The following is a 144,179-nucleotide window of genomic DNA, read 5'->3' on the forward strand; positions in this document are numbered from 1 at the left end:
GTCACTATGGAGAACACTATGGAGTTTCCTTAAAAAAACTACAAATACAATTACCATCTGATCCAGCAATCCCACTTCTGGGCATATACCCAAAGAAAACCATATATCAAAAAGGCACATTCACCACAATGTTCATTGCAGCACTATTTACAATAGCCAGGTAATGGAAGCAACCTAAATGCCCACAGACAGATGAATGGATAAAGATGGGGTACATATATAAAATGGAATATTATTCAGCCATAAGAAGGAATGAAACTGGGTCTTTTGTAGAGACGTCGATGGATCTAGAGACTGTCATACAGAATGAAGTAAATCAGAAAGAGAAAAACAAATATTGTATATTAATGCATATATGGGGAACCTAGAAAAATGGTACAGATGAACTGGATTGCAGGGCAGATATAGAGACACAGAGGTAGAGAACAAACGTATGGACACCACGTGGGGGAAGCCATGGGGTGGTGGTGGTGGGAAGAGTTGGGAGATTGACATTGACCTGTATACATGTATATCATTAAAATAGATAACTAATAATAACCTGCTGTATAAAAAAATAAAATTAAATTTCAAAATTTTAAAAAATAAAATTTAAAAATAAAACAGTGAAAACTTCTTCCATTCACATAGATGTATTTATATGAATGAGTTATTTCCATGATTATATCTATAAATAAATAAAAGAGGAATAAAATCTAACTTGAACCAATAAAGAAAAAAATAATCCTAAACCTAACAGTTTTACAGAGGAAAACCCTTCCAAGGAACTTGCTCCAGCGGTAAACAATTCTGAAATTGGTCAGATGTGGGGAATCATCTCCCATACAGCCAGCAGCTCCGCCCCCCTACGCAAGGACTGTCCTTATTGCAAAGCTGGGGGACCGTGCCGAGGCCTCTGTGAGTAAAAGTGAGCTGAGCCACAGGCCAGCTGCTGCTTAACTGTTCCCACCCTTCCCATGTAAAACACCTGAATATGTACAAGGGCTTGAAAGCCTAGAGGAAGGGCCGTGGAGCCACACCAGCGACAGCACGCAGGCCAACTTGGTGCCTGCAGGCCAGCCAGGATGGTCCTGTCCCCGGGCGCTCTTCTGGAAGCTTTCCATTGCCCTGCCTGTGATACCCCTCCTGTCTCGGACCCCACTCATTTTTTTCCTTCCTCACCTCAGCCCGGAGAGAAATTCAGGTGGAACTTATGTGTGACACATCCTCTTCTTTAAAGGTGGCAGCCTGGCAACTCCTGCAGAAAGTCCAGCAGAGCCCCACTCACACCGGGCCACCCACAAAGCCGTGGACCCTCACACCCTCCCACCAGCACAGCCCCGAGACTGCTGACGGGGCAGAGAATATGGAGTCAGGCACAGCTGGAGGGGCTAATGCTGCCTGGAGTGTTGTTTATATTGACCTCAAACAGGCTCACCTGGGGAGAGCCGGCCGGCAGGGTAAGGCTGCACGGGTCAGCTAATCCACAACCCTCAGGGAATCACATTGTTGAAAATGGACCTCGCTAAGGCAGAATAGATGCCAAGAAAAAAAGGACACAATGCTATTTGCAGCCCCGTAGATGACCCTTGAGGTAATAACGTGACTTTTAGTAAGTCAGAAAGTGAAAGACACATATCATATCATATCACTTATAGGTGTTACCTAAAAATGGATACCACGGCAGATATTTCCACGGAGAAGCGCAATCACAGATTCATTAAACACACTTATGGTTCACCAATAGAAAGATGTGAGGATTGGTTTCACTGCGATATTGGGGTTAACAGACATATACAAACACAAGTGACATATATAATCACCAAAGACCTACGGAATACCAAGGGAAGACTACTCAACATTCTGTCATAACGTACATGGGAAAAGGATCCCAGGAAGAACAGACATCTATATATGTTTAAAAGAACCACATCTTCCACACCTACTACAAGCCAAACATTGTAATCAAACTTGCTGTAATAAAAAATAAAAAAATAATTTAAAAACACGAACAAGAAGTAGTGAGTCAAACTTGAGGGGCTTTCTCCTGGCACATTCCATTCTAAATTCCCATCTAGAATAGGACTTCCATTGAGGCTCTGTTGCCCTAGTAACCAGAGTTGGTAAGGGAGAACTGCTGCCACCTTGTGGCCGTTTCACACAACAGCAGCTTTAATCCCAGCGCTAATGGTCAGTAGATATTCAAAATCATTGCAGGCCTGTAAATGACACCTGCCCTGAAAACAAATCCTGGGGTCACATATCGACCAAAAAGTTCAAAGGACGTCCATATTTCAAAACGACAGTTTCAAGAGGCATATTTCATGCACATTAGTGTTCTGCTTCTTTTTCTTTCTTTCTTTTTTGGTTAAAAAAACGGGAATGGAAAAAGGCATCCCTCAGAAGGGGCGAAAATAGTTGCAAACGAATCAATGGACAAAGGTTTAATCTCCAATATATATAAACAACTCATGCAGCTTAATATTAAAAAAACAAACAACCCAATACAAAAATGGGCAGAAGATCTAAAGAGACGTTTCTTCAAAGAAGACACAGAGATGGCCAAGACGCACATGAAAAGCTGCTCAAGAGCACTAATTGTTAGAGAAATGCAAATCAAAACTACAGTGAGGTATCACCTCACACCTGTTAGAATCGGCATCATCAAAAATCTACAAACAACAAATTCTGGGGAGGGTGTGGACAAAAGGAGCCCTCTTCCACTATTGGTGGGAATGTAAATTGATACAGTCACTATGGAGAACACTATGGAGTTTCCTTAAAAAAACTAGAAATAGAATTACCATCTGATCCAGCAATCCCACTTCAGGGCATATACCCAAAGAAAACCATAAATCAAAAAGGCACATTCACCACAATGTTCATTGCAGCACTATTTACAATAGCCAGGTAATGGAAGCAAACTAAATGCCCACAGACAGATGAATGGATAAAGATGGGGTACATATATAAAATGGAATATTATTCAGCCATAAGAAGGAATGAAACTGGGTCATTTGTAGAGACGTCGATGGATCTAGAGACTGTCATACAGAATGAAGTAAATCAGAAAGAGAAAAACAAATATTGTATATTAATGCATACATGGGGAACCTAGAAAAATGGTACAGATGAACTGGATTGCAGGGCAGATATAGAGACACAGAGGTAGAGAACAAACGTATGGACACCACGTGGGGGAAGCCATGGGGTGGTGGTGGTGGGAAGAGTTGGGAGATTGACATTGACCTGTATACATGTATATCCATAAAATAGATAACTAATAATAACCTGCTGTATAAAAAAATAAAATTAAATTTCAAAATTTTAAAAAATAAAATTTAAAAATAAAACAGAAAAAACTTCTTCCATTCACATAAATGTATTTATATGAATGAATTATTTCCATGCTTATATCTATAAATAAATAAAAGAGGAATAAAATCTAACTTGAACCGAAAAAGAAAAAAATAATCCTAAACCTAACAGTTTTGCAGAGGAAAACCCTTCCAAGGCACTTGCTCCAGTGGTAAACAATTCTGAAATTGGTCAGACGTGGGGAATCATCTCCCATACAGCCAGCAGCTCTGCCCCCCTACGCAAGGAACGTACTTATTGCAAAGCTGTGGGACCGTGCGGAGGCCTCTTTGACTAAACGTGAGCTGAGCCCCAGGCCAGCTGCTGCTGAACTGTTCCCACCCTTCCCAGGTAAAACACCTGAATATGTACAAGGGCTTGAAAGCCTAGAGGAAGGGACGTGGAGCCACACCAGCGACAGCACGCAGGCCAACTTGGTGCCTGCAGGCCAGCCAGGATGGTCCTGTCCCCGGGTGCTCTTCTGGAAGCTTTCCATTGCCCTTCCTGTGATACCCCTCCTGTCTCGGACCCCACTCCTTTTTTTCCTTCCTCACCTCAGCCCGGAGAGAAATTCAGGTGGAACTTATGTGTGACACATCCTCTTCTTTAAAGGTGGCAGCCTGGCAACTCCTGCAGAAAGTCCAGCAGAGCCCCACTCACACCGGGCCACCCACAAAGCCGTGGACCCACACACCCTCCCACCAGCACAGCCCCGAGACTGCTGACGGGGCAGAGAATATGGGGTCAGGCCCAGCTGGAGGGGCTAATGCTGTCTGGAGTGTTGCTAATATTGACCTCAACCCAGGCACACCTGGGGAGGGCTTGCCGTCAGGGTAAGGCTGCCCAGGTCAGCTAATCCTCAGCCCTCAGGGAATCACATTGTTGAAAATGGACCTCGCTAAGGCAGAATAGAAGCCAAGGAAAATAAGGACACAATGCCATTTGCAGCACTGTAGATGAGTCTAGAGGTAATCACGTGACTTGTATTAAGTCAGAATGTGAAAGACACATATCATTTCATATCACTTATAGGTGTTACCTAAAATCGAAACCAGGGCAGTCATTTCCACTGAGAAGTGCAATCATAGATTCATTAAACAAACTTATGGTTCACCAATGGAAAGGTGTGAGGATTGGTTTCATTACGATATCGGGGTTAACAGACTTATACAAACAGAGGTGACATATATAATCACCAAAGACCTACGGAATACCAAGAGAAGACTACTCAACATTCTGTCATAACGTACATGGGAAAAGGATCCCAGGAAGTACAGACATCTGTATATGTGTAAAAGAACCACATCTTCCACACCTACAACAAGCCAAACATTGTAATCAAACTTGCTATAATAAAAAAAAATTAAATTAAAAAAACGAACAAGAAGTAGGGAGTCAAACTTGAGGGGCTTTCTCCTGGCACATTCCATTCTAAATTCCAATGTAGAACACTACTTCCATTGAGGCTCTGTTGCCCTAGTAACCAGATGTGTTAAGGGAGAACTGCTGCCACCTAGTGGCCGTTTCACCCAACAGCAGCTTTAATCCCAGTGCTAATGGTCAGTTGATATTCAAAATCATTGCAGGCCTGTAAATGACACCTGCCCTGAAAACAAATCCTGGGGACACATATCCACCAAAAAATTTAAAGGACGTCCATATTTCAAAACGACCGTTTCAAAAGGCATATTTTATGCACATTAGTGTTCTGCTTCTTTTTCTTTCTTTCTTTTTTGGTTAAAAACACGGGAATGGAAAAAGGCATCCCTCAGAAGGGGCGAAAATAGTTGCAAACGAATCAATGGACAAAGGTTTAATCTCCAATATATATAAACAGCTCATGCAGCTTAATAGAAAAAAAAACAAACAACCCAATACAAACATGGGCAGAATATCTAAAGAGACGTTTCTTCAAAGAAGACACAGAGATGGCTAAGACGCACATGAAAAGCTGCTCAAGAGCACTAATTATTAGAGAAATGCAAATCAAAACTACAATCAGTTATCACCTCACACCTGTTAGAATCGGCATCATCAGAAAATCTAAAGACAACAAATTCTGGGGAGGGTGTGGACAAAAGGAGCCCTCTTCCACTATTGTTGGGAATGTAAATTGATACAGTCACTATGGAGAACACTATGGAGTTTCCTTAAAAAACCTACAAATAGAAACCTTGAATTTCCCTAACCCTAACCATAGCCTGGAACGGAAACCTACCACCAACCGTGCACCTTATCTACGCGGTACACTAATCCTAATCCGTACGCTGGCACTAACCGGTGAGTCAACATGTACCCTGACACTAACACGTTTCCGTACCCTCAGCTGTGCCCCAAACCTTGCTGTTGCCTATCCTTAACCTTAGCCCGTAACAGAAACCTACCATAAGCCCTACACCTTACCCTAATCCGTACCCTAATACTAATCCATACGTCAACACGTACCCTGACCCTAACACGTTTCCGTACCTTCACCTCTGCCATAAACCTTGCCGTTCCCTTACCTTAACCCTAGCCCGGAACGGAAAACTACCACCAACCCTACACCTTACCTTACGCCATACCCTAATCCTAATTCGTATGCTGACACTAACCTGTGCATCAACACGTACCCTGACCCTAACACGTTTCGTACCCTCACCTGTGCCCTAAACTTTGCCAGTCCCTAAACATAACCCTAGACTGGAACGGAAACCTACCACCAACCCTACACCTTACTCTATGTGGTACCCTAATCCTCATGCGTACGCTCACACTAACCCGTGAGTCAACACGTACCCTGAACCTATCACATTTCCGTACCATCACCTGTGCCCTATACCTTGCAATTCGCTATCCCTAACCCTACACCGGAATGTAAACCTACCGCCATCCGTACACCTTACTCTATGCCGTACCCTAATCCTAATGCGTACGATGACACTATTCCATGCATCAACATGCACCATGAACCTAACACGTTTCTGTACCCTCACCTGTGCCCTAAGCCTTGCCGTTCACTAACCCTAACCCTAGCCCTGAACTGAAACCCACCACCAGCCCTACACCATACCCTATGCCGTACCCTACTCCTTGCCTGTATGCTGGCACTGACCCGTGCGTCAGCACGTAGCCTGCCTCTCCCAAGTTTCCGTACCCTCACCTGTGCCCTTAGCCTTGCCGTTCCCTAACCCTAACCCTAGCCCAGAACGGAAACCCACCACCAGCCCTACACCTTACCCTACGCCGTACCCTACTCCTGGCCCATACGCTGGCACTGACCCATGCGTCAGCAGGTAGCCTGACCCTCCCACGTTTCCGTACCCTCACCTGTGCCCTAAAACTTGACGTTCCCTAACCCTAATCAAACCCCGGAATGGACACCCACCACCAGTCTTACACCTTACCCTACGCCGTACCCTACTCCTGGTCCACACCCTGGCACTGACCCGTGCTTCAGCATGTAGCCTGACCCCCCCACGTTTCCGTACCCTCACCTGTGCCCTAAGCCTTGCCGTTCCCTAACCCTAACCCTACACTTTACCCTACGCCATACCCTATTCTTGGGCCGTACGCTGGCACTGACACTTGCGTCAGCACGTAGCCTGACCCTCCCACGTTTCTGTACCCTCACCTGTGCCCTAAGCCTTGCCATTCCCTAACCCTAACCCTAGCCGGGAACGGAAACCCACCACCAGCCCTACACCTTACCCTACGCCGTACCCTACTCCTGGGCCGTACACTGGAACTGACCCTTGTGTAAGCACGTAGCCTGCCACTCCCATGTTTCCATACCCTCACCTGTGCCCTAAGCCTTGCCGATCCCTAACCCTAACCCTACCCTGGAACAGAAACCCACCACCAGCCCTACACCTTACCCTACGCCGTACCCTAATTCTGGCGCGTACGCTGGCACTGACCCGTGTGTCAGCACGTAGCGTGCCTCTCCCTCGTTTCCGTACCCTTACCTGTGCCCTAAGCCTTGCCGTTCCCTAACCCTAACCCGGAACAGAAACCCACCAACAGCCCTACACCTTACCCTACTCAGTACCCTAATCCTGGCCCGTACACTGGCACTGAACCGTGCGTCAGCACATAGCCTGACCCTCCCACGTTTCTGTACCCTCAGCTGTGCCCTAAGCCTTCCCGTTCCCTAACCCTAACCCTAGCGCGGAATGGAAACCCACAACCAGCCCTACACCATACTTTACTCCTGACCCGTACGCTGGCACTGACACGTGTGTCAGCACGTAGCCTGCCTCTCCCACGTGTCCCTATGCTCACCTGTTCCCTAAAAATTGCCGTTCCCTAACCCTAACCCTAGCCTGGAACGGAAACCCACCACCAGCCCTACACGTTACCCTATGCTGTACCCTACTCCTGGCCCTTACGCTGGCACTGACACGTGCGTCAGCACACAGCCTGACCATCCCACGACCCTCCCAATACAGAAATGGGCAGAAGATCTCAAGAGACGTTTCTTCAAAGAAGACACAGAGATGGCCAAGACGCACATGAGAAGCTGCTCAAGAGCACTAATTATTAGAGAGATGCAAATCAAAACTACAAAGAGGTATCACCTCACACCTGTTAGAATCGGCATCATCAGAAAATCTACAAACAAGAAATTCTGGGGAGGGTGTGGACAAAAGGAGCCCTCTTCCACTACTGGTGGGAATGTAAATTGATAGAGTCACTATGGAGAACACTATGGAGTTTCCTTAAAAAATCTAGAAATAGAATTACCATCTGATCCAGCAATTCCACTTCTGGGCATATACCCAAAGAAAACCATAAATCAAAAAGGCACATTCACCACAATGTTCATTGCAGCACTATTTACAATAGCCAGGTAATGGAAGCAACCTAAACACCCAAAGACAGATGAATGGATAAAGATGGGGTACATATATAAAATGGAATATTACTCGGCCATAAAAAGGAATGAATCTGGGTCATTTGTAGAGACATCGATGGATCTAGAGACTGTCATACAGAATGAAGTAAGTCAGAAAGGGGAAAACAAATATTGTATATTAATGCATATATGTGGAACCTAAAAAATGGTACAGATGAACTGGTTTGCAGGGAAGAAATAGAGACACAGAGCTAGAGAACAAACGTATGGACACCAAGTGTGGGAAGCCATGGGGTGGTGGTGGTGGGATGAGTTGGGAGATTGAGATTGACCTGTATACATGTATATGCATAAAACACATAACTAATAATAACCAGCTGTATAAAAAAGTAAATAAAATTAAATTTCAAAATTATAAAAAATAAAATTTAAAAATAAAACAGAAAAAAGTTCTTCCCTTCACACAGATGTATTTATAGGAATGAATTATTTCCATGCTTATATCTATAAATACATAAAAGAGGAATAAAAGCTAACTTGAACCATAAACGAAGAAAAACCTGAACCGACCAGTTATACAGAGAAAAACACAATCAGGGCACTTGCTCCAGCGGTAAACAATTCTGAAATTGGTCAGAGGTGGGGAATCATCTCCCATACAGCCATCAACACACACCCCACACAAGGAGCGTCCTCATTGCAAAGCTGGGGGACCGAGCCGAGGCATCTCTGAATAAAGATGAGCTGAGCCCCAGGTCAGCTGCTGCTGAACTGTTCCCACCCTTCCCAGGTAAAACACCTGAATATGTACATGGGCTTGAAAGACTAGACGAAGGGCCATGGATCCACACCAGCGACAGCACGCAGGCCAACTTGGTGCCTGCAGGCAAGCCAGGGTGGTCCTGGCCACGGGCGCTCTTCCAGAAGCTTTCCATTGTCCTGCCTGAGATACCCACCCTGTCCCGGCCCCCACTGCTTTTTTCCTTCGTCAGCTCAGTCCGGAGAGAAATTCCAGCGGAAGGTATGGGTGACACATCCTCCTCTTAACAGGAGGCAGCCTGGCATCTCCTGCAGAAAGGCCAGCAGAACCCCACTCACACAGGGCCACCAACAAAGCCGTGGCCCCTCACTCCCTCCCACCAGCACAGCCCCGAGACTGCTCACGGGGCAGAGAATATGGAGGCAGGCACAGCTTCAGGGGCTATTGCTGCATGGAGCGCTGTTTATATTGACCTCAACCAGGCACACCTTGGGAGGGCCGGCCGGCAGGATAAGGCTGCCCACGTCAGCTAATCCACAACCTGCAGGGAATCACATTGTTGAAAAGGGACCTCGCTAAGTCGGAATAGAAGGCAAGGAAAAAAAGGACACAATGCCTTTTGCAGCACCGTAGATGAGTCTAGAGGTAATCACGTGACATGTAGTAAGTCAGAAAGTGAAAGTCACATATCATATCATATCACTTATAGGTGTTACCTAAAAATGGATACCAGGGCAGATATTTCCACCGAAAAGGGCATTTAGAGATTCATTAAACAAACTTATGGTTCACCAATGGAAAGTTGTGAGCATTGGTTTCATTACGATATCGGGGTTAACAGACTTATACAAACACAGGTGACATATATAATCACCAAAGACCTACGGAATACCAAAAGACTACTCAACATTCTGTCATAACGTACATGGGAAAAGGATCCCAGGAAAAACAGACATCTCTATATGTGTAAAAGAACCACATCTTCCACACGTACAACAAGCCAAACATTTTAATCAAACTTGCTGTAATAAAAAATAAAAATTAAATTAAAAACAGGAACAAGAAGTAGGGAGACAAACTTGAGGGGCTTTCTCCTGTCACATTCCATTCTAAATTCCAATGTAGAACACGACTTCCATTGAGCCTCTGTTGCCCTAGTAACCAGAATTGGTAAGGGAGAACTGCTGCCACCTTGTGGCCGTTTCACACAACAGCAGCTTTAATCCCAGCGCTCATGGTCAGTTGATATTCAAAATCATTGCAGGCCGGTAAATGACACCTGCCATGAAAACAAATCCTGGGGTCACATATCGACCAAAAAATTCAAAGGACGTCCATTTTTCAAAACGACCGTTTCAAAAGCCATATTTTACGCATATTAGTGTTCTTCTTCTTTTGGTTTCTTTACTTTTTTGTTAAAAAAACGGGAATGGAAAAACGCATCCCTCAGAATGGGCAAAAATCGTTGAAAACGAATCAATGGACAAAGGTTTAATCTCCACTATATAAACAGCTCATGCAGCTTAATATTAAAAAAAAACAAAAAACCCAATACAAAAATGGACAGTAGATCTAAAGAGACGTTTCTTCAAAGACGACTCAGAGATGGCCAAGACGCACATGAAAAGCTGCTGAAGAGCACTAATTATTAGAGAAATGCAAATCGAAACTACAATGAGGTATCACCTCACACCTGTTAGAATCGGCATCATCAGAACATCTACAAACAACAAATTCTGGGGAGGGTGTGGACAAAAGGATCACTCTTCCACTATTGGTGGGAATGTAAATTGATACAGTCACTATGGAGAACACTATGGAGTTTCCTTAAAATAACTAGAAATAGAATTACCATCTGATCCTGCAATCCCACTTCTGGGAATAGACCCAGAGAAAACCATAAATCAAAAAGGCACATTCACCACAATGTTCATTGCAGCACTATTTACAAAGGCCAGGTAATGGAAGCAACCTAAATGCCCTCACACAGGTGAATGGATAAAGATGTGGTACATGTATAAAATGGAATATTACTCAACCATAAAAAGGAATGAAACTGGGTCATTTGTAGATACATCGATGGATCTAGAGAGTGTCTTACAGAATGAAGTAGGTCAGAAAGAGGAATACAAATATTGTATATTAATGCATATATGTGGAACCTAAAAACTGGTACAGATGAACTGGTTTGCAGGGAAGAAATAGAGACACAGAGGTAGAGAACAAACGTATGAACACCAAGTGTGGGAATCCATGGGGTGGTGGTGGTGGGATGAGTTGGGAGTTTGAGATTGACCTGTATACATGTATATGCATAAAATACATAACTAATAATAACCTGCTGTATATAAAAGTAAATAAAATTGAATTTAAAAATCTTAAAAAATAAAATTTAAATATAAAACAGAAAAAAGTTCTTCCCTTCACACAGATGTATTTATAGGAATGAATTATTTCCATGCTTATATCTATAAATATATAAAAGAGGAATAAAATCTAACTTGAACCATAAAAGAATAAAAACCTGAACCCACCAGTTTTACAGAGGAAAACCCTATCAGGGCACTTGCTCCAGCGGCAAACAGTTCTGAAATTCGTCAGAGGTGGGGAATCATCCCCATACAGCCAGCAACCCACACCCCACACAAGGAGCGTCCTCATTGCAAAGCTGGGGGACCGAGCCGAGGCATCTCTAAAAAAAGGTGAGCTGAGCCGCAGGCCAGCTGTTGCTGAACAGTTCCCACCCTTCCCAGGTAAAACAACTGAATATGTACAAGGGCTTGGAAGACTAGAGGAAGGGCCATGGAGCCACAAGAGCGACAGCACGCAGGCCAACTTGGTGCCTGCAGGCCAGCCAGGGTGGTCCTGGCCCCGGGCGCTCTTCCGGAAACTTTCCATTGTCCTGCCTGAGATACCCCACCTGTCCCGGCCCCCACTGCTTTTTTCCTTCCTCACCTCTGTCCGGAGAGAAATTCCAGCAGAAGGTATGGGTGACACATCCTCTTCTTTACAGGAGGCAGCCTGGCAACTACAGCAGAAAGGCCAGGAGAACCCCACTCACACCGGGCCACCAACAAATCTGTGGCACCTCATTCCCTGCCACCAGCACAGCCCCGAGACTGCTGACGGGGCAGAGAATATGGAGTCAGGAACAGCTTCAGGGGCTATTGCTGCCTGGAGCGCTGTTTATATTGACCTCAACCAGGCACACCTGGGGAGGGCCGGGCGGCAGGGTAAGGCTGCCCAGGTGAGCTAATCCACAACACTCAGGGAATCACATTGTTGAAAATGGACCTCGCTAAGGCAGAAGAGAAGCCAAGGAAAAAAAGAACACAATGCCATTTGCACCACCGTAGATGAGTCTAGAGGTAATCACGTGACTTGTAGTAAGTGAGAAAGTGAAAGACACATATCATATCATATCACTTATAGGTGTTACCTAAAAATGGATAACAGGGCATATATTTCCACCGAGAAGGGCAATCAGAGATTCATTAAACAAACTTATGGTTCACCAATGGAAAGGTGTGAGGATTGGTTTCATTACGATATCGGGGTTAACAGACTTATACAAACACAGGTGGCATATATAATCACCAAAGACCTACGGAATACCAAAAGACTACTCAACATTCTGTCATAACGTACATGGGAAAAGGATCCCAGGAAAAACAGACATCTCTATATGTGTAAAAGAACCACATCTTCCACACCTACAACAAGCCAAACATTGTAATCAAACTTGCTGTAATAAAAAATAAAAAATTAAATTAAAAACACGAACAAGAAGTAGGGAGACAAACTTGAGGGGCTTTCTCCTGTCACATTCCATTCTAAATTCCAATGTAGAACACGACTTCCATTGAGGCTCTGTTGCCCTAGTAACCAGAATTGGTAAGGGAGAACTGCTGCCACCTTGTGGCCGTTTCACACAACAGCAGCTTTAATCCCAGCGCTCATGGTCAGTTGATATTCAAAATCATTGCAGGCCTGTAAATGACACCTGCCCTGAAAACAAATCCTGGGGTCACATATCGACCAAAAAATTTAAAGGACGTCCATATTTCAAAATGACCGTTTCAAAAGGCATATTTTATGCACATTAGTGTTCTGCTTCTTTTTCTTTCTTTCTTTTTTGGTTAAAAACACGGGAATGGAAAAAGGCATCCCTCAGAATGGGCGAAAATAGTTGCAAACGAATCAATGGACAAAGGTTTAATCTCCAATATATATAAACAGCTCATGCAGCTTATTAAAAAAACAAACAACCCAATACAAAAATGGGCAGAAGATCTAAAGAGACGTTTCTTCAAAGAAGACACAGAGATGGCCAAGACGCACATGAAAAGCTGCTCAAGAGCACTAATTATTAGAGAAATGCAAATCAAAACTACAATGAGGTATCACCTCACACCTGTTAGAATCGGCATCATCAGAAAATCTACAAACAAATTCTGTGGAGGTTGTGGACAAAAGGAGCCCTCTTCCACTATGGTGGGAATGTAAATTGATACAGTCACTATGGAGAACAGTATGGAGTTTCCTTAAAAGAACTAGAAATAGAAACCTTGACTTTCCCTAACCCTAACCATAGCCCGGAATGGAATCCTACCACCAACCCTACACCTTATCTATGCCGTACACTAATCCTAATCCGTACGCTGGCACTAACCAGTGAGTCAACACGTACCCTGACCCTAACACGTTTCCATACCCTCAGCTGTGCCCTAAAACTTGTCGTTGCCTATCCTTAACCTTAGCCGGGAATGGAAACCTACCATCAGCCCTACACCTTACCCTAAGCTGTACCCTAATCCTAATTCATACATCAACACGTACCCTGACCCTAACATGTTTCCGTACCCTCACCTCTGCCATAAACCTTGCCGTTCCCTAACCCTAACCCTAGCCCGGAACGGAAACCTACCACCAACCCTACACCTTACCTTACGCCGTACCCTAATCCTAATTCGTATGCTGACACTAACCTGTGCATCAACACATACCCTGACCCTAACACGTTTCGTACCCTCACCTGTGCCCTAAACTTTGCCGGTCCCTAAACATAACCCTAGACTGGAACGGAAACGTACCACCAACCCTAAACCTTACTCTATGCGGTACCCTAATCCTCATGCGTATGCTGACACTAACCCGTGAGTCAACACGTACCCTGAACCTAACACATTTCTGTACCATCACCTGTGCCCAAAACCTTGCAATTCGCTAACCCTAACCCTACAATGGAATGGAAACCTACCGCCCTCCGTACACCTTACCCTACGCCGTACCCTAATCCTAATGCGTATGATGACACTATTCCATGTATCAACATGTATCATGACCCTAACACGTTTCTGTACCATCACCTGTACCCTAAACCTTGCCGTACCCTAACACTAACCCTAGCCCAGAATGGAAAACTACCACAAACCGTACAGCATACCCTACACCGTACCCTAATCTTAATCCGTACACTGACACTAACCCGTGCGTCAACACGTACACTGACCCTAACACTTTTCCGTTCCCTCACCTGTGCCCTAAACCGTGCCGTTGCCTAACCCTAACCCTAGCCCAAAACGGAAACCTACCACCAACCCTACACGTTACTCTACGCCATACCCTAATCATAATCCGAGCGTCAACACGTACCCTGACCCTAACACATTTCCGTACCCTCACCTATGCCCTAAACCTTGCCGTTCCATAACACTAACCCTAGCCTGGAACGGAAACCTACCACCAACCCTAGACCTTAACCTACCAAGGACCATAAACCTACTCCGTACGCTGACACTAACACATGCGTCAACACTTACCCTGACCCTAACACGTTTCCGTACCTTCACCTGTGACCTAAACCTTGCCATTCCCTAACCCTAACCCTAGACCACAATGGAAACCTACCACCAAGCCTACACCTTACCCTAAGCCGTACCCTAATGCTAATCCATATGACAACACGTACCCTGACACTAACACGTTTCCATACCCTCATCTGTGCCCAAAACCTTGCCGTTCCCTAACACTAACCCTAGCCTGAAACGGAAACCTACCACCAACCATACACTTTACCCTATGCCGCACCATAATCCTCATCTGTACGTTCACACTAACCCGTGCGTCAACACGTACCCAGAGCCTAACACGTTTCGATACCCTCACGTGTGCCCTAAACCTTGCCGTTCCCTAACCCTAACCCTAGCCCAGAACGGAAACCCACCACCAGCCCTACACCTTACCCTACGATGTACACTACTCCTGGCCCGTACGCTGGCACTGACCCGTGCGTCAGCACATAGCCTGACTCTCCCACGTTTCCATACCCGCACCTGTGCCCTAAGACTTGCCGTTCCCTAACCCTAACCCTAGCCCGGAAAGGAAGCCCACCACCAGCCCTAGACCTTTCCCTACGCCGTAGCCTACGACTGGCCCATACGCTGGCACTGACACGTGTGTCAGTACGTAGCATGACCCTCCCACGTTTCCATACCCTCACCTGTGCCCTAAGCCTTGACATTCCCTAACCCTAACCCTAGCCCGGAAAGGAAACCAACCACCAGCCCTACACCTTACCCTACGTTGTTGCCTACTCCTGGCCTGTACCCTGGCACTGACCCGTGCGTCAGCACATAGCCTGACCCTCCACCATTTCCGTACCCTCAACTGTGCCCTAAGTCTTGTCCTTCCCTAACCCTAAACCTAGCCCAGAACAGAAACCCACCACCAGCCCTACGGCTTACCCTACGCCGTAGCCTAATCCTGGCCCGTACGCTGGCACTGATGCGTGCGTCAGCACGTAGCCTGACCTTCCCACGTTCCCGTACCCTCACCTGTGTCCTAAGCCTTGCCGTTCCATAACCCTAACCATAACCCCAAAAGGAAACCCACCACCAGCCCTAAACCTTACCCTATGCCGTACCCTACACCTGGCCCGTACGCTGGCACTGATCCGTGCGTCAGCATGTAGCCTAACCCTCCCACTTTTCCTTACCCTCACCTGTTCCCTAAGCCTTGCCGATACCTAACTCTAACCCTAGCCCGGAACGGAAACCCACCACCAGCCCTACACCCTACCCTACGTCGTAGCCTACTGCTGGCCCGTAAGCTGGCACTCTCCCATGTGTCAGCCCGTAGCCTGCCTCTCCCACGTTTCCGTACCCTCACCTGTGCCCTAAGCCTTGCAGTTCCCTACCTCTAACCCTAGCCCGGAACAGAAACCACCACCAGCCCTACACATTACGCTATGCCGTACCCTACTCCTGGCCCGTACGCTGGCACTGACCCATTCTTCAGCACGTATCCTGAGTCTCCCACGTTTCCGTACCCTCACCTGTGTCCTAAGCCTTAACGTTCCCTAACCCTAACCCTAGACCGGAATGGACACCCACCACGGCCCTTAAACCATACCCAACGCCGTACCCTACTCCTGGTCCACACCCTGGCACTGACCCGTTCTTCAGCATGTAGCCTGACCCTCCCACGTTTCCGTACCCTCACCTGTGCCCTAAACCTTGCCGCTCCCTAACCCTAACACTAGCCCGGAATGGACACCCACCACCAGCCTTACACTTTACCCTACGCCGTACCCTACTCCTGGTCCATACCCTGGCATTGAACCGTGCTTCAGCATGTAGCCTAACCCTCCCACGTTTCCGTACCCTCACCTGTGCCCTAAGCCTTGCCTTTCCCTATCCCTAACCCTAGCCCGGAACGGAAACCCACCACAAAACCTAAACCTTAACGTACGCCGTAGACTACTCCTGACTCGTACGCTGGCAGTGACCCTTGCGTCAGCACATAGCCTGCCTCTGCCACGTTTCCATACCCTCACCTGTGCACTAAGCCTTTCCGTTCGCTAACTCTAACCTGGAACGGAAACCCACAACCAGCCCTACACCTTACCCAATGCCGTACCCGAATCCTGGCGCATACGCTGGCAAAGACCCGTGCGTCATCACGTAACCTGACCCTCCCACGTTTCCGTACCCTCACCTGTGCCCTAAGCCTTGCCGTTCCCTAACCCTAACCCTACACCTAACCCTACGCCATACCCTACACTTGGCCCATACGCTGGCACTGACCCGTGCGTCAGCACATAGCCTGACCCTCCCTCTTTTCCGTACCATCTTCTGTGCCCTAAGCTTTGCCGTTCCCTAACCCTAAACCTAGCCTGGAACGGAAACCCAACACCAGCCCTAAACCTTAACCTACGCCGTACCCTAATCGTGCCCCGTACGCTGGCACTGACCCGTGCGTCAGCACGTAGCCTGCCACTCCTACGTTTCCGTACCCTCACCTGTGCCCTAAGCCTTGCCGTTCCCTAACCCTAACGCTAGCCCGGAACATAAACCCACCACCAGCCCTAAACCTTACCCTACGCTGGACCCTACTCCTGGCCCCTACGCTGGCACTGACCTGTGCGTCAGCACGTAGCCTGCCTCTCCCACGTTTCCATACCCTCACCTGTGTCCTAAGCCTTGCCGTTCCCTAACCCTAACCCTAGCCTGGAACGGAAACCCACCACCAGCCCTAAACCTTACGCTACGACGTACCCTAATCCTGGCCCGTACGCTGGCACAGACCCATGCGTCAACACATAGCCTGCCACTCCCACGTTTCCGTACGTTCACCTGTGCCCTAAGCCTTGCTGTTCCCTCACCCTAACCCTAGCCCGGAACGGAAACCCACCACCAGCCCTAAACCTTACCCTACGCCATACCCTACTCCTGGCCCGTACGCTGGCACTGACCCGTGCGTCAGCACGTAGCCTGACCCTCCCACGTTTCCTTACGTTCACCTGTGCCCTAAGCCTTGCCGTTTCCTAACCCTAACCCTAGCCCGGAATGGTATCTCACAACCAGCCCTACTCCTTACCCTACGCCGTTCCCTATTCCTGGCCCGTACGCTGGCACTGACCCGTGCGTCAGCACATAGCCGGACCCTCCCACGTTTCCGTACCCTCACCTGTGCCCTAAGCCTTGTCATTCCCTAACCCTAACCCTAGCACCGAACGGAAACCCACCAACAGCCCTACACATTAGCCTACGCCGTAGCCTATTCCTGGCCCGTACATTGGCACTGACCCATGCGTAAGAACGTAGCCTGACCATCCCACGTTTCCGTACCCTCACCTGGGCCCTAAGCCTTGCCGTTCCCAAACACTAAACCTAGCCCGGAACGGAAACCACCACCAGACCTACACCTTACCCTACGCAGTACCCTACTCCTGGCCCTTATGCTGGCACTGACACGTGCGTGAGCACATAGCCTTACCCTCCAACCACCCTCCCAATACAGAAATTGTCAGAAGATCTCATGAGACGATCCTTCAAAGAAGACACAGACATGGCCAAGACGCAGATGAAAAGCTGCTCAACATCACTAATTATTAGAGAAATGCAAATCAAAACTACAATGAGGGGGCTTCCCTGGTGGCGCAGTGGTTGAGAGTCCGCCTGCCGATGCAGGGGACACGGGTTCGTGCCCCGGTCCGGGAAGATCCCACATGTCGCGGAGCAGCTGGGCCCGTGAGCCATGGCCACTGAGCCTGCGCGTCCAGAGCCTGTGCTCCGCAACGGGAGAGGCCACAACAGTGAGAGGCCCGCGTACCACACACAAAAAAAAAAAAAAAAAAAAAAACTACAATGAGGTATCACCTCACACATGCTAGAATCGGCATCATCAGAAAACCTACAAACAACAAATTCTGGGGAGGGTGTGGACAAAAGGAGCCCTCTTCCACTATTGGTGGGAATGTAAATTGATACAGTCACTATGGAGAACAGTGTGGAGTTTCCTTAAAAAAACTAGAAATAGAATTACCATCTGATCCAGCAATCGCACTTCTGGGCATATACCCAGAGAAAACCATAAATCAAAAAGGCACATTCACCACAATGTTCATTGCAACACTATTTACAATAGCCAGGTAAGGGAGCAAACTAAATACCCACAAACAGATGAATGGGTAAAGAAGTGGTACATATATAAAATGGAATATTACTCGGCCATAAAAAGGAATGAAACTGGGTCATTTGTAGAGACATCGATGGATCTAGAGACTGTCATACAGAATGAAGTAAGTCAGAAAGAGGAAACCAAATATTGTATATTAATGCATATATGTGGAACATAAAAAGTGGTACAGATGAACTGGTTTGCAGGGAAGAAATAGCGACACAGGTAGAGAACAAACTTATGGACACCAAGTGTGGGAAGCCATGGGGTGGTAGAGGTGGGATGAGTTGGGAGATTGGGATTGGCCTGCATAAATGCATATGCATATAATACATAACTAATAATAACCCGCTGTATAAAAATATAAAACTAAATTTCAAAATTTTAAAAAATAAAATTTAAAAATAAAAGAGAAAAAATTTCTTCCCTTCACACAGATGTATTTATAGGAATGTATTATTTCCATGCTTATATCTATAAATACATAAAAGAGGTATAAAATCTAACTTGAACCATAAACGAAAAAAAACCTGAACCCACCAGTTATACAGAGGAAAGCCCTATCAGGGAACTTGCTCCAGCGGTAAACAATTCTGAAATTGGTCAGAGGTGGGGAATCATCTCCCATACAGCCAGCAACCCACCCCACCTGCAAGGAGCGTCCTCATTGCAAAGCTGGGGGACCGTGCCAAGGCATCTCTGAATAAAGGTGAGCTGAGCCCCAGGCCAGCTGCAGCTGAACTGTTCCCACCCTTCCCTGGTAAAACACCTGAATATGTACAAGGGCATGAAATCCTAGAGGAAGGGCCGTGGAGCCACACCAGCAACAGCACACAGGCCAACTTGGTGCCTGCAGGCGAGGCAGGATGGTCCTGACCCCGGGCGCTCTTCTGGAAGCTTTCCATTTCCCTCCCTGAGATACCCCTCCTGTCCCGGACCCCACCCCTTTTTTTCCTTCCTTACCTCAGCCGGGAGAGAAATTCCAGTGGAACTTATGGGTGACACATCCTCTTCTTTACAGGTGGCAGCCTGGCAACTCCTGCACAAAGTACAGCAGAGCCCCACACACACCGGGCCACCCACAAAGCCGTGGCCCCTCACACGCTCCCACCAGCAGAGCCCCGAGACTGCTCACGGGGCAGAGAATATGGAGTCAGGCACAGCTTCAGGGGCTATTGCTGCCTGGAGCGCTGTTTATATTGACCTCAACCAGGCAGACCTGGGGAGGGCCGGCCGGCACGGTAAGGCTGCCCAGGTCAGCTAATCCACAACACTCAGGCAATCACATTGTTGAAAACGGACCTCGCTAAGGCAGAAGAGAAGCCAAGGAAAAAAAGAACACAATGCCATTTGCACCACCATAGATGAGTCTAGAGGTAATCACGTGACTTGCAGTAAGTCAGAAAGTGAAAGACACATATCATTTCATATCACTTATAGGTGTTACCTAAAATAGAAACCAGGGCAGTCATTTCCACTGAGAAGTGCAATCATAGATTCATTAAACAAACTTATGGTTCACCAATGGAAAGGTGTGAGGATTGGTTTCATTACGATATCGGGGTTAACAGACATATACAAACAGAGGTGACATATATAATCACCAAAGACCTACGGAATACCAAGAGAAGACTACTCAACATTCTGTCATAACGTACATGGGAAAAGGATCCCAGGAAGTACAGACATCTGTATATGTGTAAAAGAACCACATCTTCCACACCTACAACAAGCCAAACATTGTAATCAAACTTGCTATAATAAAAAAAAATTAAATTAAAAATACGAACAAGAAGTAGGGAGTCAAACTTGAGGGGCTTTCTCCTGGCACATTCCATTCTAAATTCCAATGTAGAACACGACGTCCATTGAGGCTCTGTTGCCCTAGTAACCAGATGTGTTAAGGGAGAACAGCTGCCACCTAGTGGCCGTTTCACACAACAGCAGCTTTAATCCCAGTGCTAATGGTCAGTTGATATTCAAAATCATTGCAGGCCTGTAAATGACACCTGCCCTGAAAACAAATCCTGGGGACACATATCGACCAAAAAATTTAAAGGACGTCCATATTTCAAAACGACCGTTTCAAAAGGCATATTTTATGCACATTAGTGTTCTGCTTCTTTTTCTTTCTTTCTTTTTTGGTTAAAAACACGGGAATGGAAAAAGGCATCCCTCAGAAGGGGCGAAAATAGTTGCAAACGAATCAATGGAGAAAGGTTTAATCTCCAATATATATAAACAGCTCATGCAGCTTAATATTAAAAAAGCAAACAACCCAATACAAACATGGGCAGAATATCTAAAGAGACGTTTCTTCAAAGAAGACACAGAGATGGCTAAGACGCACATGAAAAGCTGCTCAAGAGCACTAATTATTAGAGAAATGCAAATCAAAACTACAATGAGGTATCACCTCACACCTGTTAGAATCGGCATCATCAGAAAATCTACAGACAACAAATTCTGGGGAGGGTGTGGACAAAAGGAGCCCTCTTCCACTATTGTTGGGAATGTAAATTGATACAGTCACTATGGAGAACAGTATGGAGTTTCCTTAAAAAACCTACAAATAGAAACCTTGACTTTCCCTAACCCTAACCATAGCCTGGAACGGAAACCTACCACCAACCGTGCACCTTATCTACGCGGTACACTAATCCTAATCCGTACGCTGGCACTAACCGGTGAGTCAACATGTACCCTGACACTAACACGTTTCCGTACCCTCAGCTGTGCCCCAAACCTTGCCGTTGCCTATCCTTAACCTTAGCCCGGAACAGAAACCTACCATCAGCCCTACACCTTACCCTAAGCCGTACCCTAATCCTAATCCATACGTCAACACGTACCCTGACCCTAACACGTTTCCGTACCCTCACCTCTGCCATAAACCTTGCCGTTCCCTTACCTTAACCCTAGCCCGGAACGGAAAACTACCACCAACCCTACACCTTACCTTACGCCATACCCTAATCCTAATTCGTATGCTGACACTAACCTGTGCATCAACACGTACCCTGACCCTAACACGTTTCGTACCCTCACCTGTGCCCTAAACTTTGCCAGTCCCTAAACATAACCCTAGACTGGAACGGAAACCTACCACCAACCCTACACCTTACTCTATGCGGTACCCTAATCCTCATGCGTACGCTCACACTAACCCGTGAGTCAACACGTACCCTGAACCTAACACATTTCCGTACCATCACCTGTGCCCTATACCTTGCAATTCGCTATCCCTAACCCTACACCGGAATGTAAACCTACCGCCATCCGTACACCTTACTCTACGCCGTACCCTAATCCTAATGCGTACCATGACAGTATTCCATGAATCAACATGCACCATGAACCTAACACGTTTCTGTAACCTCTCCTGTGCCCTAAGCCTTGCCGTTCACTAACCCTAACCCTAGCCCTGAACTGAAACGCACCACCAGCCCTACACCATACCCTATGCCGTACCCTTCTCCTTGCCTGTATGCTGGCACTGACCCGTGCATCAGCACGTAGCCTGCCTCTCCCAAGTTTCCGTACCCTCACCTGTGCCCTTAGCCTTGCCGTTCCCTAACCCTAACCCTAGCCCAGAACGGAAACCCACCACCAGCCCTACACCTTACCCTACGCCGTACCCTACTCCTGGCCCATACACTGGCACTGACCCATGCGTCAGCAGGTAGCCTGACCCTCCCACGTTTCCGTACCCTCACCTGTGCCCTAAAACTTGACGTTCCCTAACCCTAATCAAACCCCGGAATGGACACCCACCACCAGTCTTACACCTTACCCTACGCCGTACCCTACTCCTGGTCCACACCCTGGCACTGACCCATGCTTCAGCATGTAGCCTGACCCTCCCACGTTTCCGTACCCTCTCCTGTGCCCTAAGCCTTGCCGTTCCCTAACCCTAACCCTACACTTTACCCTACGCCATACCCTATTCCTGGGCCGTACGCTGGCACTGACACTTGCGTCAGCACGTAGCCTGACCCTCCCACGTTTCTGTACCCTCACCTGTGCCCTAAGCCTTGCCATTCCCTAACCCTAACCCTAGCCGGGAATGGAAACCCACCACCAGCCCTACACCTTACCCTATGCTGTACCCAACTCCTGGGCCGTACACTGGAACTGACCCTTGTGTAAGCACGTAGCCTGCCACTCCCATGTTTCCATACCCTCACCTGTGCCCTAAGCCTTCCCGATCCCTAACCCTAACCCTACCCTGGAACAGAAACCCACCACCAGCCCCACACCTTACCCTACGCCGTACCCTAATTCTGGCGGGTACGCTGGCACTGACCCGTGTGTCAGCACGTAGCGTGCCTCTCCCTCGTTTCCGTACCCTTACCTGTGCCATAAGCCTTGCCATTCCCTAACCTTAACCCGGAACAGAAACCCACCAACAGCCCTACACATTACCCTACTCCGTACCCTAATCCTGGCCCGTACATTGGCACTGAACCGTGCGTCAGCACATAGCCTGACCCTCCCACGTTTCTGTACCCTCAGCTGTGCCCTAAGCCTTGCCGTTCCCTAACCCTAACCCTAGCGCGGAATGGAAACCCACAACCAGCCCTAAACCATACTTTACTCCTGACCCGTACGCTGCACTGACACGTTTGTCAGCACGTAGCCTGCCCCTCCCACGTGTCCCTATGCTCACGTGTTCCCTAAAACTTGCCGTTCCCTAACCCTAACCCTAGCCCGGAACGGAAACCCACTACCAGCCCTACACGTTACCCTATGCTGTACCCTACTCCTGGCCCTTACGATGGCACTGACACGTGCGTCAGCACACAGCCTGACCATCCCACGACACTCCCAATAAAGAAATGGGCAGAAGATATCAAGAGACGTTTCTTCAAAGAAGACACAGAGATGGCCAAGAGGCACATGAGAAGCTGCTCAAGAGCACTAATTATTAGAGAAATGCAAATCAAAACTACAATGAGGTATCACCTCACACCTGTTAGAATCGGCATCATCAGAAAATCTACAAACAACTAATTCTGGGGAGGGTGTGGACAAAAGGAGCCCTCTTCCACTATTGGTGGGAATGTAAATTGATAGAGTCACTATGCAGAACACTAGGGAGTTTCCTTAAAAAATCTAGAAATAGAATTACCATCTGATCCAGCAATTCCACTTCTGGGCATATACCCAAAGAAAACCATAAATCAAAAAGGCACATTCACCACAATGTTCATTGCAGCACTATTTACAATAGCCAGGTAATGGAAGCAACCTAAACGCCCAAAGACAGATGAATGGATAAAGATGGGGTACATATATAAAATGGAATATTACTCGGCCATAAAATGGAATGAATCTGGGTCATTTGTAGAGACATCGATGGATCTAGAGACTGTCATACAGAATGAAGTAAGTCAGAAAGGGGAAAACAAATATTGTATATTAATGCATATATGTGGAACCTAAAAAATGTTACAGATGAACTGGTTTGCAGGGAAGAAATAGAAACACAGAGGTAGAGAACAAACGTATGGACACCAAGTGTGGGAAGCCATGGGGCGGTGGTGGTGGGATGAGTTGGGAGTTTGAGATTGACCTGTATACATGTATATGCATAAAACACATAACTAATAATAACCAGCTGTATAAAAAAGTAAATAAAATTAAATTTCAAAATTATAAAAAACAAAATTTAAAAATAAAACAGAAAAAAGTTCTTCCCTTCACACAGATGTATTTATTGGAATGAATTATTTCCATGCTTATATCTATAAATACATAAAAGAGGAATAAAAGCTAACTTGAACCATAAACGAAGAAAAACCAGAACCGACCAGTTATACACAGAAAAACACTATCAGGGCACTTGCTCCAACGGTAAACAATATTGAAATTGTTCAGAGGTGGGGAATCATCTCCCATACAGCCAGCAACCCACACCCCACACAAGGAGCTTCCTCACTGCAAAGCGGGGGAACCGAGCCGAGGCATCTCTGAACAAAGGTGAGCTGAGCCCCAGGCCAGCTGTTGCTGAACTGTTCCCACCCATCCCAGGTAAAACACCTGAATATGTACAAGGGCTTGAAAGACTAGAGAAAGGGCCTTGGAGCCACACCAGCGACAGCACGCAGGCCAACTTGGTGCCTGCAGGCCAGCCAGGGTGGTCCTGGCCCCGGGCGCTCTTCCGGAAGCTTTCCATTGTACTGCCTGAGATACCCCACTTGTCCCGGCCCCCACTGCTTTTTTCCTTCCTCACTTCTGTCCGGAGAGAAATTCCAACGGAAGGTATGGGTGACACATCCTCCTCCTTTCAGGAGGCAGCCTGGAAACTCCTTCAGAAAAGCCAGCAGAACCCCACTCACACCGGGCCACCAACAAAGCTGTGGCCCCTCACTCCCTCCCACCAGCACAGCCCCGAGACTGCTCACGGGGCAGAGAATATGGAGGCAGGCACAGCTTCAGGGGCTATTGCTGCATGGAGCGCTGTTTATATTGACCTCAACCAGGCACACCTGAGGAGGGCCGGCCGGCAGGATAAGGCTGCACACGTCAGCTAATCCACAAACCGAATGGAAGCACATTGTTGAAAAGGGACCTCGCTAAGTCAGAATAGAAGGCAAGGAAAAAAAGGACACAATGCCATTTGCACCACCGTAGATGAGTCTAGAGGTAATCACGTGACATGTAGTAAGTCAGAAAGTGAAAGACACATATCATATCATATCACTTATAGGTGTTACCTAAAAATGGATACCAGGGCAGATATTTCCACCGAGAAGGGCAATCAGAGATTCATTAAACAAACTTATGGTTCACCAATGGAAAGGTGTGAGGATTGGTTTCATTACGATGTCGGTGTTAACAGACTTATACAAACACAGGTGACATATATAATCACCAAAGACCTACGGAATACCAAAAGACTACTCAACATTCTGTCATAAGGTACATGGGAAAAGGATCCCAGGAAAAACCGACATCTGTATATGTGTAAAAGAACCACATCTTCCACACCTACAACAAGCCAAACATTGTAATCAAACTTGCTGTAATAAAAAATAAAAATTAAATTAAAAACACGAACAAGAAGTAGGAAGACAAACTTGAGGGGTTTTCTCCTGGCACATTCCATTCGAAATTCCAATCTAGAACACGACTTCCATTGAGGCTCTGTTGCCCTAGTAACCAGAATTGGTAAGGGAGAACTGCTGCCACCTTGTGGCCGTTTCACACAACAGCAGCTTTAATCCCAGCGCTAATGGTCAGTTGATATTCAAAATCATTGCAGGCCTGTAAATGACACCTGCCCTGAAAACAAATTCTGGGGTCACATATCGACCAAAAAATTCAAAGGACGTCCATATTTCAAAACGACCGTTTCAAAAGGCATATTTTACGCACATTAGTTTTCTACTTCTTTTTCGTTTTTTCTTTTTTGGTTAAAAAAACGGGAAAGGAAAAAGACATCCCTCAAAAGAGGCGAAAATAGTTGCAAACGAATCAATGGACAAAGGTTTACTCTCCAATATATAAAAACAGCTCATGCAGCTTAATATTAAAAAAACAAACAACCCAATACAAAAATGGGCAGATCTAAAGAGACGTTTCTTCAAAGAAGACACAGAAATGGCCAAGACGCACATGAAAAGCTGTTCAACAGCACTAATTATTAGAGAAATGCAAATCAAAACTACAATGAGGTATCACCTCACACCTGTTAGAATCGGCATCATCAGAAAATCTACAAACAACAAATTCTGGGGAGGGTGTGGACAAAAGGAGACCTCTTCCACTATTGGTGGGAATGTAAATTGATACACTCACTATGGAGAACACTATGGAGTTTCCTTAAAAAAACTAGAAATAGAATTACCATCGGATCCAGCAATCCCACTTCTGCTCATATACCCAAAGAAAACCATAAATCAGAAAGGCACATTCACCACAATGTTCATTGCAGCACTATTTACAAAGGCCAGGTAATGGAAGCAACCTAAATGCCCACACACTGATGAATGGATAAAGATGTGCTACATGTATAAAATGGAATATTACTCAGCCATAAAAAGGAATGAAACCGGGTCATTTGTAGAGACAGCGATGGATCTAGAGACTGTCATACAGAATGAAGTAAGTCAGAAAGAGGAAAACAAATATTGTATATTAATGCATATATGTGGAACCTACGAAATTTTACAGAGGAACTGGTTTGCAGGGAAGAAATAGAGACACAGATGTAGAGAACAAACGTATGGACACCAAGTGTGGAAAGCCATGGGGTGGTGGTGGTGGGATGACTTGGGAGATTGGGATTGACCTGCATACATGTATATGCATAAAATACATAACTAATAATAACCTGCTGTATAAAAAAATAAATAAAATTAAATTTCAAAATTTTAAAAAATAAAATTTAAAAATAATACAGAAAAAAGTTCTTCCCTTCACACAGATGTATTTATAGGAAATTATTATTTCCATGCTTATATCTATAAATACATAAAAGAGGAATAAAAGCTAACGTGAACCATAAAAGAAGAAAAACCTGAACCCACCAGTTATACAGAGGAAAACCCTATCAGGGGATTTGTTCCAACGGTAAACAATATTGAAATTGGTCAGAGGAGGGGAATCATCTCCCATACAGCCATCAACACACACCCCACACTAGGAGCGTCCTAATTGCAAAGCTGGGTGACCGAGCCGAGGCATCTCTGAATAAAGGTGAGCTGAGCCCCAGGTCAGCTGCTGCTGAACTGTTCCCACCCTTCCCAGGTAAAACACCTGAATATGTACATGGGCTTGAAAGACTAGAGGAAGGGCCATGGAGCCACACCAGCGACAGCACGCAGGCCAACTTGGTGCCTGCAGGCCAGCCAGGGTGGTCCTGGCCACGGGCGCTCTTCCAGAAGCTTTCCATTGTCCTGCCTGAGATACCCACCCTGTCCGGGCCCCCACAGCATTTTTCCTTCGTCAACTCAGTCCGGAGAGAAATTCCAGCGGAAGGAATGGGTGACACATCCTCCTCTTTACAGGAGGCAGCCTGGCATCTCCTGCAGAAAGGCCAGCAGAACCCCACTCACACCGGGCCACCAACAAAGCTGTGGCCCCTCACTCCCTCCCACCAGCACAGCCCCGAGACTGCTCACGGTGCAGAGAATATGGAGGCAGGCACAGCTTCAGGGGCTATTGCTGCATGGAGCGATGTTTATATTGAACTCAACCAGGCACACCTTGGGAGGGCCGGCCGGCAGGATAAGGCTGCCCACGTCAGCTAATCCACAACCCGCAGGGAATCACATTGTTGAAAAGGGACCTCGCTAAGTCAGAATAGAAGGCAAGGAAAAAAAGGACACAATGCCATTTGCACCACCGTAGATGAGTCAAGAGGTAATCACGTGACTTGTAGTAAGTCAGAAAGTGAAAGACACATATCATTTCACATCACTTATAATTGTTACTTAAAATAGAAACCAGGGCAGTCATTTCCACTGAGAAGTGCAATCATAGATTCATTAAACAAACTTATGGTTCACCAATGGAAAGGTGTGAGGATTGGTTTCATTACGATATTGGGGTTAACAGACATATACAAACAGAGGTGTCATATATAATCACCAAAGACCTATGGAATACCAAGAGAAGACTACTCAACATTCTGTCATAACGTACATGGTAAAGGATCCCAGGAAGAACAGACATCTGTATATGTGTAAAAGAACCACATCTTCCACACCTACAACAAGCCAAACATTGTAATCAAACTTGCTATAATAAAAAATAAAAGAAATAAATTAAAAATACGAACAAGAAGTAGGGAGACAAACTTGAGGGGCTTTCTCCTGGCACATTCCATTCTAAATTCCAAAATAGAACACGACGTCCTTTGAGGCTCTGTTTCCCTGGTAACCAGAGGTGTTAAGGGAGAACTGCTGCCACCCTGTGGCCGTTTCACACAACAGCAGCTTTAATCCCACCGCTAATGGTCAGTTGATATTCAAAATCATTGCAGGCCTGTAAATGACACCTGCCCTGAAAAAAAATCCTGGGGTCACATATAGACCAAAAAATTTAAAGGACGTCCATATTTCAAAACGACCGTTTCAAAAGATATATTTTATGCATATTAGTGTTCTGCTCCCTTTTCTTTCTTTCTTTTTTGGTTAAAAAAACGGGAATGGAAAAAGGCATCCCTAAGAATGGGCGAAAATAGTTGCAAACGAATCAATGGACAAAGGTTTACTCTCCAATATATATAAACAGCTCATGCGGCTTAATATTAAAAAAAACAAACAACCCAATACAAAAATGGGCAGAAGATCTAAAGAGACGTTTCTTCAAAGAAGACACAGAGATGGCCAAGACGCACATGAAAAGCTGCTCAAGAGCACTAATTATTAGAGAAATGCAAATCAAAACTACAATGAGGTATCACCTCACACCTGTTAGAATCGGCATCATCAGAAAATCTACAAACAACAAATTCTGGGGAGGGTGGGGACAAAAGGATCCCTCTTCCACTATTGGTGGGAATGTAAATTGATACAGTCACTATGGAGAACACTAAGGAGTTTCCTTAAAAAAACTAGAAATAGAATTACCATCTGATCCAGCAATCCCACTTCTGGGCATATACCCAAAGAAAACCATAAATCAAAAAGGCACATTCACCACAATGTTCATTGCAGCACTATTTACAATAGCCAGGTAATGGAAGCAACCTAAATGCCCACAGACAGATGAATGGATAAAGATGGGGTACATATGTAAAATGGAATATTACTCAGCCATAAAAAGGAATGAAACTGGGTCATTTGTAGAGACATCGATGGATCTAGAGACTGTCATACAGAATGAAATAAGTCAGAAAGAGGAAAACAAATATTGTGTATTAATGCATATATGTGAAACGTAAAAAATGGTACAGATGAACTGGATTGCAGGGAAGAAATAGAGACACAGAGGTAGAGAACAAACGTATGGACACCAAGTGTGGGAATACATGGGGTGGAAGTGGTGGGATGAGTTGGGAGATTGGGATTGGCCTGCATACATGTATATGCATAAAATACATAACTAATAATAACTTGCTGTATAAAAAAATAAATAAAATTAAATTTCAATATTTTAAAATATAATTTTAAAAATGAGAAAAAAGATCTCCCCTTCAAACAGATGTATTTATAGGAATGAATTATTTCCATGCTTATATCTATAAATACATAAAAGAGGAATAAAATGTAACTTGAACCATAAACGAAAAAAAACGTGATCCCACCAGTTATACAGAGGAAAGCCCTATCAGGGCACTTGCTCCAGCGGTAAAAAATTCTGAAATTGGTCAGAGGTGGAGAATCATCTCCCATACAGCCAGCAACACACCCCCCACGCAAGGAGAGTCCTCATTGCAAAGCTGGGGGACCGTGCCAAGGCATCTCTGAAAAAAGTTGAGCAGAGCCCCAGGCCACCTGCTGCTGAACTGTTCCCACCCTTCCCAGGTAAAACACCTGAATATGTACAAGGGCTTGAAAGCCTAGAGGACGGGCCGAGAAGCCACACCAGCAACAGCACGCAGGCCAACTTGGTGCCTGCAGGCCAGCCAGGGTGGTCCTGGCACCGGGCGCTCTTCCGGAAGCTTTCCATTGTCTTGTCTGAGATACCGCACCTATCCCGGCCCACACTGCTTTTTTCCTTCCACACGTCTGTCCGGACAGAAATTCCAGCGGAAGGTATGGGTGACACAACCTCTTCTTTACACGTTGCAGCCTGGCAACTCCTGCAGAAAGGCCAGCAGAACCCCACTCACACCGGGCCACCAACAAAGCTGTGGCCCCTCACTCCCTCCCACCAGCACAGCCCCGAGACTGCTGATGGGGCAGAGAATATGGAGTCAGGCACAGCTTCACGGGCTATTGCAGACTGGAGTGCTGTATATATTGACCTCAACCAGGCACACCTGGGGTGGGCCGGCCGGCAGGGTAAGGCTGCCCAGGTCAGCTAATCCACAACCCTCAGGGAATCACATTGTTGAAAACGGACCTCGCTAAGTCAGAATAGAATCCAAGGAAAATAAGGACACAATGCCATTTGCAGCACCGTAGATGAGTCTAGAGGTAATCACGTGACTTGTAGTAAGTCAGAAAGTGAAAGACACATATCATTTATCATCACTTATAATTGTTACTTAAAATAGAAACCAGGGCAGTCATTTCCACTGAGAAGTGCAATCATAGATTCATTAAACAAACTTATGGTTCACCAATGGAAAGGTGTGAGGATTGGTTTCATTACGATATTGGGGTTAACAAACATATACAAACACAGGTGACATATATAATTACCACAGACCTACAGAATACCAAAAGATTACTCAACATTCTGTCATAACGTACATGGGAAAAGGATCCCAGGAAGAACAGACACCTGTATATGTGTAAAAGAACCACATCTTCCACATTTACACCAAGCCAAACATTGTAATCAAACTTGCTGTAATAAAAAATAAAAAAATTTAATTAAAAACACGAACAAGAAGTAGTGAGACAAACTTGAGGGGCTTTCTCCTGGCACATTCCATTCTAAATTCCAATCTAGAACACGACTTCCATTGAGGCTCTGTTGCCCTAGTAACCAGATTAGGTAAGGGAGAACTGCTGCCACCTTGCGCCCTTTCACACAACAGCAGCTTTAATCCCAGCGCTAATGGTCTGTTGATATTCAAAATCATTGCAGGCCTGTAAATGACACCTTCCCTGAAAACAAATCCTGGGGTCACATATCGACCAAAAAGTTCAAAGGACGTCCATATTTCAAAACGACCCTTTCAAAAGCCATATTTTACGCACATTAGTTTTCTGCTTCTTTTTCTTTCTTTCTTTTTTGGTTAAAAAAACGGGAATGGAAAAAGGCATCCCTCAGAAGGGGCGAAAATAGTTGCAAACGAATCAATTGACAAAGGTTTAATCTCCAATATATATAAACAGCACATGCAGCTTAATATTAAAAAAACAAACAACCCAATACAAAAATGGGCAGAAGATCTAAAGATACGTTTCTTCAAAGAAGACACAGAGATGGCCAAGAAGCACATGAAAAGCTGCTCAAGAGCACTAATTATTAGAAAAATGCAAATCAAAACTACAATGAGGTATCATCTCACACCTGTTAGAATCGGCATCATCAGAAAATCTACAAACAACAAATTCTGGGGAGGGTGTGGACAAAAGGAGCCCTCTTCCACTATTGGTGGGAATGTAAATTGATAGAGTCACTATGGAGAACACTATGGAGTTTCTTAAAAAAACTTGAAATAGAATTACCATCTGATCCAGCAATCCCACTTCTGGGCATATACCCAAAGAAAACCATAAATCAAAAAGGCACATTCACCACAATGTTCATTGCATCACTATTTACAATAGCCAGGTAATGAAAGCAAACTAAATGCCCACAGACAGATGAATGGATAAAGATGGGGTACATATATAAAATGGAATATTTCTCAGCCATAAAACGGAATGAAACTGGGTCATTTGTAGAGACATCGATGGATCTAGAGACTGTCATACAGAATGAAGTAAGTCAGAAAGAGGAAAACAAATATTGTATATAAATGCATATATGTGGAACGTAAAAAATGGTACAGATGAACTGGTTTGCAGGGAAGAAATAGAGACACAGAGGTAGAGAACAAACGTATTGACACCAAGTGTGGGAAGCCATGGGGTGGTGGTGTTGGTATGAGTTGGGAGATTGGGATTGGCCTGCATACATGTATATGCATAAAATACATAACTAATAATAACCTGCTGTATAAAAAAGTAAATAAAATTAAATTTCAAAATTTTAAAAAATAAAATTTAAAAATGAGAAAAAAGATCTCCCCTTCAAACAGATGTATTTATAGGAATGAATTATTTCCATGCTTATATCTATAAATATATAAATGAGGAATAAAATCTAACTTGAACCATAAAAGAAAAAAAAAACCTGAACCCACCAGTTATACAGCGGAAAACACTATCAGGGCTCTTGCTCCAGCGGTAAACAATTCTGAAATTGGTCAGAGGTGGGGAATCATCTCCCATACAAACAGCAACACAGCCCCCACGCAATGAGCATCCTCATTGCAAGGCTGGGGGACCGTGCCGAGGCATCTCTGAGTAAACGTGAGCTGAGACCCAGGCCAGCTGCTGCTGAACTGTTCCCACCCTTCCCAGGTAAAACACCTTAATATGTACAAGGGCATGAAAGCATAGAGGAAGGGCCGTGAAGCCACACCAGCGACAGCACGCAGGCCAACTTGGTGCCTGCAGGCCAGCCAGGGTGGTCCTGGCCCCGGGCGCTCTTCCGGAAGCTTTTCATTGTCCTGCCTGACATACCCCACCTGTCCCGGCCCGCACTGCGTTTTCCTTCCTCACCTCTGTCCACTGAGAAATTCCAGCGGAAGGTATGGGTGACACATTCTCTTCTTTACAGGTGGCAGCCTGGCAACTCCTCCAGAAATTCCAGCAGAACCCCACTCACAACGGGCCCCCAACAAAGCTGTGACCCCTCACTCCCTCCCACCAGCACAGCCCCGAGACTGCTGACGGGGCAGAGAATATGGAGTCAGGCACAGCTTCAGGGGCTATTGCTGTTTGGAGAGCTGTTTATATTTACCTCCAGCAGGCAGACCTGAGGAGGGCCAGCCGGCAGGGTAAGGCTGCCCAGGTCAGCTAATCCACAACCCTCAGGGAATCACATTGTTGAAAATGGACTTCGCTAAGGCAGAATAGAAGCCAAGGAAAATAAGGACACAATGCCATTTGCAGCACCGTAGATGAGTCTAGAGGTAATCACGTGACTTGTAGTAAGTCAGAAAGTGAAAGACACATATCATATCATATCACTTATAGGTGTTACCTAAAATAGATAGCAGGGCAGTTATTTCCACTGAGAAGGACAATCACAGGTTCATTAAACAAACTTATGGTTCACCAATGGAAAGGTGTGAGGATTGGTTTCATTATAATATCGGGGTTAACAGACATATACAAACAGAGGTGTCATATATAATCACCAAAGACCTATGGAATACCAAGAGAAGACTACTCAACATTCTGTCATAACGTACATGGTAAAGGATCCCAGGAAGAACAGACATCTGTATATGTGTAAAAGAACCACATCTTCCACACCTACATCAAGCCAAACATTGTAATCAAACTTGCTATAATAAAAAATAAAAGAAATAAATTAAAAATACGAACAAGAAGTAGGGAGACAAACTTGAGGGGCTTTCTCCTGGCACATTCCATTCTAAATTCCAAAATAGAACACGACGTCCTTTGAGGCTCTGTTTCCCTGGTAACCAGAGGTGTTAAGGGAGAACTGCTGCCACCTTGTGGCCGTTTCACACAACAGCAGCTTTAATCACAGCCCTAATGGTCAGTTGATATTCAAAATCATTGCAGGCCTGTAAATGACACCTGCCCTGAAAACAAATCCTGGGGTCACATATCGACCAAAAAATTTAAAGGACGGCCATATTTCAAAACGACCGTTTCAAAAGATATATTTTATGCATATTAGTGTTCTGCTTCTTTTTCTTTCTTTCTTTTTTGGTTAAAAAAACGGGAATGGAAAAAGGCATCCCTCAGAATGGGCGAAAATAGTTGCAAACGAATCAATGGACAAAGGTTTAATCTCCAATATATATAAACAGCTCATGCAGCTTAATATTAAAAAAACAAACAACCCAATACAAAAATGGGCAGAATATCTAAAGAGACGTTTCTTCACAGAAGACACAGAGATGTCTAAGACGCACATGAAAAGCTGCTCAACAGCACTAATTATTAGAGAAATGCAAATCAAAACTATAATGAGGTATCACCTCACACCTGTTAGAATCGGCATTATCAGAAAATCTACAAGCAACAAATTCTGGGGAGGGTGCGGACAAAAGGAGCCGTCTTCCTCTATGGTGGGAGTGTAAATTGATACAGTCACTACGGAGAACAGTATGGAGTTTCCTTAAAAAAACTAGAAATAGAAACCTTGACTTTCCCTAACCCTAACCTTAGCCCGGAACAGAAACCTACCACCAACCCTACACCTTATCTATGCCGTACACTAATCTTAATCCGTACGCTGGCACTAACCGGTGAGTCAACACGTACCCTGACCCTAACAAGTTTCCGTACCCTCAGCTGTGTCCTAAACCTTGCCGTTGCCTATCCTTAACCTTAGCCCGGAATAGAAACCTACCATCAGCCCTACACCTTACCCTAAGCCGTACCCTAATCCTAAACCATACGTCAACACGTACCCTTACCCTAACACGTTTCCGTACCCTCACCTCTGCCATAAACCTTGCCATTCCCTAACCCTAACCCTAGCCCAGAACAGAAACCTACCACCAACCCTACACCTTACCTTACTCCGTACCCTAATCCTAATTCGTATGCTGACACTAACTTGTGCATCAACACGTACCCTGACCCTAACACGTTTCGTACCCTCACCTGTGCCCTAAACTTTGCCAGTCCCTAAACATAACCCTAGACTGGAACGGAAACGTACCACCAACCCTACACCTTACTCTATGCGGTACCCTAATCCTCCTACGTACGCTGACACTAACCCGTGAGTCAACACGTACCCTGAACCTAACACATTTCCGTACCATCACCTGTGCCCAAAACCTTGCAATTCGCTAACCCTAACCCTACAATGGAATGGAAACCTACCGCCATCCGTACCCCTTACCCTACGCCGTACCCTAATCCTAATGCGTACGATGACACTATTCCATGCATCAACATGTACCATGACCCTAACACGTTTCTGTACCCTAACCTGTGCCCTAAACCTTGCCGTACCCTAACACTAACCCTAGCCCAGAATGGAAAACTACCACAAACCGTACAGCATACCCTACACGGTACGATAATCCTAATCCGTACACTGACACTAACCCGTGCGTCAACACGTACACTGACCCTAACACTTTTCCGTACCCTCACCTGTGCCCTAAACCATGCCATTGCCTAACCCTAACCCTAGCTCAAAACGGAAACCTACCACCAACCCTACACGTTACCCTACGCCATACCCTAGTCATAATCCGAGCGTCAACACGTACCATGACCCTAACACATTTCCGTACCCTCACCTATGCCCTAAACCTTGCCTTTCCATAACACTAACCCTAGCCTGGAACGGAAACCTACCACCAACCCTAGACTTTAACCTACGAAGGACCATAAACCTACTCCGTACGCTGACACTAACCCATGCGTCAACACTTACCCTGACCCTAACACGTTTCCGTACCTTCACTTGTGACCTAAACCTTGCCATTCCCTAACCCTAACCCTAGCCCACAACGGAAACCTACCACCAAACCTACACCTTACCCTAAGCCGTACCCTAATGCTAATCCATATGTCAACACGTACCCTGACACTAACACGTTTCCATACCCTCATCTGGGCCCAAAACCTTGCCGTTCCCTAACACTAACCCTAGCCTGGAACTGAAACCTACCACCAACCATACACCTTACCCTATGCCGAACCATAATCCTCATCTGTACGTTCACACTAACTCGTGCGTCAACACGTACCCTGAGCCTAACACGTTTCAATACCCTCACGTGTGCCCTAAACCTTGTCATTCCCTAACCCTAACCCAAGCCCGGAACGGAAACCTACCACCAACACAACACCTTACCCTAATCCATACCGTAATCCTAATCTGTACGTCAACATGTACCCTGACCCTAAAACGTTTCTGTACCCTCACCTGTGCCCTAAACATTGCCATTCCCTAACCATAACCCTAGCACGGAACGGAAACCTACCACCAACCCTACACATTACCCTACGCCGTACCCTAATCCTAATCCATACGCTGACACTAACCCGTGTTTCAACACGTACCTTGACTGTAACAAGTTTCTGTAAGCTCACCTGTGCCCAAACTTTGCCAATCCCTAACCCCAACCCTAGCCCGGAAAGGAAACCCACCACCAGCCCAACATATTACCCTACACCGAAGCCTACTCCTGGCCCGTACGCTGGCACTGACCCATGTGTCAGCACGTAGCCTGACCCTCCGACGTTTCCATACCCTCACCTGTGCCCTAAGCCTTGCCGTTCCCTAACCCTAACCCTAGCCCGGAACGGAAACCCACCACCAGCCCTACACCTTACCCTATGCCGTACCCTACTCCTGGCCCGTACGCCGGCACTGACACGTGCGTCAGCACGGAGCCTGACCCTCCCACGTTTCCGTACCCTCACCTTTGCCCTAAACCTTGCCATTCCCTAACCCTAACCCTAGCCTGGAAAGAAACCAACCACCAGCCCTACACCTTAACCTAAGCCATTGCCTACTCCTGGCCTGTATGCTGGCACTGACCCGTGCGTCACCACGTAGCCTGACTGTCCCCCGTTTCTGTACCCTCACCTGTGCCCTAAGCCTTGCCGTTCCCTAACCCTAACCCTAGCCCGAAACGGAAACCCACCACCAGCCCTACACCTTACCCTACGCCGTACCATACTCCTGGAGCGTACGCTGGAACTGAACCCTGCGTCAGATGCAGCCTGACCCTCCCACGTTTCCGTACCCTCACCTGTGCCCTAAGCCTTCCCGTTCCCTAACCCTAACCCTAGCCCGGAACAGAGACCCACCACCAGCCCTACACTTTACCCTACGTCGAAGCCTACTCCTGCCCACAAGCTGACACTGACACGTGCGTGAGCACGTAGCCTGACCCTCCCACTTTTCCGTACCCTCACCTGTGCCCTAAGCCTTGCCGTTCGCTAACCCTAACCCTAGCCCAGAACGGAAACCCACCACCGGGCCTACACCTTACCCTACGCCGAAGCCTACACCTGGGCGTACGCTGTCATTGACCCGTGTGTCAGCACGTAGTCTGACACTCCCACGTTTCCGTAACCTCACCTGTGCCCTAAGCCTTGCGATTCCCTACCCCTAACCCTAGCCCGGAACGGAATCCCAGGACCACCCCTAGAGCATACCCTACGCCGTACCCAACTCCTGGCCCGTACGGTGGCACTGACCTGTGTGTCAGCACGTAGCCTGCCTCTCACACGTTTCCGTACCCTCACCTGTGCCCTAAGCCTTACCGTTCCCTAACCCTAACCCTAGCCCGGAAAGGAAACCCACCACCAGCCCTACACCTTACCGTACGCCGTAGCCTACGCCTGGCCCATATGCTGGCACTGACCCGTGTGTCAGCACGTAGCATGACCCTCCCACGTTTCCATACCCTCACCTGTGCCCTATGCCTTGCCATTCCCTAACCCTAACCCTAGCCCGGAAAGGAAACCAACCACCAGCCCTACACCTTACCCTACGCTGTTGCCTACTCCTGGCCTGTACGCTGGCACTGACACGTGCGTCAGCACATAGCCTGACCCTACCCCATTTCCGTACCCTCACCTGTGCCCTAAGGCTTGTCGTGCCCTAACCCTAACCCTAGCCCAGAGCAGAAACCCACCACCAGCCCTAAACCTTACCCTACGCCGTAGCCTATTCCTGGCCCGTACGCTGGCACTGATCCGTGCGTCAGCACGTAGCCTGACCCTCCCACGTTTCCGTATCCTCACCCGAACCCGAATCCTTGTCATTCCCTAAACCTAACCTTAGCCCGGAAAGGAAACCCACCACCAGCCCTACACCTTACCCTACGCCGTACCTTACTCCTGGCCCGTACGCTGGCACTGACCCGTGCGTCAGAACATAGCCTGAACCTCCCACGTTTCTGTACCCGCACCTGTGCCCTAAGGCTTGTCGTTCTCTAGCCCTAACCCTATCCCGGAACGGAAAACCACCCCCTGCCCTAAACCTTACCCTACACTGTACCCTACTTCTGGCCAGTACACTGGCACTGACCCGTGCGTCAGCATGTAGCCTGACCCTCTCACGTTTCCGTACCCTCACCCGTGCCCTAAGCCTTGCCGTTCCCTAACCCTAACCCTACAACTTACCCTACGCCGTACCCTACTCTTGGCCCGTACGATGGCACTGACCCGTGCGTCAACACGTAGCATGACCCTCCCACGTTTCCGTACCATCTTCTGTGCCCTAAGCTTTGCCATTCCCTAACACTAACCCTAGCCCAGAATGGAAACCCACCACCAGCCCTACACCTTACCCTACGCCGTACCCTAATCCTGCCCCGTACGCTAGCACTGACCCTTGCGTCAGCATGGAGCCTGACACTCCCACGTTCCGTACCCTCACCTGTGCCCTAAGCCTTGCCGTTCCCTAACCCTAACCCTAGCCCGGAACGGAGACCCACCATCAGCCCTACTCCTTACCCTTGTCGAAGCCTACTCCTGCCCGGAAGCTGACACTGACACGTGCGTGAGCACGTACCCAGACCCTCCCACTTTTCCGTACCCTCACCTGTTCCCTAAGCCTTGCGTTCGCTAACCCTTACCCTGGCCCGGAACGGAAACCCACCACCGGGCCTACACCTTACACTACGCCGAAGACTACACCTGGGCGTACGCTGTCATTGACCCGTGCGTCAGCACGTAGTGTGACCCCCCCACGTTTCTGTAACCTCACCTGTGCCCTAAGTCTTGTGGTTCCCTTCCCCTAACAGTTGCCCGGAAAGGAAACCCACCACCACCCCTACACCATACCCAACGTCATACCCAACTCCTGCCCCGTACGGTGGCACTGACTCGTGTGTCAGCACGTAGCCTGCCTTTCCCATGTTTCCTTACCCTCACCTGTGCCCTAAGCCTCGCAATTCCCTAACACTAACCCTAGCCCGGAACAGAAACCCACCACCAGCCCTACACCTTACCCTACGCCGTACCCTATTCCTGGACCGTACACTGGCACTGACAAGTGATTCAGCATGTAGCCTGACCCACCCACGTTTCCATACCCTCACCTATGCCCTAAGCATTGCCTTTCCCTAACCCTAACCCTAGCCGGGAACGGAAACCCACCACCAGCCCTACAACTTACCGTACGCCTTACCCTACTCTTGGCCTATACGCTGGCACTGACCCGTGCGTCAGCACGTAGCCTGACCCACCCACGTTTCCGTACCCTCACCTGTGCCCTAAGCCTTGCCGTTCCGTAACCCTAACCCTAGCCCGGAACGGGAAACCACAGCCAGCCCGACACCTTACCCTATGCCGTAAACGACTCCTGGCCCGTATGCTGGCACTGACCCATGCGTCAGCACGTAGCCTGACCCTCCCACTTTTCCGAACCCTCTCCTGTGCCCTAAGCCTTGCCGTTCCGTAACCCTAACCCTAGCCCGGAACGGAAACCCACCACCAGCCCTAAACCTTACCCTACGCCGTACCATACTCCTGGCCCGTACGCTGGCACTGACCCGTGCGTCAGCATGTAGCCTGACCCTCCCACTTTTCCTTACCCTCACCTGTTCCCTAAGCCTTACCGATCCCTAACTCTAACCCTAGCCCGGAACGGAAACCCACCACCAGCCCTACACCCTACCCTACGTCGTAGCCTACTGCTGGCCCGTAAGCTGACACTCTCCCATGTGTCAGCCCGTAGCCTGCCTCTCCCACGTTTCCGTACCCTCACCTGTGCCCTAAGCCTTGCCGCTCCCTAACCCTAACCCTAGCCCGGAATGGACACCCACCACCAGCCTGACACTTTACCCTACGCCGTACCCTACACCTGGTCCATACCCTGGAACTAACCCTTGATTCAGCATGTAGCCTGACCCTCCGACGTTTCCATACCCTCACCTGTGCCCTAAGCCTTGCCATTCCCTAACCCTAACCCTAGCCCGGAACGGAAACCCACCACCAGCCCTACACCTTACCCTATGCCGTATCCTACTCCTGGCCTGTACACTGGCACTGACCCATGCGTCAGCACGGAGCCTGACCCTCCCACGTTTCCGTACCTTCACCTGTGCCCTAAGACTTCCCGTTCCCTAACCCTAACACAAGCCCGGAACAGAGACCCACCACCAGCCCTACACCTTACCCTACGTCGAAGCCTACTCCTGCCCAGAAGCTGACACTGACACGTGCGTGAGCACGTAGCCTGACCCTCCCACATTTCCGTACCCTCACCTGTGCCCTAAGCCTTGCCGTTCGCTAACCCTAACCCTAGCCCAGAACGGAAACCCACCACCGGGCCTACACCTTACCCTACACCGAAGCCTACACCTGGGCGTACGCTGTCATTGACCCATGTGTCAGCACGTAGTCTGACACTCCCACGTTTCCATAACCTCACCTGTGCCCTAAGCCTTGCGGTTCCCTACCCCTAACCCTAGCCCGGAACGGAATCCCACGACCACCCCTACAGCATACCCTACGCCGTACCCAACTCCTGGCCGGAAGGTGGCACTGACCTGTGTGTCAGCACGTAGCCTGCCTCTCACACGTTTCCGTACCCTCACCTGTGCCCTAAGCCTTACCGTTCCCTAACCCTAACCCTAGCCCGGAAAGGAAACCCACCACCAGCCCTACACCTTACCGTACGCCGTAGCCTACGCCGGGCCCATATGCTGGCACTGACCCGTGTGTCAGCACGTAGCATGACCCTCCCACGTTTCCATACCCTCACCTGTGCCCTATGCCTTGCCATTCCCTAACCCTAACCCTAGCCCGGAAAGGAAACCAAACAACAGCCCTACACCTTACCCTACGCTGTTGCCTACTCCTGGCCTGTACGCTGGCACTGACCCGTGCGTCAGCACATAGCCTGACCCTCCCCCGTTTCCGTACCCTCACCTGTGCCCTAAGGCTTGTCGTGCCCTAACCCTAACCCTAGCCCAGAACAGAAACCCACCAACAGCCCTACACCTTACCCTACGCCGTAGACTAATCCTGGCCCGTACGCTGGCACTGATCCGTGCGTCAGCACGTAGCCTGACCCTCCCACGTTCCCGTACCCTCACCTGTGTCCTAAGCCTTGCCATTCCATAACCCTAACCATAACCACGAAAGGAAACCTACCACCAGCCCTACACCTTACTCTACGCCATAGCCCACTCCTGGCCCATACGCTGGCACTGACCTGTGCGTCAGCACGTAGCCTGCCCCTCCCACGTTTCCGTATCCTCACCCGAACCCTAAGCCTTGTCATTCCCTAAACCTAACCTTAGCCCGGAAATGAAACCCACCCCCAGCCCTACACCTTACCCTACGCCGTACCTTACTCCTGGCCCTTACCCTGGCAGTGATCCATGCGTCAGAACATAGCCTGAACCTCCCACGTTTCCGTACCCTCACCTGTGCCTTATGCCTTGCCGTTCCCTAACCCTAACGCTAGCCCGGAATGGTAACCCACCAGCAGCCCTACACCTTACCCTACGCCGTACCCTACTCTTGGCCTGTACGCTGGCACTGACCCATGCGTCAGCACGTAGCCTGACCCATCCACGTTTCCATACCCTCACCTGTGCCCTAAGCCTTGCCGTTCAATAACCCTAACCCTAGCCCGCAACGGGAAACCACAGCCAGCCCGACACCTTACCCTACGCCGTACACGACTTCTGGCCCGTATGCTGTCACTGACCCATGCGTCAGCGCGTAGCCTGACCCTCCCACGTTTCTGTACCCTCACCTGTGCCCTAAGCCTTGCCGTTCCCTAACCCTAACCCTACAGCTTACACTACGCCTTACCCTACTCTTGGCCCGTATGCAGGCACTGACCCGTGCGTCAACACGTAGCCTGACCCTCCCACGTTTCCATACCATCTACTGTGCCCTAAGCTTTGCCATTCCCTAACCCTAACCCTAGCCCGGAACAGAAACCCACCACCAGCCCTACACCTTACCCTACGCCGTACGCTAATCCTGCCCCATACGCTAGCACTGACCCGTGCCTCAGCACATAGCCTACCACTCCCACGTTTCCGCACCCTCACCAGTGCCCTAAGCCTTGCCGTTCCCTAACCCTAACCCTAGCCCAGACCGGAAACACACCACCAGCCCTACAGCTTACCCTACGCCGTACCCTACTCCTTGCCCGTACGCTGGCACTGACCCATGCGTCAGCACGTAGCCTACCTCTCCCAACTTTCTGTACCCTCACCTGTGCCCTTAGCCTTGCCGTTCCCTAACCCTATACCAAAACGGAAACCCACCACCAGCCCTACACCTTACCCTACGCAGTAACTTACTCCTGGCCCGTACGCTGGCACTGACCCGTGCGTCAGCATGGAGCCTGACCCTCCCACGTTTCCGTACCCTCAACTGTGCCATAAGCCTTCCCGATCCCTAACCCTAACCCTAGCCCAGAACGGAGACCCACCACCAGCCCTACACCTTACCGTACGTCGAAGCCTACTCCTGCCCGGAAGCTGACACTGACACGTGCGTGAGCACGTACCCTGACCCTCCCACTTTTCCTTACCCTCACCTGTGCCCTAAGCCTTGCCATTCGCTAACCCTTACCCTGGCCTGGAACGGAAACCCACCACCGGGCCTACACCTTACCCTACGCCGAAGCCTACACCTGGGTGTACGCTGTCATTGACCCGTGCATCAGCACGTAGTCTGACCCTCCTACGTTTACGTAACCTCACCTGTGCCCTAAGTCTTGTGGTTCCCTACCCCTAACCCTTGCCTGAAACGGAAACCCACCACGACCCCTACACCATACCCTACGCCGTACCCAACACCTGGCCCATACGCTGGCACTGACACGTTTTTCAGCACGTAGCCTGACCCTCCCACGTTTCCGTACCCTCACGTGTGCCCTAAGCCTTAACGTTCCCTAACCCTAACCCTAGACCGGAATGGACACCCACTGCCGCCCTTACACCATACCCTACGCCGTACCCTACTCCTGGTCCACACCCTGGCACTGACCCGTTCTTCAGCACGTAGCCTGACCCTCCCACGTTTCCGTACCCTCTCCTGTGCCCTAAGCCTTGCCGCTCCCTAACCCTAACCCTAGCCCGGAATGGATCCCCACCACCAGCCTTACACTTTACCCTACGCCGTACCCTACTCCTGGTTCATAGCCTGGCACTGACCAGTGCTTCAGCATGTAGCCTGACCCGCCCACGTTTCCGTACCCTCACCTGTGCCCTAAGCCTTGCCTTTACCTATCCCTAACCCTAGCCCGGAACGGAAACCCACCAGAAACCCTAAACCTTAATGTATGCCGTAGCCTACTACTGACCCGTACGCTGGCAGTGACCATTGCGTCAGCACATAGCCTGCCTCTGCCACGTTTCCATACCCTCACCTGTGCACTAAGCCTTGCCGTTCCCTAACCCTAACCTGGAACGGAAAACCAACACCAGCCCTACACCTTACCCTACACCGTACCATACTCCTGGACCGTACGCTGTCACTGACACGTACGTCATCACGTAGACTGACCCTCCCACATTTCCGTACCCTCACCTGTGCCCTAAGCCTTGCCGTTCCCTAACCCTAACCCTAGCCCGTAACGGAAACCCACCACCAGCCCTACACCTTACCCTACGCCGTACCCTAATCCTGCCCCGTACGCTGGCACTGGCCCGTGCGTCAGCACGTAGCCTGCCACTCCTACGTTTCCGTACCCTCACCTGTGTCCTAAGCCATGCCATTCCCTAACCCTAACCCTAGCCCTGAACATAAACCAACCACCAGCCCTAGACGTTACACTACGCCGAACCCTACTCCTGGCCCCTACACTGGCACTGACCTGTGCGTCAGCTCGTAGCCTGCCTCTCCCACGTTTCCGTACCCTCACCTGTGTCCTAAGCCTTGCCGTTCCCTAACCCTAACCCAAGACTGGAACGGAAACCCACCACCAGCCCTAAACCTTACCCTACGCCATACCCTACTCCTGGCCCGTACGCTGGCACTAACCCGTGCGTCAGCACGTAGCCTGACCCTCCCACGATTCCATACGTTCACCTGTGCCCTAAGCCTTGCCGTTCCCTAACCCTAACCCTAGCCCGGAATGGTATCTCACAACCAGCCCTACTCATTACCCTACGCCGTACCCTATTCCTGGCCCGTACGCTGGCACTGACGCATGCGTCTGCACCTAGCCTGACCTTCCCACGTTTCCGTTCCCTCACCTGTGCCCTAAGCTTTGTCATTCCCTAACCCTAACACTAGCACGGAACGGAAACCCACCACCAGCCCTACACATTAGCCTACGCCGTAGCCTAATCCTGGCCCGTACATTGGCACTGAACCGTGCATAAGAACGTAGCCTGACCATCCCACGTTTCCGTACCCTCAGCTGTGCCCTAAGCCTTGCCGTTCCCTAACCGTAAACCAAGCCTGGAACTGAAACCCACCACCAGACTTGCACCATACCCTACGCAGTACCCTACTCCTGGCCCTTACGGTGGCACTGACACGTGCGTGAGCACGTAGCCTGACCCCCCCACTACCCTCCCAATACAGAAATGGTCAGAAGATCTCAAGAGACGTTTCTTCAAAGAAGACACAGATATGACCAAGACGCACATGAAAAGCTGCTCAACATCACTAATTATTAGAGAAATGCAAATCAAAACTACAATGAGGGGGCTTCCCTGGTGGCGCAGTGGTTGAGAGTCCGCCTGCCGATGCAGGGGACACGGGTTCGTGCCCCGGTCCGGGAAGATCCCACATGTCGCGGAGCAGCTGGGCCCGTGAGCCATGGCCACTGAGCCTGCGCGTCCGGAGCCTGTGCTCCGCAACGGGAGAGGCCACAACAGTGAGAGGCCCGCGTACCACAAAAAAAAAATAAAAGAAAAATAAAAAAAAAATACTACAATGAGGTATCACCTCACACATGTTAGAATCGGCATCATCAGAAAACCTACAAACAACAAATTCTGGGGAGGGTGTGGACAAAAGGAGCCCTCTTCCACTATTGGTGGGAAAGTAAATTGATACAGTCACTATGGAGAACAGTGTGGAGTTTCCTTAAAAAAACTAGAAATAGAATTACCATCTGATCCAGCAATCGCACTTCTGGGCATATACCCAGAGAAAACCATAAATCAAAAAGGCACATTCACCACAATGTTCATTGCAGCACTATTTACAATAGCCAGGTAAGGGAGCAAACAAAATACCCACAAACAGATGAATGGGTAAAGATGTGGTACATATATAAAATGGAATATTACTCGGCCATAAAAAGGAATGAAACTGGGTCATTTGTAGAGACATCGATGGATCTAGAGACTGTCATACAGAATGAAGTAAGTCAGAAAGAAGAAAACAAATATTGTATATTAATGCATATATGTGGAACCTAAAAAGTGGTACAGATGAACTGGTTTGCAGGGAAGAAGTAGAGACACAGGTAGAGAACAAACGTATGGACACCAAGTGTCGGAAGCCATGGGGTGGTAGAGGTGGGATGAGTTGGGAGATTGGGATTGGCCTGCATACATGCATATGCATAAAATACATAACTAATAATAACCTGCTGTATAAAAAAATAAAACTAAATTTCAAAATTTTAAAAATAAAATTTAAAAATAAAAGAGAAAAAAGTTCTTCCCTTCACACAGATGTATTTATAGGAATGTATTATTTCCATGCTTATATCTATAAATACATAAAAGAGGTATAAAATCTAACTTGAACCATAAACGAAAAAAAACCTGAACCCACCAGTTATACAGAGGAAAGCCCTATCAGGGAACTTGCTCCAGCGGTAAACAATTCTGAAATTGGTCAGATGTGGGGAATCATCTCCCATACAGCCAGCAACCCACCCCGCATGCAAGGAGCGTCCTCATTGCAAAGCTGGGGGACCGTGCCGAGGCATCTCTGAATAATGGTGAGCTGAGCCCCAGGCCAGCTGCAGCTGAACTGTTCCCACCCTTCCCAGGTAAAACACCTGAATATGTACAAGGGCATGAAATCCTAGAGGAAGGGCCGTGGAGCCACACCAGCGACAGCACACAGGCCAACTTGGTGCCTGCAGGCGAGGCAGGATGGTCCTGAACCCGGGCGCTCTTCTGGAAGCTTTCCATTTCCCTGCCTGTGATACCCCTCCTGTCCCGGACCCCACGCCTTTTTTTCCTTCCTTACCTCAGCCCGGAGAGAAATTCCAGTGGAACTTATGGGTGACACATCCTCTTCTTTCCAGGTGGCAGCCTGGCAACTCCTGCACAAAGTCCAGCAGAGCCCCACACACACCGGGCCACCCACAAAGCCGTGGCCCCTCACACGCTCCCACCAGCAGAGCCCCGAGACTGCTGACGGGGCAGAGAATATGGAGTCAGGCACAGCTTCAGGGGCTATTGCTGCCTGGAGCGCTGTTTATATTGACCTCAACCAGGCACACCTGGGGAGGGCCGGCCGGCACGGTAAGGCTGCCCAGGTCAGCTAATCCACAACCCTCAGGGAATCACATTGTTGAAAATGGACCTCGCTAAGGCAGAATAGAAGCCAAGGAAAATAAGGACACAATGCCATTTGCAGCACCGTAGATGACTCTAGAGGTAATCATGTGACATGTAGTAAGTCAGAAAGTGAAAGGCACATATCGTATCATATCACTTATAGGTGTTACCTAAAAATGGATACCAGGGCAGATATTTCCACGGAGAAGGGCAATCACATATTCATTAAACAAACTTATGGTTCACCAATGGAAAGGTGTGAGGATTGGTTTCATTACGATATTGGGGTTAACAGACATACAAACACAGGTGATATATATAATAACCAGAGAGCTATGGAATACAAAGAGAGGACTACACAACATTCTGTCATAACGTACATGGGAAAAGGATCCCAGGAAGAACAGACATCTGTATATGTGTAAAAGAACCACATCTACCATACCTACAACAAGCCAAACATTGTAATCAAACTTGCTGTAATAAAAAATATAAAATTAAATTAAAAACACGAACAAGAAGTAGTGAGACAAACTTGCGGGGCTTTTTCCTGTCACATTCTGTTCTAAATTCCAATCTAGAAGGCGACTTCCATTGAGGCTCTGTTGCCCTAGTAACCAGATATGAAAGAGAGAACTGCTGCCACCTTGTGGCCGTTTCACACAACAGCAGCTTTAATCCCAGCGCTAATGGTCAGTTGATATTCAAAATCATTGCGTGCCTGTAAATGACACCTGCCCTGAAAACAAAACCTGGGGTCACATATCGACCAAAAAATTTAAAGGAAGTCCATATTTCAAAACGACCGTTTCAAAAGGCATATTTTATGCACATTAATGTTCTGCTTCTTTTTCTTTCTTTCTTTTTTGGTTAAAAACACGGGAATGGCAAAAGGCATCCCTCAGAAGGGGTGAAAATAGTTGCAAACGAATCAATGGACAAAGGTTTAATCTCCAATATATATAAACAGCTCATGCAGCTTATTAAAAAAACAAACAACCCAATACAAAAATGGGCAGAAGATCTAAAGAGACGTTTCTTCAAAGAAGACACAGAGATGGCCAAGACGCACATGAAAAGCTGCTCAAGAGCACTAATTATTAGAGAAATGCAAATCAAAACTACAATGAGGTATCACCTCACACCTGTTAGAATCGGCATCATCAGAAAATCTACAAACTACAAATTCTGAGGAGGGTGTGGACAAAAGGAGCCCTCTTCCACTATTGGTGGGAATGTAATTTGATACAGTCACTGTGGAGAACAGTATGGAGTTTCCTTTAAACAACCAGAAATAGAATTACCATCTGACCCAGCAATCCCACTGTTGGGCATATACCCAGAGACAACCATAAATCAAAAAGGCACATTCACCACAAGGTTCATTGCAGCACTATTTACAATAGCCAGGTAATGGAAGCAACCTAAATGCCCACAGACAGATGAATGGATAAAGATGGGGTACATATATAAAATGGAATATTACTCGGCCATAAAAAGGAATGAATCTGGGTCATTTGTAGAGACATCGATGGATCTAGAGACTGTCATACAGAATGAAGTAAGTCAGAAAGAGGAAAACAAATATTGTATATTAATGCATATATGTGGAACCTAAAAAATGGTACAGATGAACTGGTTTGCAGGGAAGAAATAGAGACACAGAGGTAGAGAACAAACGTATGGACACCAAGTGTGGGAAGCCATGGGGTGGTGGTGGTGGGATGAGTTGGGAGTTTGAGATTGACCTGTATACATGTATATGCATAAAATACATAACTAATAATAACCCGCTGTATAAAAAAGTAAATAAAATTAAATTTCAAAAATTTAAAATATAAAATTTAAAAATAAAACTGAAAAAAGTTCTTCCCTTCACACAGATGTATTTATAGGAATGAATTATTTCCATGCTTATATCTATAAATACATAAAAGAGGAATAAAATCTAACTTGAACCATAAAAGGAAAAAAACCTGAACCCACCAGTTATACAGAGGAAAACCCTATCAGGGCACTTGCTCCAGCGGTAAACAATTCTGAAATTGGTCAGAGGTGGGGAATCATCTCCCATACAGCCAGCAACCCACACACCATGCAAGGAGCATCCTCATTGCAAAGCTGGGGGACCGTGCCGGGGCATCTCTGAATAAAGGTGAGCTGAGCCCCAGGCCAGCTGCTGCTGAACTGTTCCCACCCTTCCCAGGTCAAACACCTGAATATGTACAAAGGCTTGAAAGCCTAGAGGAAGGGCCGTGGAGCCACACCAGCGACAGCACGCAGGCCATCTTGGTGACTGCAGGCCAGCCAGGGTGATCCTGGCCCCGGGCGCTCTTCCGGAAGCTTTCCATTGTCCTGCCTGAGATACCCCTCTTGTCCCGGCCCCCACTGCTTTTTTCCTTCCTCACCTCTGTCCGGAGAGAAATTCCAGCGGAAGTTATGGGTGACACATCCTCTTCTTTACAGGTGGCAGCCTGGCAACTCCTGCAGAAAGGCCAGCAGAACCCCACTCACACAGGGCCACCAACAAAGCTGTGGCCCCTCACTCCCTCCCACCAGCACAGCCCCGAGACTGCTGACGGGGCAGAGAATATGGAGTCAGGAACCGCTTCAGGGGCTATTGCTGCCTGGAGCGCTGTTTATATTGACCTCAACCAGGAAGACCTGGGGAGGGCCGGCCGGCAGGGTAAGGCTGCCCAGGTCAGCTAATCCACAACCCTCAGGGAATCACATTGTTGAAAATGGACCTCACTAAGGCAGAATAGAATCCAAGGAAAATAAGGACACAATGCCATTTGCAGCACTGTTGATGAGTCTAGAGGTAATCACGTGACTTGTAGTAAGTCAGAAAGTGAAAGACACATATCATTTCATATCACTTATAGGTGTTACATAAAATAGAAACCAGGGCAGTCATTTCCACTGAGAAGTGCAATCATAGATTCATTAAACAAACTTATGCTTCACCAATGGAAAGGTGTGAGGATTGGTTTCATTACGATATCGGGGTTAACAGACATATACAAACAGAGGTGACATGTATAATCACCAAAGACCTACGGAATACCAAGAGAAGACTACTCAACATTCTGTCATAACGTACCTGGGAAAAGGATCCCAGGAAGAACAGACATCTGTATATGTGTAAAAGAACCACATCTTCCACACTTACAACAAGCCAAACATTGTAAACAAACTTGCTATAATAAAAAAAAAATTAAATTAAAAATACGAACAAGAAGTAGGGAGTCAAACTTGAGGGGCTTTCTCCTGGCACATTCCATTCTAAATTCCAATGTAGAACACGACGTCCATTGAGGCTCTGTTGCCCTAGTAACCAGATGTGTTAAGGGGGAACTGCTGCCACCTAGTGGCCGTTTCACACAACAGCAGCTTTAATCCCAGTGCTAATGGTCAGTTGATATTCAAAATCATTGCAGGCCTGTAAATGACACCTGCCCTGAAAACAAATCCTGGGGTCACATATCGACCAAAAAATTTAAAGGACGTCCATATTTCAAAACGACCGTTTCAAAAGGCATATTTTATGCACATTAGTGTTCTGCTTCTTTTTCTTTCTTTCTTTTTTGGTTAAAAAGACGGGAATGGAAAAAGGCATCCCTCAGAAGGGGCGAAAATAGTTGCAAACGAATCAATGGACAAAGGTTTAATCTCCAATATATATAAACAGCTCATGCAGCTTAATATTAAAAAAACAAACAACCCAATACAAACATGGGCAGAAGATCTAAAGAGAAGTTTCTTCAAAGAAGACATAGAGATGGCTAAGACGCACATGAAAAGCTGCTCAAGAGCACTAATTATTAGAGAAATGCAAATCAAAACTACAATGAGGTATCACCTCACACCTGTTAGAATCGGCATCATCAGAAAATCTACAGACAACAAATTCTGGGGAGGGTGTGGACAAAAGGAACCCTCTTCCACTATTGTTGGGAATGTAAATTGATACAGTCACTATGGAGAACAGTATGGATTTTCCTTAAAAAACCTACAAATAGAAACCTTGACATTCCCTAACCCTAACCATAGCCTAGAACCGAAACCTACCACCAACCATGCACCTTATCTACGCGGTACACTAATCCTAATCCGTAGGCTGGCACTAACCGGTGAGTCAACATGTAGCCTGACACTAACACGTTTCCGTACCCTCAGCTGTGCCCCAAACCTTGCCGTTGCCTATCCTTAACCTTAGCCCGGAACAGAAACCTACCATCAGCCCTACACCTTACCCTAAGCCGTACCCTAATCCTAATCCATACGTCAACACGTACCCTGACCCTAACACGTTTCCGTACCCTCACCTCTGCCATAAACCTTGCCGTTCCCTTACCTTAACCCTAGCCCGGAACGGAAAACTACCACCAACCCTACACCTTACCTTACGCCATTCCCTAATCCTAATTCGTATGCTGACACTAACCTGTGCATCAACACGTACCCTGACCCTAACACGTTTCGTACCCTCACCTGTGCCCTAAACTTTGCCAGTCCCTAAACATAACCCTAGACTGGAACGGAAACCTACCACCAACCCTACACCTTACTCTATGCGGTACCCTAATCCTCATGCGTACGCTCACACTAACCCGTGAGTCAACACGTACCCTGAACCTAACACATTTCCGTACCATCACCTGTGCCCTATACCTTGCAATTCGCTATCCCTAACCCTACTTCGGAATGTAAACCTACCGCCATCCGTACACCTTACTCTACGCCGTACCCTAATCCTAATGCGTACGATGACACTATTCCATGCATCAACATGCACCATGAACCTAACACGTTTCTGTACCCTCACCTGTGCCCTAAGCCTTGCAGTTCACTAACCATAATCCTAGCCCTGAACTGAAACCCACCACCAGCCCTACACCATACCCTATGCCGTACCCTACTCCTTGCCTGTATGCTGGCACTGACCCGTGCGTCAGCACGTAGCCTGCCTCTCCCAAGTTTCCGTACCCTCACCTGTGCCCTTAGCCTTGCCGTTCCCTAACCCTAACCCTAGCCCAGAACGGAAACCCACCACCAGCCCTACACCTTACCCTACGCCGTACCCTACTCCTGGCCCATACGCTGGCACTGACCCATGCGTCAGCAGGTAGCCTGACCCTCCCACGTTTCCGTACCCTCACCTGTGCCCTAAAACTTGACGTTCCATAACCCTAATCAAACCCCGGAATGGACACCCACCACCAGTCTTACACCTTACCCTACGCCGAAACCTACTCCTGGTCCACACACTGGCACTGACCCGTGCTTCAGCATGTAGCCTGACCCTCCCACGTTTCCGTACCCTCACCTGTGCCCTAAGCCTTGCCGTTCCCTAACCCTAACCCTAGCCCAGAACGGAAACCCACCACCAGCCCTACACCTTACCCTACGCCATACCCTATTCCTGGGCTGTACGCTGGCACTGACACTTGCGTCAGCACGTAGCCTGACCCTCCCATGTTTCCATACCCTCACCTGTGCCCTAAGCCTTGCCGATCCCTAACCCTAACCCTACCCTGGAACAGAAACCCACCACCAGCCCTACACCTTACCCTACGCCGTACCCTAATTCTGGCGCGTACGCTGGCACTGACCCGTGTGTCAGCACGTAGCGTGCCTCTCCCTCGTTTCCGTAACCTTACCTGTGCCCTAAGCCTTGCCATTCCCTAACCCTAACCCGGAACAGAAACCCACCAACAGCCCTACACCTTACCCTACTCCGTACCCTAATCCTGGCCCGTACACTGGCACTGAACCGTGCGTCAGCACATAGCCTGACCCTCCCACGTTTCTGTACCCTCAGCTGTGCCCTAAGTCTTGCCGTTCCCTAACCCTAACCCTAGCGCGGAATGGAAACCAACAACCAGCCCTAAACCATACTTTACTCCTGACCCGTACGCTGGCACTCACACGTTTGTCAGCACGTAGCCTGCCTCTCCCACGTGTCCCTATGCTCACCTGTTCCCTAAACCTTGCCGTTCCCTAACCCTAACCCTAGCCCGGAATGGAAACCCACCACCAGCCCTACACGTTACCCTATGCTGTACCCTACTCCTGGCCCTTACGCTGGCACTGACACGTGCGTCAGCACACAGCCTGACCATCCCACGACCCTCCCAATACAGAAATGGGCAGAAGATCTCAAGAGACGTTTCTTCAAAGAAGACACAGAGATGGCCAAGACGCACATGAGAAGCTGCTCAAGAGCACTAATTATTAGAGAAATGCAAATCAAAACTACAATGAGGTATCACCTCACACCTGTTAGAATCGGCATCATCAGAAAATCTACAAACAACAAATTCTGGGGAGGGTGTGGGCAAAAGGAGCCCTCTTCCACTATTGGTGGGAATGTAAATTGATAGAGTCACTATGGAGAACACTATGGAGTTTCCTTAAAAAATCTAGAAATAGAATTACCATCTGATCCAGCAATTCCACTTCTGGGCATATACCCAAAGAAAACCATAAATCAAAAAGGCACATTCACCACAATGTTCATTGCAGCACTATTTACAATAGCCAGGTAATGGAAGCAAACTAAACGCCCAAAGACAGATGAATGGATAAAGATGGGGTACATATATAAAATGGAATATTACTCGGCCATAAAAAGGAATGAATCTGGGTCATTTGTAGAGACATCGATGGATCTAGAGACTGTCATACAGAATGAAGTAAGTCAGAAAGGGGAAAACAAATATTGTATATTAATGCATATATGTGGAACCTAAAAAATGGTACAGATGAACTGGTTTGCAGGGAAGAAACAGAGACACAGAGGTAGAGAACAAACGTATGGACACCAAGTGTGGGAAGCCATGGGGTGGTGGTGGTGGGATGAGTTGGGAGATTGAGATTGACCTGTATACATGTACATGCATAAAACACATAACTAATAATAACCAGCTGTATAAAAAAGTAAATAAAATTAAATTTCAAAATTATAAAATATAAAATTTAAAAATAAAACAGAAAAAAGTTCTTCCCTTCACACAGATGTATTTATAGGAATGAATTATTTTCATGCTTATATCTATAAATACATAAAAGAGGAATAAAAGCTAACTTGAACCATAAACGAAGAAAAACCTGAACCGACCAATTATACAGAGAAAAACACTATCAGGGCACTTGCTCCAACGGTAAACAATATTGAAATTGTTCAGAGGTGGGGAATCATCTCCCATACAGCCAGCAACCCACACCCCACACAAGGAGCTTCCTCATTGCAAAGCGGGGGGACCGAGCCGAGGCATCTCTGAACAAAGGTGAGCTGAGCCCCAGGCCAGCTGTTGCTGAACTGTTCCCACCCTTCCCAGGTAAAACACCTGAATATGTACAAGGGCTTGAAAGACTAGAGGAAGGGCCGTGGAGCCACACCAGCGACAGCACGCAGGCCAACTTGGTGCCTGCAGGCCAGCCAGGGTGGTCCTGGCCCCGGGCGCTCTTCTGGAAGCTTTCCATTGTACTGCCTGAGATACCCCACTTGTCCCGGGCCCCACTGCTTTTTTCCTTCCTCACCTCTGTCCGGAGAGAAATTCCAGCGGAAGGTATGGGTGACACATCCTCCTCCTTACAGGAGGCAGCCTGGCAACTCCTTCAGAAAGGCCAGCAGAACCCCACTCACACCGGGCCACCAACAAAGCTGTGGCCCCTCACTCCCTCCCACCAGCACAGCCCCGAGACTGCTCACGGGGCAGAGAATATGGAGGCAGGCACAGCTTCAGGGGCTATTGCTGCATGGAGCGCTGTTTATATTGACCTCAACCAGGCACACCTGGGGAGGGCCGGCCGGCAGGATAAGGCTGCCCACGTCAGCTAATCCACAACCCGCAGGGAAGCACATTGTTGAAAAGGGACCTCGCTAAGTCAGAATAGAAGGCAAGGAAAAAAAGGACACAATGCCTTTTGCAGCACCGTAGATGAGTCTAGAGGTAATCACGTGACATGTAGTAAGTCAGAAAGTGAAAGACACATATCATATCATATCACTTATAGGTGTTACCTAAAAATGGATTCCAGGGCAGATATTTCCACCGAGAAGGGCAATCAGAGATTCATTAAACGAACTTATGGTTCACAAATGGAAAGTTGTGAGGATTGGTTTCATTACGATATCGGGGTTAACAGACTTATACAAACACAGGTTACATATATAATCACCAAAGACCTACGGAATACCAAAAGACTACTCAACATTCTGTCATAAGGTACATGGGAAAAGGATCCCAGGAAAAACCGACATCTGTATATGTGTAAAAGAACCACATCTTCCACACCTACAACAAGCCAAACATTGTAATCAAACTTGCTGTAATAAAAAATAAAAATTAAATTAAAAACACGAACAAGAAGTAGGGAGACAAACTTGAGGGGTTTTCTCCTGGCACATTCCATTCTAAATTCCAATCTAGAACACGACTTCCATTGAGGCTCTGTTGCCCTAGTAACCAGAATTGGTAAGGGAGAACTGCTGCCACCTTGTGGCCGTTTCACACAACAGCAGCTTTAATCCCAGTGCTAATGGTCAGTTGATATTCAAAATCATTGCAGGCCTGTAAATGACACCTGCCCTGAAAACAAATTCTAGGGTCACAGATCGACCAAAAAATTCAAAGGACGTCCATATTTCAAAACGACCGTTTCAAAAGGCATATTTTACGCACATTAGTTTTCTACTTCTTTTTCTTTTTTTCTTTTTTGGTTAAAAAAACGGGAAAGGAAAAAGACATCCCTCAAAAGGGGCGAAAATAGTTGCAAACGAATCAATGGACAAAGTTTTAATATCCAATATATATAAACAGCTCATGCAGCTTAATATTAAAAAAACAAACAACCCAATACAAAAATGGGCTGATCTAAACAGACGTTTCTTCAAAGAAGACACAGAGATGGCCAAGACGCACATGAAAAGCTGCTCAAGAGCACTAATTATTAGAGAAATGCAAATCAAAACTACAATGAGGTATCACCTCACACCTGTTAGAATCGGCATCATCAGAAAATCTACAAACAACAAATTCTGGGGAGGGTGTGGACTAAAGGAGACCTCATCCACTATTGGTGGGAATGTAAATTGATACACTCACTATGGAGCACACTATGGAGTTTCCTTAAAAAAACTAGAAATAGAATTACCATCTGATCCAGCAATCCCACTTCTGCTCATATACCCAAAGAAAACCATAAATCCGAAAGACACATTCACCACAATGTTCATTGCAGCACTATTTACAAAGGCCAGGTAATGGAAGCAACCTAAATGCCCACACACATATGAATGGATAAAGATGTGCTACATGTATAAAATGGAATATTACTCAGCCATAAAAAGGAATGAAACCGGGTCATTTGTAGAGACAGCGATGGATCTAGAGACTGTCATACAGAATGAAGTAAGTCGAAAGAGGAAAACAAATATTGTATATTAATGCATATATGTGGAACCTACGAAATTTTACAGAGGAACTGGTTTGCAGGGAAGAAATAGAGACACAGATGTAGAGAACAAACGTATGGACACCAAGTGCGGAAAGCCATGGGGTGGTGGTGGTGGGATGACTTGGGAGATTGGGATTGACCTGCATACATGTATATGCATAAAATACATAACTAATAATAACCTGCTGTATAAAAAAAATAAATAAAATTAAATTTCAAAATTATAAAAAATTAAATTTAAAAATAATACAGAAAAAAGTTCTTCCCTTCACACAGATGTATTTATAGGAAAGTATTATTTCCATGCTTATAATAATAAATACATAAAAGAGGAATAAAAGATAACGTGAACCATAAAAGAAGAAAAACCTGAACCCACCAGTTATACAGAGGAAAACCCTATCAGGGCACTTGTTCCAACGGTAAACAATATTGAAATTGGTCAGAGGTGGGGAATCATCTCCCATACAGCCATCAACACACACCCCACACAAGGAGCGTCCTCATTGCAAAGCTGGGTGACCGAGCCGAGGCATCTCTGAATAAAGGTGAGCTGAGCCCCAGGTCAGCTGCTGCTGAACTGTTCCCACCCTTCCCAGGTAAAACACCTGAATATGTACATGGGCTTGAAAGACTAGAGGAAGGGCCATGGAGCCACACCAGCGACAGCACGCAGGTCAACATGGTGCCTGCAGGCCAGCCATGGTGTTCCTGACCACGGGCGCTCTTCCAGAAGCTTTCCATTGTCCTGCCTGAGATACCCACCCTGTCCCGGCCCCCACTGCTTTTTTCCTTCGTCAGCTCAGTCCGGATAGAAATTCCAGCGGAAGATATGGGTGACACATCCTCCTCTTTACAGGAGGCAGCCTGGCATCTCCTGCCGAAAGGCCAGCAGAACCCCACTCACACAGGGCCACCAACAAAGCTGTGGCCCCTCACTCCCTCCCACGAGCACAGCCCCGAGACTGCTCACAGGGCAGAGAATATGGAGGCAGGCACAGCTTCAGGGGCTATTGCTGCATGGAGCGCTGTTTATATTGACCTCAACCAGGCACACCTTGGGAGGGCTGGCCGGCAGGATAAGGCTGCCCACGTCAGCTAATCCACAACCCGCAGGGAATAACATTGTTGAAAAGGGACCTCGCTAAGTCAGAATAGAAGGCAAGGAAAAAAAGGACACAATGCCTTTTGCAGCACCGTAGATGAGTCTAGAGGTAATCACGTGACATGTAGTAAGTCAGAAAGTGAAAGACACATATCATATCATATCACTTATAGGTGTTATCTAAAAATGGATACCAGGACAGATATTTCCACCGAGAAGGGCAATTAGAGATTCATTAAACAAACTTATGGTTCACCAATGGAAAGGTGTGAGCATTGGTTTCATTACGATATCGGGGTTAACAGACTTATACAAACACAGGTGACATATATAATCACCAAAGACCTACGGAATACCAAAAGACTACTCAACATTCTGTCATAACGTACATGGGAAAAGGATCCCAGGAAAAACCGACATCTGTATATGTGTAAAAGAACCACATCTTCCACACCTACAACAAGCCAAACATTGTAACCAAACTTGCTGTAATAAAAAATAAAAATTAAATTAAAAACAAGAACAAGAAGTAGGGAGACAAACTTGAGGGGCTTTCTCCTGGAACATTCCATTCTAAATTCCAATCTAGAACACGACTTCCATTGAGGCTCTGTTGCCCTAGTAACCAGAATTGGTAAGGGAGAACTGCTGCCACCTTGTGGCCGTTTCACACAACAGCAGCTTTAATCCCAGCGCTAATGGTCAGTTGATATTCAAAATCATTGCAGGCCGCTAAATGACACCTGCCCTGAAAACAAATCCTGGGGTCACATATCGACCAAAAAATTCAAAGGACGTCCATATTTCAAAACGACCGTTTCAAAAGCCATGTTTTACGCACATTAGTGTTCTTCTTCTTTTTGTTTCTTTACTTTTTTGTTAAAAAAACGGGAATGGAAAAAGGCATCCCTCAGAATGGGCAAAAATCGTTGAAAACGAATCAATGGACAAAGGTTTAATCTCCAATATATAAACAGCTCATGCAGCTTAATATGAAAAAACACAAAAAACCCAATACAAAAATGGGCAGTAGATCTAAAGAGACGTTTCTTCAAAGACGACACAGAGATGGCCAAGACGCACATGAAAAGCTGCTGAAGAGCACTAATTATTAGAGAAATGCAAATCGAAACTACAATGAGGTATCACCTCACACCTGTTAGAATCGGCATCATGAGAAAATCTACAAACAACAAATTCTGGGGAGGGTGTGGACAAAAGGATCCCTCTTCCACTATTGGTGGGAATGTAAATTGATACAGTCACTATGGAGAACAGTATGGAGTTTCCTTAAAAGAACTAGAAATAGAAACCTTGACTTTCCCTAACCCTAACCATAGCCCGGAACGAAATCCTACCACCAACCCTACACCTTATCTATGCTGTACACTAATCCTAAACTGTACGCTGGCACTAACCAGTGAGTCAACACGTACCCTGACCCTAACACGTTTCCATACCCTCAGCTGTGCCCTAAAACTTGTCGTTGCCTATCCTTAACCTTAGCCCGGAACGGAAACCTACCATCAGCCCTACACCTTACCCTAAGCTGTACCCTAATCCTAATTCATACATCAACAGGTACCCTGACCCTAACACGTTTCCGTACCCTCACCTCTGCCATAAACCTTGCGGTTCCCTAACCCTAACCCTAGCCTGGAACGGAAACCTACCACCAATCCTACACCTTACCTTACGCCGTACCCTAATCCTAATTCGTATGCTGACACTAACCTGTGCATCAACACATACCCTGACCCTAACACGTTTCGTACCCTCACCTGTGCCCTAAACTTTGCCGGTCCCTAAACATAACCCTAGACTGGAACGGAAAGGTACCACCAACCCTACACCTTACTCTATGTGGTACCCTAATCCTCATGCGTATGCTGACACTAACCCGTGAGTCAACACGTACCCTGAACCTAACACATTTCTGTACCATCACCTGTGCCCAAAACCTTGCAATTCGCTAACCCTAACCCTACAACGGAATGGAAACCTACCGCCCTCCGTACACCTTACCCTACGCCGTACCCTAATCCTAATGCGTATGATGACACTATTCCATGTATCAACATGTATCATGACCCTAACACGTTTCTGTACCGTCACCTGTACCCTAAACCTTGCCGTACCCTAACACTAACCCTAGCCCAGAATGGAAAACTACCACAAACCGTACAGCATACCCTACACGGTACCCTAATCCTAATCCGTACACTGACACTAACCCGTGCGTCAACACGTACACTGACCCTAACACTTTTCCGTTCCCTCACCTGTGCCCTAAACCGTGCCGTTGCCTAACCCTAACCCTAGCCCAAAACGGAAACCTACCACCAACCCTACACGTTACTCTACGCCATACCCTAATCATAATCCGAGCGTCAACACGTACCCTGACCCTAACACATTTCCGTACCCTCACCTATGCCCTAAACCTTGCCGTTCCATAACACTAACCCTAGCCTGGAACGGAAACCTACCACCAACACTAGACCTTAACCTACGAAGGACCATAAACCTACTCCGTACGCTGACACTAACACATGCGTCAACACTTACCCTGACCCTAACACGTTTCCGTACCTTCACCTGTGACCTAAACCTTGCCATTCCCTAACCCTAACCCTAGACCACAATGGAAACCTACCACCAAGCCTACACCTTACCCTAAGCCGTACCCTAATGCTAATCCATATGTCAACACGTACCCTGACACTAACACGTTTCCATACCCTCATCTGGGCCCAAAACCTTGCCGTTCCCTAACACTAACCCTAGCCTGAAACGGAAAACTACCACCAACCATACACTTTACCCTATGCCGCACCATAATCCTCATCTGTACGTTCACACTAACCCGTGCGTCAACACGTACCCTGAGCCTAACACGTTTCGATACCCTCACGTGTGCCCTAAACCTTGCTGTTCCCTAACCCTAACCCTAGCCCAGAACAGAAACCCACCACCAGCCCTACACCTTACCCTACGATGTACACTACTCCTGGCCCGTACGCTGGCACTGACCCGTGCGTCAGCACATAGCCTGACTCTCCCACGTTTCCGTACCCGCACCTGTGCCCTAAGACTTGCCGTTCCCTAACCCTAACCCTAGCCCGGAAAGGAAGCCCACCACCAGCCCTACACCTTTCCCTACGCCGTAGCCTACGACTGGCCCATACGCTGGCACTGACACATGTGTCAGCATGTAGCATGACCCTCCCACGTTTCCATACCCTCACCTGTGCCCTAAGCCTTGACATTCCCTAACCCTAACCCTAGCCCGGAAAGGAAACCAACCACCAGCCCTACACCTTACCCTACGTTGTTGCCTACTCCTGGCCTGTACGCTGGCACTGACACGTGCGTCAGCACATAGCCTGACCCTCCACCATTTCCGTACCCTCAACTGTGCCCTAAGTCTTGTCCTTCCCTAACCCTCACCCTAGCCCAGAACAGAAACCCACCACCAGCCCTACAGCTTACCCTACGCCGTAGCCTAATCCTGGCCCGTACGCTGGCATTGATCCGGGCGTCAGCACGTAGCCTGACCTTCCCACGTTCCTGTACCCTCACCTGTGTCCTAAGCCTTGCCGTTCCATAACCCTAACCATAACCCCAAACGGAAACCCACCACCAGCCCTAAACCTTACCCTACGCCGTACCCTACACCTGGCCCGTATGCTGGCACTGATCCGTGCGTCAGCATGTAGCCTAACCCTCCCACTTTTCCTTACCCTCACCTGTTCCCTAAGCCTTGCCGATCCCTAACTCTAACCCTAGCCCGGAACGGAAACCCACCACCAGCCCTACACCCTACCCTACGTCGTAGCCTACTGCTGGCCCGTAAGCTGGCACTCTCCCATGTGTCAGCCCGTAGCCTGCCTCTCCCACGTTTCCGTACCCTCACCTGTGCCCTAAGCCTTGCAGTTCCCTACCTCTAACCCTAGCCCGGAACGGAAACCACCACCAGCCCTACACATTACGCTATGCCGTACCCTACTCCTGGCCCGTACGCTGGCACTGACCCATTCTTCAGCACGTATCCTGACCCTCCCACGTTTCCGTACCCTCACCTGTGTCCTAAGCCTTAACGTTCCCTAACCCTAACCCTAGACCGGAATGGACACCCACCACCGCCCTTACACCATACCCAACGCCGTACCCTACTCCTGGTCCACACCCTGGCACTGACCCGTTCTTCAGCATGTAGCCTGACCCTCCCACGTTTCCGTACCCTCACCTGTGCCCTAAGCCTTAACGTTCCCTAACCCTAACACTAGCCTGGAATATACACCCACCACCAGCCTTACACTTTACCCTACGCCGTACCCTACTCCTGGTCCATACCCTGGCATTGAACCGTGCTTCAGCATGTACTCTAACCCTCCCACGTTTCCGTACCCTCACCTGTGCCCTAAGCCTTGCCTTTCCCTATCCCTAACCCTAGCCCGGAACGGAAACCCACCACAAATCCTAAACCTTAACGTACGCCGTAGACTACTCCTGACCCGTACGCTTGCAGTGAACCTTGCGTCAGCACATAGCCTGCCTCTGCCACGTTTCCATACCCTCACCTGTGCACTAAGCCTTGCCGTTCCCTAACTCTAACCTGGAATGGAAACCCACAACCAGCCCTACACCTTACCCAATGCCGTACCCGAATCCTGGCGCGTACGCTGGCAAAGACCCGTGCGTCATCACGTAGCCTGACCCTCCCACGTTTCCGTACCCTCACCTGTGCCCTAAGCCTTGCCGTTCCCTAACCCTAACCCTACACCTAACCCTACGCCATACCCTACACTTGGCCCATACGCTGGCACTGACCCGTGCGTCAGCACGTAGCCTGACCCTCCCACTTTTCCGTACCATCTTCTGTGCCCTAAGCTTTGCCGTTCCCTAACCCTAAACCTAGCCTGGAACGGAAACCCACCACCAGCCCTAAACCTTAGCCTACGCCGTACCCTAATCCTGCCCCGTACGCTGGCACTGACCCGTGCGTCGGCACGTAGCCTGCCACTCCTACGTTTCTGTACCCTCACCTGTGCCCTAAGCCTTGCCGTTCCCTAACCCTAACCCGGAACATAAACCCACCACCAGCCCTAAACCTTACCCTACGCTGTACCCTACTCCTGGCCCCTACGCTGGCACTGACCTGTGCGACAGCACGTAGCCTGCCTCTCCCATGTTTCCCTACCCTCACCTGTGTCCTAAGCCTTGCCGTTCCCTAACCCTAACCCTAGCCTGGAACGGAAACCCACCACCAGCCCTAAACCTTACGCTACGACGTACCCTAATCCTGGCCCGTACGCTGGCACAGACCAGTGCGTCAACACGTAGCCTGCCACTCCCACGTTTCCGTACGTTCACCTGTGCCCTAAGCCTTGCTGTTCCCTCACCCTAAACATAGCCCGGAAAGGAAACCCACCACCAGCCCTAAACCTTACCCTACGCCATACCCTGCTCCTGGCCCGTACGCTGGCACTGACCCGTGCATCAGCACGTAGCCTGACCCTCCCACGTTTCCTTACGTTCACCTGTGCCCTAAGCCTTGCCATTCCCTAAACCTAACCCTAGCCCGGAACGGTATCTCACAACCAGCCCTACTCCTTACCCTACGCCGTTCCCTATTCCTGGCCCGTACGCTGGCACTGACCCGTGCGTCAGCACATAGCCGGACCCTCCCACGTTTCCGTACCCTCACCTGTGCCCTAAGACTTGTCATTCCCTAACCCTATCCCTAGCACGGAACGGAAACCCACCACCAGCCCTACACATTAGCCTACGCCGTAGCCTATTCCTGGCCCGTACATTGGCACTGACCCATGCGTAAGAACGTAGCCTGACCATCCCACGTTTCCGTACCCTCACCTGGGCCCTAAGCCTTGCCGTTCCCAAACCCTAAACCTAGCCCGGAACGGAAACCACCACCAGACCTACACCTTACCCTACGCAGTACCCTACTCCTGGCCCTTACGCTGGCACTGACACGTGCGTGAGCACATAGCCTTACCCTCCAACCACCCTCCCAATACAGAAATGGTCAGAAGATCTCATGAGACGATCCTTCAAAGAAGACACAGACATGGCCAAGACGCAGATGAAAAGCTGCTCAACATCACTAATTATTAGAGAAATGCAAATCAAAACTACAATGAGGGGGCTTCCCTGGTGGCACAGTGGTTGAGAGTCCGCCTGCCGATGCAGGGGACACGGGTTCGTGCCCCGGTCCGGGAAGATCCCACATGTCGCGGAGCAGCTGGGCCCGTGAGCAATGGCCACTGAGCCTGCGCGTCCGGAGCCTGTGCTAGGCAACGGGAGAGGCCACAACAGTGAGAGGCCCGCGTACCACAAAAAAAAAAAAAAAAAAAAAAAAAAAACTACAATGAGGTATCACCTCACACATGTTAAAATCGGCATCATCAGAAAACCTACAAACAACAAATTCTGGGGAGGGTGTGGACAAAAGGAGCCCTCTTCCACTATTGGTGGGAATGTAAATTGATACAGTCACTATGGAGAACAGTGTGGAGTTTCCTTAAAAAAACTAGAAATAGAATTACCATCTGATCCAGCAATCGCACTTCTGGGCATATACCCAGAGAAAACCATAAATCAAAAAGGCACATTCACCACAATGTTCATTGCAGCACTATTTACAATAGCCAGGTAAGGGAGCAAACTAAATACCCACAAACAGATGAATGGGTAAAGATGTGGTACATATATAAAATGGAATATTACTCGGCCATAAAAAGGAATGAAACTGGGTCATTTGTAGAGACATCGATGGATCTAGAGACTGTTATACAGAATGAAGTAAGTCAGAAAGAGGAAAACAAATATTGTATATTAATGCATATATGTGGAACCTAAAAAGTGGTACAGATGAACTGGTTTGCAGGGAAGAAATAGAGACACAGGTAGAGAACAAACTTATGGACACCAAGTGTGGGAAGCCATGGGGTGGTAGAGGTGGGATGAGTTGGGAGATTGGGATTGGCCTGCATACATGCATATGCATAAAATACATAACTAATAAAAACCTGCTGTATAAAAAAATATAACTAAATTTCAAAATTTTAAAAAATAAAATTTAAAAATAAAAGAGAAAAAAGTTCTTCCCTTCACACAGATGTATTTATAGGAATGTATTATTTCCATGCTTATATCTATAAATACATAAAAGAGGTATAAAATCTAAATTGAACCATAAACGAAAAAAAACCTGAACCCACCAGTTATACAGAGGAAAGCCCTATCAGGGAACTTGCTCCAGCGGTAAACAATTCTGAAATTGGTCAGAGGTGGGGAATCATCTCCCATACAGCCAGCAACCCACCCCGCATGCAAGGAGCGTCCTCATTGCAAAGCTGGGGGACCGTGCCGACGCATCTCTGAATAAAGGTGAGCTGAGCCCCAGGCCAGCTGCAGCTGAACTGTTCCCACCCTTCCCAGGTAAAACACCTGAATATGTACAAGGGCATGAAATCCTAGAGGAAGGGCCGTGGAGCCACACAGGCGACAGCACACAGGCCTACTTCGTGCCTGCAGGCGAGGCAGGATGGTCCTGACCCCGGGCGCTCTTCTGGAAGCTTTCCATTTCCCTGCCTGAGATACCCCACCTGTCCCGGAACCCACCCCTTTTTTTCCTTCCTTACCTCAGCCTGGAGAGAAATTCCAGTGGAACTTATGGGTGACACATCCTCTTCTTTACAGGTGGCAGCCTGGCAACACCAGCACAAAGTCCAGCAGAGCCCCACAAACACCGGGCCACCCACAAAGCCGTGGCCCCTCACACGCTCCCACCAGCAGAGCCGCGAGACTGCTGACGGGGCAGAGAATATGGAGTCAGGCACAGCTTCAGGGGCTATTGCTGCCTGGATGCTGTTTATATTGACCTCAACCAGGCACACCTGGGGAGGGCCGGCCGGCACGGTAAGGCTGCCCAGGTCAGCTAATCCACAACCCTCAGGGAATCACATTGTTGAAAATGGACGTCGCTAAGGCAGAATAGAAGCCAAGGAAAATAAGGACACAATGCCATTTGCAGCACCGTAGATGAGTCTAGAGGTAATCATGTGACATGTAGTAAGTCAGAAAGTGAAAGGCACATATCGTATCATATCACTTATAGGTGTTACCTAAAAATGGATACCAGGGCAGATATTTCCACGGAGAAGGGCAATCACATATTCATTAAACAAACTTATGGTTCACCAATGGAAAGGTGTGAGGATTGGTTTCATTACGATATTGGGGTTAACAGACATACAAACACAGGTGATATATAAAATAAGCAAAGAGCTACGGAATACAAAGAGAGGAGTACACAACATTCTGTCATAACGTACATGGGAAAAGGATCCCAGGAAGAAGAGACATCTGTATATGTGTAAAAGAACCACATCTACCATACCTACAACAAGCCAAACATTGTAATCAAACTTGCTGTAATAAAAAATAAAAAATTAAATTAAAAACACGAACAAGAAGTAGTGAGACAAACTTGAGGGGCTTTTTCCTGTCACATTCTGTTCTAAATTCCAATCTAGAAGGCGACTTCCATTGAGGCTCTGTTGCCCTAGTAACCAGATATGAAAGAGAGAACTGCTGCCACCTTGTGGCCGTTTCACACAACAGCAGCTTTAATCCCAGCGCTCATGGTCAGTTGATATTCAAAATCATTGCAGGCCTGTAAATGACACCTGCCCTGGAAACAAATCCTGGGGTCACATATCGACCAAAAAATTTAAAGGACGTCCATATTTCAAAACGACCGTTTCAAAAGGCATATTTTATGCACATTAATGTTCTGCTTCTTTTTCTTTCTTTCTTTTTTGGTTAAAAACACGGGAATGGAAAAAGGCATCCCTCAAAAGGGGCGAAAATAGTTGCAAACGAATCAATGGACAAAGGTTTAATCTCCAATATATATAAACAGCTCATGCAGCTTATTAAAAAAACAAACAACCCAATACAAAAATGGGCAGAAGATCTAAAGAGACGTTTCTTCAAAGAAGACACAGAGATGGCCAAGACGCACATGAAAAGCTGCTCAAGAGCACTAATTTTTAGAGAAATGCAAATCAAAACTACAATGAGGTATCACCTCACACCTGTTAGAATCGGCATCATCAGAAAATCTACAAACAAATTCTGGGGAGGGTGTGGACAAAAGGAGCCCTCTTCCACTATGGTGGGAATGTAAATTGATACAGTCACTATGGAGAACAGTATGGAGTTTCCTTAAAAGAACTAGAAATAGAAACCTTGACTTTCCCTAACCCTAACCATAGCCCGGAACGGAATCCTACCACCAACCCTACACCTTATCTATGCCGTACACTAATCCTAATCCGTACGCTTGCACTAACCAGTGAGTCAACACGTACCCTGACTCTAACACGTTTCCATACCCTCAGCTATGCCCTAAAACTTGTCGTTGCCTATCCTTAACCTTAGCCCGGAACGGAAACCTACCATCAGCCCTACACCTTACCCTAAGCTGTACCCTAATCCTAATTCATACATCAACACGTACCCTGACCCTAACACGTTTCCGTACCCTCACCTCTGCCATAAACCTTGCCGTTCCCTAACCCTAACCCTAGCCCGGAACGGAAACCTACCACCAAACCTACACCTTACCTTACGCCGTACCCTAATCCTAATTCGTATGCTGACACTAACCTGTGCATCAACACATACCCTGACCCTAACACGTTTCGTACCCTCACCTGTGCCCTAAACTTTGCCGGTCCCTAAACATAACCCTAGACTGGAACGGAAACGTACCACCAACCCTACACCTTACTCTATGCGGTACCCTAATCCTCATGCGTATGCTGACACTAACCCGTGAGTCAACACGTACCCTGAACCTAACACATTTCTGTACCATCGCCTGTGCCCAAAACCTTGCAATTCGCTAACCCTAACCCTACAACGGAATGGAAACCTACCGCCCTCCGTACACCTTACCCTACGCCGTACCCTAATCCTAATGCGTATGATGACACTATTCCATGTATCAACATGTATCATGACCCTAACACGTTTCTGTACCGTCACCTGTACCCTAAACCTTGCCGTACCCTAACACTAACCCTAGCCCAGAATGGAAAACTACCACAAACCGTACAGCATACCCTACACGGTACCCTAATCCTAATCCGTACACTGACACTAACCCGTGCGTCAACACGTACACTGACCCTAACACTTTTCCGTTCCCTCACCTGTGCCCTAAACCGTGCCGTTGCCTAACCCTAACCCTAGCCCAAAACGGAAACCTACCACCAACCCTACACGTTACTCTACGCCATACCCTAATCATAATCCGAGCGTCAACACGTACCCTGACCCTAACACATTTCCGTACCCTCACCTATGCCCTAAACCTTGCCGTTCCATAACACTAACCCTAGCCTGGAACGGAAACCTACCACCAACCCTAGACCTTAACCTACGAAGGACCATAAACCTACTCCGTACGCTGACACTAACACATGCGTCAACACTTACCCTGACCCTAACACGTTTCCGTACCTTCACCTGTGACCTAAACCTTGCCATTCCCTAACCCTAACCCTAGACCACAATGGAAACCTACCACCAAGCCTACACCTTACCCTAAGCCGTACCCTAATGCTAATCCATATGTCAACACGTACCCTGACACTAACACGTTTCCATACCCTCATCTGTGCCCAAATCCTTGCCGTTCCCTAACACTAACCCTAACCTGAAACGGAAACCTACCACCAACCATACACTTTACCCTATGCCGCACCATAATCCTCATCTGTATGTTCACACTAACCCGTGCGTCAACACGTACCCTGAGCCTAACACGTTTCGATACCCTCACGTGTGCCCTAAACCTTGCCGTTCCCTAACCCTAACCCTAGCCCAGAACGGAAACCCACCACCAGCCCTACACCTTACCCTACGACGTACACTACTCCTGGCCCGTACGCTGGCACTGACCCGTGCGTCAGCACATAGCCTGACTCTCCCACGTTTCCGTACCCGCACCTGTGCCCTAAGACTTGCCGTTCCCTAACCCTAACCCTAGCCCGGAAAGGAAGCCCACCACCAGCCCTACACCTTTCCCTACGCCGTAGCCTACGACTGGCCCATACGCTGGCACTGACACGTGTGTCAACACGTAGCATGACCCTCCCACGTTTCCATACCCTCACCTGTGCCCTAAGCCTTGACATTCCCTAACCCTAACCCTAGCCCGGAAAGGAAACCAACCACCAGCCCTACACCTTACCCTACGTTGTTGCCTACTCCTGGCCTGTATGCTGGCACTGACCCGTGCGTCAGCACATAGCCTGACCCTCCACCATTTCCGTACCCTCAACTGTGCCCTAAGTCTTGTCCTTCCCTAACCCTAACCCTAGCCCAGAACAGAAACCCACCACCAGCCCTACAGCTTACCCTACGCCGTAGCCTAATCCTGGCCCGTACGCTGGCACTGATCCGTGCGTCAGCACGTAGCCTGACCTTCCCACGTTCCCGTACCCTCACCTGTGTCCTAAGCCTTGCCGTTCCATAACCCTAACCATAACCCCAAACGGAAACCCACCACCAGGCCTAAACCTTACCCTACGCCGTACCCTACACCTGGCCCGTACGCTGGCACTGATCCGTGCGTCAGCATGTAGCCTAACCCTCCCACTTTTCCTTACCCTCACCTGTTCCCTAAGCCTTGCCGATCCCTAACTCTAACCCTAGCCCGGAACGGAAACCCACCACCAGCCCTACACCCTACCCTACGTCGTAGCCTACTGCTGGCCCGTAAGCTGGCACTCTCCCATGTGTCAGCCCGTAGCCTGCCTCTCCCACGTTTCCGTACCCTCACCTGTGCCCTAAGCCTTGCAGTTCCCTACCTCTAACCCTAGCCCGGAACGGAAACCACCACCAGCCCTACACATTACGCTATGCCGTACCCTACTCCTGGCCCGTACGCTGGCACTGACCCATTCTTCAGCACGTATCCTGACCCTCCCACGTTTCCGTACCCTCACCTGTGTCCTAAGCCTTAACGTTCCCTAACCCTAACCCTAGACCGGAATGGACACCCACCACCGCCCTTACACCATACCCAACGCCGTACCCTACTCCTGGTCCACACACTGGCACTGACCCGTTCTTCAGCATGTAGCCTGACCCTCCCACGTTTCCGTACCCTCACCTGTGCCCTAAGCCTTGCCGCTCCCTAACCCTAACACTAGCCCGGAATGGACACCCACCACCAGCCTTACACTTTACCCTACGCCGTACCCTACTGCTGGTCCATACCCTGGCATTGAACCGTGCTTCAGCATGTAGCCTAACCCTCCCACGTTTCCGTACCCTCACCTGTGCCCTAAGCCTTGCCTTTCCCTATCCCTAACCCTAGCCCGGAACGGAAACCCACCACAAAACCTAAACCTTAACGTACGCCGTAGACTACTCCTGACCCGTACGCTGGCAGTGACCCTTGCGTCAGCACATAGCCTGCCTCTGCCACGTTTCCATACCCTCACCTGTGCACTAAGCCTTGCCGTTCCCTAACTCTAACCTGGAACGGAAACCCACAACTAGCCCTACACCTTACCCAATGCCGTACCCGAATCCTGGTGCGTACGCTGGCAAAGACCCGTGCGTCATCACGTAGCCTGACCCTCCCACGTTTCCGTACCATCACCTGTGTCCTAAGCCTTGCCGTTCCCTAACCCTAACCCTACACCTAACCCTACGCCATACCCTACACTTGGCCCATATGCTGGCACTGACCCGTGCGTCAGCACGTAGCCTGACCCTCCCACTTTTCCGTACCATCTTCTGTGCCCTAAGCTTTGCCGTTCCCTAACCCTAAACCTAGCCTGGAACGGAAACCCACCACCAGCCCTAAACCTTACCCTACGCCGTACCCTAATCCTGCCCCGTACGCTGGCACTGACCCGTGCGTCAGCACGTAGCCTGCCACTCCTACGTTTCCGTACCCTCACCTGTGCCCTAAGCCTTGCCGTTCCCTAACCCTAACCCGGAACATAAACCCACCACCAGCCCTAAACCTTACCCTACGCTGTACCCTACTCCTGGCCCCTACGCTGGCACTGACCTGTGCGTCAGCACGTAGCCTGCCTCTCCCACGTTTCCATACCCTCACCTGTGTCCTAAGCCTTGCCGTTCCCTAACGCTAACCCTAGCCTGGAACGGAAACCCACCACCAGCCCTAAACCTTACGCTACGACGTACCCTAATCCTGGCCCGTACGCTGGCACTGACCCGTGTGTCAGCACGTAGCCTGACCCTCCCACGTTTCCTTACGTTCACCTGTGCCCTAAGCCTTGCCGTTCCCTGACCCTAACCCTAGCCCGTAACGGTATCTCACAACCAGCCCTACTCCTTACCCTACGCCGTTCCCTATTCCTGGGCCGTACGCTGGCACTGACCCGTGCGTCAGCACATAGCCGGACCCTCCCACGTTTCCGTACCCTCACCTGTGCCCTAAGCCTTGTCATTCCCTAACCCTAACCCTAGCACGGAACGGAAACCCACCACCAGCCCTACACATTAGCCTACGCCGTAGCCTATTCCTGGCCCGTACATTGGCACTGACCCATGCGTAAGAACGTAGCCTGACCATCCCACATTTCCGTACCCTCACCTGGGCCCTAAGCCTTGCCGTTCCCAAACCCTAAACCTAGCCCGGAACGGAAACCACCACCAGACCTACACCTTACCCTACGCAGTACCCTACTCCTGGACCTTACGCTGGCACTGACACGTGCGTGAGCACATAGCCTTACCCTCCAACCACCCTCCCAATACAGAAATGGTCAGAAGATCTCATGAGACGATCCTTCAAAGAAGACACAGACATGGCCAAGACGCAGATGAAAAGCTGCTCAACATCATTAATTATTAGAGAAATGCAAATCAAAACTACAATGAGGGGGCTTCCCTGGTGGCGCAGTGGTTGAGAGTCCGCCTGCCGATGCAGGGGACACGGGTTCGTGCCCCGGTACGGGAAGATCCCACATGTCGCGGAGCAGCTGGGCCCGTGAGCCATGGCCACTGAGCCTGCGCGTCCGGAGCCTGTGCTCCGCAACGGGAGAGGCCACAACAGAGAGAGGCCCGCGTACCACAAAAAAAAAAATAAAAAAAAAAACTACAATGATGTATCACCTCACACATGTTAGAATCGGCATCATCAGAAAACCTACAAACAACAAATTCTGGGGAGGGTGTGGACAAAAGGAGCCCTCTTCCACTATTGGTGGGAATGTAAATTGATACAGTCACTATGGAGAACAGTGTGGAGTTTCCTTAAAAAAACTAGAAATAGAATTACCATCTGATCCAGCAATCGCACTTCTGGGCATATACCCAGAGAAAACCATAAATCAAAAAGGCACATTCACCGCAATGTTCATTGCAGCACTATTTACAATAGCCAGGTAAGGGAGCAAACTAAATACCCACAAACAGATGAATGGGTAAAGATGTGGTACATATATAAAATGGAATATTACTCGGCCATAAAAAGGAATGAAACTGGGTCATTTGTAGAGACATCGATGGATCTAGAGACTGTCATACAGAATGAAGTAAGTCAGAAAGCGGAAAACAAATATTGTATATTAATGCATATATGTGGAACCTAAAAAGTGGTACAGATGAACTGGTTTGCAGGGAAGAAATAGAGACACAGGTAGAGAACAAACTTATGGACACCAAGTGTGGGAAGCCATGGGGTGGTAGAGGTGGGATGAGTTGGGAGATTGGGATTGGCCTGCATACATGCATATGCATAAAATACATAACTAATAATAACCTGCTGTATAAAAAAATAAAACTAAATTTCAAAATTTTAAAAAATAAAATTTAAAAATAAAAGAGAAAAAAGTTCTTCCCTTCACACAGATGTATTTATAGGAATGTATTATTTCCATGCTTATATCTATAAATACATAAAAGAGGTATAAAATCTAACTTGAACCATAAACGAAAAAAAACCAGAACCCACCAGTTATACAGAGGAAAGCCCTATCAGGGAACTTGCTCCAGCGGTAAACAATTCTGAAATTGGTCAGAGGTGGGGAATCATCTCCCATACAGCCAGCAACCCACCCCGCATGCAAGGAGCGTCCTCATTGCAAAGCTGGGGGACCGTGCCGAGGCATCTCTGAATAAAGGTGAGCTGAGCCTCAGGCCAGCTGCAGCTGAACTGTTCCCACCCTTCCCAGGTAAAACACCTGAATATGTACAAGGGCATGAAATCCTAGAGGAAGGGCCGTGGAGCCACACAGGCGACAGCACACAGGCCAACTTGGTGCCTGCAGGCGAGGCAGGATGGTCCTGACCCCGGGCGCTCTTCTGGAATCTTTCCATTTCCCTGCCTGAGATACCCCTCCTGTCCCGGACCCCACCCCTTTTTTTCCTTCCTTACCTCAGCCCGGAGAGAAATTCCAGTGGAACTTATGGGTGACACATCCTCTTCTTTACAGGTGGCAGCCTGGCTACTCCTGCACAAAGTCCAGCAGAGCCCCCCACACACCGGGCCACCCACAAAGCCGTGGCCCCTCACACGCTCCCACCAGCAGAGCCCCGAGACTGCTGACGGGGCAGAGAATATGGAGTCAGGCACAGCTTCAGGGGCTATTGCTGCCTGGAGCGCTGTTTATATTGACCTCAACCAGGCACACCTGGGGAGGGCCGGCCGGCACGGTAAGGCTGCCCAGGACAGCTAATCCACAACCCTCAGGGAATCACATTGTTGAAAATGTACCTCGCTAAGGCAGAATAGAAGCCAAGGAAAATAAGGACACAATGCCATTTGCAGCACCATAGATGAGTCTAGAGGTAATCATGTGACATGTAGTAAGTCGGAAAGTGAAAGGCACATATCGTATCATATCACTTATAGGTGTTACCTAAAAATGGATACCAGGGCAGATATTTCCACGGAGAAGGGCAATCACATATTCATTAAACAAACTTATGGTTCACCAATGGAAAGGTGTGAGGATTGGTTTCATTACGATATTGGGGTTAACAGACATACAAACACAGGTGATATATATAATAACCAAAGAGCTACGGAATACAAAGAGAGGAGTACACAACATTCTGTCATAACGTACATGGGAAAAGGATCCCAGGAAGAAGAGACATCTGTATATGTGTAAAAGAACCACATCTACCATACCTACAACAAGCCAAACATTGTAATCAAACTTGCTGTAATAAAAAATAAAAAATTAAATTAAAAACACGAACAAGAAGTAGTGAGACAAACTTGAGGGGCTTTTTCCTGTCACACTCTGTTCTAAATTCCAATCTAGAAGGCGACTTCCATTGAGGCTCTGTTGCCCTAGTAACCAGATATGAAAGAGAGAACTGCTGCCACCTTGTGGCCGTTTCACACAACAGCAGCTTTAATCCCAGCACTCATGGTCAGTTGATATTCAAAATCATTGCAGGCCTGTAAATGACACCTGCCCTGAAAACAAATCCTGGGGTCACATATCAACCAAAAAATTTAAAGGACGTCCATATTTCAAAATGACCGTTTCAAAAGGCATATTTTATGCACATTAGTGTTCTGCTTCTTTTTCTTTCTTTCTTTTTTGGTTAAAAACACGGGAATGGAAAAAGGCATCCCTCAGAAGGGGCGAAAATACTTGCAAACGAATCAATGGACAAAGGTTAAATCTCCAATATATATAAACAGCTCATGCAGCTTATTAAAAAAACAAGCAACCCAATACAAAAATGGGCAGAAGATCTAAAGAGACGTTTCTTCAAAGAAGACACAGAGATGGCCAAGACGCACATGAAAAGCTGCTCAAGAGCACTAATTATTAGAGAAATGCAAATCAAAAGTACAATGAGGTATCACCTCACACCTGTTAGAATCGGCATCATCAGAAAATCTACAAACAAATTCTGGGGAGGGTGTGGACAAAAGGAGCCCTCTTCCACTATGGTGGGAATGTAAATTGATACAGTCACTATGGAGAACAGTATGGAGTTTCCTTAAAAGAACTAGAAATAGAAACCTTGACTTTCCCTAACCCTAACCATAGCCCGGAACGGAATCCTACCACCAACCCTACACCTTATCTATGCCGTACACTAATCCTAATCCGTACGCTGGCACTAACCAGTGAGTCAACACGTACCCTGACCCTAACACGTTTCCATACCCTCAGCTGTGCCCTAAATCTTGTCGTTGCCTATCCTTAACCTTAGCCCGGAACGGAAACCTACCATCAGCCCTACACCTTACCCTAAGCTGTACCCTAATCCTAATTCATACATCAACACGTACCCTGACCCTAACACGTTTCCGTACCCTCACCTCTGCCATAAACCTTGCCGTTCCCTAACCCTAACCCTAGCCCGGAACGGAAACCTACCACCAACCCTACACCTTACCTTACGCCGTACCCTAATCCTAATTCGTATGCTGACACTAACCTGTGCATCAACACATACCCTGACCCTAACACGTTTCGTACCCTCACCTGTGCCCTAAACTTTGCCGGTCCCTAAACATAACCCTAGACTGGAACGGAAACGTACCACCAACCCTACACCTTACTCTATGCGGTACCCTAATCCTCATGCGTATGCTGACACTAACCCGTGAGTCAACACGTACCCTGAACCTAACACATTTCTGTACCATCACCTGTGCCCAAAACCTTGCAATTCGCTAACCCTAACCCTACAACGGAATGGAAACCTACCGCCCTCCGTACACCTTACCCTACGCCGTACCCTAATCCTAATGCGTATGATGACACTATTCCATGTATCAACATGTATCATGACCCTAACACGTTTCTGTACCGTCACCTGTACCCTAAACCTTGCCGTACCCTAACACTAACCCTAGCCCAGAATGGAAAACTACCACAAACCGTACAGCATACCCTACACGGTACCCTAATCCTAATCCGTACACTGACACTAACCCGTGCGTCAACACGTACACTGACCCTAACACTTTTCCGTTCCCTCACCTGTGCCCTAAACCGTGCCGTTGCCTAACCCTAACCCTAGCCCAAAACGGAAACCTACCACCAACCCTACACGTTACTCTACGCCATACCCTAATCATAATCCGAGCGTCAACACGTACCCTGACCCTAACACATTTCCGTACCCTCACCTATGCCCTAAACCTTGCCGTTCCATAACACTAACCCTAGCCTGGAACGGAAACCTACCACCAACACTAGACCTTAACCTACGAAGGACCATAAACCTACTCCGTACGCTGACACTAACACATGCGTCAACACTTACCCTGACCCTAACACGTTTCCGTACCTTCACCTGTGACCTAAACCTTGCCATTCCCTAACCCTAACCCTAGACCACAATGGAAACCTACCACCAAGCCTACACCTTACCCTAAGCCGTACCCTAATGCTAATCCATATGTCAACACGTACCCTGACACTAACACGTTTCCATACCCTCATCTGGGCCCAAAACCTTGCCGTTCCCTAACACTAACCCTAGCCTGAAACGGAAAACTACCACCAACCATACACTTTACCCTATGCCGCACCATAATCCTCATCTGTACGTTCACACTAACCCGTGCGTCAACACGTACCCTGAGCCTAACACGTTTCGATACCCTCACGTGTGCCCTAAACCTTGCTGTTCTCTAACCCTAACCCTAGCCCAGAACGGAAACCCACCACCAGCCCTACACCTTACCCTACGACGTACACTACTCCTGGCCCGTACGCTGGCACTGACCCGTGCGTCAGCACATAGCCTGACTCTCCCACGTTTCCGTACCCGCACCTGTGCCCTAAGACTTGCCGTTCCCTAACCCTAACCCTAGCCCGGAAAGGAAGCCCACCACCAGCCCTACACCTTTCCCTACGCCGTAGCCTACGACTGGCCCATACGCTGGCACTGACACATGTGTCAGCATGTAGCATGACCCTCCCACGTTTCCATACCCTCACCTGTGCCCTAAGCCTTGACATTCCCTAACCCTAACCCTAGCCCGGAAAGGAAACCAACCACCAGCCCTACACCTTACCCTACGTTGTTGCCTACTCCTGGCCTGTACGCTGGCACTGACACGTGCGTCAGCACATAGCCTGACCCTCCACCATTTCCGTACCCTCAACTGTGCCCTAAGTCTTGTCCTTCCCTAACCCTCACCCTAGCCCAGAACAGAAACCCACCACCAGCCCTACAGCTTACCCTACGCCGTAGCCTAATCCTGGCCCGTACGCTGGCATTGATCCGGGCGTCAGCACGTAGCCTGACCTTCCCACGTTCCTGTACCCTCACCTGTGTCCTAAGCCTTGCCGTTCCATAACCCTAACCATAACCCCAAACGGAAACCCACCACCAGCCCTAAACCTTACCCTACGCCGTACCCTACACCTGGCCCGTATGCTGGCACTGATCCGTGCGTCAGCATGTAGCCTAACCCTCCCACTTTTCCTTACCCTCACCTGTTCCCTAAGCCTTGCCGATCCCTAACTCTAACCCTAGCCCGGAACGGAAACCCACCACCAGCCCTACACCCTACCCTACGTCGTAGCCTACTGCTGGCCCGTAAGCTGGCACTCTCCCATGTGTCAGCCCGTAGCCTGCCTCTCCCACGTTTCCGTACCCTCACCTGTGCCCTAAGCCTTGCAGTTCCCTACCTCTAACCCTAGCCCGGAACGGAAACCACCACCAGCCCTACACATTACGCTATGCCGTACCCTACTCCTGGCCCGTACGCTGGCACTGACCCATTCTTCAGCACGTATCCTGACCCTCCCACGTTTCCGTACCCTCACCTGTGTCCTAAGCCTTAACGTTCCCTAACCCTAACCCTAGACCGGAATGGACACCCACCACCGCCCTTACACCATACCCAACGCCGTACCCTACTCCTGGTCCACACCCTGGCACTGACCCGTTCTTCAGCATGTAGCCTGACCCTCCCACGTTTCCGTACCCTCACCTGTGCCCTAAGCCTTAACGTTCCCTAACCCTAACACTAGCCTGGAATATACACCCACCACCAGCCTTACACTTTACCCTACGCCGTACCCTACTCCTGGTCCATACCCTGGCATTGAACCGTGCTTCAGCATGTAGCCTAACCCTCCCACGTTTCCGTACCCTCACCTGTGCCCTAAGCCTTGCCTTTCCCTATCCCTAACCCTAGCCCGGAACGGAAACCCACCACAAATCCTAAACCTTAACGTACGCCGTAGACTACTCCTGACCCGTACGCTTGCAGTGAACCTTGCGTCAGCACATAGCCTGCCTCTGCCACGTTTCCATACCCTCACCTGTGCACTAAGCCTTGCCGTTCCCTAACTCTAACCTGGAACGGAAAACCACAACCAGCCCTACACCTTACCCAATGCCGTACCCGAATCCTGGCGCGTACGCTGGCAAAGACCCGTGCGTCATCACGTAGCCTGACCCTCCCACGTTTCCGTACCCTCACCTGTGCCCTAAGCCTTGCCGTTCCCTAACCCTAACCCTACACCTAACCCTACGCCATACCCTACACTTGGCCCATACGCTGGCACTGACCCGTGCGTCAGCACGTAGCCTGACCCTCCCACTTTTCCGTACCATCTTCTGTGCCCTAAGCTTTGCCGTTCCCTAACCCTAAACCTAGCCTGGAACGGAAACCCACCACCAGCCCTAAACCTTAGCCTACGCCGTACCCTAATCCTGCCCCGTACGCTGGCACTGACCCGTGCGTCGGCACGTAGCCTGCCACTCCTACGTTTCTGTACCCTCACCTGTGCCCTAAGCCTTGCCGTTCCCTAACCCTAACCCGGAACATAAACCCACCACCAGCCGTAAACCTTACCCTACGCTGTACCCTACTCCTGGCCCCTACGCTGGCACTGACCTGTGCGACAGCACGTAGCCTGCCTCTCCCATGTTTCCCTACCCTCACCTGTGTCCTAAGCCTTGCCGTTCCCTAACCCTAACCCTAGCCTGGAACGGAAACCCACCACCAGCCCTAAACCTTACGCTACGACGTACCCTAATCCTGGCCCGTACGCTGGCACAGACCAGTGCGTCAACACGTAGCCTGCCACTCCCACGTTTCCGTACGTTCACCTGTGCCCTAAGCCTTGCTGTTCCCTCACCCTAACCATAGCCCGGAACGGAAACCCACCACCAGCCCTAAACCTTACCCTACGCCATACCCTGCTCCTGGCCCGTACATTGGCACTGACCCATGCGTAAGAACGTAGCCTGACCATCCCACGTTTCCGTACCCTCACCTGGGCCCTAAGCCTTGCCCTTCCCAAACCCTAAACCTAGCCCGGAACGGAAACCACCACCAGACCTACACCTTACCCTACGCAGTACCCTACTCCTGGACCTTACGCTGGCACTGACACATGCGTGAGCACATAGCCTTACCCTCCAACCACCCTCCCAATACAGAAATGGTCAGAAGATCTCATGAGACGATCCTTCAAAGAAGACACAGACATGGCCAAGACGCAGATGAAAAGCTGCTCAACATCATTAATTATTAGAGAAATGCAAATCAAAACTACAATGAGGGGGCTTCCCTGGTGGCGCAGTGGTTGAGAGTCCGCCTGCCGATGCAGGGGACACGGGTTCGTGCCCCGGTACGGGAAGATCCCACATGTCGCGGAGCAGCTGGGCCCGTGAGCCATGGCCACTGAGCCTGCGTGTCCGGAGCCTGTGCTCCGCAACGGGAGAGGCCACAACAGAGAGAGGCCCGCGTACCACAAAAAATAAAAAATAAAAAAAAAAAAACTACAATGAGGTATCACCTCACACATGTTAGAATCGGCATCATCAGAAAACCTACAAACAACAAATTCTGGGGAGGGTGTGGACAAAAGGAGCCCTCTTCCACTATTGGTGGGAATGTAAATTGATACAGTCACTATGGAGAACAGTGTGGAGTTTCCTTAAAAAAACTAGAAATAGAATTACCATCTGATCCAGCAATCGCACTTCTGGGCATATACCCAGAGAAAACCATAAATCAAAAAGGCACATTCACCGCAATGTTCATTGCAGCACTATTTACAATAGCCAGGTAAGGGAGCAAACTAAATACCCACAAACAGATGAATGGGTAAAGATGTGGTACATATATAAAATGGAATATTACTCGGCCATAAAAAGGAATGAAACTGGGTCATTTGTAGAGACATCGATGGATCTAGAGACTGTCATACAGAATGAAGTAAGTCAGAAAGAGGAAAACAAATATTGTATATTAATGCATATATGTGGAACCTAAAAAGTGGTACAGATGAACTGGTTTGCAGGGAAGAAATAGAGACACAGGTAGAGAACAAACTTATGGACACCAAGTGTGGGAAGCCATGGGGTGGTAGAGGTGGGATGAGTTGGGAGATTGGGATTGGCCTGCATACATGCATATGCATAAAATACATAACTAATAATAACCTGCTGTATAAAAAAATAAAACTAAATTTCAAAATTTTAAAAAATAAAATTTAAAAATAAAAGAGAAAAAAGTTCTTCCCTTCACACAGATGTATTTATAGGAATGTATTATTTCCATGCTTATATCTATAAATACATAAAAGAGGTATAAAATCTAACTTGAACCATAAACGAAAAAAAACCAGAACCCACCAGTTATACAGAGGAAAGCCCTATCAGGGAACTTGCTCCAGCGGTAAACAATTCTGAAATTGGTCAGAGGTGGGGAATCATCTCCCATACAGCCAGCAACCCACCCCGCATGCAAGGAGCGTCCTCATTGCAAAGCTGGGGGACCGTGCCGAGGCATCTCTGAATAAAGGTGAGCTGAGCCCCAGGCCAGCTGCAGCTGAACTGTTCCCACCCTTCCCAGGTAAAACACCTGAATATGTACAAGGGCATGAAATCCTAGAGGAAGGGCCGTGGAGCCACACCAGCGACAGCACACAGGCCAACTTGGTGCCTGCAGGCGAGGCAGGATGGTCCTGACCCCGGGCGCTCTTCTGGAATCTTTCCATTTCCCTGCCTGAGATACCCCTCCTGTCCCGGACCCCACCCCTTTTTTTCCTTCCTGACCTCAGCCCGGAGAGAAATTCCAGTGGAACTTATGGGTGACACATCCTCTTCTTTACAGGTGGCAGCCTGGCAACTCCTGCACAAAGTCCAGCAGAGCCCCCCCCACACCGGGCCACCCACAAAGCCGTGGCCCCTCACACGCTCCACCAGCAGAGCCCCGAGACTGCTGACGGGGCAGAGAATATGGAGTCAGGCACAGCTTCAGGGGCTATTGCTGCCTGGAGCGCTGTTTATATTGACCTCAACCAGGCACACCTGGGGAGGGCCGGCCGGCACGGTAAGGCTGCCCAGGACAGCTAATCCACAACCCTCAGGGAATCACATTGTTGAAAATGTACCTCGCTAAGGCAGAATAGAAGCCAAGGAAAATAAGGACACAATGCCATTTGCAGCACCGTAGATGAGTCTAGAGGTAATCATGTGACATGTAGTAAGTCGGAAAGTGAAAGGCACATATCGTATCATATCACTTATAGGTGTTACCTAAAAATGGATACCAGGGCAGATATTTCCACGGAGAAGGGCAATCACATATTCATTAAACAAACTTATGGTTCACCAATGGAAAGGTGTGAGGATTGGTTTCATTACGATATTGGGGTTAACAGACATACAAACACAGGTGATATATATAATAACCAAAGAGCTACGGAATACAAAGAGAGGAGTACACAACATTCTGTCATAACGTACATGGGAAAAGGATCCCAGGAAGAAGAGACATCTGTATATGTGTAAAAGAACCACATCTACCATACCTACAACAAGCCAAACATTGTAATCAAACTTGCTGTAATAAAAAATAAAAAATTAAATTAAAAACACGAACAAGAAGTAGTGAGACAAACTTGAGGGGCTTTTTCCTGTCACATTCTGTTCTAAATTCCAATCTAGAAGGCGACTTCCATTGAGGCTCTGTTGCCCTAGTAACCAGATATGAAAGAGAGAACTGCTGCCACCTTGTGGCCGTTTCACACAACAGCAGCTTTAATCCCAGCGCTAATGGTCAGTTGATATTCAAAATCATTGCAGGCCTGTAAATGACACCTGCCCTGAAAACAAATCCTGGGGTCACATATCGACCAAAAAATTTAAAGGACGTCCATATTTCAAAACGACCATTTCAAAAGGCATATTTTATGCACATTAATGTTCTGCTTCTTTTTCTTTCTTTCTTTTTTGGTTAAAAACACGGGAATGGAAAAAGGCATCCCTCAGAAGGGGCGAAAATAGTTGCAAACGAATCAATGGACAAAGGTTTAATCTCCAAAATATATAAACAGCTCATGCAGCTTATTAAAAAAACAAATAACCCAATACAAAAGTGGGCAGAAGATCTAAAGAGACGTTTCTTCAAAGAAGACACAGAGATGGCCAAGACGCACATGAAAAGCTGCTCAAGAGCACTAATTATTAGAGAAATGCAAATCAAAACAACAATGAGGTATCACCTCACACCTGTTAGAATCGGCATCATCAGAAAATCTACAAACAACAAATTCTGGGGAGGGTGTGGACAAAAGGAGCCCTCTTCCACTATAGGTGGGAATGTAATTTGATACAGTCACTATGGAGAACAGTATGGAGTTTCCTTTAAAAAACTAGAAATAGAATTACCATCTGACCCAGCAATCCCACTGTTGGGCATATACCCAGAGACAACCATAAATCAAAAAGGCACATTCACCACAAGGTTCATTGCAGCACTATTTACAATAGCCAGGTAATGGAAGCAACCTAAATGCCCACAGACAGATGAATGGATAAAGATGGGGTACATATATAAAATGGAATATTACTCGGCCATAGAAAGGAATGAAACTGGGTCATTTGTAGAGACATCGATGGATCTAGAGACTGTCATACAGAATGAAGTAAGTCAGAAAGAGGAAAACAAATATTGTATATTAATGCATATATGTGGAACCTAAAAATGGTACAGATGAACTGGTTTGCAGGGAAGAAATAGAGACACAGAGGTAGAGGACAATCGTATGGACACAAATTGTGCGAAGCCATGGGGTGGTGGTGGTGGGATGAGTTGGGAGTTTGAGATTGACCTGTATACATGTATATGCATAAAATACATAACTAATAATAACCCGCTGTATAAAAAAGTAAATAAAATTAAATTTCAAAATTTTAAAATATAAAATTTAAAAATAAAACAGAAAAAATTCTTCCCTTCACACAGATGTATTTATAGGAATGAATTATTTCCATGCTTATATCTATAAATACATAAAAGAGGAATAAAACCTAACTTGAACCATAAACGAAAAAAAAACCTGAACCCACCAGTTATACAGAGGAAAACCCTATCAGGGCACTTGCTCCAGCGGTAAACAATTCTGAAATTGGTCAGAGGTGGGGAATCATCTCCCATACAGCCAGCAACCCACACCCCATGCAAGGAGCATCCTCATTGCAAAGCTGGGGGACCGTGCCGGGGCATCTCTGAATAAAGGTGAGCTGAGCCCCAGGCCAGCTGCTGCTGAACTGTTCCCACCCTTCCCAGGTCAAACACCTGAATATGTACAAAGGCTTGAAAGCCTAGAGGAAGGGTCGTGGAGCCACACCAGCGACAGCACGCAGGCCAACTTGGTGACTGCAGGCCAGCCAGGGTGATCCTGGCCCCGGGCGCTCTTCCAGAAGCTTTCCATTGTCCTGCCTGAGATACCCCATTTGTCCCGGCCCCCACTGCTTTTTTCCTTCCTCACCTCTGTCCGGAGAGAAATTCCAGCGGAAGGTATGGGTGACACATCCGCTTCTTTACAGGTGGCAGCCTGGCAACTCCTGCAGAAAGGCCAGCAGAACCCCACTCACACCGGGCCACCAACAAAGCTGTGGCCCCTCACTCCCTCCCACCAGCACAGCCCCGAGACTGCTCACGGGGCAGAGAATATGGAGGCAGGCACAGCTTCAGGGGCTATTGCTGCCTGGAGCGCTGTTTATATTGACCTCAACCAGGCACACCTGAGGAGGGCCGGCCGGCACGGTAAGGCTGCCCAGGTCAGCTAATCCACAACCCTCAGGGAATCACATTGTTGAAAATGGACCTCGCTAAGGCAGAATAGAAGCCAAGGAAAATAAGGACACAATGCCATTTGCAGCACCGTAGATGAGTCTAGAGGTAATCACGTGACTTGGAGTAAGTCAGAAAGTGAAAGACACATATCATTTCATATCACTTATAGGTGTTACCTAAAATAGAAACCAGGGCAGTCATTTCCACTGAGAAGTGCAATCATAGATTCATTAAACAAACTTATGCTTCACCGATGGAAAGGTGTGAGGATTGGTTTCATTACGATATCGGGGTTAACAGACATATACAAACAGAGGTGACATATATAATCACCAAAGACCTACGGAATACCAAGAGAAGACTACTCAACATTCTGTGATAACGTACATGGGAAAAGGATCCCAGGAAGAACAGACATCTGTATATGTGTAAAAGAACCACATCTTCCACACCTACAACAAGCCAAACATTGTAATCAAACTTGCTGTAATAAAAAATAAAAAATTAAATTAAAAATACGAACAAGAAGTAGGGAGACAAACTTGAGGGGCTTTCTCCTGGCACATTCCATTCAAAATTCCAATCTAGAACAGGACTTCCATTGATGCTCTGTTGCCCTAGTAACCAGATATGGTAAGGGAGAACTGCTGCCACCTTGTGGCCGTTTCACACAACAGCAGCTTTAATCCCAGCGCTAATGGTCAGTTGATATTCAAAATCATTGCAGGCCTGTAAATGACACCTGCCCTGAAAACAAATCCTGGGGCCACATATCGACCAAAAAATTTAAAGGACGTCCATATTTCAAAACGACCGTTTCAAAAGGCATATTTTATGCACATTATTGTTCTGTTCCTTTTTCTTTCTTTCTTTTTTGGTTAAAAACACGGGAATGGAAAAAGGCATCCCTCAGAAGGGGCGAAAATAGTTGCAAACGAATCAATGGACAAAGGTTTAATCTCCAATGTGTATAAACAGCTCATGCAGCTTATTAAGAAAACAAACAACCCAATACAAAAATGGTCAGAAGATCTAAAGAGACGTTTCTTCAAAGAAGACACAGAGATGGCCAAGTCGCACATGAAAAGCTGCTCAAGAGCACTAATTATTAGAGAAATGCAAATCAAAACTACAATGAGGTATCACCTCACACCTGTTAGAATCGGCATCATCAGAAAATCTACAAACAACAAATTCTGGGGAGGGTGTGGACAAAAGGAGCCCTCTTCCACTATTGGTGGGAATGTAAATTGATACAGTCACTATGGAGAACAATATGGAGTTTCCTTTATAAAACTAGAAATAGAATTACCATCTGACCCTGCAATCACACTTTTGGGCATATACCCAGAGACAACCATAAATCAAAAAGGCATATTCACCACAAGGTTCATTGCAGCACTATTTACAATAGCCAGGTAATGGAAGCAACCTAAGTGCCCACAGACAGATGAATGGATAAAGATGGTGTACATATATAAAATGGAATATTACTCGGCCATAAAAAGGAATGAAACTGGGTCATTTGTAGAGACATCGATGGATCTAGAGACTGTCATACAGAATGAAGTTAGTCAGAAAGAGGAAAACAAATATTGTATATTAATGCATATATGTGGAACCTAAAAAATGGTACAGATGAACTGGTTTGCAGGGAAGAAATAGAGACACAGAGGTAGAGAACAAACGTATGGACACCAAGTGTGGGAAGCCATGGGGTGGTGGTGGTGGGATGAGTTGGGAGTTGGAGATTGACCTGTATACATGTATATGCATAATATACATAACTAATAATAACCCACTGTATAAAAAAGTAAATAAAATTAAATTTCAAAATTTTAAAATATAAAATTTAAAAATAAAACAGAAAAAAGTTCTTCCCTTCACACAGATGTATTTATAGGAATGAATTATTTCCATGCTTATATCTATAAATACATAAAAGAGGAATAAAATCTAACTTGAACCATAAACGAAAAAAAACCCTGAACCCACCAGTTATACAGAGGAAAACCCTATCAGGGCACTTGCTCCAGCGGTAAACAATTCTGAAATTGGTCAGAGGTGGGGAAACGTCTCCCATACAGCCAGCAACCCACCCCCCATGCAAGGAGCGTCCTCATTGCAAAGCTGGGGGACCGTGCCAAGGCATCTCTGAATAAAGGTGAGCTCAGCCCCAGGCCAGCTGCTGCTGAACTGTTCCCACCCTTCCCAGGTCAAACACCTGAATATGTACAAAGGCTTGAAAGCCTAGAGGAAGGGCCGTGGAGCCACACCAGCGACAGCACGCAGGCCAACTTGGTGACTGCAGGCCAGCCAGGGTGATCCTGGCCCCGGGCGCTCTTCCGGAAGCTTTCCATTGTCCTGCCTGAGATACCCCTCTTGTCCCGGCCCCCAATGCTTTTTTCCTTCCTCACCTCCGTCCGGAGAGAAATTCCAGCGGAAGGTATGGTTGACACATCCGCTTCTTTACAGGTGGCAGCCTGGCAACTCCTGCAGAAAGGCCAGCAGAACCCCACTCACACCGGGCCACCAACAAAGCTGTGGCCCCTCACTCCCTCCCACCAGCACAGCCCCGAGACTGCTCACGGGGCAAAGAATATGGAGGCAGGCACAGCTACAGGGGCTATTGCTGCCTGGAGCGCTGTTTATATTGACCTCAACCAGGCAGACCTGGGGAGGGCCGGCCGGCAGGGTAAGGCTGCCCAGGTCAGCTAATCCACAACCCTCAGGGAATCACATTGTTGAAACTGGACCTCGCTAAGGCAGAATAGAAGCCAAGGAAAATAAGGACACAATGCCATTTGCAGCACCGTAGATGAGTCTAGAGGTAATCACGTGACTTGGAGTAAGTCAGAAAGTGAAAGACACATATCATTTCATATCACTTATAGGTGTTACCTAAAATAGAAACCAGGGCAGTCATTTCCACTGAGAAGTGCAATCATAGATTCATTAAACAAACTTATGCTTCACCGATGGAAAGGTGTGAGGATTGGTTTCATTACGATATCGGGGTTAACAGACATATACAAACAGAGGTGACATATATAATCACCAAAGACCTACGGAATACCAAGAGAAGACTACTCAACATTCTGTGATAACGTACATGGGAAAAGGATCCCAGGAAGAACAGACATCTGTATATGTGTAAAAGAACCACATCTTCCACACCTACAACAAGCCAAACATTGTAATCAAACTTGCTGTAATAAAAAATAAAAAATTAAATTAAAAATACGAACAAGAAGTAGGGAGACAAACTTGAGGGGCTTTCTCCTGGCACATTCCATTCAAAATTCCAATCTAGAACAGGACTTCCATTGATGCTCTGTTGCCCTAGAAACCAGATATGGTAAGGGAGAACTGCTGCCACCTTGTGGCCGTTTCACACAACAGCAGCTTTAATCCCAGCGCTAATGGTCAGTTGATATTCAAAATCATTGCAGGCCTGTAAATGACACCTGCCCTGAAAACAAATCCTGGGGCCACATATCGACCAAAAAATTTAAAGGACGTCCATATTTCAAAACGACCGTTTCAAAAGGCATATTTTATGCACATTAGTGTTCTGCTTCTTTTTCTTTCTTTCTTTTTTGGTTAAAAACACGGGAATGGAAAAAGGCATCCCTAAGAAGGGACGAAAATAGTTGCAAACGAATCAATGGACAAAGGTTTAATCTCCAATATATATAAACAGCTCATGCAGCTTATTAAGAAAACAAACAACCCAATACAAAAATGGTCAGAAGATCTAAAGAGACGTTTCTTCAAAGAAGACACAGAGATGGCCAAGACACACATGAAAAGCTGCTCAAGAGCACTAATTATTAGAGAGATGCAAATCAAAACTACAATGAGGTATCACCTCACACCTGTTAGAATCGGCATCATCAGAAAAACTACAGACAACCAATTCTGGGGAGGGTGTGGACAAAAGGAGCCCACTTCCACTATTGGTGGGAAGGTAAATTGATACAGTCTCTATGGAGAACAGTATGGAGTTTCCTTTAAAAAACTAGAAATAGAATTACCATCTGACCCAGCAATCCCACTTTTGGGCATATACCCAGAGACAACCATAAATCAAAAAGGCACATTCACCACAATGTTCATTGCAGCACTATTTACAATAGCCAGGTAATGGAAGCAAACTAAATGCCCACAGACAGATGAATGGATAAAGATTGGGTACATATATAAAATGGAATATTACTCGGCCATAAAAAGGAATGAAACTGTGTCATTTGTAGAGACATCGATGGATCTAGAGACTGTCATACAGAATGAAGTAAGTCAGAAAGAGGAAAACAAATATTGTATATTAATGCATATATGTGGAACTTAAAAAATGGTACAGATGAACTGGTTTGCAGGGAAGAAATAGAGACACAGAGGTAGAGATCAAACGTATGGACACCAAGTGTGGGAAGCCATGGGGTGGTGGTGGTGGGATGAGTTGGGAATTTGAGATTGACCTGTATACATGTATATGCATAAAATACATATCTAATAATAAGCCGCTGTATAAAAAAGTAAATAAAATTAAATTTCAAAATTTTAAAATATAAAATTTAAAAATAAAACAGAAAAAAGTTCTTCCCTTCACACAGATGTATTTATAGGAATGAATTATTTCCATGCTTATATCTATAAATACATAAAAGAGGAATAAAATCTAACTTGAACCATAAACGAAAAAAAACCCTGAACCCACCAGTTATACAGAGGAAAACCCTATCAGGGCACTTGCTCCAGCGGTAAACAATTCGGAAATTGGTCAGAGGTGGGGAATCATCTCCCATACAGCCAGCAACCCACACCCCATGCAAGGAGCGTCCTCATTGCAAAGCTGGGGGACCGTGCCGAGGCATCTCTGAATAAAGGTGAGCTGAGCCCCAGGCCAGCTGCTGCTGAACTGTTCCCACCCTTCCCAGGTCAAACACCTGAATATGTACAAAGGCTTGAAAGCCTAGAGGAAGGGCCGTGGAGCCACACCAGCGACAGCACGCAGGCCAACTTGGTGACTGCAGGCCAGCCAGGGTGATCCTGGCCCCGGGCGCTCTTCCGGAAGCTTTCCATTGTCCTGCCTGAGATACCCCTCTTGTCCCGGCACCCAATGCTTTTTTCCTTCCTCACCTCTGTCCGGAGAGAAATTCCAGCGGAAGGTATGGGTGACACATCCTCTTCTTTACAGGTGGCAGCCTGGCAACTCCTGCAGAAAGGCCAGCAGAACCCCACTCACACCGGGCCACCAACAAAGCTGTGGCCCCTCACTCCCTCCCACCAGCACAGCCCCGACACTGCTCACGGGGCAGAGAATATGGAGGCAGGCACAGCTTCAGGGGCTATTGCTGCCTGGAGCGCTGTTTATATTGACTTCAACCAGGCAGACCTGGGGAGGGCCGGCCGGCAGGGTAAGGCTGCCCAGGTCAGCTAATCCACAACCCTCAGGGAATCACATTGTTGAAAATGGACCTCGCTAAGGCAGAATAGAAGCCAAGGAAAATAAGGACACAATGCCATTTGCAGCACCGTAGATGAGTCTAGAGGTAATCACGTGACTTGGAGTAAGTCAGAAAGTGAAAGACACATATCATTTCATATCACTTATAGGTGTTACCTAAAATAGAAACCAGGGCAGTCATTTCCACTGAGAAGTGCAATCATAGATTCATTAAACAAACTTATGGTTCACCAATGGAAAGGTGTGAGGATTGGTTTCATTACGATATCGGGGTTAACAGACATATAAAAACAGAGGTGACATATATAATCACCAAAGACCTACGGAATACCAAGAGAAGACTACTCAACATTCTCTCATAACGTACATGGGAAAAGGATCCCAGGAAGAACAGACATCTGTATATGTGTAAAAGATCCACATCTTCCACACCTATAACAAGCCAAACATTGTAATCAAACTTGCTATAATAAAAAATAAAAAAATTAAATTAAAAATACGAACAAGAAGTAGGGAGTCAAACGTGAGGGGCTTTCTCCTGGCACATTCCATTCTCAATTCCAATCTAGAACACAATGTCCATTGAGGCTCTGTTGCCCTAGTAACCAGATGTGTTAAGGGAGAACTGCTGCCAGCTAGTGGCCGTTTCACACAACAGCAGCTTTAATCCCAGTGCTAATGGTCAGTTGATATTCAAAATCATTGCAGGCCTGTAAATGACACCTGCCCTGAAAACAAATCCTGGGGCCACATATCGACCAAAAAATTTAAAGGACGTCCATATGTCAAAACGACCGATTCAGAAGGCATATTTTATGCACATTACTGTTCTGCATCTTTTTCTTTCTTTCTTTTTTGGTTAAAAACACGGGAATGGAAACAGGCATCCCTCAGAAGGGGCGAAAATAGTTGCAAACGAATCAATGGACAAAGGTTTAATCTCCAATATATATAAACAGCTCATGCAGCTTATTAAGAAAACAAACAACCCAATAAAAAAATGGGCATAAGATCTAAATAGACGTTTCTTCAAAGAAGACACAGAGATGGCCAAGACGCACATGAAAAGCTGCTCAAGAGCACTAACTATTAGAGAAATGCAAATCAAAACTACAATGAGGTATCACCTCACACCGGTTAGAATCGGCATCATCAGAAAATCTACAAACAACAAATTTTGGGGAGGGTGTGGACAAAAGGAGCCCTCTTCCACTATTGGTGGGAATGTAAATTGATACAGTCACTATGGAGAACAGTATGGAGTTTCCTTTAAAAAACTAGAAATAGAATTACCATCTGACCCAGCAATCCCACTTTTGGGTATATACCCAGAGACAACCATAAATCAAAAAGGCACATTCACCACAAGGTTCATTGCAGCACTATTTACAATAGCCAGGTAATGGAAGCAAGCTAAATGCCCACAGACAGATGAATGGATAAAGATGGGGTACATATATAAAATGGAATATTACTCGGCCATAAAAAGGAATGAAACTGGGTCATTTGTAGAGACATCGATGGATCTAGAGACTGTCATACAGAATGAAGTTAGTCAGAAAGAGGAAAACAAATATTGTATATTAATGCATATATGTGGAACCTAAAACATGGTACAGATGAACTGGTTTGCAGGGAAGAAATAGAGACACAGAGGTAGAGAACAAACGTATGGACACCAAGTGTGGGAAGCCATGGGGTGGTGGTGGTGGGATGAGTTGGGAGTTGGAGATTGACCTGTATACATGTATAGCATAAAATACATAACTAATAATAACCCGCTGTATAAAAAAGTAAATAAAATTAAATTTCAAAATTTTAAAATATAAAATTTAAAAATAAAACAGAAAAAAGTTCTTCCCTTCACACAGATGTATTTATAGGAATGAATTATTTCCATGCTTATATCTATAAATACATAAAAGAGGAATAAAATCTAACTTGAAACATAAACGAAAAAAAAAACCTGAACCCACCAGTTATACAGAGGAAAACCCTATCAGGGCAGTTGCTCCTGCGGTAAAGGATTCTGAAATTGGTCAGAGGTTCGGAATCATCTCCCATACAGCCAGCAACCCACCCCCCATGCAAGGAGCGTCCTCATTGCAAAGCTGGGGGACCGTGCCGAGGCATCTCTGAGGAAACGTGAGCTGAGCCCCAGGCCAGCTGCTGCTGAACTGTTCCCACCCTTCCCAGGTAAAACACCTGAATATGTACAAAGGCTTGAAAGCCTAGAGGAAGGGCCGTGGAGCCACACCAGCGACAGCACGCAGGCCAACTTGGTGACTGCAGGCCAGCCAGGGTGATCCTGGCCCCGGGCGCTCTTCCGGAAGCTTTCCATTGTCCTGCCTGAGATACCCCTCTTGTCCCGGCCCCCACTGCTTTTTTCCTTCCTCACCTCTGTCCGGAGAGAAATTCCAGCGGAAGGTATGTGTGACACATCCTCTTCTTTACAGGTGGCAGCCTGGCAACTCCTGCAGAAAAGCCAGCAGAACCCCACTCACACCGGGCCACCAACAAAGCTGTGGCCCCTCACTCCCTCCCACCAGCACAGCCCCGACACTGCTCACGGGGCAGAGAATATGGAGGCAGGCACAGCTTCAGGGGCTATTGCTGCCTGGAGCGCTGTTTATATTGACTTCAACCAGGCAGACCTGGGGAGGGCCGGCCGGCAGGGTAAGGCTGCCCAGGTCAGCTAATCCACAACCCTCAGGGAATCACATTGTTGAAAATGGACCTCGCTAAGGCAGAATAGAAGCCAAGGAAAATAAGGACACAATGCCATTTGCAGCACCGTAGATGAGTCTAGAGGTAATCACGTGACTTGGAGTAAGTCAGAAAGTGAAAGACACATATCATTTCATATCACTTATAGGTGTTACCTAAAATAGAAACCAGGGCAGTCATTTCCACTGAGAAGTGCAATCATAGATTCATTAAACAAACGTATGGTTCACCAATGGAAATGTGTGAGGATTGGTTTCATTACGATATCGGGGTTAACAGACATATAAAAACAGAGGTGACATATATAATCACCAAAGACCTACGGAATACCAAGAGAAGACTACTCAACATTCTCTCATAACGTACATGGGAAAAGGATCCCAGGAAGAACAGACATCTGTATATGTGTAAAAGATCCACATCTTCCACACCTACAACAAGCCAAACATTGTAATCAAACTTGCTATAATAAAAAATAAAAAAATTAAATTAAAAATACGAACAAGAAGTAGGGAGTCAAACGTGAGGGGCTTTCTCCTGGCACATTCCATTCTCAATTCCAATCTAGAACACAATGTCCATTGAGGCTCTGTTGCCCTAGTAACCAGATGTGTTAAGGGAGAACTGCTGCCAGCTAGTGGCCGTTTCACACAACAGCAGCTTTAATCCCAGTGCTAATGGTCAGTTGATATTCAAAATCATTGCAGGCCTGTAAATGACACCTGCCCTGAAAACAAATCCTGGGGCCACATATCGACCAAAAAATTTAAAGGACGTCCATATGTCAAAACGACCGATTCAGAAGGCATATTTTATGCACATTACTGTTCTGCATCTTTTTCTTTCTTTCTTTTTTGGTTAAAAACACGGGAATGGAAACAGGCATCCCTCAGAAGGGGCGAAAATAGTTGCAAACGAATCAATGGACAAAGGTTTAATCTCCAATATATATAAACAGCTCATGCAGCTTATTAAGAAAACAAACAACCCAATAAAAAAATGGGCAGAAGATCTAAATAGACGTTTCTTCAAAGAAGACACAGAGATGGCCAAGACGCACATGAAAAGCTGCTCAAGAGCACTAACTATTAGAGAAATGCAAATCAAAACTACAATGAGGTATCACCTCACACCGGTTAGAATCGGCATCATCAGAAAATCTACAAACAACAAATTTTGGGGAGGGTGTGGACAAAAGGAGCCCTCTTCCACTATTGGTGGGAATGTAAATTGATACAGTCACTATGGAGAACAGTATGGAGTTTCCTTTAAAAAACTAGAAATAGAATTACCATCTGACCCAGCAATCCCACTTTTGGGCATATACCCAGAGACAACCATAAATCAAAAAGGCACATTCACCACAAGGTTCATTGCAGCACTATTTACAATAGCCAGGTAATGGAAGCAAGCTAAATGCCCACAGACAGATGAATGGATAAAGATGGGGTACATATATAAAATGGAATATTACTCGGCCATAAAAAGGAATGAAACTGGGTCATTTGTAGAGACATCGATGGATCTAGAGACTGTCATACAGAATGAAGTTAGTCAGAAAGAGGAAAACAAATATTGTATATTAATGCATATATGTGGAACCTAAAACATGGTACAGATGAACTGGTTTGCAGGGAAGAAATAGAGACACAGAGGTAGAGAACAAACGTATGGACACCAAGTGTGGGAAGCCATGGGGTGGTGGTGGTGGGATGAGTTGGGAGTTGGAGATTGACCTGTATACATGTATAGCATAAAATACATAACTAATAATAACCCGCTGTATAAAAAAGTAAATAAAATTAAATTTCAAAATTTTAAAATATAAAATTTAAAAATAAAACAGAAAAAAGTTCTTCCCTTCACACAGATGTATTTATAGGAATGAATTATTTCCATGCTTATATCTATAAATACATAAAAGAGGAATAAAATCTAACTTGAAACATAAACGAAAAAAAAAACCTGAACCCACCAGTTATACAGAGGAAAATCCTATCAGGGCAGTTGCTCCTGCGGTAAAGAATTCTGAAATTGGTCAGAGGTTCGGAATCATCTCCCATACAGCCAGCAACCCACCCCCCATGCAAGGAGCGTCCTCATTGCAAAGCTGGGGGACCGTGCCGAGGCATCTCTGAGGAAACGTGAGCTGAGCCCCAGGCCAGCTGCTGCTGAACTGTTCCCACCCTTCCCAGGTAAAACACCTGAATATGTACAAAGGCTTGAAAGCCTAGAGGAAGGGCCGTGGAGCCACACCAGCGACAGCACGCAGGCCAACTTGGTGACTGCAGGCCAGCCAGGGTGATCCTGGCCCCGGGCGCTCTTCCGGAAGCTTTCCATTGTCCTGCCTGAGATACCCCTCTTGTCCCGGCACCCAATGCTTTTTTCCTTCCTCACCTCTGTCCGGAGAGAAATTCCAGCGGAAGGTATGGGTGACACATCCTCTTCTTTACAGGTGGCAGCCTGGCAACTCCTGCAGAAAGGCCAGCAGAACCCCACTCACACCGGGCCACCAACAAAGCTGTGGCCCCTCACTCCCTCCCACCAGCACAGCCCCGAGACTGCTCACGGGGCAGAGAATATGGAGGCAGGCACAGCTTCAGGGGCTATTGCTGCCTGGAGCGCTGTTTATATTGACCTCAACCAGGCAGACCTGGGGAGGGCCGGCCGGCAGGGTAAGGCTGCCCAGGTCAGCTAATCCACAACCCTCAGGGAATCACATTGTTGAAAATGGACCTCGCTAAGGCAGAATAGAAGCCAAGGAAAATAAGGACACAATGCCATTTGCAGCACCGTAGATGAGTCTAGAGGTAATCACGTGACTTGTAGTAAGTCAGAAAGTGAAAGACACATATCATTTCATATCACTTATAGGTGTTACCTAAAATAGAAACCAGGGCAGTCATTTCCACTGAGAAGTGCAATCATAGATTCATTAAACAAACTTATGGTTCACCAATGGAAAGGTGTGAGGATTGGTTTCATTACGATATCGGGGTTAACAGACATATACAAACAGAGGGGACATATATAATCACCAAAGACCTACGGAATACCAAGAGAAGACTACTCAACATTCTGTCATAACGTACATGGGAAAAGGATCCCAGGAAGAACAGACATCTGTATATGTGTAAAAGAACCACATCTTCCACACCTACAACAAGCCAAACATTGTAATCAAACTTGCTATAATAAAAAATAAAAAAATTAAATTAAAAACACGAACAAGAAGTAGGGAGTCACACTTGAGGGGCTTTCTCCTGGCACATTCCATTCAAAATTCCAATCTAGAACACGAAGTCCTTTGAGGCTCTGTTGCCCTAGTAACCAGATGTGTTAAGGGAGAACTGCTGTGGCCGTTTCACACAACAGCAGCTTTAATCCCAGTGCTAATGGTCAGTTGATATTCAAAATCATTGCAGGCCTGTAAATGACACCTGCCCTGAAAACAAATCCTGGGGTCACATATCGACCAAAAAAATATAAAGGACGTCCATATTTCAAAACGACCGTTTCAAAAGGCATATTTTATGCACATTAGTGTTCTGCTTCTTTTTCTTTCTTTCTTTTTTCGGTTAAAAACACCGGAATGGAAAAAGGCATCCCTCAGAAGGGGCGAAAATAGTTGCAAACGAATCAATGGACAAAGGTTTAATCTCCAATATATATAAACAGCTCATGCAGCTTATTAAAAAAACAAACAACCCAATACAAAAATGGGCAGAAGATCTAAAGAGTCGTTTCTTCAAAGAAGACACAGAGATGGCCAAGACGCACATGAAAAGCTGCTCAAGAGCACTAATTATTAGAGAAATGCAAATCAAAACTACAATGAGGTATCACCTCACACTTGTTAGAATCGGCATCATCAGAAAATCTACAAACAACAAATTCTGGGGAGGGTGTGGACAAAAGGAGCCCTCTTCCACTATTGGTGGGAATGTAAATTGATACAGTCACTATGGAGAACAGTATGGAGTTTCCTTTAAAAAACTAGAAATAGAATTACCATCTGACCCTGCAATCCCACTTTTGGGCATATACCCAGAGACAACCATAAATCAAAAAGGCACATTCACCACAAGGTTCATTGCAGCACTATTTACAATAGCCAGGTAATGGAAGCAAGCTAAATGCCCACAGACAGATGAATGGATAAAGATGGGGTACATATATAAAATGGAATATTACTCGGCCATAAAAAGGAATGAAACTGGGTCATTTGTAGAGACATCGATGGATCTAGAGACTGTCATACAGAATGAAGTAAGTCTAGAAAGAGGAAAACAAATATTGTATATTAATGCATATATGTGGAACCTAAAAAATGGTACAGATGAACTGGTTTGCAGGGAAGAAATAGAGACACAGAGGTAGAGAACAAACGTATGGACACCAAGTGTGGGAAGCCATGGGGTGGTGGTGGTGGGATGAGTTGGGAGTTGGAGATTGACCTGTATACATGTATATGCATAAAATACATAACTAATAATAACCCGCTGTATAAAAAAGTAAATAAAATTAAATTTCAAAATTTTAAAATATAAAATTTAAAAATAAAACAGAAAAAAGTTCTTCCCTTCACACAGATGTATTTATAGGAATGAATTATTTCCATGCTTATATCTATAAATACATAAAAGAGGAATAAAATCTAACTTGAAACATAAACGAAAAAAAAAACCTGAACCCACCAGTTATACAGAGGAAAACCCTATCAGGGCACTTGCTCCTGCGGTAAAGAATTCTGAAATTGGTCAGAGGTGGGGAATCATCTCCCATACAGCCAGCAACCCACCCCCCATGCAAGGAGCGTCCTCATTGCAAAGCTGGGGGACCGTGCCGAGGCATCTCTGAGGAAACGTGAGCTGAGCCCCAGGCCAGCTGCTGCTGAACTGTTCCCACCCTTCCCAGGTAAAACACCTGAATATGTACAAAGGCTTGAAAGCCTAGAGGAAGGGCCGTGGAGCCACACCAGCGACAGCACGCAGGCCAACTTGGTGACTGCAGGCCAGCCAAGGTGATCCTGGCCCCGGGCGCTCTTCCGGAAGCTTTCCATTGTCCTGCCTGAGATACCCCTCTTGTCCCGGCCCCCACTGCTTTTTTCCTTCCTCACCTCTGTCCAGAGAGAAATTCCAGCGGAAGGTATGGGTGACACATCCTCTTCTTTACAGGTGGCAGCCTGGCAACTCCTACAGAAAGGCCAGCAGAACCCCACTCACACCGGGCCACCAACAAAGCTGTGGCCCCTCACTCCCTCCCACCAGCACAGCCCCGAGACTGCTCACGGGGCAGAGAATATGGAGGCAGGCACAGCTTCAGGGGCTATTGCTGCCTGGAGCGCTGTTTATATTGACCTCAACCAGGCAGACCTGGGGAGGGCCGGCCGGCAGGGTAAGGCTGCCCAGGTCAGCTAATCCACAACCCTCAGGGAATCACATTGTTGAAAATGGACCTCGCTAAGGCAGAATAGAAGCCAAGGAAAATAAGGACACAATGCCATTTGCAGCACCGTAGATGAGTCTAGAGGTAATCACGTGACTTGTAGTAAGTCAGAAAGTGAAAGACACATATCATTTCATATCACTTATAGGTGTTACCTAAAATAGAAACCAGGGCAGTCATTTCCACTGAGAAGTGCAATCATAGATTCATTAAACAAACTTATGGTTCACCAATGGAAAGGTGTGAGGATTGGTTTCATTACGATATTGGGTTAACAGAAATATACAAACAGAGGTGACATATATAATCACCAAAGACCTACGGAATACCAAGAGAAGACTACTCAACATTCTGTCATAACGTACATGGGAAAAGGATCCCAGGAAGAACAGACATCTGTATATGTGTAAAAGAACCACATCTTCCACACCTACAACAAGCCAAACATTGTAATCAAACTTGCTATAATAAAAAATAAAAAAATTAAATTAAAAACACGAACAAGAAGTAGGGTGTCACACTTGAGGGGCTTTCTCCTGGCACATTCCATTCAAAATTCCAATCTAGAACACGACGTCCTTTCAGGCTCTGTTGCCCTAGTAACCAGATGTGTTAAGGGAGAACTGCTGCCACCTAGTGGCCGTTTCACACAACAGCAGCTTTAATCCGAGTGCTAATGGTCAGTTGATATTCAAAATCATTGCAGGCCTGTAAATGACACCTGCCCTTAAAACAAATCCTGGGGCCACATATCGACCAAAAAATTTAAAGGACGTCCATATTTCAAAACGACCGTTTCAAAAGGCATATTTTATGCACATTAGTGTTCTGCTTCTTTTTCTTTCTTTCTTTTTGGTTAAAAACACGGGAATGGAAATAGGCATCCCTCAGAAGGGGCGAAAATAGTTGCAAACGAATCAATGGACAAAGGTTTAATCTCCAATATATATAAACAGCTCATGCAGCTTATTAAAAAATCAAACAACCCAATACAAAAATGGGCAGAAGTTCTAAAGAGACGTTTCTTCAAAGAAGACACAGAGATGGCCAAGACGCACATGAAAAGCTGCTCAAGAGCACTAATTATTAGAGAAATGCAAATCAAAACTACAATGAGGTATCACCTCACACCGGTTAGAATCGGCATCATCAGAAAATCTACAGACAACAAATTCTGGGGAGGGTGTGGACAAAAGGAGCCCTCTTCCACTATTGGTGGGAATGTAAATTGATACAGTCTCTATGGAGAACAGTATGGAGTTTCCTTTAAAAAATTAGAAATAGAATTACCATCTGACCCAGCAATCCCACTTTTGGGCATATACCCAGAGACAACCATAAATCAAAAAGGCACATTCACCACAAGGTTCATTGCAGCACTATTTACAATAGCCAGGTAATGGAAGCAACCTAAATGCCCACAGACAGATGAATGGATAAAGATGGGGTGCATATATAAAATGGAATATTACTCGGCCATAAAAAGGAATGAAACTGGGTCATTTGTAGAGACATCGATGGATCTAGAGACTGTCATACAGAATGAAGTAAGTCAGAAAGAGGAAAACAAATATTGTATATTAATGCATATATGTGGAACCTAAAAAATGGTACAGATGAACTGGTTTGCAGGGAAGAAATAGAGACACAGAGGTAGAGAACAAACGTATGGGCACCAAGTGTGGGAAGCCATGGGGTGGTGGTGGTGGGATGAGTTGGGAGTTTGAGATTGACCTGTATACATGTATATGCATAAAATACATAACTAATAATAACCCGCTGTATAAAAAAGTAAATAAAATTAAATTTCAAAATTTTAAAATATAAAATTTAAAAATAAAACAGAAAAAAGTTCTTCCCTTCACACAGATGTATTTATAGGAATGAATTATTTCCATGCTTATATCTATAAATACATAAAAGGGGAATAAAATCTAACTTGAACCATAAACGAAAAAAAACACTGAACCCACCAGTTATACAGAGGAAAACCCTATCAGGGCACTTGCTCCAGCGGTAAACAATTCTGAAATTGGTCAGAGGTGGGGAATCATCTCCCATACAGCCAGCAACCCACCCCCCATGCAAGGAGCGTCCTCATTGCAAAGCTGGGGGACCGTGCCGAGGCATCTCTGTATAAAGGTGAGCTGAGCCCCAGGCCAGCTGCTGCTGAACTGTTCCCACCCTTCCCAGGTAAAACACCTGAATATGTACAAAGGCTTGAATGCCTAGAGGAAGGGCCGTGGAGCCACACCAGCGACAGCACGCAGGCCAACTTGGTGACTGCAGGCCAGCCAGGGTGATCCTGGCCCCGGGCGCTCTTCCGGAAGCTTTCCATTGTCCTGCCTGAGATACCCCTCTTGTCCCGGCCCCCACTGCTTTTTTCCTTCCTCACCTCTGTCCGGAGAGAAATTCCAGCGGAAGGTATGGGTGACTCATCCGCTTCTTTACAGTTGGCAGCCTGGCAACTCCTGCAGAAAGGCCAGCAGAACCCCTCTCACACCGGGCCACCAACAAAGCTCTGGCCCCTCACTCCCTCCCACCAGCACAGCCCCGAGACTGCTCACGGGGCAGAGAATATGGAGGCAGGCACAGCTTCAGGGGCTATTGCTGCCTGGAGCGCTGTTTATATTGACCTCAACCAGGCAGACCTGGGGAGGGCCGGCCGGCAGGGTAAGGCTGCCCAGGTCAGCTAATCCGACAACCCTCAGGGAATCACATTGTTGAAAATGGACCTCGCTAAGGCAGAATAGAAGCCAAGGAAAATAAGGACACAATGCCATTTGCAGCACCGTAGATGAGTCTAGAGGTAATCACGTGACTTGGAGTAAGTCAGAAAGTGAAAGACACATATCATTTTATATCACTTATAGGTGTTACCTAAAATAGAAACCATGGCAGTCATTTCCACTGAGAAGTGCAATCATAGATTCATTAAACAAACTTATGGTTCACCAATGGAAAGGTGTGAGGTTTGGTTTCATTACGATATTGGGGTTAACAGACATATACAAACAGAGGTGACATATATAATCACCAAAGACCTACGGAATACCAAGAGAAGACTACTCAACATTCTGTCATAACGTACATGGGAAAAGGATCCCAGGAAGAACAGACATCTGTATATGTGTAAAAGAACCACATCTTCCACACCTACAACAAGCCAAACATTGTAATCAAACTTGCTATAATAAAAAATAAAAAAATTAAATTAAAAATACGAACAAGAAGTAGGGAGTCAAACTTGAGGGTCTTTCTCCTGGCACATTCCATTCTCAATTCCAATCTAGAACACAATGTCCATTGAGGCTCTGTTGCCCTAGTAACCAGATGTGTTAAGGGAGAACTGCTGCCAGCTAGTGGCCGTTTCACACAACAGCAGCTTTAATCCCAGTGCTAATGGTCAGTTAATATTCAAAATCATTGCAGGCCTGTAAATGACACCTGCCCTGAAAACAAATCCTGGGGCCACATATCGACCAAAAAATTTAAAGGACGTCCATATTTCAAAACGACCGATTCAGAAGGCATATTTTATGCACATTACTGTTCGGCATCTTTTTCTTTCTTTCTTTTTTGGTTAAAAACACGAGAATGGAAACAGGCATCCCTCAGAAGGGGCGAAAATAGTTGCAAACGAATCAATGGACAAAGGTTTAATCTCCAATATATATAAACAGCTCATGCAGCTTATTAAGAAAACAAACAACCCTATAAAAATGGGCAGAAGATCTAAATAGACGTTTCTTCAAAGAAGACACAGAGATGGCCAAGACGCACATGAAAAGCTGCTCAAGAGCACTAACTATTAGAGAAATGCAAATCAAAACTACAATGAGGTATCACCTCACACCGGTTAGAATCGGCATCATCAGAAAATCTACAAACAACAAATTCTGGGGAGGGTGTGGACAAAAGGAGCCCTCTTCCACTATTGGTGGGAATGTAAATTGATACAGTCACTATGGAGAACAGTATGGAGTTTCCTTTAAAAAACTAGAAATAGAATTACCATCTGACCCAGCAATCCCACTTTTGGGCATATACCCAGAGACAACCATAAATCAAAAAGGCACATTCACCACAAGGTTCATTGCAGCACTATTTACAATAGCCAGGTAATGGAAGCAAGCTAAATGCCCACAGACAGATGAATGGATAAAGATGGGGTACATATATAAAATGGAATATTACTCGGCCATAAAAAGGAATGAAACTGGGTCATTTGTAGAGACATCGATGGATCTAGAGACTGTCATACAGAATGAAGTTAGTCAGAAAGAGGAAAACAAATATTGTATATTAATGCATATATGTGGAACCTAAAACATGGTACAGATGAACTGGTTTGCAGGGAAGAAATAGAGACACAGAGGTAGAGAACAAACGTATGGACACCAAGTGTGGGAAGCCATGGGGTGGTGGTGGTGGGATGAGTTGGGAGTTGGAGATTGACCTGTATACATGTATAGCATAAAATACATAACTAATAATAACCCGCTGTATAAAAAAGTAAATAAAATTAAATTTCAAAATTTTAAAATATAAAATTTAAAAATAAAACAGAAAAAAGTTCTTCCCTTCACACAGATGTATTTATAGGAATGAATTATTTCCATGCTTATATCTATAAATACATAAAAGAGGAATAAAATCTAACTTGAAACATAAACGAAAAAAAAAACCTGAACCCACCAGTTATACAGAGGAAAACCCTATCAGGGCAGTTGCTCCTGCGGTAAAGAATTCTGAAATTGGTCAGAGGTTCGGAATCATCTCCCATACAGCCAGCAACCCACCCCCCATGCAAGGAGCGTCCTCATTGCAAAGCTGGGGGACCGTGCCGAGGCATCTCTGAGGAAACGTGAGCTGAGCCCCAGGCCAGCTGCTGCTGAACTGTTCCCACCCTTCCCAGGTAAAACACCTGAATATGTACAAAGGCTTGAAAGCCTAGAGGAAGGGCCGTGGAGCCACACCAGCGACAGCACGCAGGCCAACTTGGTGACTGCAGGCCAGCCAGGGTGATCCTGGCCCCGGGCGCTCTTCCGGAAGCTTTCCATTGTCCTGCCTGAGATACCCCTCTTGTCCCGGCCCCCACTGCTTTTTTCCTTCCTCACCTCTGTCCGGAGAGAAATTCCAGCGGAAGGTATGGGTGACACATCCTCTTCTTTACAGGTGGCAGCCTGGCAACTCCTGCAGAAAGGCCAGCAGAACCCCACTCACACCGGGCCACCAACAAAGCTGTGGCCCCTCACTCCCTCCCACCAGCACAGCCCCGAGACTGCTCACGGGGCAGAGAATATGGAGGCAGGCACAGCTTCAGGGGCTATTGCTGCCTGGAGCGCTGTTTATATTGACCTCAACCAGGCAGACCTGGGGAGGGCCGGCCGGCAGGGTAAGGCTGCCCAGGTCAGCTAATCCACAACCCTCAGGGAATCACATTGTTGAAAATGGACCTCGCTAAGGCAGAATAGAAGCCAAAGAAAATAAGGACACAATGCCATTTGCAGCACCGTAGATGAGTCTAGAGGTAATCACGTGACTTGTAGTAAGTCAGAAAGTGAAAGACACATATCATTTCATATCACTTATAGGTGTTACCTAAAATAGAAACCAGGGCAGTCATTTCCACTGAGAAGTGCAATCATAGATTCATTAAACAAACTTATGGTTCACCAATGGAAAGGTGTGAGGATTGGTTTCATTACGATATAGGGGTTAACAGACATATACAAACAGAGGTGATATATATAATCACCAAAGACCTACGGAATACCAAGAGAAGTCTACTCAACATTCTGTCATAACGTACATGGGAAAAGGATCCCAGGAAGAACAGACATCTGTATATGTGTAAAAGAACCACATCTTCCACACCTACAACAAGCCAAACATTGTAATCAAACTTGCTATAATAAAAAATAAAAAAATTAAATTAAAAACACGAACAAGAAGTAGGGAGTCACACTTGAGGGGATTTCTCCTGGCACATTCCATTCAAAATTCCAATCTAGAACACGACGTCCTTTGAGGCTCTGTTGCCCTAGTAACCAGATGTGTTAAGGGAGAACTGCTGTGGCCGTTTCACACAACAGCAGCTTTAATCCCAGTGCTAATGGTCAGTTGATATTCAAAATCATTGCAGGCCTGTAAATGACACCTGCCCTGAAAACAAATCCTGGGGTCACATATCGACCAAAAAATTTAAAGGACGTCCATATTTCAAAACGACCGTTTCAAAAGGCATATTTTATGCACATTAGTGTTCTGCTTCTTTTTCTTTCTTTCTTTTTTCGGTTAAAAACACCGGAATGGAAAAAGGCATCCCTCAGAAGGGGCGAAAATAGTTGCAAACGAATCAATGGACAAAGGTTTAATCTCCAATATATATAAACAGCTCATGCAGCTTATTAAAAAAACAAACAACCCAATACAAAAATGGGCAGAAGATCTAAAGAGTCGTTTCTTCAAAGAAGACACAGAGATGGCCAAGACGCACATGAAAAGCTGCTCAAGAGCACTAACTATTAGAGAAATGCAAATCAAAACTACAATGAGGTATCACCTCACACCGGTTAGAATCGGCATCATCAGAAAATCTACAAACAACAAATTCTGGGGAGGGTGTGGACAAAAGGAGCCCTCTTCCACTATTGTTGGGAATGTAAATTGATACAGTCACTATGGAGAACAGTATGGAGTTTCCTTAAAAAACCTACAAATGGAAACTTTGACTTTCCCTAACCCTAACCATAGCCTGGAACGGAAACCTACCACCAACCGTGCACCTTATCTACGCGGTACACTAATCCTAATCCGTACGCTGGCACTAACCGGTGAGTCAACATGTACCCTGACACTAACACGTTTCCGTACCCTCAGCTGTGCCCCAAACCTTGCCGTTGCCTATCCTTAACCTTAGCCCGGAACAGAAACCTACCATAAGCCCTACACCTTACCCTAAGCCGTACCCTAATACTAATCCATACGTCAACACGTACCCTGACCCTAACACGTTTCCGTACCTTCACCTCTGCCATAAACCTTGCCGTTCCCTTACCTTAACCCTAGCCCGGAACGGAAAACTACCACCAACCCTACACCTTACCTTACACCATACCCTAATCCTAATTCGTATGCTGACACTAACCTGTGCATCAACACGTACCCTGACCCTAACACGTTTCGTACCCTCACCTGTGCCCTAAACTTTGCCAGTCCCTAAACATAACCCTAGACTGGAACGGAAACCTACCACCAACCCTACACCTTACTCTATGCGGTACCCTAATCCTCATGCGTATGCTCACACTAACCCGTGAGTCAACACGTACCCTGAACCTAACACATTTCCGTACCATCACCTGTGCCCTATACCTTGCAATTCGCTATCCCTAACCCTACACCGGAATGTAAACCTACCGCCATCCGTACACCTTACTCTACGCCGTACCCTAATCCTAATGCGTACGATGACACTATTCCATGCATCAACGTGCACCATGAACCTAACACGTTTCTGTACCCTCACCTGTGCCCTAAGCCTTGCCTTTCACTAACCCTAACCCTAGCCCTGAACTGAAACCCACCACCAGCCCTACACCATACCCTATGCCGTACCCTACTCCTTGCCTGTATGCTGGCACTGACCCGTGCGTCAGCACGTAGCCTGCCTCTCCCAAGTTTCCGTACCCTCACCTGTGCCCTTAGCCTTGCCTTTCCCTAACCCTAACCCTAGCCCAGAACGGAAACCCACCACCAGCCCTACACCTTACCCTACGCCGTACCCTACTCCTGGCCCATACGCTGGCACTGACCCATGCGTCAGCAGGTAGCCTGACCCTCCCACGTTTCCGTACCCTCACCTGTGCCCTAAAACTTGACGTTCCCTAACCCTAATCAAACCCCGGAATGGACACCCACCACCAGTCTTACACCTTACCCTACGCCGTACCCTACTCCTGGTCCACACCCTGGCACTGACCCGTGCTTCAGCATGTAGCCTGACCCTCCCACGTTTCCGTACCCTCACCTGTGCCCTAAGCCTTGCCGTTCCCTAACCCTAACCCTACACTTTACCCTACGCCATACCCTATTCCTGGGCCGTACGCTGGCACTGACACTTTGGTCAGCACGTAGCCTGACCCTCCCATGTTTCTGTACCCTCACCTGTGCCCTAAGCCTTGCCATTCCCTAACCCTAACCCTAGCCGGGAACGGAAACCCACCACCAGCCCTACACCTTACCCTACGCCGTACCCTACTCCTGGGCCGTACACTGGAACTGACCCTTGTGTAAGCACGTAGCCTGCCACTCCCATGTTTCCATACCCTCACCTGTGCCCTAAGCCTTGCCGATCCCTAACCCTAACCCTACCCTGGAACAGAAACCCACCACCAGCCCTACACCTTACCCTACGCCGTACCCTAATTCTGGCGCGTACGCTGGCACTGACCCGTGTGTCAGCACGTAGCGTGCCTCTCCCTCGTTTCCGTACCCTTACCTATGCCCTAAGCCTTGCCGTTTCCTAACCCTAAACCGGAACAGAAACCCACCAACAGCCCTACACCTTACCCTACTCCGTACCCTAATCCTGGCCCGTACACTGGCACTGAACCGTGCGTCAGCACATAGCCTGACCCTCCCACGTTTCTGTACCCTCAGCTGTGCCCTAAGCCTTGCCGTTCCTTAACCCTAACCCTAAACCTGGCGCGGAATGGAAACCCACAACCAGCCCTACACCATACTTTACTCCTGACCCGTACGCTGGCACTGACACGTTTGTCAGCACGTAGCCTGCCTCTCCCACGTGTCCCTATGCTCACCTGTTCCCTAAACCTTACCGTTCCCTAACCCTAACCCTAGCCCGGAACGGAAACCCACCACCAGCCCTACACGTTACCCTATGCTGTACCCTACTCCTGGCCCTTACGCTGGCACTGACACGTGCGTCAGCACACAGCCTGACCATCCCACGACCCTCCCAATACAGAAATGGGCAGAAGATCTCAAGAGACGTTTCTTCAAAGAAGACACAGAGATGGCCAAGACGCACATGAGAAGCTGCTCAAGAGCACTAATTATTAGAGAAATGCAAATCAAAACTACAATGAGGTATCACCTCACACCTGTTAGAATCGGCATCATCAGAAAATCTACAAACAACAAATTCTGGGGAGGGTGTGGACAAAAGGAGCCCTCTTCCACTATTGGTGGGAATGTAAATTGATAGAGTCACTATGGAGAACACTATGGAGTTTCCTTAAAAAATCTAGAAATAGAATTACCATCTGATCCAGCAATTCCACTTCTGGGCATATACCCAAAGAAAACCATAAATCAAAAAGGCACATTCACCACAATGTTCATTGCAGCACTATTTACAATAGCCAGGTAATGGAAGCAACCTAAACGCCCAAAGACAGATGAATGGATAAAGATGGGGTACATATATAAAATGGAATATTACTCGGCCATAAAAAGGAATGAATCTGGATCATTTGTAGAGACATCGATGGATCTAGAGACTGTCATACAGAATGAAGTAAGTCAGAAAGGGGAAAACAAATATTGTATATTAATGCATATATGTGGAACCTAAAAAATGGTACAGATGAACTGGTTTGCAGGGAAGAAATAGAGACACAGAGGTAGAGAACAAACGTATGGACACCAAGTGTGGGAAGCCATGGGGTGGTGGTGGTGGGATGAGTTGGGAGATTGAGATTGACCTGTATACATGTATATGCATAAAACACATAATTAATAATAACCAGCTGTATAAAAATGTAAATAAAATTAAATTTCAAAATTATAAAAAATAAAATTTAAAAATAAAACAGAAAAAAGTTCTTCCCTTCACACAGATGTATTTATAGGAATGAATTATTTCCATGCTTATATCTATAAATACATAAAAGAGGAATAAAAGCTAACTTGAACCATAAACGAAGAAAAACCTGAACCGACCAGTTATACAGAGAAAAACACTATCAGGGCACTTGCTCCAACGGTAAACAATATTGAAATTGTTCAGAGGTGGGGAATCATCTCCCATACAGCCAGCAACCCACACCCCACACAAGGAGCTTCCTCATTGCAAAGCGGGGGGACCGAGCCGAGGCATCTCTGAACAAAGGTGAGCTGAGCCCCAGGCCAGCTGTTGCTGAACTATTCCCACCCTTCCCAGGTAAAACACCTGAATATGTACAAGGGCTTAAAAGAGTAGAGGAAGGGCCGTGGAGCCACACCAGCGACAGCACGCAGGCCAACTTGGTGCCTGCAGGCCAGCCAGGGTGGTCCTGGCCCCGGGCGCTCTTCCGGAAGCTTTCCATTGTACTGCCTGAGATACCCCACTTGTCCTGGCTCCCACTGCTTTTTTCCTTCCTCACCTCTGTCCGGAGAGAAATTCCAGCGGAAGGTATGGGTGACACATCCTCCTCCTTACAGGAGGCAGCCTGGAAACTCCTTCAGAAAGGCCAGCAGAACCCCACTCACACCGGGCCACCAAAAAAGCTGTGGCCCCTCACTCCCTCCCACCAGCACAGCCCCAAGACTCCTCACGGGGCAGAGAATATGGAGGCAGGCACAGCTTCAGGGGCTATTGCTGCCTGGAGCGCTGTTTATATTGACCTCAACCAGGCAGACCTGGGGAGGGCCGGCCGGCAGGATAAGGCTGCCCACGTCAGCTAATCCACAACCCGCAGGGAAGCACATTGTTGAAAAGGGACCTCGCTAAGTCAGAATAGAAGGCAAGGAAAAAAAGGACACAATGCCTTTTGCAGCACCGTAGATGAGTCTAGAGGTAATCACGTGACATGTAGTAAGTCAGAAAGTGAAAGACACATATCATATCATATCACTTATAGGTGTTACCTAAAAATGGATACCAGGGCAGATATTTCCACCGAGAAGGGCAATCAGAGATTCATTAAACAAACTTATGGTTCACCAATGGAAAGGTGTGAGGATTGGTTTCATTACGATATCGGGGTTAACAGACATATACAAACAGAGGTGACATATATAATCACCAAAGACCTACGGAATACCAAGAGAAGACTACTCAACATTCTGTCATAACGTACATGGGAAAAGGATCCCAGGAAGTACAGACATCTATATATGTGTAAAAGAACCACATCTTCCACACCTACAACAAGCCAAACATTGTAATCAAACTTGCTATAATAAAAAAAAATTAAATTAAAAATACGAACAAGAAGTAGGGAGTCAAACTTGAGGGGCTTTCTCCTGGCACATTCCATTCTAAATTCCAATGTAGAACACGACGTCCATTGAGGCTCTGTTGCCCTAGTAACCAGATGTGTGAAGGGAGAACTGCTGCCACCTAGTGGCCGTTTCACACAACAGCAGCTTTAATCCCTGTGCTAATGGTCAGTTGATATTCAAAATCATTGCAGGCCTGTAAATGACACCTGCCCTGAAAACAAATCCTGGGGCCACATATCGACCAAAATATTTAAAGGACGTCCATATTTCAAAACGACCGTTTCAAAAGGCATACTTTATGCACATTAGTGTTCTGCTTCTTTTTCTTTCTTTCTTTTTTGGTTAAAAACACGGGAATGGAAAAAGGCATCCCTCAGAAGGGGCGAAAATAGTTGCAAACGAATCAATGGACAAAGGTTTAATCTCCAATATATATAAACAGCTCATGCAGCTTAATATTAAAAAAACAAACAACCCAATACAAACATGGGCAGAATATCTAAAGAGACGTTTCTTCAAAGAAGACACAGAGATGGCTAAGACGCACATGAAAAGCTGCTCAAGAGCACTAATTATTAGAGAAATGCAAATCAAAACTACATGAGGTATCACCTCACACCTGTTAGAATCGGCATCATCAGAAAATCTACAGACAACTAATTCTGGGGAGGGTGTGGACAAAAGGAGCCCTCTTCCACTATTGTTGGGAATGTAAATTGATACAGTCACTATGGAGAACAGTATGGAGTTTCCTTAAAAAACCTACAAATGGAAACCTTGACTTTCCCTAACCCTAACCATAGCCTGGAACGGAAACCTACCACCAACCGTGCACCTTATCTACGCGGTACACTAATCCTAATCCGTACGCTGGCACTAACCGGTGAGTCAACATGTACCCTGACACTAACACGTTTCCGTACCCTCAGCTGTGCCCCAAACCTTGCCGTTGCCTATCCTTAACCTTAGCCCGGAACAGAAACCTACCCTCAGCCCTACACCTTACCCTAAGCCGTACCCTAATCCTAATCCATACGTCAACACGTACCCTGACCCTAACACGTTTCCGTACCCTCACCTCTGCCATAAACCTTGCCGTTCCCTTACCTTAACCCTAGCCCGGAACGGAAAACTACCACCAACCCTACACCTTACCTTACGCCATACCCTAATCCTAATTCGTATGCTGACACTAACCTGTGCATCAACACGTACCCTGACCCTAACACGTTTCGTACCCTCACCTGTGCCCTAAACTTTGCCAGTCCCTAAACATAACCCTAGACTGGAACGGAAACCTACCACCAACCCTACACCTTACTCTATGCAGTACCCTAATCCTCATGCGTATGCTCACACTAACCCGTGAGTCAACACGTACCCTGAACCTAACACATTTCCGTACCATCACCTGTGCCCTATACCTTGCAATTCGCTATCCCTAACCCTACACCGGAATGTAAACCTACCGCCATCCGTACACCTTACTCTACGCCGTACCCTAATCCTAATGCGTACGATGACACTATTCCATGCATCAACATGCACCATGAACCTAACACGTTTCTGTACCCTCACCTGTGCCCTAAGCCTTGCCTTTCACTAACCCTAACCCTAGCCCTGAACTGAAACCCACCACCAGCCCTACACCATACCCTATGCCGTACCCTACTCCTTGCCTGTATGCTGGCACTGACCCGTGCGTCAGCACGTAGCCTGCCTCTCCCAAGTTTCCGTACCCTCACCTGTGCCCTTAGCCTTGCCTTTCCCTAACCCTAACCCTAGCCCAGAACGGAAACCCACCACCAGCCCTACACCTTACCCTACGCCGTACCCTACTCCTGGCCCATACGCTGGCACTGACCCATGCGTCAGCAGGTAGCCTGACCCTCCCACGTTTCCGTACCCTCACCTGTGCCCTAAAACTTGACGTTCCCTAACCCTAATCAAACCCCGGAATGGACACCCACCACCAGTCTTACACCTTACCCTACGCCGTACCCTACTCCTGGTCCACACCCTGGCACTGACCCGTGCTTCAGCATGTAGCCTGACCCTCCCACGTTTCCGTACCCTCACCTGTGCCCTAAGCCTTGCCGTTCCCTAACCCTAACCCTACACTTTACCCTACGCCATACCCTATTCCTGGGCCGTACGCTGGCACTGACACTTGCGTCAGCACGTAGCCTGACCCTCCCATGTTTCTGTACCCTCACCTGTGCCCTAAGCCTTGCCATTCCCTAACCCTAACCCTAGCCGGGAACGGAAACCCACCACCAGCCCTACACCTTACCCTACGCCGTACCCTACTCCTGGGCCGTACACTGGAACTGACCCTTGTGTAAGCACGTAGCCTGCCACTCCCATGTTTCCATACCCTCACCTGTGCCCTAAGCCTTGCCGATCCCTAACCCTAACCCTACCCTGGAACAGAAACCCACCACCAGCCCTACACCTTACCCTACGCCGTACCCTAATTCTGGCGCGTACGCTGGCACTGACCCGTGTGTCAGCACGTAGCGTGCCTCTCCCTCGTTTCCGTACCCTTACCTGTGCCCTAAGCCTTGCCGTTCCCTAACCCTAACCCGGAACAGAAACCCACCAACAGCCCTACACCTTACCCTACTCCGTACCCTAATCCTGGCCCGTACACTGGCACTGAACCGTGCGTCAGCACATAGCCTGACCCTCCCACGTTTCTGTACCCTCAGCTGTGCCCTAAGCCTTGCCGTTCCCTAACCCTAACCCTAGCGCGGAATGGAAACCCACAACCAGCCCTACACCATACTTTATTCCTGACCCGTATGCTGGCACTGACACGTTTGTCAGCACGTAGCCTGCCTCTCCCACGTGTCCCTATGCTCACCTGTTCCCTAAACCTTGCCGTTCCCTAACCCTAACCCTAGCCCGGAACGGAAACCCACCACCAGCCCTACACGTTACCCTATGCTGTACCCTACTCCTGGCCCTTACGCTGGCACTGACACGTGCGTCAGCACACAGCCTGACCATCCCACGACCCTCCCAATACAGAAATGGGCAGAAGATATCAAGAGACGTTTCTTCAAAGAAGACACAGAGATGGCCAAGACGCACATGAGAAGCTGCTCAAGAGCACTAATTATTAGAGAAATGCAAATCAAAACTACAATGAGGTATCACCTCACACCTGTTAGAATCGGCATCATCAGAAAATCTACAAACAACAAATTCTGGGGAGGGTGTGGACAAAAGGAGCCTTCTTCCACTATTGGTGGGAATGTAAATTGATAGAGTCACTATGGAGAACACTATGGAGTTTCCTTAAAAAATCTAGAAATAGAATTACCATCTGATCCAGCAATTCCACTTCTGGGCATATACCCAAAGAAAACCATAAATCAAAAAGGCACATTCACCACAATGTTCATTGCAGCACTATTTACAATAGCCAGGTAATGGAAGCAACCTAAACGCCCAAAGACAGATGAATGGATAAAGATGGGGTACATATATAAAATGGAATATTACTCGGCCATAAAAAGGAATGAATCTGGGTCATTTGTAGAGACATCGATGGATCTAGAGACTGTCATACAGAATGAAGTAAGTCAGAAAGGGGAAAACAAATATTGTATATTAATGCATATATGTGGAACCTAAAAAATGGTACAGATGAACTGGTTTGCAGGGAAGAAATAGAGACACAGAGGTAGAGAACAAACGTATGGACACCAAGTGTGGGAAGCCATGGGGTGGTGGTGGTGGGATGAGTTGGGAGATTGAGATTGACCTGTATACATGTATATGCATAAAACACATAATTAATAATAACCAGCTGTATAAAAATGTAAATAAAATTAAATTTCAAAATTATAAAAAATAAAATTTAAAAATAAAACAGAAAAAAGTTCTTCCCTTCACACAGATGTATTTATAGGAATGAATTATTTCCATGCTTATATCTATAAATACATAAAAGAGGAATAAAAGCTAACTTGAACCATAAACGAAGAAAAACCTGAACCGACCAGTTATACAGAGAAAAACACTATCAGGGCACTTGCTCCAACGGTAAACAATATTGAAATTGTTCAGAGGTGGGGAATCATCTCCCATACAGCCAGCAACCCACACCCCATGCAAGGAGCTTCCTCATTGCAAAGCGGGGGGACCGAGCCGAGGCATCTCTGAAAAAAGGTGAGCTGAGCCCCAGGCCAGCTGTTGCTGAACTATTCCCACCCTTCCCAGGTAAAACACCTGAATATGTACAAGGGCTTAAAAGAGTAGAGGAAGGGCCGTGGAGCCACACCAGCGACAGCACGCAGGCCAACTTGGTGCCTGCAGGCCAGCCAGGGTGGTCCTGGCCCCGGGCGCTCTTCCGGAAGCTTTCCATTGTACTGCCTGAGATACCCCACTTGTCCTGGCTCCCACTGCTTTTTTCCTTCCTCACCTCTGTCCGGAGAGAAATTCCAGCGGAAGGTATGGGTGACACATCCTCCTCCTTACAGGAGGCAGCCTGGAAACTCCTTCAGAAAGGCCAGTAGAACCCCACTCACACCGGGCCACCAACAAAGCTGTGGCCCCTCACTCCCTCCCACCAGCACAGCCCCAAGACTGCTCACGGGGCAGAGAATATGGAGGCAGGCACAGCTTCAGGGGCTATTGCTGCCTGGAGCGCTGTTTATATTGACCTCAACCAGGCAGACCTGGGGAGGGCCGGCCGGCAGGATAAGGCTGCCCACGTCAGCTAATCCACAACCCGCAGGGAAGCACATTGTTGAAAAGAGACCTCGCTAAGTCAGAATAGAAGGCAAGGACAAAAAGGACACAATGCCTTTTGCAGCACCGTAGATGAGTCTAGAGGTAATCACGTGACATGTAGTAAGTCAGAAAGTGAAAGACACATATCATATCATATCACTTATAGGTGTTACCTAAAAATGGATACCAGGGCAGATATTTCCACCGAGAAGGGCAATCAGAGATTCATTAAACAAACTTATTGTTCACCAATGGAAAGGTGTGAGGATTGGTTTCATTACGATATCGGGGTTAACAGACATATACAAACAGAGGTGACATATATAATCACCAAAGACCTACGGAATACCAAGAGAAGACTACTCAACATTCTGTCATAACGTACCTGGGAAAAGGATCCCAGGAAGTACAGACATCTGTATATGTGTAAAAGAACCACATCTTCCACACCTACAACAAGCCAAACATTGTAATCAAACTTGCTATAATAAAAAAAATTAAATTAAAAATACGAACAAGAAGTAGGGAGTCAAACTTGAGGGGCTTTCTCCTGGCACATTCCATTCTAAATTCCAATGTAGAACACGACGTCCATTGAGGCTCTGTTGCCCTAGTAACCAGATGTGTGAAGGGAGAAATGCTGCCACCTAGTGGCCGTTTCACACAACAGCAGCTTTAATCCCTGTGCTAATGGTCAGTTGATATTCAAAATCATTGCAGGCCTGTAAATGACACCTGCCCTGAAAACAAATCCTAGGGCCACATATCGACCAAAATATTTAAAGGACGTCCATATTTCAAAACGACCGTTTCAAAAGGCATACTTTATGCACATTAGTGTTCTGCTTCTTTTTCTTTCTTTCTTTTTTGGTTAAAAACACGGGAATGGAAAAAGGCATCCCTCAGAAGGGGCGAAAATAGTTGCAAACGAATCAATGGACAAAGGTTTAATCTCCAATATATATAAACAGCTCATGCAGCTTAATATTAAAAAAACAAACAACCCAATACAAACATGGGCAGAATATCTAAAGAGACGTTTCTTCAAAGAAGACACAGAGATGGCTAAGACGCACATGAAAAGCTGCTCAAGAGCACTAATTATTAGAGAAATGCAAATCAAAACTACATGAGGTATCACCTCACACCTGTTAGAATCGGCATCATCAGAAAATCTACAGACAACTAATTCTGGGGAGGGTGTGGACAAAAGGAGCCCTCTTCCACTATTGTTGGGAATGTAAATTGATACAGTCACTATGGAGAACAGTATGGAGTTTCCTTAAAAAACCTACAAATGGAAACTTTGACTTTCCCTAACCCTAACCATAGCCTGGAACGGAAACCTACCACCAACCGTGCACCTTATCTACGCGGTACACTAATCCTAATCCGTACGCTGGCACTAACCGGTGAGTCAACATGTACCCTGACACTAACACGTTTCCGTACCCTCAGCTGTGCCCCAAACCTTGCCGTTGCCTATCCTTAACCTTAGCCCGGAACAGAAACCTACCATCAGCCCTACACCTTACCCTAAGCCGTACCCTAATCCTAATCCATACGTCAACACGTACCCTGACCCTAACACGTTTCCGTACCCTCACCTCTGCCATATACCTTGCCGTTCCCTTACCTTAACCCTAGCCCGGAACGGAAAACTACCACCAACCCTACACCTTACCTTACGCCATACCCTAATCCTAATTCGTATGCTGACACTAACCTGTGCATCAACACGTACCCTGACCCTAACACGTTTCGTACCCTCACCTGTGCCCTAAACTTTGCCAGTCCCTAAACATAACCCTAGACTGGAACGGAAACCTACCACCAACCCTACACCTTACTCTATGCGGTACCCTAATCCTCATGCGTATGCTCACACTAACCCGTGAGTCAACACGTACCCTGAACCTAACACATTTCCGTACCATCACCTGTGCCCTATACCTTGCAATTCGCTATCCCTAACCCTACACCGGAATGTAAACCTACCGCCATCCGTACACCTTACTCTACGCCGTACCCTAATCCTAATGCGTACGATGACACTATTCCATGCATCAACATGCACCATGAACCTAACACGTTTCTGTACCCTCACCTGTGCCCTAAGCCTTGCCTTTCACTAACCCTAACCCTAGCCCTGAACTGAAACCCACCACCAGCCCTACACCATACCCTATGCCGTACCCTACTCCTTGCCTGTATGCTGGCACTGACCCGTGCGTCAGCACGTAGCCTGCCTCTCCCAAGTTTCCGTACCCTCACCTGTGCCCTTAGCCTTGCCGTTCCCTAACCCTAACCCTAGCCCAGAACGGAAACCCACCACCAGCCCTACACCTTACCCTATGCCGTACCCTACTCCTGGCCCATACGCTGGCACTGACCCATGCGTCAGCAGGTAGCCTGACCCTCCCACGTTCCGTACCCTCACCTGTGCCCTAAAACTTGACGTTCCCTAATCCTAATCAAACCGCGGAATGGACACCCACCACCAGTCTTACACCTTACCCTACGCCGTACCCTACTCCTGGTCCACACCCTGGCACTGACCCGTGCTTCAGCATGTAGCCTGACCCTCCCACGTTTCCGTACCCTCACCTGTGCCCTAAGCCTTGCCGTTCCCTAACCCTAACCCTACACTTTACCCTACGCCATACCCTATTCCTGGGCCGTACGCTGGCACTGACACTTGCGTCAGCACGTAGCCTGACCCTCCCACGTTTCTGTACCCTCACCTGTGCCCTAAGCCTTGCCATTCCCTAACCCTAACCCTAGCCGGGAACGGAAACCCACCACCAGCCCTACACCTTACCCTACGCCGTACCCTACTCCTGGGCCGTACACTGGAACTGACCCTTGTGTAAGCACGTAGCCTGCCACTCCCATGTTTCCATACCCTCACCTGTGCCCTAAGCCTTGCCGATCCCTAACCCTAACCCTACCCTGGAACAGAAACCCACCACCAGCCCTACACCTTACCCTACGCCATACCCTTATTCTGGCGCGTATGCTGGCACTGACCCGTGTGTCAGCACGTAGCGTGCCTCTCCCTCGTTTCCGTACCCTTACCTGTGCCCTAAGCCTTGCCGTTCCCTAACCCTAACCCAGAACAGAAACCCACCAACAGCCCTACACCTTACCCTACTCCGTACCCTAATCCTGGCCCGTACACTGGCACTGAACCGTGCGTCAGCACATAGCCTGACCCTCCCACGTTTCTGTACCCTCATCTGTGCCCTAAGCCTTGCCGTTCCCTAACCCTAACCCTAGCGCGGAATGGAAACCCACAACCAGCCCTACACCATACTTTACTCCTGACCCGTACGCTGGCACTGACACGTTTGTCAGCACGTAGCCTGCCTCTCCCACGTGTCCCTATGCTCACCTGTTCCCTAAACCTTGCCGTTCCCTAACCCTAACCCTAGCCCGGAACGGAAACCCACCACCAGCCCTACACGTTACCCTATGCTGTACCCTACTCCTCGCCCTTACGCTGGCACTGACACGTGCGTCAGCACACAGCCTGACCATCCCACGACCCTCCCAATACAGAAATGGGCAGAAGATCTCAAGAGACGTTTCTTCAAAGAAGACACAGAGATGGCCAAGACGCACATGAGAAGCTGCTCAAGAGCACTAATTATTAGAGAAATGCAAATCAAAACTACAATGAGGTATCACCTCACACCTGTTAGAATCGGCATCATCAGAAAATCTACAAACAACAAATTCTGGGGAGGGTGTGGACAAAAGGAGCCCTCTTCCACTATTGGTGGGAATGTAAATTGATAGAGTCACTATGGAGAACACTATGGAGTTTCCTTAAAAAATCTAGAAATAGAATTACCATCTGATCCAGCAATTCCACTTCTGGGCATATACCCAAAGAAAACCATAAATCAAAAAGGCACATTCACCACAATGTTCATTGCAGCACTATTTACAATAGCCAGGTAATGGAAGCAACCTAAACGCCCAAAGACAGATGAATGGATAAAGATGGGGTACATATATAAAATGGAATATTACTCGGCCATAAAAAGGAATGAATCTGGGTCATTTGTAGAGACATCGATGGATCTAGAGACTGTCATACAGAATGAAGTAAGTCAGAAAGGGGAAAACAAATATTGTATATTAATGCATATATGTGGAACCTAAAAAATGGTACAGATGAACTGGTTTGCAGGGAAGAAATAGAGACACAGAGGTAGAGAACAAACGTATGGACACCAAGTGTGGGAAGCCATGGGGTGGTGGTGGTGGGATGAGTTGGGAGATTGAGATTGACCTGTATACATGTATATGCATAAAACACATAATTAATAATAACCAGCTGTATAAAAATGTAAATACAATTAAATTTCAAAATTATAAAAAATAAAATTTAAAAATAAAACAGAAAAAAGTTCTTCCCTTCACACAGATGTATTTATAGGAATGAATTATTTCCATGCTTATATCTATAAATACATAAAAGAGGAATAAAAGCTAACTTGAGACATAAACGAAGAAAAACCTGAACCGACCAGTTATACAGAGAAAAACACTATCAGGGCACTTGCTCCAACGGTAAACAATATTGAAATTGTTCAGAGGTGGGGAATCATCTCCCATACAGCCAGCAACCCACACCCCACACAAGGAGCTTCCTCATTGCAAAGCGGGGGGACCGAGCCGAGGCATCTCTGAACAAAGGTGAGCTGAGCCCCAGGCCAGCTGTTGCTGAACTATTCCCACCCTTCCCAGGTAAAACACCTGAATATGTACAAGGGCTTGAAAGACTAGAGGAAGGGCCGTGGAGCCACACCAGCGACAGCACGCAGGCCAACTTGGTGCCTGCAGGCCAGCCAGGGTGGTCCTGGCCCCGGGCGCTCTTCCGGAAGCTTTCCATTGTACTGCCTGAGATACCCCACTTGTCCTGGCTCCCACTGCTTTTTTCCTTCCTCACCTCTGTCCGGAGAGAAATTCCAGCGGATGGTATGGGTGACACATCCTCCTCCTTACAGGAGGCAGCCTGGAAACTCCTTCAGAAAGGCCAGCAGAACCCCACTCACACCGGGCCACCAACAAAGCTGTGGCCCCTCACTCCCTCCCACCAGCACAGCCCCGAGACTGCTCACGGGGCAGAGAATATGGAGGCAGGCACAGCTTCAGGGGCTATTGCTGCATGGAGCGCTGTTTATATTGACCTCAACCAGGCAGACCTGGGGAGGGCCGGCCGGCAGGATAAGGCTGCCCACGTCAGCTAATCCACAACCCGCAGGGAAGCACATTGTTGAAAAGGGACCTCGCTAAGTCAGAATAGAAGGCAAGGAAAAAAAGGACACAATGCCTTTTGCAGCACCGTAGATGAGTCTAGAGGTAATCACGTGACATGTAGTAAGTCAGAAAGTGAAAGACACATATCATATCATATCACTTATAGGTGTTACCTAAAAATGGATACCAGGGCAGATATTTCCACTGAGAAGGGCAATCAGAGATTCATTAAACAAACTTATGGTTCACCAATGGAAAGGTGTGAGGATTGGTTTCATTACGTTATCGGGGTTAACAGACATATACAAACCGAGGTGACATATATAATCACCAAAGACCTACGGAATACCAAGAGAAGACTACTCAACATTCTGTCATAACGTACCTGGGAAAAGGATCCCAGGAAGAAAAGACATCTGTATATGTGTAAAAGAACCACATCTTCCACACCTACAACAAGCCAAACATTGTAATCAAACTTGCTATAATAAAAAAAAATTAAATTAAAAAAACGAACAAGAAGTAGGGAGTCACACTTGAGGGGCTTTCTCCTGGCACATTCCATTCTAAATTCCAATGTAGAACACGACGTCCATTGAGGCTCTGTTGCCCTAGTAACCAGATGTGTTAAGGGAGAACTGCTGCCACCCAGTGGCCGTTTCACACAACAGCAGCTTTAATCCCAGTGCTAATGGTCAGTTGATATTCAAAATCATTGCAGGCCTGTAAATGACACCTGCCCTGAAAACAAATCCTGGGGCCACATATCGACCAAAAAATTTAAAGGACGTCCATATTTCAAAACGACCGTTTCAAAAGGCATACTTTATGCACATTAGTGTTCTGCTTCTTTTTCTTTCTTTCTTTTTTGGTTAAAAACACGGGAATGGAAAAAGTCATCCCTCAGAAGGGGCGAAAATAGTTGCAAACGAATCAATGGACAAAGGTTTAATCTCCAATATATATAAACAGCTCATGCAGCTTAATATTAAAAAAACAAACAACCCAATACAAACATGGGCAGAATATCTAAAGAGACGTTTCTTCAAAGAAGACACAGAGATGGCTAAGACACACATGAAAAGCTGCTCAAGAGCACTAATTATTAGAGAAATGCAAATCAAAACTACAATGAGGTATCACCTCACACCTGTTAGAATCGGCATCATCAGAAAATCTACAGACAACTAATTCTGGGGAGGGTGTGGACAAAAGGAGCCCTCTTCCACTATTGTTGGGAATGTAAATTGATACAGTCACTATGGAGAACAGTATGGAGTTTCCTTAAAAAACCTACAAATAGAAACCTTGACTTTCCCTAACCCTAACCATAGCCTGGAACGGAAACCTACCACCAACCGTGCACCTTATCTACGCGGTACACTAATCCTAATCCGTACGCTGGCACTAACCGGTGAGTCAACATGTACCCTGACACTAACACGTTTCCGTACCCTCAGCTGTGCCCAAACCTTGCCGTTGCCTATCCTTAACCTTAGCCCGGAACAGAAACCTACCATCAGCCCTACACCTTACCCTAAGCCGTACCCTAATCCTAATCCATACGTCAACACGTACCCTGACCCTAACACATTTCCGTACCCTCACCTCTGCCATAAACCTTGCCGTTCCCTTACCTTAACCCTAGCCCGGAACGGAAAACTACCACCAACCCTACACCTTACCTTACGCCATACCCTAATCCTAATTCGTATGCTGACACTAACCTGTGCATCAACACGTACCCTGACCCTAACACGTTTCGTACCCTCACCTGTGCCCTAAACTTTGCCAGTCCCTAAACATAACCCTAGACTGGAACGGAAACCTACCACCAACCCTACACCTTACTCTATGCGGTACCCTAATCCTCATGCGTATGCTCACACTAACCCGTGAGTCAACACGTACCCTGAACCTAACACATTTCCGTACCATCACCTGTGCCCTATACCTTGCAATTCGCTATCCCTAACCCTACACCGGAATGTAAACCTACCGCCATCCGTACACCTTACTCTACGCCGTACCCTAATCCTAATGCGTACGATGACACTATTCCATGCATCAACATGCACCATGAACCTAACACGTTTCTGTACCCTCACCTGTGCCCTAAGCCTTGCCTTTCACTAACCCTAACCCTAGCCCTGAACTGAAACCCACCACCAGCCCTACACCATACCCTATGCCGTACCCTACTCCTTGCCTGTATGCTGGCACTGACCCGTGCGTCAGCAAGTAGCCTGCCTCTCCCAAGTTTCCGTACCCTCACCTGTGCCCTTAGACTTGCCGTTCCCTAACCCTAACCCTAGCCCAGAACGGAAACCCACCACAAGCCCTACACCTTACCCTACGCCGTACCCTACTCCTGGCCCATACGCTGGCACTGACCCATGCGTCAGCAGGTAGCCTGACCCTCCCACGTTCCGTACCCTCACCTGTGCCCTAAAACTTGACGTTCCCTAACCCTAATCAAACCGCGGAATGGACACCCACCACCAGTCTTACACCTTACCCTACGCCGTACCCTACTCCTGGTCCACACCCTGGCACTGACCCGTGCTTCAGCATGTAGCCTGACCCTCCCACGTTTCCGTACCCTCACCTGTGCCCTAAGCCTTGCCGTTCCCTAACCCTAACCCTACACTTTACCCTACGCCATACCCTATTCCTGGGCCGTACGCTGGCACTGACACTTGTGTCAGCACGTAGCCTGACCCTCCCATGTTTCTGTACCCTCACCTGTGCCCTAAGCCTTGCCATTCCCTAACCCTAACCCTAGCCGGGAACGAAAACCCACCACCAGCCCTACACCTTACCCTACGCCGTACCCTACTCCTGGGCCGTACACTGGAACTGACCCTTGTGTAAGCACGTAGCCTGCCACTCCCATGTTTCCATACCCTCACCTGTGCCCTAAGCCTTGCCGATCCCTAACCCTAACCCTACCCTGGAACAGAAACCCACCACCAGCCCTACACCTTACCCTACGCCGTACCCTAATTCTGGCGCGTACGCTGGCACTGACCCGTGTGTCAGCACGTAGCGTGCCTCTCCCTCGTTTCCGTACCCTTACGTGTGCCCTAAGCCTTGCCGTTCCCTAACCCTAAACCGGAACAGAAACCCACCAACAGCCCTACACCTTACCCTACTCCGTACCCTAATCCTGGCCCGTACACTGGCACTGAACCGTGCGTCAGCACATAGCCTGACCCTCCCACGTTTCTGTACCCTCAGCTGTGCCCTAAGCCTTGCCGTTCCCTAACCCTAACCCTAGCGCGGAATGGAAACCCACAACCAGCCCTACACCATACTTTACTCCTGACCCGTACGCTGGCACTGACACGTTTGTCAGCACGTAGCCTGCCTCTCCCACGTGTCCCTATGCTCACCTGTTCCCTAAACCTTGCCATTCCCTAACCCTAACCCTAGCCCGGAACGGAAACCCACCACCAGCCCTACATGTTACCCTATGCTGTACCCTACTCCTGGCCCTTACGCTGGCACTGACACGTGCGTCAGCACACAGCCTGACCATCCCACGACCCTACCAATACAGAAATGGGCAGAAGATCTCAAGAGACGTTTCTTCAAAGAAGACACAGAGATGGCCAAGACGCACATGAGAAGCTGCTCAAGAGCACTAATTATTAGAGAAATGCAAATCAAAACTACAATGAGGTATCACCTCACACCTGTTAGAATCGGCATCATCAGAAAATCTACAAACAACAAATTCTGGGGAGGGTGTGGACAAAAGGAGCCCTCTTCCACTATTGGTGGGAATGTAAATTGATACAGTCACTATGGAGAACACTATGGAGTTTCCTTAAAAAATCAAAAATAGAATTACCATCAGATCCAGCAATTCCACTTCTGGGCATATACCCAAAGAAAACCATAAATCAAAAAGGCACATTCACCACAATGTTCATTGCAGCACTATTTACAATAGCCAGGTAATGGAAGCAACCTAAACGCCAAAAGACAGATGAATGGATAAAGATGGGGTACATATATAAAATGGAATATTACTCGGCCATAAAAAGGAATGAATCTGGATCATTTGTAGAGACATCGATGGATCTAGAGACTGTCATACAGAATGAAGTAAGTCAGAAAGGGGAAAACAAATATTGTATATTAATGCATATATGTGGAACCTAAAAAATGGTACAGATGAACTGGTGTGCAGGGAAGAAATAGAGACACAGAGGTAGAGAACAAACGTATGGACACCAAGTGTGGGAAGCCATGGGGTGGTGGTGGTGGGATGAGTTGGGAGATTGAGATTGACCTGTATACATGTATATGCATAAAACACATAATTAATAATAACCAGCTGTATAAAAATGTAAATAAAATTAAATTTCAAAATTATAAAAAATAAAATTTAAAAATAAAACAGAAAAAAGTTCTTCCCTTCACACAGATGTATTTATAGGAATGAATTATTTCCATGCTTATATCTATAAATACATAAAAGAGGAATGAAAGCTAACTTGAACCATAAACGAAGAAAAACCTGAACCGACCAGTTATACAGAGAAAAACACTATCAGGGCACTTGCTCCAACGGTAAACAATATTGAAATTGTTCAGAGGTGGGGAATCATCTCCCATACAGCCAGCAACCCACACCCCACACAAGGAGCTTCCTCATTGCAAAGCGGGGGGACCGAGCCGAGGCATCTCTGAACAAAGGTGAGCTGAGCCCCAGGCCAGCTGTTGCTGAACTATTCCCACCCTTCCCAGGTAAAACACCTGAATATGTACAAGGGCTTGAAAGACTAGAGGAAGGGCCGTGGAGCCACACCAGCGACAGCACGCAGGCCAACTTGGTGCCTGCAGGCCAGCCAGGGTGGTCCTGGCCCCGGGCGCTCTTCCGGAAGCTTTCCATTGTACTGCCTGAGATACCCCACTTGTCCTGGCTCCCACTGCTTTTTTCCTTCCTCACCTCTGTCCGGAGAGAAATTCCAGCGGAAGGTATGGGTGACACATCCTCCTCCTTACAGGCGGCAGCCTGGAAACTCCTTCAGAAAGGCCAGCGGAACCCCACTCACACCGGGCCACCAACAAAGCTGTGGCCCCTCACTCCCTCCCACCAGCACAGCCCCGAGACTGTTCACGGGGCAGAGAATATGGAGGCAGGCACAGCTTCAGGGGCTATTGCTGCATGGAGCGCTGTTTATATTGACCTCAACCAGGCAGACCTGGGGAGGGCCGGCCGGCAGGATAAGGCTGCCCACGTCAGCTAATCCACAACCCGCAGGGAAGCACATTGTTGAAAAGGGACCTCGCTAAGTCAGAATAGAAGGCAAGGAAAAAAAGGACACAATGCCTTTTGCAGCACCGTAGATGAGTCTAGAGGTAATCACGTGACATGTAGTAAGTCAGAAAGTGAAGGACACATATCATATCATATCACTTATAGGTGTTACCTAAAAATGGATACCAGGGCAGATATTTCCACCGAGAAGGGCAATCAGAGATTCATTAAACAAACTTATGGTTCACCAATGGAAAGGTGTGAGGATTGGTTTCATTACGATATCGGGGTTAACAGACATATACAAACAGAGGTGACATATATAATCACCAAAAACCTACGGAATACCAAGAGAAGACTACTCAACATTCTGTCATAACGTACCTGGGAAAAGGATCCCAGGAAGAACAGACATGTGTATATGTGTAAAAGAACCACATCTTCCACACCTACAACAAGCCAAACATTGTAATCAAACTTGCTATAATAAAAAAAAAATTAAATTAAAAATACGAACAAGAAGTAGGGAGTCAAACTTGAGGGGCTTTCTCCTGGCACATTCCATTCTAAATTCCAATGTAGAACACGACATCCATTGAGGCTCTGTTGCCCTAGTAACCAGATGTGTTAAGGGAGAACTGCTGCCACCTAGTGGCCGTTTCACACAACAGCAGCTTTAATCCCAGTGCTAATGGTCAGATGATATTCAAAATCATTGCAGGCCTGTAAATGACCCCTGCCCTGAAAACAAATCCTGGGGCCACATATCGACCAAAAAATTTAAAGGACGTCCATATTTCAAAACGACCGTTTCAAAAGGCATACTTTATGCACATTAGTGTTCTGCTTCTTTTTCTTTCTTTCTTTTTTGGTTAAAAACACGGGAATGGAAAAAGGCATTCCTCAGAAGGGGCGAAAATAGTTGCAAACGAATTAATGGACAAAGGTTTAATCTCCAATATATATAAACAGCTCATGCAGCTTAATATTAAAAAAACAAACAACCCAATACAAACATGGGCAGAATATCTAAAGAGACGTTTCTTCAAAGAAGACACAGAGATGGCTAAGACGCACATGAAAAGCTGCTCAAGAGCACTAATTATTAGAGAAATGCAAATCAAAACTACAATGAGGTATCACCTCACACCTGTTAGAATCGGCATCATCAGAAAATCTACAGACAACTAATTCTGGGGAGGGTGTGGACAAAAGGAGCCCTCTTCCACTATTGTTGGGAATGTAAATTGATACAGTCACTATGGAGAACAGTATGGAGTTTCCTTAAAAAACCTACAAATGGAAACCTTGACTTTCCCTAACCCTAACCATAGCCTGGAACGGAAACCTACCACCAACCTTGCACCTTATCTACGTGGTACACTAATCCTAATCCGTACGCTGGCACTAACCGGTGAGTCAACATGTACCCTGGCACTAACACGTTTCCGTACCCTCAGCTGTGCCCCAAACCTTGCCGTTGCCTATCCTTAACCTTAGCCCGGAACAGAAACCTACCATCAGCCCTACACCATACCCTAAGCCGTACCCTAATCCTAATCCATACGTCAACACGTACCCTGACCCTAACACGTTTCCGTACCCTCACCTCTGCCATAAACCTTGCCGTTCCCTTACCTTAACCGTAGCCCGGAACGGAAAACTACCACCAACCCTACACCTTACCTTACGCCATACCCTAATCCTAATTCGTATGCTGACACTAACGTGTGCGTCAACACGTACTCTGACCCTAACACGTTTCGTACCCTCACCTGTGCCCTAAACTTTGCCAGTCCCTAAACATAACCCTAGACTGGAACGGAAACCTACCACCAACCCTACACCTTACTCTATGCGGTACCCTAATCCTCATGCGTATGCTCACACTAACCCGTGAGTCAACACGTACCCTGAACCTAACACATTTCCGTACCATCACCTGTGCCCTATACCTTGCAATTCGCTATCCCTAACCCTACACCGGAATGTAAACCTACCGCCATCCGTACACCTTACTCTACGCCGTACCCTAATCCTAATGCGTATGATGACACTATTCCATGCATCAACATGCACCATGAACCTAACACGTTTCTGTACCCTCACCTGTGCCCTAAGCCTTGCCTTTCACTAACCCTAACCCTAGCCCTGAACTGAAACCCACCACCAGCCCTACACCATACCCTATGCCGTACCCTACTCCTTGCCTGTATGCTGGCACTGACCCGTGCGTCAGCACATAGCCTGCCTCTCCCAAGTTTCCGTACCCTCACCTGTGCCCTTAGCCTTGCCTTTCCCTAACCCTAACCCTAGCCCAGAAAGGAAACCCACCACCAGCCCTACACCTTACCCTACGCCGTACCCTACTCCTGGCCCATATGCTGGCACTGACCCATGCGTCAGCAGGTAGCCTGACCCTCCCACGTTTCCGTACCCTCACCTCACCTGTGCCCTAAAACTTGACGTTCCCTAACCCTAATCAAACCCCGGAATGGACACCCACCACCAGTCTTACACCTTACCCTACGCCGTACCTTACTACTGGTCCACACCCTGGCACTGACCCGTGCTTCAGCATGTAGCCTGACCCTCCCACGTTTCCGTACCCTCACCTGTGCCCTAAGCCTTGCCGTTCCCTAACAAAACCCTAGCTGGGAACGGAAACCCACCACCAGCCCTACACCTTACCCTACGCCGTACCCTACTGCTGGGCCGTACACTGGAACTGACCCTTGTGTAAGCACGTAGCCTGCCACTCCCATGTTTCCATACACTTACCTGTGCCCTAAGCCTTGCCATTCCCTAACCCTAACCCGGAACAGAAACCCACCAACAGCCCTACACCTTACCCTACTCCGTACCCTAATCCTGGCTCGTACACTGGCACTGAACCGTGCGTCAGCACATAGCCTGACCCTCCCACGTTTCTGTACCCTCAGCTGTGCCCTAAGCCTTGCCGTTCCCTAACCCTAACCCTAGCGTGGAATGGAAACCCACAACCAGCCCTAAACCATACTTTACTCCTGACCCGTACGCTGGCACTGACACGTTTGTCAGCATGTAGCCTGCCTCTCCCACGTGTCCCTATGCTCACCTGTTCCCTAAACCTTGCCGTTCCCTAACCCTAACCCTAGCCCGGAACGGAAACCCACCACCAGCCCTACACGTTACCCTATGCTGTACCCTACTCCTGGCCCTTACGCTGGCACTGACACGTGCGTCAGCACACAGCCTGACCATCCCACGACCCTCCCAATACAGAAATGGGCAGAAGATCTCAAGAGACGTTTCTTCAAAGACACAGAGATGGCCAAGACGCACATGAGAAGCTGCTCAAGAGCACTAATTATTAGAGAAATGCAAATCAAAACTACAATGAGGTATCACCTCACACCTGTTAGAATCGGCATCATCAGAAAATCTACAAACAACAAATTCTGGGGAGGGTGCGGACAAAAGGAGCCCTCTTCCACTATTGGTGGGAATGTAAATTGATAGAGTCACTATGGAGAACTCTATGGAGTTTCCTTAAAAAATCTAGAAATAGAATTACCATCTGATCCAGCAATTCCACTTCTGGGCATATACCCAAAGAAAACCATAAATCAAAAAGGCACATTCACCACAATGTTCATTGCAGCACTATTTACAATAGCCAGGTAATGGAAGCAACCTAAACGCCCAAAGACAGATGAATGGATAAAGATGGGGTACATAGGGCTTCCCTGGTGGCGCAGTGGTTGAGAGTCCGCCTGCCGATGCAGGGGACACGGGTTCGTGCCCCTATCCCGGAAGATCCCACATGCCGCGCAGCGGCTGGGCCCGCGAGCCATGGCCGTGGAGCCTGTGTGTCCGGAGCCTGTGCTCCGCAACGGGAGAGGCCACAGCAGTGAGAGGCCCGCGTACAGCAAAAAAAAAAAAAAAAAAAAAAAAAAAAAAAAAAAAAAAAAAAAAAAAAGATGGGGTACATATATAAAATGGAATATTACTCGGCCATAAAAAGGAATGAATCTGGGTCATTTGTAGAGACATCGATGGATCTAGAGATTGTCATACAGAATGAAGTAAGTCAGAAAGTGGAAAACAAATATTGTATATTAATGCATATATGTGGAACCTAAAAAATGGTACAGATGAACTGGTGTGCAGGGAAGAAATAGAGACACAGAGGTAGAGAACAAACGTATGGACACCAAGTGTGGGAAGCCATGGGGTGGTGGTGGTGGGATGAGTTGGGAGATTGAGATTGACCTGTATACATGTACATGCATAAAACACATAACTAACAATAACCAGCTGTATAAAAAAGTAAATAAAATTAAATTTCAAAATTATAAAAAATAAAATTTAAAAATAAAACAGAAAAAAGTTCTTCCATTCACACAGATGTATTTACAGGAATGAATTATTTCCATGCTTATATCTATAAATACATAAAAGAGGAATAAAAGCTATCTTGAACCATAAACGAAGAAAAACCTGAACCGACCAGTTATACAGAGAAAAACACTATCAGGGCACTTGCTCCAACGGTAAACAATACTGAATTTGTTCAGAGGGGGGGAATCATCTCCCATACAGCCAGCAACCCACACCCCACACAAGGAGCTTCCTCATTGCAAAGCGGGGGGACCGAGCCGAGGCATCTCTGAACAAAGGTGAGCTGAGCCCCAGGCCAGCTGTTGCTGAACTGTTCCCACCCATCCCAGGTAAAACACCTGAATATGTACAAGGGCTTGAAAGACTAGAGGAAGGGCCGTGGAGCCACACCAGCGACAGCACGCAGGCCAACTTGGTGCCTGCAGGCCAGCCAGGGTGGTCCTGGCCCCTGGCGCTCTTCTGGAAGCTTTCCATTATACTGCCTGAGATACCCCACCTGTCCCGGCCCCCACTGCTTTTTTCCTTCCTCACCTCTGTCCGGAGAGAAATTCCAGCAGAAGGTATGGGTGACACATCCTCTTCTTTACAGGAGGCAGCCTGGCAACTACTGCAGAAAGGCCAGCAGAACCACACTCACACCGGGCCACCAACAAATCTGTGGCACCTCATTCCCTCCCACCAGCACAGCCCCGAGACTGCTGACGGGGCAGAAAATATGGAGTCAGGAACAGCTTCAGGGGCTATTGCTGCCTGGAGCGCTGTTTATATTGACCTCAACCAGGCACACCTGGGGAGGGCCGGGCGGCAGGGTAAGGCTGCCCAGGTCAGCTAATCCACAACACTCAGGGAATCACATTGTTGAAAATGGACCTCGCTAAGGCAGAAGAGAAGCCAAGGAAAAAAAGAACACAATGCCATTTGCACCACCGTAGATGAGTCTAGAGGTAATCACGTGACTTGTAGTAAGTGAGAAAGTGAAAGACACATATCATATCATACCACTTATAGGTGTTACGTAAAAATGGATAACAGGGCATATATTTCCACCGTGAAGGGCAATCAGAGATTCATTAAACAAACTTATAGTTCACCAATGGAAAGGTGTGAGGATTGGTTTCATTACGATATCGGGGTTAACAGACTTATACAAACACAGGTGATATATATAATCACCAAAGACCTACGGAATACCAAAAGACTACTCAACATTCTGTCATAACGTACATGGGAAAAGGATCCCAGGAAAAACAGACATCTGTATATGTGTAAAAGAACCACATCTTCCACACCTACAACAAGCCAAACATTGTAATCAAACTTGCTGTAATAAAAAATAAAAAATTAAATCAAAAACACGAACAAGAAGTAGGGAGACAAACTTGAGGGGCTTTCTCCTGTCACATTCCATTCTAAATTCCAATCTACAACACGACTTCCATTGAGGCTCTGTTGCCCTAGTAACCAGAATTGGTAAGGGGGAACTGCTGCCACCTTGTGGCCGTTTCACACAACAGCAGCTTTTATCCCAGCGCTCATGGTCAGTTGATATTCAAAATCATTGCAGCCCTGTAAATGACACCTGCCCTGAAAACAAATCCTGGGGTCGCATATCGACCAAAAAATTCAAAGGACGTCCATATTTCAATACGACCGTTTCAAAAGGCATATTTTACGCACATTAGTGTTCTGCTTCTTTTTCCTTCTTTCTTTTTTGGTTAAAAACACGGGAATGGAAAAAGGCATCCCTCAGAAGAGGCGAAAATAGTTGCAAACGAATCAATGGACAAAGGTTTAATCTCCAATATATATAAACAGCTCATGCAGCATATTAAAAAAAACAAACAACCCAATACAAAAATGGGCAGAAGATCTAAAGAGACGTTTTTTCAAAGAAGACACATAGATGGCCAAGACGCACATGAAAAGCTGCTCAACAGCACTAATTATTAGAGAAATGCAAATCAAAACTACAATGAGGTATCACCTCACACCTGTTAGAATCGGCATCATCAGAAAATCTACAAACAACAAATTCTGGGGAGGGTGTGGACAAAAGGAGCCCTCTTCCACTATTGGTGGGAATGTAAATTGATACAGTCACTATGGAGAACAGTATGGAGTTTCGTTAAAAAAAACTAGAAATAGAATTACCATCTGATCCAGCAATCCCACTTCTGGGCATATACCCCAAGAAAACCATAAATCAAAAAGGCACATTCATCACAATGTTCATTGCATCAGTATTAACAATAGCCAGGTAATGGAAGCAACCTAAATGCCCACAGACAGATGAATGGATAAAGATGTGGTACATGTATAAAATGGAATATTACTCAGCCATAAAAAGGAATGAAACTGGGTCATTTGTAGAGACATCGATGGATCTAGAGACTGTCATACAGAATGAAGTAAGTCAGAAAGAGGAAAACAATATTGTATATTAATGCATATATGTGGAACCTAAAAACTGGTACAGATGAACTGGTTTGCAGGGAAGAAATAGAGACAGAGGTAGAGAACAAACGTATGGACACCAAGTGTGGGAAGCCATGGTGTGGTGGTGGTGGGATGAGTTGGGAGATTGGGATTGACCTGCATACATGTATATGCATAAAATACATAACTAATAATAACCTGCTGTATAAAAAAATAAATAACATTAAATTTCAAAAGTTTAAAAAAGAAAATTTAAAAATAATACAGAAAAAAGTTCTTCCCTTCACACAGATGTATTTATAGGAATGAATTATTTCCATGCTTATATCTATAAATACATAAAAGTGGAATAAAATCTAACTTGAACCATAAAAGAAAAAAAAAACCTGAACCCACCAGTTATACAGGGGAAAACCCTATCAGGGCACTTGCTCCAGCGGTAAACAATTCTGAAATTGGTCAGAGGTGGGGAATCTTCTCCCATACAGCCAGCAACCCACACCCCACGCAAGGAGCGTCCTCATTGCAAAGCTGGGGGATCGTTCAGAGGCATCTCTGAATAAAGGTGAGCTGAGCCTCAGGCCAGCTGCTGCTGAACTGTTCCCACCCTTCCCAGGTAAAACACCTGAATATGTACAAGGGCTTGAAAGACTAGAGGAAGGGCCGTGGAGCCACACCAGCAACAGCACGCTGGCCAACTTGGTGCCTGCAGGCCAGCCAGGGTGGTCCTGCCCCCGGGCGCTCTTCCGGAAGCTTTCTATTGTCCTGCCTGAGATACCCAACCTGTCCCGGCCCCCACTGCTTTTTTCTTTCCTCACCTCTGTCCGGAGAGAAATTCCAGCAGAAGGTATGGGTGACACATCCTCTTCTTTACAGGTGGCAGCCTGGCAACTCCAGCAGAAAGGGCAGCAGAACCCCACTCACACAGGGCCAGCAACAAAGCTGTGGCCCCTCATTCCCTCCCACCAGCACAGCCCCGAGACTGCTGACGGGGCAGAGAATATGGAGTCAGGCACGGCTTCAGGGGCTATTGCTGCCTGGAGCGCTGTTTATATTGACCTCAACCAGGCAGACCTGGGGAGGGCCGGGCGGCAGGGTAAGGCTGCCCAGGTCAGCTAATCCACAACACTCAGGGAATCACATTGTTGAAAATGGACCTCGCTAAGGTAGAAGAGAAGCCAAGGACAAAAAGAACACAATGCCATTTGCACCACCGTAGATGAGTCTAGAGGTAATCACGTGACTTGTAGTAAGTCAGAAAGTGAAAGACACATATCATATCATATCACTTATAGGTGTTACCTAAAAATGGATACCAGGGCAGATATTTCCACCGAGAAGGGCAATCAGAGATTCATTAAACAAACTTATGGTTCACCAATGGAAAGGTGTGAGGATTGGTTTCATTACGATATCGGGGTTAACAGACTTATACAAACACAGGTGACATATATAATCACCAAAGACCTATGGAATACCAAAAGACTACTCAACATTCTGTCATAACGTACATGGGAAAAGGATCCCAGGAAAAACAGACATGTGTATATATGTAAAAGAAGCACATCTTCCACACCTCCAACAAGCCAAACATTTTAATCAAACTTGCTGTAATAAAAAATAAAAATTAAATTAAAAACACGAACAAGAAGTAGGGAGACATACTTGAGGGGCTTTCTCCTGGCACATTCCATTCTAAATTCCAATCTCGAACACGACTTCCATTGAGGCTCTCTTGCCCTAGAAACCAGAATTGGTAAGGGAGAACTGCTGGCACCTAGTGGCCGTTTCACACAACAGCAGCTTTAATCCCAGCGCTAATGGTCAGTTGATATTCAAAATCATTGCAGGCCTGTAAATGACACCTGCCCTGAAAACAAATCCTGGGGTCACATATCGACCAAAAAATTCAAAGGATGTCCATATTTCAAAACGACCGTTTCAAAAGGCATATTTTATGCACATTAGTTTTCTGCTTCTTTTTCTTTCTTTCTTTTTTGGTTAAAAAAACGGGAATGGAAAAAGGCATCCCTCAGAAGGGGCGAAAATAGTTGCAAACGAATCAATGGACAAAGGTTTAATCTCCAATATATATAAACAGCTCATGCAGCTTAATACTAAAAAAACAAACAACCCAATACAAAATTGGGCACAAATTCTAAAGATACGTTTCTTCAAGGAAGACACAGAGATGGCCAAGACGCACATGAAAAGCTGCTCAACAGCACTAATTATTAGAGAAATGCAAGTCAAAACTACAATGAGGTATCACCAAACACCTGTTAGAATCGGCATCATCAGAAAATCTACAAACAACAAAATTCTGGGGAGGGTGTCGACAAAAGGAGCCCTCTTCCACTCTTGGTGGGAATGTAAATTGATACAGTCACTATGGAGAACAGTATGGAGTTTCCTAAAAAAAAAACTAGAAATAGAATTACCATCTGATCCAGCAATCCCACATCTGGGCATATACCCAAAGAAAACCATAAATCAAAAAGGCACATTCACCTCAATGTTCATTGCAGCACTATTTACAATAGCCAGGTAATGGAAGCAACCTAAATGCCCACAGACAGATGAATGGATAAAGATGTGGTACATGTATAAAATGGAATATTACTCAGCCATAAAAACGACTGAAACTGGGTCATTTGTAGAGACATCGATGGATCTAGAGACTGTCATACAGAATGAAGTAAGTCAGAAAGAGGAAAACAAATATTGTATATTAATGCATATATGTGAAACTAAAAAATGGTACAGATGAACTGGTTTGCAGGGAAGAAATAGAGACAGAGGTAGAGAATAGACGTATGGACACCAAGTGTGGGAAGCCATGGTGTGGTGGTGGTGGGATGAGTTGGGAGATTGGGATTGACCTGCATACATGTATATGCATAAAATACATAACTAATAATAACCTGCTGTATAAAAAAATAAATAACTTTAAATTTCAAAATTTTAAAAAAGAAAATTTAAAAATAATACAGAAAAAAGTTCTTCCCTTCACACAGATGTATTTATAGGAATGAATTATTTCCATGCTTATATCTATAAATACATAAAAGAGGAATAAAATCTAACTTGAACCATAAAAGAAAAAATAAAACCTGAACCCACCAGTTATACAGAGGAAAACCCTATTAGGGCACTTGCTCCAGCGGTAAACAATTGTGAAATTTGTCAGAGGTGGGGAATCAACCCCCATACAGCCAGCAACCCACACCCCACGCAAGGAGCGTCCTCATTGCAAAGCTGGGGGATCGTGCCGAGGCATCTTTGAATAAAAGTGAGCTGAGCCCCAGCTCAGCTGCTGCTGAACTGTTCCCACACTTCCCAGGTAAAACAAATGAATATGTACAAGGGTTTGAAAGACTAGAGGAAGGGTCGTGGAGCCACACCAGCAACAGCACGCTGGCCAACTTGGTGCCTGTAGGCCAGCCAGGGTGGTCCTGCCGCCGGGCGCTCTTCCGGAAGCTTTCCATTGTCCTGCCTGTGATACCCCACCTGTCCCGGCACCCAATGCTTTTTTCCTTCCTCACCTCTGTCCGGAGAGAAATTCCAGCGGAAGGTATGGGTGACACATCCTCTTCTTTACAGGTGGCAGCATGGCAACTCCTGCAGAAAGGCCAGCAGAACGCCACTCACACCGGGCCACCAACAAAGCTGTGGCCCCTCATTCCCTCCCACCAGCACAGCCCCGAGACTGCTGACTGGGCAGAGAATATGGAGTCAGGCACGGCTTCAGAGGCTATTGCTGCCTGGAGCGCTGTTTATATTGACCTCATCCAGGCACACCTGGGGAGGGCCGGGCGGCAGGGTAAGGCTGCCCAGGTCAGCTAATCCACAACACTCAGGGAATCACATTGTTGAAAATGGACCTCGCTAAGGAAGAAGAGAAGCCAAGGAAAAAAAGAACACAATGCCATTTGCACCACCGTAGATGAGTCTAGAGGTAATCACGTGACTTGTAGTAAGTCAGAAAGTGAAAGACACATATCATATCATATCACTTATAGGTGTTACCTAAAAATGGATACCAGGGCAGATATTTCCACCGAGAAGGGCAATCAGAGATTCATTAAACAAACTTATGGTTCACCAATGGAAAGGTGTGAGGATTGGTTTCATTACGATATCGGGGTTAACAGACTTATACAAACACAGGTGACATATATAATCACCAAAGACCTACGGAATACCAAAAGATTACTCAACATTCTGTCATAACGTACATGGGAAAAGGATCCCAGGAAAAACAGACATCTGTATATGTGTAAAAGAACCACATCTTCCACACCTCCAACAAGCCAAACATTGTAATCAAACTTGCTGTAATAAAAAATAAAAAATTAAATTAAAAACACGAACAAGAATTTGTGAGACAAACTTGAGGGGCTTTCTCCTGGCACATTTAAATCTAAATTCCAATCTAGAACACGACTTCCATTGAGGCTCTGTTGCACTAATAACCAGATTTGAAAGAGAGAACTGCTGCCACCTTGTGGCCGTTTCACACAACAGCAGATTTAATCCCAGCGCTAAAGTTCAGTTGATACTCAAAATCATTGCAGGCCTGTAAATGACACCTGCCCTGAAAACAAATCCTGGGGTCACATATCGACCAAAAAATTCAAAGGACGTCCATATTTCAAAACGACCGTTTCAAAAGCCATATTTTACGCACATTAGTGTTCTGCTTCTTTGTCTTTCTTTCTTTTTTGGTTAAGAAAACGGGAATGGAAAAAGGCATCCCTACGAAAGGGCGAAAATCGTTGCAAACGAATCAATGGACAAAGGTTTACTCTCCATATATAAAAACAGCTCACGCGGCTTAATATTAAAAAATACAAACAACCCAATACAAAAATGGGCAGAAGATCTAAATAGACGTTTCTTCAAAGAAGACACAGAGATGGCCAAGACGCACAAGAAAAGCTGCTCAAGAGCACTAATTATTAGAGAAATGCAAATCAAAACTACAATGAGGTATCACCTCACACCTGTTAGAATCGACATCATCAGAAAATCTACAAACAACAAATTCTGGGGAGGGTGGGGACAAAAGGATCCCTCTTCCACTATTTGTGGGAATGTAAATTGATACAGTCACTATGGAGAACACTATGGAGTTTCCTTAAAAAAACTAGAAATAGAATTACCATCTGATCCAGCAATCCCACTTCTGGGCATATACCCAGAGAAAACCATAAATCAAAAAGGCACATTCACCACAATGTTCATTGCAGCACTATTTACAATAGCCAGGTAATGGAAGCAACCTAAATGCCCACAGACAGATGAATGGATAAAATTGGGGTACATATATAAAATGGAATATTACTCAGCCATAAAAAGGAATGAAACTGGGTCATTTGGAGAGACATCGATGGATCTAGAGACTGTCATACAGAATGAAGTAAGTCAGAAAGAGGAAAACAAATATTGTATATTAATGCATATATGTGGAACCTAAAAAATGGTACAGATGAACTGGTTTGCAGGGAAGAAATAGAGACACACAGGTAGAGAACAAACGTATGGACACCAAGTGTGGGAAGCCATGGGGTGGTGGTGGTGGGACGAGTTGGGAGATTGAGATTGACCTGTATACATGTATATGAATAAAATACATAACTAATAATAACCTGCTGTAATATAAAAGTAAATAAAATTAAATTTCAAAATTTAAAAAAATAAAATTTAAATATAAAACAGAAAAAAGTTCTTCCATTCACACAGATGTATTTATATGGAAAGAATTATTTCCATGCTTATATCTATAAATACATAAAAGAGGAATAAAAGCTAACTTGAACCATAAAAGAAGAAAAACCTGAACCCACCAGTTATACAGAGGAAAACCTTATCAGGGCACTTGCTCCAACGGTAAACAATTCTGAAATTGGTCAGAGGTGGGGAATCATCTCCCATACAGCCAGCAACCCACACCCCACACAAGGAGCGTCCTCATTGCAAAGCTGGGGGACCGAGCCAAGGCATCTCTGAATAAATATGAGCTGAGCCCCAGGCCAGCTGCTGCTGAACTGTTCCCACCCTTCCCAGGTAAAACACCTGAATATGTACAAGGGCTTCAAAGACTAGAGGAAGGGCCGTGGAGCCACACCAGTGACAGCACGCAGGCCAACTTGGTGCCTGCAGGCCAGCCAGGGTGGTCCTGTCCCCGGGCGCTCTTCCGGAAGCTTTCCATTGTCCTGCCTGAGATACCCCACCTGTCACGGCACCCACTGCTTTTTTCCTTCCTCACCTCTGTCCGGAGAGAAATTCCAGCGGAAGGTATGGGTGACACATCCTCCTCTTTACAGGAGGCAGCCTGGCAACTCCTGCAGAAAGGCTAGAAGAACCCCACTCACACCGGGCCACCAACAAAGCGGTGGCCCCTCACTCCCTCCCACCAGCACAGCCCCGAGACTGTTGGCGGGGCAGAGAATATGGAGTCAGGCACAGCTTCAGGGGCTATTGCTGCCTGGAGCGCTGTTTATATTGACCTCAACCAGGCACACCTGGGGAGGGCCGGCAGGCAGGATAAGGCTGCCCACGTCAGCTAATCCACAACCCGCAGGGAATCATATTGTTGAAAAGGGACCTCGCTAAGTCAGAATAGAAGCCAAGGAAAAAAAGGACACAATGCCATTTGCAGCACCGTAGATGAGTCTAGAGGTAATCACGTGACATGTAGTAAGTCAGAAAGTGAAAGACACATATCATATCATATCACTTATAGGTGTTACCTAAAAATGGATACCAGGGCAGATATTTCCACCGAGAAGGGCAATCAGAGATTCATTAAACAAATTTATGGTTCACCAATGGAAAGGTGTGAGGATTGGTTTCATTACGATATCGGGGTTAACAGACTTATACAAACACAGGTGACATATATAATCACCAAAGTCCTACGGAATACCAAAAGACTACTCAACATTCTGTCATAACGTACATGGGAAAAGGATCCCAGGAAAAACAGACATCTGTATATGTGTAAAAGCACAACATCTTCGACACCTAAAACAAGCCAATCATTGTAATCAAACTTGCTGTAATAAAAAATAAAAATTTAAATTAAAACTACGAACAAGAAGTAGGGAGACAAACTTGAGGGGCTTTCTCCTGGCACATTCCATTCTAAATTCCAAATGTAGAACAGGACTTCCATTGAGGCTCTTTTGCCCTAGTAACCAGATTTGGTAAGGGAGAACTGCTGCCACCTATTGGCCGTTTAACACAAGAGCAGTTCTAATCCCAGCGCTAAAGGTCTGTTGATATTCAAAATCATTGCAGGACTGTAAATGACACCTGCCCTGAAAACAAATCCTGGGGTCATATATCGACCAAAAATTTCAAAGGACGTCCATATTTCAAAACGACCGTTTCAAAAGGCATATTTTATGCACATTAGTGTTCTGCATCGTTTTCTTTCTTTTTTGGTTAAAAAGACGGGAATGGAAAAAGGCATCCCTCAGAAGGGGCGAAAATCGTTGCAAACGAATCAATGGACAAAGGTTTAATATCCAATATATATAAACAGCTCATGAAGCTTAATATTAAAAAATCAACCCAATACACAAATGGGCAGAAGATCTATAGAGACGTTTCTTCAAAGAAGACACAGAGATGGCCAAGACGCACATGAAAAGCTGCTCAAGAGCACTAACTATTAGAGAAATGCAAATCAAAACTACAATGAGGTATCATCTCACACCTGTTAGAATCGGCATCATCAGAAAATCAACAAACAAAAAATCCTGGGGAGGGTGTGGACAAACGGAGCCCTCTTCCACTATTGGTGGGAATGTAAATTGATACAGTCACTATGGAGAACAGTATGGAGTTTCCTTTAAAAAACTAGAAATAGAATTACCATCTGATCCAGCAATCCCACTTCTGGGCATATACCCAGAGACAACCATAAATCAAAGAGGCACATTCACAACAATGTTCATTGCAGCACTATTTACAATAGCCAGGTAATGGAAGGAACCTGAATGCCCACAGACAGATGAATGGATAAAGATGGGGTACATATATAAAATGGAATATTACTCGGGCATATAAAGGAATGAAACTGGGTCATTTGTAGAGACATCAATGGATCTACAGACTGTCATACAGAATGAAGGAAGTCATAAAGAGGAAAACAAATATTGTATATTAATGCATATATGCGGAACTTAAATTTTGGTACAGTTGAACTGGTTTGCAGGGAAGGAATAGAGACACAGAGGTAGAAAACAAACGTATGGACACCAAGTGTGGGAGGCCTTGGGGAGGTGGTGGTGGGATGAGTTGGGAGATTGAGATTGACCTGTATACATATATAGGCATAAAATACATAACTAATAATAACCTGCTGTATAAAAAAGTAAATAAAATTAAATTTTAAAATTTTAAAAAATTAAATTTAAAAATAAAACAGAAAAAAGTTCTTCCCTTCACACAGATGTATTTATAGGAATGAATTATTTCCATGCTTATATCTATAAATACATAAATGAGGAATAAAATCTAACTTGAAACATAAAAGAAAAAAGAACCTGAACCCACGAGTTATACAGAGGAAATCTCTACCAGGGCACTTGCTCCAGCGGTAAACAATTCTGAAATTGGTCAGAGGTGGGGAATCATCTCCCATACAGCCAGCAAGCCACCCCCAATGCAACGATCATCCTCATTGCAAAGCTGGGGGACAGTCCTGAGGCATCTGTGAGTAAACGTGAGTTGAGCCCCAGGCCAGCTGCTGCTGAACTGTTCCCCCCTTCCCAGGTAAAACACCTGAATATGTACAAGGGCTTGAAAGACTAGAGGAAGGGCCGTGGAGCCACACCAGAGACAGCACACAGGCCAACATGGTGCAGGCCTGCCAGCCACTATGGTCCTGGTCCCGGGCGCTCTTCCAGAAGCTTTCCATTGTCCTGCCTGAGATACCCCACCTATCCCGGCCCCCAATGCTTTTTTCCTTCCTCACCTCGGTCCGGAGAGAAATTCCAGCGGAAGGTATGCGTGACACATCCTCTTTTTACATGTGGCAGCCTGGCAACTCCTACAGAAAGGCCAGCAGAACCGCACTCACACCGGGCCACCAACAAATCTGTGGCCCCTCACTCGCTCCCAGCAGCTCATCCCTGAGACTGCTGACAGGGCAGAGAATATGGAGTCAGGCACAGCTTCAGGGGCTATTGCTGCCTGGAGCGCTGTTTATATTGACCTCAACCAGGCAGACCTAGGGAGGGCTGGCCGGCAGGGTAAGGCTGCCCAGGTCAGCTAATCCACAACCCTCAGGGAATCACATTGCTGAAAACGGACCTCGCTAAGGCAGAATAGAAGCCAAGGAAAATAAGGACACAATGCCATTTGCAGCACCGTAGATGAGTCTAGAGGTAATCACGTGACTTGGAGTAAGTCAGAAAGTGAAAGACACATATCATTTCATATCACTTATAGGTGTTACCTAAAATAGAAACGAGGGCAGTCATTTCCACTGAGAAGTGCAATCATAGATTCATTAAACAAACTTATGGTTCACCAATGGAAAGGTGTGAGGTTTGGTTTCATTACGATATCGGGGTTAACAGACATATACAAACAGAGGTGACATATATAATCACCAAAGACCTACGGAATACCAAGAGAAGACTACTCAACGTTCTGTGATAACGTACATGGGAAAAGGATCCCAGGAAGAACAGACATCTGTATATGTGTAAAAGAACCACATCTTCCACACCTACAACAAGCCAAACATTGTAATCAAACTTGCTATAATAAAAAATTAAAAATTAAATTAAAAATACGAACAAGAAGTAGGGAGTCAAACTTGAGGGGCTTTCTCCTGGCACATTCCATTCTAAATTCCAATCTAGAACATGACTTCCATTGAGGCTCTGTTGCCCTAGTAACCAGATGTGTTAAGGCAGAACTGCTGCCACCTAGTGGCCGTTTCACACAACAGCAGCTTTAATCCCTGCGCTAAAGGTCAGTTGATATTCAAAATCATTGCAGGCCTGTAAATGACACCTGCCCTGAAAACAAATCCTGGGGTCACATATCGACCAAAAAATTTAAAGGACGTCCATATTTCAAAACGACCGTTTCAAAAGGCATACTTTATGCACATTAGTGTTCTGCTTCTTTTTCTTTCTTTCTTTTTTCGGTTAAAAACACGGGAATGGAAAAAGGCATCCCTCAGAAGGGGCGAAAATAGTTGCAAACGAATCAATGGACAAAGGTTTAATCTCCAATATATATATAAACAGCTCATGCAGCATATTAAAAAAAGAAACAACCCAATACAAAAATGGGCAGAAGATCTAAAGAGACGTTTCTTCAAAGAAGACACAGAGATGGCCAAGACGCACATGAAAAGCTGCTCAACAGCACTAATTATTACAGAAATGCAAATCAAAACTACAATGAGGTATCACCTCACACCTGTTAGAATCGGCATCATCAGAAAATCTACAAACAACAAATTCTGGGGAGGGTGTGGACAAAAGGAGCCCTCTTCCACTATTGGTGGGAATGTAAATTGATAGAGTCACTATGGAGAACACTATGGAGTTTCCTTAAAAAATCTAGAAATAGAATTACCATCTGATCCAGCAATTCCAATTCTGGGCATATACCCAAAGAAAACCATAAATCAAAAAGGCACATTCACCACAATGTTCATTGCAGCACTATTTACAATAGCCAGGTAATGGAAGCAACCTAAACGACCAAAGACAGATGAATGGATAAAGATGGGGTACATATATAAAATGGAATATTACTCGGCCATAAAAAGGAATGAATCTGGGTCATTTGTAGAGACATCGATGGATCTAGAGACTGTCATACAGAATGAAGTAAGTCAGAAAGGGGAAAACAAATATTGTATATTAATGCATATATGTGGAACCTAAAAAATGGTACAGATGAACTGGTTTGCAGGGAAGAAATAGAGACACAGAGGTAGGGAACAAACGTATGGACACCAAGTGTGGGAAGCCATGGGGTAGTGGTGGTGGGATGAGTTGGGAGATTGAGATTGACCTGTATACATGTACATGCATAAAACACATAACTAATAATAACCAGCTGTATAAAAAAGTAAATAAAATTAAATTTCAAAATTATATAAAATTAAATTTAAAAATAAAACAGAAAAAAGTTCTTCCCTTCACACAGATGTATTTATAGGAATGAATTATTTCCATGCTTATATCTATAAATACATAAAAGAGGAATAAAAGCTAACTTGAACCATAAACGAAGAAAAACCTGAACCGACCAGTTATACAGAGAAAAACACTATCAGGGCACTTGCTCCAACGGTAAACAATATTGAAATTGTTCAGAGATGGGGAATCATCTCCCATACAGCCAGCAACCCACACCCCACACAAGGAGCTTCCTCATTGCAAAGCGGGGGGACCGAGCCGAGGCATCTCTGAACAAAGGTGAGCTGAGCCCCAGGCCAGCTGTTGCTGAACTGTTCCCACCCTTCCCAGGTAAAACACCTGAATATGTACAAGGGCTTGAAAGACTAGAGGAAGGGCCGTGGAGCCACACCAGCGACAGCACGCAGGCCAACTTGGTGCCTGCAGGCCAGCCAGGGTGGTCCTGGCCCCGGGCGCTCTTCCGGAAGCTTTCCATTGTACTGCCTGAGATACCCCACTTGTCCCGGCCCCACTGCTTTTTTCCTTCCTCACCTCTGTCCGGAGAGAAATTCCAACGGAAGGTATGGGTGACACATCCTCCTCCTTACAGGAGGCAGCCTGGCAACTCCTTCTGAAAGGCCAGCAGAACCACACTCACACCGGGCCACCAACAAAGCTATGGCCCCTCACTCCCTCCCAACAGCACAGCCCCGAGAATGCTCACGGGGCAGAGAATATGGAGGCAAGCACAGCTTCAGGGGCTATTGCTGCATGGAGCGCTGTTTATATTGACCTCAACCAGGCACACCTGGGTAGGGCCGGCCGGCAGGATAAGGCTGCCCACGTCAGCTAATCCACAACCCGCAAGGAAGCACATTGTTGAAAAGGGACCTCGCTAAGTCAGAATAGAAGGCACGGAAAAAAATGACACAATGCCTTTTGCAGCACCGTAGATGAGTCTAGAGGTAATCACGTGACATGTAGTAAGTCAGAAAGAGAAAGACACATATCATATCATATCACTTATAGGTGTTACCTAAAAATGGATACCAGCGCAGATATTTCCACCGAGAAGGGCAATCAGAGATTCATTAAACAAACTTATGGTTCACCAATGGAAAGGTGTGAGGATTGGTTTCATTACGATATCGGGGTTAACAGACTTATACAAACACAGGTGACATATATAATCACCAAAGACCTACGGAATACCAAAAGACTACTCAACATTCTGTTATAAGGTACATGGGTAAAGGATCCCTGGAAAAACCGACAAATGTATATGTGTAAAAGAACCACATCTTCCACCCCTACAACAAGCCAAACATTGTAATCAAACTTGCTGTAATAAAAAATAAAAATTAAATTAAAAACACGAACAAGAAGTAGGGAGACAAACTTGAGGGGTTTTCTCCTGGCACATTCCATTCTAAATTCCAATCTAGAACACGACTTCCATTGAGGCTCTGTTGCCCTAGTAACCAGAATTGGTAAGGGAGAACTGCTGCCACCTTGTGGCCGTTTCACACAACAGCAGCTTTAATCCCAGCGCTAATGGTCAGTTGATATTCAAAATCATTGCAGGCCTGTAAATGACACCTGCCCTGAAAACAAATCCTGGGGTCACATATCGACCAAAAAATTCAAAGGACGTCCATATTTCAAAACGACCGTTTCAGAAGGCATATTTTACGCACATTAGTTTTCTACTTCTTTTTCGTTTTTTCTTTTTTGGTTAAAAAAACGGGAAAGGAAAAAGACATCCCTCAAAAGGGGCGAAAATAGTTGCAAACGAATCAATGGACAAATGTTTAATCTCCAATATATAAACAGCTCATGCAGCTTAATATTAAAAAAAACAAAAAACCCAATACAAAAATGGGCAGTAGATCTCAAGAGACGTTTCTTCAAAGACGACACAGAGATGGCCAAGACGCACATGAAAAGCTGCTAAAGAGCACTAATTATTAGAGAAATGCAAATCGAAACTACAATGAGGTATCACCTCACACCTGTTAGAATCGGCATCATCAGAAAATGAACAAACAACAAATTCTGGGGAGGGTGTGGACAAAAGGAGACCTCTTCCACTACTGGTGGGAATGTAAATTGATACAGTCACTTTGGAGAACACTATG

At 46.7% G+C, this 144,179-nt stretch overlaps 1 long non-coding RNA gene across 1 annotated transcript; it reads left to right on the forward strand.

The window, feature by feature from the left end:
• The first annotated feature begins 27,157 nt into the window (after nucleotides 1–27,157).
• LOC308611399 lies at nucleotides 27,158–99,500 on the forward strand. The gene is made up of 2 exons (XR_014014887.1): nucleotides 27,158–27,309; nucleotides 99,392–99,500. It is a non-coding gene; the product is annotated as an uncharacterized lncRNA (long non-coding RNA).
• Nucleotides 99,501–144,179: the final 44,679 nt, after the last annotated feature.

The sequence above is a fragment of the Mesoplodon bidens genome, assembly GCF_964165515.1.
Source record: "Mesoplodon bidens genome assembly, contig: HAP1_SCAFFOLD_69, whole genome shotgun sequence".
Taxonomy (NCBI): domain Eukaryota; kingdom Metazoa; phylum Chordata; class Mammalia; order Artiodactyla; family Ziphiidae; genus Mesoplodon; species Mesoplodon bidens.